At 35.8% G+C, this 144,179-nt stretch overlaps 1 protein-coding gene and 1 non-coding gene across 2 annotated transcripts; both read right to left on the reverse strand.

The window, feature by feature from the left end:
- Positions 1-22,851: 22,851 nt before the first annotated feature.
- On the reverse strand, positions 22,852-107,115 carry LOC124233561 (fibrous sheath-interacting protein 2-like). The gene is made up of 23 exons (XM_046650705.1): positions 107,017-107,115; positions 106,590-106,715; positions 103,931-104,092; positions 96,904-96,993; positions 95,699-95,838; positions 94,437-94,578; positions 93,855-93,965; positions 88,713-88,833; positions 86,131-86,220; positions 78,278-78,390; positions 77,403-77,445; positions 75,849-75,955; positions 73,729-73,792; positions 71,334-71,391; positions 67,817-67,853; positions 56,575-65,524; positions 45,208-54,722; positions 42,074-42,574; positions 40,243-40,343; positions 32,790-32,836; positions 29,623-29,666; positions 26,076-26,145; positions 22,852-22,988 (listed from the first exon to the last, which is right to left on the reverse strand). The coding sequence occupies exons 1-23, from the start codon at positions 107,113-107,115 to the stop codon at positions 22,852-22,854; spliced, it is 20,868 nt and encodes a 6,955-aa protein (XP_046506661.1).
- Positions 107,116-143,337: 36,222 nt separating this feature from the next.
- LOC124233568 (U6 spliceosomal RNA) lies at positions 143,338-143,444 on the reverse strand. The gene has a single exon (XR_006887095.1). It is a non-coding gene; the product is annotated as a U6 spliceosomal RNA (small nuclear RNA).
- Between the last annotated feature and the right edge of the window lie 735 nt (positions 143,445-144,179).

A 144,179-nucleotide genomic window follows, 5' to 3' on the forward strand; every position in this document is an offset into this window, starting at 1 on the left:
AATGTGTCTTGCTGTGGGCCTCTTTGGTTTATCTTATTTGGAGCTCTCTGTGCTTCCTGTATTTGGATGTCTGTTTCCTTCCTTAGGTTAGGAAAGTTTTCAGCTATTATTTCTTCAAACAGATTCCCTGCCCCTTTGTCTCTCTCTTCTTCTGGGACACCTATAATACAAATGTTGGTGTGCTTGATATTGTCCCAGAGTTCCTTTAGACTGTTCTCATTCTTTTTAACTTTTTTCTTTTATCTGTTCAGCTTACGTGATTTCCTCTAGTCTTTTGTCCAGCTCGCTGACCCATTCTTCTGTATCATCTACTCTGCTATTGAGTTCCTCTAGTGAATTTTTCATTTCTAGGATTATATTCTTCATTTCAGATTGGTTCTTTTTTATATTTTCCATTTCTTTGTTGACATTCTCACTGTGTTCATCTAGTCTTTTCCCAATGTCAGTGAGTGTCCTTATGAGTTTTTGTTTGAACTCTTTGTCAGGTAGATTGTTTATTTCTCTTTCATTTAGTTCTTTTTCCGAGTTTTTGTCCTGTTTACTTTCTTGGAATGTATTTCTTTGCCTCCACATCATGCCCTTTCTCTGTGCTTATATCTGTGTATTAGGTGAGTCAGCTATGTCTCCTGTTCTTGGAGAAGAGGCCTTTTATAAGAGACACCTTTTGAGGCCTAGCAGTTTGCTTTTCACCTGTAGCCAGTCCAAATGTTACAGGAGTGACCCCCGTATGGGCTACTTCTATCCTTCTGCTTCTGCAGGGTTGCTTTTACTACAGTTATTCAGGATGTCTAGGCTTTCTCTCCTTGGTTGGCTGTTTGTAAATCAGGTTTGGGGAGCCCCAGTACCATTGGCTACTAGATCTAATAGCACACTCCTGTTGCAGATTTCCTGTTAAATGAGTAGGCACCCAGTGTATCTGGTTGCTAGGCTTAAGGGCTTACAGCTGCTGTAGGCCTCAGGCCTGCAAGCCTCTTGTTAGCTATCTTAGTATTGCAGTTGAGTGGGGCTGGCACCAGGAATGGGAGCACCCAATTGTTTCGAGCTTTGGAAGGTGGAGCCAATCCTCTTTGTGGCTGTTTGTGAAGCACAGGTCTTCTGCTACTGATAAGCCTCACTCCCCACAGGTCCACACACGCCATCAACAAAGTCCTGGCCTATGCACACTTCCTGACCCCCTGGAACATACCCAGTTGTGTCATTGCCAAGGCCCCCACCTCTCCACCAATGCCCCCCACATTTCACCTCATCCTCACACAGGTCCTAGCCCACAGAGGCAGACACACTCACCTGCCTGTTGAGGATCCAGGCACCTAGTCTGTGCAGGCTGAAAAGTTGCCCAAGGGCTTGCTCTTGTGTGATGCCAGTTTCTAGGGCAGGCTGCCTGCCATGGCTGAAATGCATTAAATCTGCACTCTAGTGGGTGTGGCAGACCCCTGGGCTAATCAGCTAGGGGAAGAACTCCAATGACGTCTGCCAGTGTCTGTATCAGCACACCTGTAGTAGGTCACAACAATGGCCGCCGCAATGTTTCAGTCTCTAGAGAGGTCTCACCTTTCACTGAGATGCACCCAGAGCCTACCAGGTGAGTTTCTTTTCACCAAAGGACTGTGCACCTTACTTTCTGGTGATTTTAGGTTTCCCTCTAAGAGGGGTGAATTTGTATATGGGGCCTTTAAGAGCTGGCTTTATTCCACTTGTGTTGATAACTCTTCTGGGAATATTCCCTGTTGTATTTAGTAGCCAGTTAAGCCACAGAGTATGACACTTGTCTCAGTTGTGCTGAGTCTGAAGGACAGTTATTCTGTGGAATTTCCCCTTTTCACAGTCTAGAAAACAGACAGATTGCAAATGATTAGATACGTACCATTAAGCTATTATTTACCTTTCTGAAATTAGTGATCTCATCTCAAGTGGGACTATAGTTCCTCTCATATCTATCTTACGTAGCTATTAAATGTATTAATATATATATCAATATAATGTAAACTGTAAGGTGATATACATATATAAGCTATAAATATTTCAATCAAATGAGAACATAATACTAGTTCTTAGTTGTTGATATGTGTAATTCAAGACACATACCTGGGTCCAGGAACAGATGATGCCATGATCTCAAATATCCAGATATTAGTGTGAGAATATGATTACAGGTTGAGACTTGATACATAGCTGTTGGGTAGTTGTGTGTTTTCTCCAGTGAACAATGACAGAAAACTCAGTTTAACCATAGATACTTATAGATTTAGTGGTTGCGGGAAAATACAATTAGTTCTGAAGACACTTGGGAAAATTTTAATGTTGTTACAGTAGTCTTACTTGTGGTAGTTTATAACCAGGGGAAGTGTGTGTGTGTGTATGTATGTGTGCATGTGTGTGTGTGCACGAGCAAAATGATGAATTAGCTGAGAGCTTCACATTGGAACATGCTCTATCTATTTTCACAACCTCTAGCTGTTCTAAAAACATAGCAACCTCTAGAGATGTAATATAATTTTTTTGGCATCAAACTTATGGATTTAGTACATTTCTTCCTATTTATCATTAAATAGCACTCTTGACTCTTTGCCTACAATGGGAAGTGGGAGTTAATTGCTTTGTGGTAGCAACAATGGATTGCATTCTGTCACTTAACTGATATCAGTGACCTGAGTGAAATGAGATAGTTCCTTGGTAGTGATTTCAAAAGGGAAGCTCTTAAATGCTTTCCCCAGGAATGTTAGTATACCCTTGTCAGTATCATATAGCTGATATAGTGGCAACCTAATTTCCCAGTGAGTGTTCACTGTAGCCATACCAGCTGCTAGGCTCTGCCACTAGCTACAGCTTTGATATTAAATAGAGATAGTCATTTCTGTAAAGAAGTAAATTGCTTTATTTATTACTGATGTTGCTCGTCTCATTTATTGAAACACTTTGTCACAGCTGGAGAATGCAGCTGCTTTCTTCTTATATTACAATAAAAAATAAATCATAAGAAAATACATTAGAGAATAAAATAGTTTATTCAGTGTTTAAAATAGGCTGTCAGCAAGTTAGAAATATATAATTTCCAGAAAATGAATATATAATTTAAACCAAAGCATATTGGTAATGATCAATGATTCTAATTGTGTTGTAGTAGTATTTTGAAACTTTTATTTCTTAGTTAAACAAAATACCCATGTTTCAAACTTTTAAAGAAAATTGAAGCTTATGAATTTGGAGTCCTTTGTGTAATCATCTACAAAAGATGATCAGATGTAAATTTTTTATAAATATATTTAAGTATATCAGAGCCTGGCACATATTAGCAATGGGAAACTTGAAAACACAAAATATAATTGTTCCTGAATGATATGATGAACCAGTTTAGAACATCAAAAAATGATTTCTCTAAACCACATTTCTCAAGTCAAGAAAAAACTAAACTCATACATCCTTAGTTGTTTTCTAAGGTCAGGTATATTTAGACTTAGAGGCTCAAGCTCAGAGGGGATTTCTGTGCACAACAGAGAGTGTATATAAAATCCTCTTGATCATGAACTGAGCTGATAAAACCCTAGTATATAAAACACTTGAACTGAAAAAATCCTAGTGTATAAAATATTTTAATATACCAGCTGACTAGAACCTGGTAGAAAGTTTCCAACCCAAATGACCTAATAGTTTGCCAATTAAATAATTAAAAAATAAAACAATAACCTCCCTTTCCATCCATGGCAGAGTAATGGACTGGATTTACCCTCTCTCCTTATGCAAAAAGAAAATCTAAAAGCAGATGAAAATATATGAAATAATTATTGTCAGACACTGGACAAAATGTAGTGTAAGTGTGTGATCCTTTGAGAAAAGAAAAACAAACAAGGAGAGTCCTGTGAATTTTCCCAAATTAGTACCTGGAAACAGGTTTCTCACTGCAGTGCACGAAGGGTCTCTGGGTGTGGGGTAGGGATGGGTGAGACCTTCATGTTCTCCTCATCTCTTTACAGAGTGCGGGACATCTGCACAAGACTCGGTAGTGGAGTGAATATTTCTGGCCTGTGAAGGAACATTAAGCCATTGTTCTACACTTGATCTTAGGCAGAAGGTCGAGAAGCGATAAAGCCATTGTTCTAAGTTATGAGGTTGAGGATATTGAATCTGAGTGAAAACTATCCATGATTTATACAAATCTTAATTCATTAATTTTAGAATATATTGAAGGAATGATGAATTCAACTGAAGTCCATCAGCAAGCTGTATAGCAAAGTAACTGTTATTTAGAATACATAGTAGTAAACCTGGCTTTGAATTTTATAATCTGTGACCTTGGATAATTCTATTAACTTTTCCAGATCTCAGTTTTCTCATCTGTAAAATGAAGTTGCTAAACAAGGTCAGTAATTAATAATAATTGAAAGTAACAACAGTTATTGAGCATCATCTAAATGTCTCAATAATTCTTCACAATATCTCTATGAAAGAAGAATTCTTAGCATTCCTTTTTACAGTGAGAATAAGTAACCTGTCGAAGGTGAAATTGCTAGTAAATGACAGAGAATATGCACCCAGGGATGTTTGTTTCCCAACTCTGTTATTATTCACCATATTATAATGCTTAGATATGGGTTAACCACAAACGATGTGTTTGGATATGTACTTCATAATAGAAGAAATACACAGTAGTAGATGATTAATGTAAAAAAAAGTAAGATCAATGTAATTATTCTAAATATTTACAAAACCAAACTCTAAACACAGAAAGACTCACTCTGATCTCTTGGGCCAAGATATTTTGACAGTCCAATAAACTTTATTTATGATGGTCTTAAATTGCTCATTAAGAATAAGTTCTGTTTTTAGTGTAATTTATTTGGGCAACTGGATTATAAATTGTTTGAACTTGTATATTGAAAATTAATCGTTTTATTTTTTCTATTTAAAATTGTAGCGCAATGCACATCCTTGCACAAAAATTCTTTTATATATTTGTTTTATTGAATTCTTGAGTTATAATTCATGTAAAATTATCCACTGAAAGTATAAAATTCTATGAAGTCTGAGTGATAAAATACCTGTGATATCATTACCACAGTTAAGATGAAGACCACATCCATTATGCCAAAAAGGATTCCTTATGCATCTTTGCAGCCCATCCCTTCATCTGCCTTTGGCTGCAATCACTGATCTGCCCCTTGTCACTACAGATGTTTCCATTTTCTGGAGTTTTATACAAGTGGAATCATGTAGTATGCACTTTGTGTCTATTTCATTTCACACAGGAAAATAACTTTTAGATTCATCCATGTAGTTGCATGTATCAGCAATAGTTTATTTTCTTTTTATTGTAGAGTTGTATCCCATTGTATAGGTATGCCATCATTTTTAGTCCACTTACTTGCTGAGCCTCTTATGTATGTATCGCCATCCATGAACTTTTTTGATAAAGTGTCTGTTAAAATATTTTCCTTATTTCTGAAGAAATCTTTTCTTACGTTAGATGGCAAAGAATTTCTCTAATATTTTCTTCCAGTAATTTTATAGTTTTAGTTTTTACATTTTGATCTATGATCCATTTAGAGTAAATTTTTGTATATTATGTGAGGTAAGAGTTTATGTTCATTCTCTTTTTTTGCTGTATGGATACCCATAGAGAGTAAATTAAAGTATAAATTTTGTAATATCAATTCATCTTTTTTTTCTCTATTGCCCCAACCTGTCTGCTGGCTTCATCCAATATCTAACTACTGTTGAAACATGGTAGTGGCAAGCATAGCTCCAAATAAAGAAGTTACCATTTTTTCATGTTCTTTTCTATCCTTAACCCCTGAGTAATAATACAGTAGTTGGTCCCCAAATACAAGAAAATATACTCCATCACTCATTTGGCCTTGTGTTTGGATCCCTTTTCTTTCGTCTTTGTCCTATGTGTTTACAAAACTATGTGGTGAGTGGTAGAAGGTGGTTCTTTCTCACTCACAGTCCTTTTCATCTCTCGTAAAGTTAGACAGTCAATGAGGTTTCCCAGAATTACTTCAATCAATGTCACAATGATATTTTAGAAAGGATAATTGCTAGTTGGCTATTATTCAGCTTATTGGTTCTATTCATTTAAGGTTATCTTAGGAGGTTATGACCATTGTTTAGTTTCAGCGTATGTTAAGTTTTCGGTAAGTAAATTTTTCTTTGGCTATTTTGTCAAGTTTCAGCAAGTAAGGGTGTAGGGGAAGTGGTTGGCATTTGGTCACATGCTGCCATTTTTTCCAGATTTGGGGTATTCTCTCATTGATAAAATTATTCAGAAAAAATTTTCAAATCTTCCTTAACATCTTTTCCTGGTGTTAAATATTTAGTATTATAAAAAATCTTTGTAAATATTACTTGTAAAAGGTTCCACTTCCACTGTATTTTTGACATATAGATGTTTTTCTATATATTTCACTGTTGTTTTTTCTAGTTGCAGTTATATGGGATAATATTGTAATTTATATGTATCAGTTTTTTGGCTTGATAAGATGACTTGAAATTTTAACAGTTATTATACTAAGATTAAGGAAAGGATTCACAATATGTCTGTAGTAATGTCTCCTGAATGAATTAATAAATTTTTAGAAAGTCATCAGATAAAGAAACAATCATTGAATAACAGGTCTTATTCTCCAATCATATGGTGCTTACCTCATATAATACTTGTTGACTAAATTGAACGTGAGTATATTGCTTACACATCACACATTTGATTACGGGGTTTTGGGAATGTGTGGCCTTTGCTTATTTATGAAGAATTCTTTAAAAAATGGTTTTGAAACATGATCTTCACCTGTAAAATGGTTGAAATGAGGATAATAAATTGACAATGTCCTTTGTCCTAATGTAAAAATTTCATTTTGTTTAAATAATAATCTTACTTTCAGTGAAATGCAATGAAACTTTAATATGTTTTGTGTAAACGAACTAAGCATATTAATTATTGTGCTATAATAAACATCAGAACAATGCACTTACTACCTAATATTTTTTACCAATAATTAAACATGGACTCCTAGGTTATTCAAAAACATAGCATAGCAGCATAACATTTAGCAATTCATAAATATGTTTGAAATGTGACTACTTTGAGGAATCATATCTAGACTACTCAATGGATATTTGAGTAGAATTAAAAATTATTTTGTTTTCTCTTCCTGTTTATTTTACCAGAAAAAAATAAATTGAATAAATCCTGACTGTAAATCTGCAAATACATAAAGAATCCTGATGATTTTTTCCAGATCATATGATTGTATAATCTGCTATAGTGAGGGGTTATGCAACTGAGAAACTAAGTATTTTTGTGGAATCCAGAAAATTACAATGAAATTCATGTTTCAAAATTTTCCTATCTGAATGTATTTGATGTAGTGAGAGAAAGGTGGCTTGTCAGTATGCATTTTTATATAATTCTTTTTCTTACGTTGCTAAATTTACCATTATTTCAAGTATCTCCATGGTTAAAAGTGCTTGAAAATCTGTGACGTTGAAATATTAAGAAGTGATTCTTTTAATATTAAAGGTTGATATTAAAATAAATGATAAATAATGAATATTTGCATTCCATTAGATATTTACATTTTATAAAAGAAAAAAAATGAATGCTACTCAGAGCTAACACAATTGTCCAATTTCCCAAATCACCTGCCAGACTTCTTATATGCTTGCATATCTATCAATGTTTCTTTATATGCCTTTATCTCTGACTTCCAGATTCTTTTCCATGATGTTGGTATAATTCAGTTCTTTTTATTATTATTTCCATTAGTTGTACAGTCATCTTTTTTATTACAAAAAACTTTATATTTTCACTTTCTATAAATTTATTTATGTAATTCCCACAAAACTGAAAGTTTTGGAATTTAAAAATTATGTGATTTGGTACATTTAGATATGTTTTTCATTTATCTTTCTTTCATGCTTTGTTTACATTTGTCATGCCACTTATTACCAGTATCGGGATTATCAGTTAATATGTATTCCTTGCATATTATATTGAACCAAAGGCTGTAAGCTGTTTTACTTATTCTTCTATTCTCCACTGTATGCAATGCTTGAGACACAGTAGAAGCTCAGTAAAGATTTGATTTCATCCCCTTTGTGGTATTCAAGAGCATCAGAATATAAATCTAAAATCCCGTGTGCAATTTAATTTAACTTTCAAGATCAGCAGCATAGCACTTGTAGTTAGCATCTACTGAGGTGAAAAGTCATTACTACACTCTTGTCTCTCTTACCTCAGATCTTTCTGGTGCAAATGGCAATATTCTCTTTGGAAGCCACTGTGCCCACTGGGAGCAATTCATCTCACTAACATAGTATCTTCACATCTTTTTCAGGGTAGAAAGAGCAACTTCACTCTTCCAAGAACCAAATTTAACTGACATGAGCACTTTATTTATTATTTTTTTTTTACCCCCAGAACTCCTAGCACAGCTCCAAATTTAATATTTTACCTCACATGGAAGTATCACAAGACATTCCTGCCATAGGGCCCTCCATTGCCTTTGAAACAAAACTGTATGGCTGTTAACTCTGCTTTTGGTCTAAAGCAAACTGGGTATCTTAAATGAACCTCATTTCTCTTTCAATATGATTTCCTGGATTGTTTTAATTCTCCAGAGAAGAAATTAGGAATGAGAAGTTGGTTGGGAATGTATGTTAATTATTTCATTTGAGCACTCTTAAATTTACTGTGTGTCAGGTTGTCCTAAGTACTTTACACATTGCAAGTAATTAAATTCTCATAACTATTTTATCTCCCCCAAATCAACTCTCTGCTATAACTTTCTTGAAATTTCAGTAAGAATTTTTCAATATTTTTCTTAGAAATTCAAAATGTGGTGATTTTATTCTATCAATGTAAAGCCTATAGTTATCATATGTCCCATCATAAAATAATCTCCCTCACAAAAATATATTTCCCTCTGCTTTTCAATTTTTGAAAGCTTAAATTAAATAGCATTCTTAAATTAACTAGCATTCTTATAAGTGCTATAGCATAGAAATGTTTAATTGAAAGCACAATTTTTCCTTGTTATATTGGAAATTTTATAATTTAGTATTATTTTTGAAAACTTCATATAATCTAATTAATTTATAATATGGCAATATTTGCACTAGGTTTTTTGCCAGTAAATTCTCTGACATTAAAATGATTAAAAATGATCCAAGAAGTTTGGGAAGATTAATGGTTTTGATCTCTAATTTCTTTTATAGTTAATAATTACTTTGAACATCAGTAGTCTAAATGTACCAACTAAGAGAAATTATCAGACTGGGTCAAAAAAAAAAAAGAAGTCTTGGGCCATCCTGGTAGTGTAGTGGTTAAGTTTGTGTACTCCACTTGGGTGGCTCAGGGTTCACAGGTTCAGATCCTGGGCAGAGACTTACACACTGCTTGTTAAGCCGCACTGTGGTGGTGTCCCACATACAAAATAGAGGAAGATTGGCACAGATGTTAGCTCAGGGCCAATCTTCCTCACAGACACACAAAAAATACTCAATTATATGTTGTCTACAAGAAACTCCATTTAGTATAAAGACCCATATAGATTAAAGGTAAATAGATAAAGAAAAATATACCATGCTAAGACTAGTGAAAAGAACACAGGAGAAGCTATATTAATTTTAGACAGAACAGACTGAATTCAAAGCAAGGAAAGATATCAGAGATAAAGAAGGGCATCACATAATGATAAAGGGGTCAATTCTTCAAGAAGGTATAACAATCCTTAACATGTATGCACCTAATAACAGACTGACAATCTATATGAGGCAAAAACTAATAAAATTGCAAGGAGAGATAGGTAAATCCACTATCATACTTGGAGATTATAAACGGGCAGATTTAGCAGGCAGAAAATCAATAAGGACTTTCAACTGGATACAATGGAAATCTGTAGACTACTTCATCTAACAACAGCAAAATACATATCCTTTTCAAACATACACGAAATATTCACCAAGATAGACCACATTCTGGGCCATGAAATACACCTTAAAAAATTTAAAAGAATGGAAATCATATAATGTCTGCTCTCAGACCATAATGGAATTAAACGAGAAATAACAGAAAGATAACTAGAAAATTCCTCTTTATTGAGTCAGTTTTATCCTATTTTAATTCTTTAAGCATATGTATAATAGTTGAAGTCTTTGTCTACTAAATACAACATCTAGACCCTCTTAAAGTCCATTTATATTGCCTGCTTTTATTCTAGAGTATGGGTCACAGTTTCTCGATTCTTTGCATGTTTTCTAACTTTAATGCTTGTGCATTTTAGGTAATATATGTAGCAAATATTCTGCTTTATTTAAATTTGTTTTTGTAATTTTCTTGGATTAAACTGCCAAATCTATCACCTCAAAGAATGTATCTGGTTGTGTCTCTCCTCATATTTTATATTCTAATTATTTATTTTTTAGCCTTGGATCTTAGAGGTCACCCCAAGGGCTGCAAAGCTAAGTGTCAGCCAACGATTGGGGAAGAGGATATGCTCATACACCTGGAGTCCTTAAGGCTTTAAACCTCAGTCGACTTATCTGCATGTATATTGGAATGCTTTCAAAATAAGTCAGTCTGCCTCGGCTTTCACTTCTCAGGTAGCTAAGGTATATCAGGTATCAGAGATCTCAGGATCTCTCAAGCATCCCCTATGCATGTACCTAGTTTTTTGAGTCCATCAGGAATGTGTAGATGGCTTATTTCACTCTAATATATAGCTCTCCAATATCCAGGACCTCTAGCAACAGCACTTGTACACAACCATGACTATAAACTTGTCCTAGCAGAGTTGCAGGTTTTCCCCTTTCTTTCCTACTGAGTTCACTACTGTTAATGGAAAAATCATGCAAGTTTTTACCTTCAGCCCCAAATCAGCTGTGCCCTTTCTGGAAGCAAGGCTTCTGGTTATGGTGGTGAGCCATGACCTGGGAAAATTGTCCTAGCTGACCAAGATGAGGAGAGAGAAGGAAGGGAGCAGCCCCATGGAACAACAGACTCTCTTACCTCTCTTATTCATCTCAGGTTCTTACCTGAAATTCTGGTAGGTTATTATGAATAATTCCTCCATAATTTCTTGTTTGCCCTTGGTCTATTTTCAGATTCCTGATACGGTTTGTTTTTATAATTTTGTTTAGTTTTATACTTGTTATTGAGGAAGAGGATTCATTAAACTCCTTAAAGCCATTGCCAAAAGTCCCAGCCACAACCTTTGCAAATTTACTCAGAAATACTCAGGCACTCAGAGAAAACATGAATCTCTTTGTCTTTGTCTGTGTTCTAATAGTTCTTCCTTTGGAACTTCCTGGGATCTCTCACTCTGCTTACAGAGAAATAAACTTAATCGACAACATCTGAGATTATTCTTGTTTAAATAGTCTCTTTTGGTTATGTGTTCAGTCTATTTAAACAACCTATCAGAGTCTTTTGGGTTTCATTTGAGTAAATAGTGTCAGTTGGGTTTCCTCCACAATTATCGCTCTTAGATTGGTCTGGTCCTTAGAATGGTGACCACTGATGTGTTTCTGGTAACCTGCAGTCATTTCAAGTACTCGATTGACACCCACCAATGAATCCATCATCCCAAATTTTGTTTTTGATCGCAAAGCTTAAAGCTATCTTCCAATCATAATAATGTTCATCTGTATAATTGTGTGTGGATGTATTTGAATAGGCACATTTTTATAAAAATCCATAGCATTGCTAATTTATTTATGTTTAAGAAATATAGAGAGAAATTTTATAATCATTATGCTTTTCTTTATGCTTGTTTGAAATACTTTAGTGTTTGATTTTTTAAAATTTAAAAGTCTAATTTATTAGATTTAAAAGAGTTTTATAAGTGGTAGGAAGCATTTGTTGTCTAGATTGAGATGTAGATATTTTGGATGCTTGAGAAAAATAGACTAATTTTTTCAAATAGCTTGAAATACCTTAAGAATTTTACATAATGAAATTTATAAGCTGTGGTAAATGTTTAAGGTAATTCTACATTGTCAAAATGGTAAACTAATTGAGCATTAAACAAAGAACATAAGTAAAAGTGTTTTTAATTTTAACACAAACTGCTGTATTTACAAGTGAATATTGTAAGTGACAGACTGTAGATTGTGTTTACAAGTTTAAGGAGACTTAGATTTATAAACTGAATAAATTGATCACTAAAACCTAGAATGTAAGCTATGAATCAGGGAACTTTGGGGCCTGTAGTGCAGGCACTGTACTATTGTTGACTCAGTGCATATCTCCCAACTAAAGAATCTAACACATTAGCAAACATTTGATCCATCGCATGGCTGCACAGCAAAGGAGATCTCAAGAAAAAGAGGTAGAGATCAGGGAAACAGGAATGGGGAAGCAGTTGGAAAAGGGAGGTCTAGGAACTGACCACAGGAAGGAGTCAGGGAATAGAGGAATGGTCAAGCAGTCAGCAAAGACTGAGGGCTGAGCACTGATTTCCTCAAAGTTTTATCAAGGGCCCCATCTTGCCATATGCATAACTTACATCTCAGATTTATATTTTTAATTGACTTAATTGAATGTAACGAGCAAATAAAATCAGATACTCTTGGGTGTATGATGGTGAACCCGCAATTCTATGTATGAAGTAATGTGTTGGTTTAGTAATTGGTTTCCTTTCTTCTTTAGGAAAAAATGCAAGTCAGGTAGTAGATAAAGTAGAGTTTGATATAAATTAAGAAAAAAATACCATGAAATTTCCTTAAATTTCTATATGCCAGCATTTCTGACCGTGCAGCAAGGAGAAACTGTACATTGCATTTGGTCATGAAATCTATGCTTTCCAAAAAATAGAGTATGACATAAAACTATTCACTTGGTAAGCTCCTGAATTGAAACTTGTGCATAAAATTAGCAAAATTAGGACAGCAGGCTGTAGGACAGGGTAAAAGAGGAAAGAATTTGGGTATATAATGAGATTGTGAAAATGTATGGCAGCTGAGATAATGAAAGTAAAATAAGAAAAAGCAAGGGAAATTTAGTGTTTAAAGTTTAATTAATGTTGTTAAATTAAGAACAGTACTACTGTGGAACACTAAATTTGAGAATTTAAGACTATAGTAGAGTTTAGTTTATCCATTATTGTATCTACTGGCTCTTTTGCATCCTTACAGTGTCATGATAATGAATATCTATAATAAAGAACTGCAGAAACTGTAAAAGTTTGCATTTCTTCTGAATGGTCAATGAGGATTACAATTTCAGCTAGTCAGTTTTATTGTACTCCCATTCCCAGAGTTCAGTTTGAAGAAGAGTGGAACTGAAGAACCTGTCTTGCCGCCCGCTCATTTCTTCCTTTCATTGCCTTTTTCTCTTACCTCTAAGAACTTTACATTGTTTTCTAGGTTTATCCAATGAGGTAGGTCGTTCTTTTTGTTTTCTGCATCTGTTGTGCCTAAGTAACTCTTTCTACTGACTGATGCTCTTCTCAATTCAGTTAAATACAACATAACCAGATCTAGTTAAATATAGCATCTTCAGTTTCCCCAGAAGTCGAGGGTTTAAAACTTTCTAAAATTGTGGTTGAACATATAACATTTGTCATTTTAAACATTTTTAAGTGTAAAATTCGATGGCATTATATTGTGTTGAGCAACCATCACCACTAATTTCCAAAAATCTTTCATTACTCCTAACAGAACTGCAACAATTAAGCAGTAACTCCCCATTCCTACCTCCAACCTCTCCTCCTGGGAACCTCTAATCTACTTTCTTTCTCTATGAATTTTCATATTATACATAATATGTAATTTAAATGGAACCAAAGTTTGTCCTTTGTGTCGGGGTTATTTCACTTATTAAACAAATATTTTCAAGGTTCATTCATGTTGTAGCATGTTTCAGGGCTTCATTCCTTTTGATTGCTGAATAATATTCCATCATATGTATATATCACATTTTTTTGTGTCCTTTAATCTGTTGATAGATAACTTGAGTTTCTACCTTTTGGCGAATAATGCTGCCATGAATGTTAGTGTATAAGTATATGATTGAATTCCTGTTTTCAATTCTTTTTGGTATATACCTAGGAGTGGAGTTGCTGGGTCATATATTAAATTCATGTTTAGCTTTTTGAGGAACCAACAAACTGTTTTCCACAGGAGCTGCAAGCCCCACCAGCAATGTATAATGGTTCTAATTTCTTGACATCCTAGCCAACATGTCATTTTTCTTTTTAAAAAAAATAATCTAGTATGTATGAAATGGTAACTCATTGTGGTTTTCATTTGAATTTCCTAATGAGTAGTGATGTTGAGTATCTTTACATAATCTTATTGACCATTTTTATATCTTGTTTAGAGAAATGTCTGTTCAAGTCCTTTACCCATACTTTAATTGTTCTTTGTTTTAAGTATGAGTTTTATATGAGTTCTTTGTGTATTCTGCATGTTAAATCTTTATCAGATATATAATTTGAAAATATTTTCATCTATTCTGTAGGTTGCCTTTTCACTTACTTGATCATGTCCTTTGATGCATAAAGGTGTTTAATTTTTATGAAGCCCAATTTTATTTCTCATGCTTTTGGTGTCATGTCTAATAATTCATTGTTGAAATCTAAGGACATGAAGACCCTTTTCCGTTTATTTAATTGTTTTAAAATTTCTTTCAACAATGTTATGTACTTTTCATTGTATAAGTCTTTACCCATCTTGCTTAAATTTATTCTTATCATTTTATTATTTTAGATGTCATTGTAAAGGAAATTACTTTCTTAATTTCTTTTTTGGATTATTTATTTCAAGTGTATAGGAATACAACTGACTTTTTGAGTTCATCTTCTATCCTGTGATCTTGCTGAATTCATTTATTACTTCTAGTAGCCTTCTTGTGAATTTGCATATATAGAGGATCTCTATTCTCTCCTGCAAATAGAGAGAGTTTTACTTCTTTTCTCCAGTTTGGTTGCCTTTATTTCTTTTCATTGTCTAGTTGCCCTGGCTAGAATTTCTATCACAATGTTGAATAGCAGTAATGAAACAAGGCATAAAAAACTTCCCAACAAAGAAAAGTCTAGACCCTGGTGTCTTTACTAGTGAATTCTACCAAACATTTAAATGAGAATTAACACTAATATTTCTCAAACTCTTCCAAAAATGGAAGAGCAGGGAACATTTCCTAACTCATTCTATGAGTCCATCATTACCCTGACACTAAAGCCATGTAAAGATATCACAAAAAAGAAAATTAGACACCAATATCCTTTATGAAAATAGATTTAAAATTCTCAAGAAAATTCTAGCACACTGAATTTAACAGCATATTGAAAGGATTATACACCATGAGTCAGTGGGATTTATCCAAGCAATGCAAGGGAAGTTCAACATAAAAAAAACAATGAATGTAATACACCATGTTACAGGTTGAATTGCATCCTTTCCAAATTTATATGTTGATGTTTTAATTCTTATACCTCATAAGGGCAACTTATTTGGAAATAAGTTCATTGAAGATGTAATTATTTGTTAAGAGTAGAGTGAGCCCCTAATTCACTATGACTCATATTCTTCTGAAAGAAATGTCATGTAAAAAAACACGCACAGGGAAAGCACAATGTGAAGATTGGAGTTATGCTGCTCCAAGCCAAGGAAATCCCAGAAGGTAGGAGAGAGGCTTAAAACACATCCTTTCTAGTGCCTTCAGAGGGAGCATGGCCCTGCCAACACTGATCTGAGAATTCTAGTCTCCAGAACTGTGGCATATTTCTGTTGTTTAAGCCACTCAGTTTGTGGTACTTTGTTATAGCAGCTCCAATACAGAACACACTAAAAGAATAATGATTCTTAATTGACAGAGAAAGGGCATTTGGCAAGATCAACCAGTCTTTCATTATAAAAACACTCAGAATACTAGGCATAGAAGAGAACTTCCTCACCATGATAAAGTGGATTTATGAAAAACTCACAGCTAACATCATACTCCGTGGTGAGAAACTGAAACTTTTCCTAATTTTTTGTCAATCTAGCTAAAGGTTTGTAAATTTTGTACATCTTTTCAAAAACACAACTTACAGCTTCATATTCTATCATTTTTCTAGTCTCATGTTTTTTCACTCTAATCGTTATTATTTCAGTGTGTCTACTAGCTTTGGGTTTAGTTTGCTCCTTTTTCTAGTTCCTCAAGGTGTAAAGTTAAGGTTATTGGTTTGAAATCTTCATTCTTTTTTAATGTAGGTATTTACAGCTATAAATTTCCCTCTGAACAGTGCCTTTGCTGCATTTTATAAGTTTTGTTATGTTGTGTCAAGTATTTTCTAATTCATCTTGAGATTTCTTCTTTGACCCATTGGTTGTTTAAAAGTGTTGTTTAATTTCCAAGTGTTTGTGAATTTTCCAGTTTTCCTTATTGATATCTAGCATCACTCCACTGTGGTCAGAAAAGATATTTTGTATGATTCAGATTTTAAAAATTTATTGTGATTTGTTTTGTGGCCTAACATATGAAGAACATTCTGTGTGTACTTGTGTATTTTGCTGTTGTTGGGTAGAGTGTTCTGTATGCCAGGTCTAATCAATTTATCATTTTGTTCAAGTGTTCTATTTATTGGTCTTCTGTACAGAAGTTCTATTCATTATCAGAAGTGGTGTATTGAATACTCCAACTTATTTAAGAACTATTTCTTCTTTGAATTCTGTCAATGTTTGCTTCATATATTTTGGGGGCTCTGTTGTTTGGTGCATATGTGTTTATACTTGTTTTATTTTCTTAATGAATTAACTGTTTTACTAATATATAATGTCATTCTTTGTCTCTTCTAACAGTTTTTGACCTAAAGTCTATATTGTCTGATAATTATATAGCCACCCTAGGTCTTTTTTGGTTACTATTTGCATTGAATATTTTTTTCCATCCTTTCAACTTGTTTCTTTGGATCTAAAATGAGTGTCTCATAGGCAGCATATAGTTGGATCATGTTTATTTTTGTTTTTTCATTCTGAAAACCTCTGCCTTTTGATTGGAGAGTTTAATTCATTTACATTTAAAATAATTACTGATAGGGAAGGATTTTCAATGTATTTGTTTTCTGTATGTTTTACAGCTTTTTTTTTTTTTTTGGTCTGTCATTTTTCCATCACTGACTTCTTTTGTTTTTAGTTGATTTTTTGTGGTGAACCATTTGATTCCCTTTTCATTTTCTTTTGTGTGTATTTTTTAGATGTCTTATATGTGGATACCATGGAGATTACATTTAAAATTCTAAATTTATAACATATAATTTGACTTGATAGCAACTTAACTTTAATGGAATGGAAAATCCCTGTTTCTATACAGCTTTATCTCCCCTTCCTCACTGCATGTTGTCAAAAAATTACTTTTTTATACATTGTGGCCAATGCTATACATTTATAATTATTTTTATGCATTTGTCTTTTAAATCCTGTAGGAAAAGATGACGTTACAAATCAAAAATATTATATTGTTTTTTATATTTGCCTATGTATTTACCTTTACCAGAGAAGTTCATTTCTTCATACAGCTTTGAGTTACTATCTAGTGTCCTTTCATTTCAACCTGAAGGACTCTCTTTATAAATTCTTGTAGGGCAGGTTAGTGGTAACAAGCTCCCTTTGCTTTTATTTGAGAATATCTTAATTTTTCCCTCTTTTTTAAAGGACAGTTTTGTTGGATATAGAATTCTTAGTTGAGAATTGTTTTCTTTCAGCACTTCAAATATGCCATCCCACTGTCATCTGCCCCCAGTTATTTCTGATGAGAAATTACCTGTTAATCATATTGAGGATCCTTGTGCATGAATGTGAGGTGTTACTTCTCTCATTGCTTTCATGATTCTTTGTCTTTGGCTTTTGACAGTTTGATAATAATGTGTCTTGGTGTGAGGCTCTGAGTTTATCCTAGTCCCCCCCCCCAACCCTCAGACTAAATAATTTCAATTGTACTATCTTCAAGTTCACTGATTATTTCTTCTCCCTGCTTAAATCTGCTCTTGAACCCCTCTAGTGAATTTTTCCTTTCTGTCGTGCTTTTCAGCTCCAGAATTTGTGTGGCTCCCTTTTTGTTAAGTGTATTCTTTATTATTATTATTATTGTAAAATGTAACAGAAAATTTACCATTTTAACAATTTTAAGTTTATAACTCAGTGGCATTAAGTACATTTACAATGTTGTGCAATCATCACCTCTATTCATTCATTCTATTCTATTCATTTCCAGAATTTGTTCATCATCATCTCAGAAACTGCACCCATTAAACAATAATTTGCCAAACCACACTCTCTCCAGTTCTGTTAACATGTATTCTACTTTGTTTATGAATTTGCCTATTCTATTCACCTCAAATAAGAGAAATAATACATTTGCCATTTTGTGACTGTTTATTCACTTAGCTTAATGTTTTCAAGTTTCATCCATGTTGTAGCATGTATCAGAATTTTATTCCTTTTTAAGGCTGAATAATATTTTGTTGTAGATATATACTACATCTTGCTTATCCATTCATCTATTGATAGACATTTGGGTTGTTTCCACCTTTGGCTATTGTGGATAGAGCTGCTATGAACACTGGTGTACAAATTCTGTTTGAGTCTTTGCTTTCAATTCTTTTAAGTATATACCTAGAAGTACAATTAATAGATCATGTGGTAATTCTTTTTGAGAAACTGTAAACATTTTCATAGTGGCTGTTTTGTTTCTTTTCAATTTCTACTTCTTTATTAACATACTCATTTAGTTCATACATTGCTCTCCTGATTTCCTTTAGTCTTTGTCTCTGTTTTCCTTTAGCATTTTGAGCATATTTAATACAATTATTCTATAATCTTTGTATAATTAGTCCAAAATCTGGATTTCTTCAGTGATGGTTTTGTAATATTTGTTTTGTTCCTCTAAAGAGGCCATCCTTTCCTGTTTCTTTGTATTCCTTGTGTTTTTTGTTTTTATTGTTGAAAACTGGACATTTGATTTATTATAATGTGGTAACTCTGCTAATAAGATCACTCCTTCTTTTCCAGGATTTGTTGATTTTTTTGATTATGGAAGGCTATATTGTTATTTATATTGTTTAGTGTCTTTCCCAAACTTTGTTTTCAAAGCCTATATTCCTTGTCTTGTGTGGTCTCACTGAAGTCTTTGTTCCTTGTGTTAAACTAGAGTTTTGACAGAGAGTCCTTTAAATACCAGGAGATAAACACACACACACACACACACACACACACTCTAAATAAAAAATCCAAAACAAACATGCAAACAAGGAAATGAAATAATAGATCCCCTAGTCTGCGAGGATGGGGTCTGGGCTGGGGCACTGCTTAATCACTAAGTTAGGCTTGCACTGAGCCTAAGGATCAGGCTGAGGTGAAGGCTTAGGGCCTTTCAGTTCTTTTCTGAGCACAGGTTTTGCTCTAGGCATGTGTGTGGCTTTCTAAATTCCCTCACGTGGTGCTTTTAAATGTCCTAGTTTCTTAATGAATCTCCCTAACTTTTGCTCCAGGGCCTTTGGCATCTGTTTTATGTTTCCATCACATTCTTTTCCCAGGCATCAGTGAGTTGTTAGTTTGACTTTCAATTCTTTTGAGCAATGCTCACTGCTTTTCTGGTCCGAGTTCCCAGTTAGGTAAAACAGAGAGTAAAACAGAGACAAGGGCCTTCATCACTCACTCATGCAGCTCCTAGACAGTTTGGAATGGACAGATACACACAATAATTTTCCAGTAAGGTCTGCTCTTCTCTCTCCAAAACCAGAGATCAGGGACATACACTAGGAATGCAAGTTTCTTTCTTCAGGACTGCTACTGTGCTGGGGAGGGGGTGGGACAAGGGCAAGTAACGAGATCACAAATCTTTGCTACCATGTTGAAGTTACGTTTTTCTTGATTCAGTGTTCAATTAGCTGCTCTAAACCTTTAACTGTTTTTCAGAGCTCTGACAAAGTTGGTTTTGACAGTTTTTGCTTGTTTGTCAGGGTTTCTGAAGGGGGATGAGAACTTGGAGCTGCTTACTCCATTTGCTGCAGTGAAGACTAATGTTGAGTTTTCTACAAATATGACTACCAAGTGTTCTGAACTTATGTCTGGATCCATTTTGATTGGCTATTCCCAGGGTGAGAAACAATTTTTACTAGAAATTCAGCTTTAAATTAAATCTTGATTTAACTTATCTTTTTCTAACTCATTTTTTTTTAGCAGAATGCTCATGTTCTGTCTCAGCAATATATTCAATAACCAAATCACTAAAGAGATGAACATTTGAACCCTTTTGTTGATAGGGCCGTTGAGTTGATTCTGACTCCTAGTGACCCTGTGTACGGCAAAGTGGGACCCTACTCAGTCTTTTTGCTCCGTCCCCTAACCTTTTGGTGCTATATCAGACAATGCTCCACTGCTATTCATAGGGTTTACGTGGCCAATTTTTTTTGAAGTCGGTGGCCAGGTCCTTCTTCCTATTTGAACCTTATATACTAATTTTTTGTAATAAAATTTGAAATTTCACCTGTAAAATTAATTGTTTTTAGAAATATGTGCCCTTTATATCATACTCAACTAATTTATGGATTCAAAATTTTCATAGTACAGGGGTCAGCAAACTACCACCCATGGGATAAATCTGGCTTCCCATCTATTTTTGACCAGCCTGCAAACAAAGAAAGGTTTTATAACTTTCTAATCACTGGAAAAAGTAAAAATAATATTTTGTGATGTGAAAGTTAAATAAAATTAAAATTTAACTATTCATAAATAAATTTTTATTGAGTCACGGCCACATTTATTTGTTGATATTTTGTCTCTGGCTGCTTTTGTGCTACAAAGGCACAATGGAGTAGTTTTGACAGAGATCATATGCCCTGCAAAACTATGATGTTTACTATCTAGCCCTTCACATATAAAGTTTGCCAACCTCTGACTAGTACCACATAAAGAGAATCAACAACCTGAGAAATCATTCCAATGCCTTATAGATTTAAAAGGCATTCTTCAGGAGCAACAGCTCAAAGATTGTTACTTCTAGAAATTTCAACTACTACAGATTTTATCACGTAATATGCATTTTTTTCAGTAAAAATCTGATACTTTTAGCATTTTTTTCACTAGATTAGCCAAATATGGACAAAGTTTCATTTAACACATGATGTCTAACACAGAACCTTTTCTGAATTAAAGTTTTTCCTAGAACTTAAATTTATCAATAATTTTAAACAGTTTTCCCACAATTTTGAGATCTTCAAGAACTAATTCTGAACTTGATGCTTCTTCTTGTACTTGAGTTGCAAAAAATTGGAAATCTCCTTTCCCACTATAAAACCTCACATAAGAGAGTATATTACTCTTATATATTGTCTTTAACTACATAAGTATGTGAACGAGAATGCCTTCAAAATCAGAGTGCATTTCAGCCACTAGAAATTTGCTTATTTCTTTAACAACTTTTGAAAACATGGATAAAAGATTTGATAAAAAATTTTACAGTAAAATATTCTGTCATTTTAAAAGGCAGTTTAAAAGCATGTGATATCTAAGGCTGGGGAACATCAGTGGTTTGGATGACATCTGAAGAATGCTTTCAACGTTGCTGTCAACTTACGCACGTTGGTAGAATTTGTTCTCTTGAAAATAGTTTTCAACTGTATTGCCAGTCATTTTTCTCCAACTATCATTTTTGAAAAGGTTACATGATTATGTATGATCTTTGTGATCAAATAATTTATGAGATTACTATAAATAGACTAAATTACTAATAAAATAACTTCAATATCATTGGAATGTAAAAATTCTATATAATCACATCTTTTTCTCTGGAGCACCCTGTCATAACCTGACTAACTTCAGTAAAGGAAATCCAATATTGTAAAACAAAATTTTCTCAGATGTTTCTGCTTTAGCCCTGGCTACTGTCAAGAAAACTTTAGATAAAAGAGAAAATATCACAATCTCTTAAATTTGAATCAGCATCAGGGCAGATAATGCTGATGATTGACATTCTTGGTGTTTGGTCCACCTTTTGGATCTTTTAAAGAAGATTTTCAGATTCCAGAGTCAAACATACTGAAGCTGGACCCATATCACAAACAGCAATTTAACTGATTTTGAAAAATTTATCATTGTACTAGCTATACATCTTGTTAAATTTTCCTCGTTACTTTTTATGTCCTTACAAGTATGGTCTTTATCTATGTTCATGTAAAAATATTTATATAAAGGACTTAATAACTTTACTGACCAATGATTTATTTATTGGTAGTATTTTATCCACAACATACCTTATCTGAAAAGGAAAGTTTTTAGTTACACTGGTCATTTTATGCACATATAATATTTTATCCACAGTAACTATTTACTTCCAGAAGATGCTTATCCATACTTGGATCTTTTTGCTTGGGAGATTTTTTATAAACAGATGAAACTATATCTGCAGGTGGAGAAAACTTAATTCTTATGTCTGGTGTAAATGTTTTTAGTTGAAAATCTGAATACACCTTTAACAGTGAACAAATCAGTTTCATAGCTGTGTCATGAAATTCAGCTTGAATTTCATCTCAATTTGCTATCTATGTTGGTGATAATATCCTCTAAAATGCTAACAGCAAAAATTCAAGTTCATTTTCTGATGGGTCCTGGGGGCTGAGTGGTCTGCCAGGTATACTTTTTGTCTCTTTCTCCTCATGGCACGCAGGCAATCCTAGCACTCAGCATCTTCTCATGCTAGAATGCTTATCAAAAGCATTTATAAGACCCTTCTTTCACCCAGGTTCCTATTATACTTTCTTTTGCTCTTAATTTTTTGCTCAGTATTATATGAATGATAATATAGGACACTATGTTATGCTTCAAAAGCCATTTTATTTCCTAAGGGAAGTAAGCACAGTTATATCAGGTATGGAAGCTTCAGTGCTCGTCCTGGTGAGGTGGTGAGGAAGATTTGGAAGTACTGGTGCCAGTTCTAGAAAACACCTTTGACAGAGCTGAAGATACCTTCTCTAGCATTTTAGATCCTGGTTTGGAAATAGTGGGCTTGGGAGTATCTGTGGACAAAGCAAAAATGTAATATGGATATTTATTAGACATTTTAATTGAGGCAATTATGCTGCAGCACCAATGATTTAGACTTCACAAATTGACATTTATAAAATACTTCATGGGATTTAAAGAACATTCACAAAGATTCTTTTATTTTATCCTTCCAACACTCGTGTGAAGGAAAAAGGAAGAGTGGTATCTTCATTTCTGGACACTGAATCTTGGCGAGGTCAAATACCTCGTCTAAGGTCACATGGGTAGAAAGTGGCTGGGTATAGAGTCCAGGTTTTCTGACTTTCATGGCATCATTATACTGACAGCGCTCTGATGTTTCTCTACTTACGTGTGCCAGAATGCCTTTCCTTTTCTAGCAGAAAACTCTGAAAAAGCCTGATGAGCTAAACTCACATGGGAAAGTAACTTTCAACTCTATATCATGAAGGTGTCTATTTCAGAGGGCTCAAGTGAATGCAGAAGCGCACTAAAACTGCTGTAATTTTTCACCTACATGGGGTAAGTTTTCAGTTGACTAACTTCAAGTATTTTCTTTTTTATGAGATAAGACTGTACAGACAAGAGTTTCCTTTTGGATTCATTTTTCTAGACCACTTATTCAGCACATGGGCTCTTAGAGAATATCATATTTTAATTTAACAAAATGATTATTTTACATGTAAGGACAGAAGTGAGAATTTATGTACTTTTCTGAAACTTTATGATAGGATGTGATAGGACATGAAAATACACATGACAGTAAAAGCCCATATTTTCTTAATTCCATCACACACCAAAGTTCATGACTATACCTTTTGTAGTTACTTAGATTTTTCTGTTCAAGCAAGATAATATTCTATGGTTAACGCTAAGAAACAAAGTATGCTTAGGTATTTTACTGTGCAATTATTTTGTTTTGTGTTGTTTTGGTTTTTGTGTGTGTGTTTTTTGCTGAGGAAGATTGGCCCTGAGCTAGCATCTGGTGCCAGTCTTCCTCTTCTTTGCTTGAGGAAGACTGTGCCTGAGCTAACATCTGTGCCAATCTTCCTCTATTTTGTATGTGGGATGCTGCCACAGCATGGCTTGATGAGTGGTGTGTAGGTCTGCACCTGGGATCCAAACCTGTGGACCCCAAGCTGCTGAAGCTGAGTGTGCGAACTTAACCACTATGCCACAGGGCCAGCCATTGTGTAATTATTTTTTAAATGACCTAAGAATTAAAATGGAAAAAGCCAAAATCTGCAGCAGATGAGACAAAAGGATGGAATAAAGAGAAAGATGTACATTCTGAAGAGTAAGATAAAAATTTTACTAACATGATTGAAGCATTGTTGCAAGACTTCTGAAATTCTCAGTGGAGAGACAAAAAAGCTTTTCTGTTCTTGAAACTTGTTGGTCCTATTAAAAATACAGATTCCTGGGCACCATTACTCAGAGATGCTAACTTAGTCAGTCTGGAGAGGGTTCAGGAATTTGTGTCGTTAAAAAGCATCCTGTGGGGGCCAGCCCTGTGGCCAAGTAGTTAAGTTCAGCACACTCCACTTCGCTGGCCCAGCTTCGTGGGTTCAGATCCCAGTCGTGGACCTACTCCACTCATCAGGCATGCTGTGGCAGCAACCCACATAGAAAATAGAGGAAGACTGGCACAGATGTTAGCTCAGGGCTAATCTTCCTCAGGGGAAAAAAGAAAAAGGATAGCATCCCGGGTAGTTCTAATGCAAAGCAGTTCCTGGTAACACATTGAGAAAACCGTCCCAAATCTGCATTCACTATTAGATTCCTGCATCTCCTTCATGACTGATGGGTGCCTGGTGTCCTAGGTTAATGGCACAAATGAAGCTCATCCCCAGAGAGAATAGTGAGCTCTTGCCTTTATCAGTTATAGCTCTTTTCAAGGCAAACCTAAAGGCTATCTTTGGTCATTTACCCAATGTGGACTTCATTCTGGGATGCAATGGCAACTATATGGAACCATAGTGTGGAGGGAAGAAAGAATGTGGGATCAATGTCAGAAGACCTGTTTTCAAACCCTAAAAGATCTCCATTTGTTAACTGTGTAACCTCAGGCAGTTATTTACCTCCATTCTGTCTTTTGTAAATTGGGGCTTTAAGATTTGCAGGAGAATAGTATAATGTAGGGGATGTGAACAAGTTTTGTTTTGTCCACAAAGTGTTTCACAAAAGCTCTGAATTATTGGATAAAATTTAAAAGTCAGGATTTTTTACATAAAACTTCCATTTCCAGCTTCTTTTGAAAATGGAAAGACCTGAATTGGAAGACGTGGCAACAATCCAGCATGACAATGATTGGCCCTGAGTAGCAGCTTGCTCCTTTAGATGGGACATGCCATCTCCAGTGAGCCACAGACCCGTTCAACCTACTGCTCTTGTTTATATATCTACTTGTTTCCTGTGAACATTTCAGTGTGTGAACTACTGTCACATTGAATGAGCTTAGACTTTAAAGTCAGGCAGATCTGTGTCTGAATGCAGCTTTGCAGCTTACTAGCTGTGGGGTGACCTTCAGTAACCTACTCTCACTTTCCTTCTCAATGACTCTCACTTTCCTCTTTTCTTTTTTTTTTTTTTGAGCTAACATCCGCCACCAATTCTCCTCTTTTTGTTGAGGAAAATAGGCCCTGAGCTAACATCTGTGCCCAACTTCCTCTATTTTATATGTGGTATGCCTGCCACAGCATGGCTTGATAAGCACTGCATAGGTCCAAGCCCGGGATCTGAACAGGAGAACCCTGGGCCACTGAAGCAGAGTGTGTGAACATACCCACTATGCCACCGCCTGGCCCATCTCACTTGCCTCTTTAATGAGGATAGCTGGCACCTAATAAATATTAGTTCCACTACCTAGTACCCCTTTGGTTTGAGGTTAACATAAGAGAACTGCATAATAAACTGCAATTGCTATATATATATATAAATAGTAAGAATATTGTTTCAATCTCATAATGATAATAGGTGTAAAAACTGCAAGGGAGTAGCCACTCATTCCAGGAGGGTAAATGGTCAAAAATTCTAAATTCAAAATGATGTAATTGAGAGATTTATTATACTAGTTGTTAAAAGGATAGTATATTTTGTACCTGAAATGACTTCTTTTGAGGGATGCCCACTGCCAGGAATATGCTTGTTTCCTTCAAAGATGGTGATAAACTGCCAAGACAAAGCAAAGTACTTCACTTAGACTTTTGTTGTACACTACATATTATGGATACCTAGAAATCCTCAGGAGATGTAGTACAACCATTGTAGTATCTTCCAATAAATAATATCTGTGCTCTGCAGTCTCCAAGAATTATTCTGAGGCTCAGGCTCATAATTTTTGCCAATTTTAACACCAAGGATTGATCCTTGTCATAGATATGGGCCTAGACTATCATTAAATTATGATCAAAGGTTCAGGCATCTTAAGTCACAGAAAATATGAGCTCTGTCTGCCCCCTCCCTCCTTTGGCTGAATTGGAATATGTAGTAAGTTATATAAATTATTTTCTGATACAAGATATAATGACAAGGAGAGAAGGAAAATGGACTTTCACAACACAATTCCAATTTCCATTTATGGAAATCTTAGTCATTTTGGGTTCTGGAGCAATAAGCTGTGTGGTCCTGGTAGGGCAGGGAACATGGCTCAAAGACTGGCTTTGCTCTGTAGGCCTTTATTACCTCTTTGAATGCAGAGGCAGCAATTTTCCCAGAAAGGCAAAAAACTGTCTGAGACAGGTAGCTGGGATTTACTGTAACTGTGCTATAATGCTAGCAATTAAAAAAGGAAGTGAAAATCAATGAAATAAATCCTAAATACATACAACATAAAATCTGTTGTGTATAGATTACGTAGACGCCACCAGATATCATTATAAGGGTTTTACCATAGTTCCTCCTAGAGGACTTGAGGTATCTTATGAATTAAGATGTTTCAAACAGGACATCTGAGGAATAAAATGGAGCAGAGACTATCTAAAGCAACTGATTCTCACCACTGGCTGCACAATAGAGTATCTGTGGATTTTTTTAAAAATATGAATCCCTGGGTCCCAAACCGGTTGAACTGAAATCCCTGAGGTTGGGGCAGATATTGATTTTTTGTTTTTTAAGAATGCCCATATGACTCTAATGAATGAAAATTAGAGTTGAAAATCTCTAATCTAAAAGAAAGCAGGTGCTACTATGTGCCAGAGGAGTAAATATACTTAAGTTCTGCTGAGAACATCTATCTTTCCATTAGATTCAAGAGTATTTGCCATTACTTCATGGAAAATAGTTATAATCATTGCTTTAAAGTTTTTGCCTGAAAATTTCAAAATCTTGGCTATGTTGGAGTTGGCATCTCATGTCCTTTCCCTTAAAAGTTGCAGACATTGTATTAGTTCTTTGTGTGTTGAGTAATTTTGGATTGTATTTTGGGCATTTAAAACAATTTATGAGATTCTAAGAATTGTTAAAATCCCTTGGAGAAGGCTGCTTTTTTGTTTGTTTAAGTAGATAATTAACCCACTTAGGTTCAGACCATACATCCTATCCTGCCTTCTATGACTGGAGTTCCAGTGTAAATTCAGTTTCAAAATCTTGGCAGTATTTTTTGGTATCCCTGTGTGTGTGCACCAGTATTAAGGCTATAGTTCAAATTCTTAAAGCCTTTTGTCTATAAACTTCAGGTCAGTTCCATGCATGCACAACTCAGGAAAGACTACAGATTTGTAGGGGGTCCTTTTATGAGGTCCCTACTCTCTGTGATTTCTTTCAGTGTCTCTGACTCTCAGCAGCCCCCCTTTCTGCTTCTATGGCTAGAATGCTGTGGCTCTAACCTCACTGTGTGTGCTGTCTCACATATCCCGTGACTACATCCACACCAAGGGTAAAGTGCCAAGAGAAAGCAGAGAAAAAAGTAGCAGGTTTCCCCCTAAGATTCTTCAGGTTACCGGACACCTTTTCCTAATTCCTCTCATCAGAGAGAAGGATTTTTAGGAGTCTCAGCAGTCTCTGCTACTATTGCCATGCAGCTTTATGGCTGAAAATTGCCTCGAGGTAAGACCAAGAGAGGGGAAAAAGTGGGAAAAAAGTGGCTTCTCCACTTTCCATTCCACAGAAACCTCTTTCTAATTCTGGTAAGACAGCAATGGTTTCTCTCGGAGCTCTATGCTGTCCATTCCCTTTATGTACAGTCAGTTGCTTAATGACATGGATGTGTTCTGAGAAATGCATCCTTAGGTGATTTTGTCATTGTGCGAACATCATGGAGTGTACATATATAAACCTAGATGGTATAGCCTACTTCACACTTAGGCTATATGGTGCTAATCCTAGGGGGCCTTTGTCATATCTTCAGTCCATTCCTGACTGAGATGTCGTTATGCAGCACGTGACTGTAATTCCAGGATTTGAACTGCCCTGAAGCTAAGCTAGAAGACATGGGAGGAAAAACCTCAGGAAACTCATATTGTATTGGTTGCATTCATATTGTATTATTGGATTCCTCCCCTCAAACTCCTATTATTTGTTTTTCAGAATCCTGGGTGGTTGTCCAGAGTTTATAGTTTTAATCAGTGAGTGATAACAGAGTGGAATGTGCTTATTCCACCTTACTTGAGACTGGACTGGATAACAAGTTTAACCACAGTTTCACCATGCAAAAAGCATCAAGTGAGGGAAAAGACGAAGAGCCAGAAGGGTCCAGATTAGCCAGGAATTCAGTATGGCACAAGGAATGGCTTGTCAACAGGTCCTCAGACTAAAGATTCAGTGTCTCCCCTTTATTGCCATATGATTTTACTTGGAAAGTATGGCCTAAATAAAGCCTCAGGTTGTCAAATATATGTTTATATTCATAAATGAGGATTAGTTTGCATGAGGAACTAACCCAGCATGTTTGGAGGTGTGGCAAAAGTTTCTTAAGTATGAGTTTTAAAATTTGGTTCTGAAAATTACTCTGACAATGAGAAGTGAATAAATGATGGATTGTGTGTGCATGGAATTGAGAAGACTCGCTTAAAGATGGGATTAAATTGAGACAAGAAACGAAGTGAAAAAACAGAGAAGGGAATCTGTAGCTTCAGTCCTCATTGTAAACTTTCTAATAAGGATTAGGGAAGAGGAAATTTCCTAAGTTTACACTGGAGAGGAGGTGGGCCTTTTGGAAAGCTGCCTTTGACCAGTTATTATTTCTCATGCAGAGAAATAGATGGAATCAGCAGTCACTTTCCTGCAAGCCACTCTCCTCCATTTTTGAAGCTTCTATTCCCTTCCTGCCTCCACCAAGCTCCTCACTTGGGTCCACCTGCCCTGGGCAGAGACAAGTGACTCACTCTGTCTAGGGTTTTCTCCAGAGACTGCAGCAATAGGTTTAAGGAATGGAATTGTATTTAGGTGCTAGGGAGGAACAATGGCTCATTTGTACACTAAGCAAGGAATGATAGCTCTAAGGAGAGAATTTTGATTAAGGGATTTCTCAGGTACCACGGACAGATCTCAACAAGGGGGCGAGATCTGATCATGAAGGATTTGTGAATAGGGAAAGCTTCCTGTTGTCCCTCAAATCATACCACCCAGTCCCTGATCTGACCTTGAAAACTGGTCTAGATTCACCTGCACCCAAGGCATACCAATTAGAGGCCACTGAAAAATACTTACCTTAACACTGCTTGAATTCTCTGGCTTTTGTTCCTGAGAACTTTCTGTTGTGGGTGGGAGGAAGGAAAAATAGTATTTTTTCTGAGGCATGAATAGTGTTGACACAAACCTGATCTTACTATTTTTTACTAAAATTCATAGAATTTAGAAGAAATTATTAATTCTAATTATATATGTATAGATATATACACATAGACAGTGTGTAGACAATGGGAACAAAACTGAAGTGAGACCCCTAGAATTCTGGGGCATGTCTTAGCCCTTCATTTAGGAGAGGCAGACTCTGGAACTTAGTAGCTAAACATCTATGCACAATCATTCAACATCTACGGGCCTATTTGTTCATCTATAAAATGAGGGGTCACCCTATAGATGATTCCTAAAGGCCTTTCCAGCTCCAACACTCTTTGATTTTATATAGCTAATTAAAAGCACATAATTGGAACAAAGAGGAAGGTGCTGGTCTTATGAAATACTTTGGTGGGAATTAGGAGAATTTTGAGGCAATACGAGGAGGAAATCTGGGGAGTTGCTATAGAGCTACAAGTTGCCTAAGTTCCAGGGGAGGTCAATATTTATTCCCAGTAAAAGAAAATCAGCCCAAGGAGGTAGAAATGATACTGTGGAAGAAGTTTCACAAAAAACCACCACTAGGGAGGCAGCTAACCTGCTAAGGAGTCAGAAAACCCGAGTTTGAGTCTTAGCTTCAATACTAAGAGCTGTGTAAACACTGGCAAGTTGAGTCTAACTTCTGTGACTCTCAGTTTCCCAGTATGTAGAATGTGATGAGATTATCCTCTGCCTGTCTCACAAGAGGACACAATGAGTTATCATATGGAGAAACTCTGCATTTCATAGACAGGTAATCATCAAGAGCCAACACAAGTGGTTACTTTCTGAATTATCCTTAGGCCAATGTAGGTTCTGGGGGGAAAAAAAACTACTAGTAAAATATCACTTAATGCAAATATGAGAGAAACTGATTATTTGAATTATCTGACAAAATTGATAAGATTTCATTGTTGGTTGATAATCTTTCTAAGATGTCTGACTCTATATTGCACATAATTGAAGGTACTTTTGCTTTCAAATGACTGACATCATTTGGATTTGCTCTGAGGGTTATCATTCCAACCATCATTTCAAAGTTTCTAGGTTAAATGGCTATCAACCTTCCAGGATATACTGGAAATTTGTTTTGATGAAGAGTCACAGAAAACTTCCTTATAGTTGAGGATGTCAGATATTCAGATTTAAGATATTTGAGACTTTATTGTATATTCCATATGAAACTAAGTGTATGTCCAGCTCTGATCTCTCCATTGAACTCCAGACTTAAATATCCTATTGCTTTATGACACCTCAACTTGAATGTCTAATGGTACCTCAATCTCAACACAACCAATAAACCATAACATAACCATAAAACAGAATTCCTGTGTTCTTCCCTACCCCCTGCTTAGTTACTCCCATAGTCTCTCCTATTTTACTAAATTTCTCCTCCTACTATATGCCTGTTTTAGGTTCTTGGGAATACAGCTGTGATCTTCATGGAACTTACATTCTAGAGGGAGATAGTGAAAAAGCAATTAATTAAAATACACAGTCTGTTAGATAGTAATAAGTGCCGGGGAGAAAAATAAGCAAAGAAGTGGAATAGGTGGTGCCATGGTGAGAATGAAGTTACAATTTCAAAGTGTGGTCAAAGAAGACCTCACAGAGAAGGTGACATTTGAGCAAAGATCTGAAGGTGAGGAATGAGCAATGCAGATATAGGGGGAAGAGCACCACACAAGGATCAGCAAGTGCAAAGGCCCTGAATACCTGGAATGTTTAAGGAACATCAAGGAGGTCAGTGAGGCTGGAGCAGAGTGAGCCAGAAAAAGAATAGAAGAGGAGGTTAGAGAGGTAATAGGGCACCAGGGAGATGTCCAGGTGATGTTGGGTTTTGCAAGCTATTGCGATTTCTTTGGCTTTTGTCCCAGATGAGAAGGAAGAACTTATCAATATCTGGAATTATCTTGTTTATGTCCTTACTCTTTGATGCTCCACCCCAAGAAACATTAAATTTTATGAGATCAAGGACTTTGTTAGCCTTGTTCACCCATGGGATCTTAGAACACAAAGGAGATGCTCAGTAAATCTTTAATGAATGAATAAATAAATGATTGGATAGCTGCAATATTACCGAAGAATACAAGGATTAAGCATGATCATCACAACAAAGTTGGAAAAAGGGAAGCACTGAATTCAGGGTCAAAAGACTTTGGATCCAGACAAGGGTTTGCCCCTGACTCCAAGTAACCTCAGGCAAGTCGCTTCCTCACCCTGAGCTTGAATTTCCTCATGTAAACAATGAGGGAGGTGGTATTAAGCGGCTTCTTTCTGACTCTAACAGACCATGATTCCATATAAGTGATTATTGTGATACCTTCTGGTTGTGATATATTCATAAAATTCTGGCATACTTACTGATATTTGAATCATCTTAATGGAAATGATTTCCACTTGAGAGTTGAGAGAATGTGTTTCTTGAGTTACTCCTTGAGTGGGTTCTATGTTTGAAATAGCCGGGGTAAACCTGTGGTTTGAGTTTCAAGGCTACTTTACAGTAAAAACGACACTGCCTCTATCATTGTTAGAACACATTGGTCCTCTGAGGTTTCAACAAATAGAGAACCAAAATGTCTTCCAAATGTTCTAAGGAGTCAGTGCTAATAGAGATAAGAAAAAAAGAAAGGTGCAGATTTTAATGTGAGCAAAAAAAAATTAGCTCTAAAAGTTTTTTTGGGTACATTTTGTTAGGGCTAAGCATAAAGGAAGGATAACCTCTCAAATAAATTGTCAAATGCTACTATCATGGGTTCTTGCTCAGATAGAAACTATCATACACCCTAATTTTGTGGTTATTTCTCATAGGAACATGGTAAATATAAATTCATAATATCATACCATATTCTTGACCAAAATCATTAATAAAATCTTAGTAGTAATTCAGACAAGGCAAACTCGTTGTCTCATTTTCCAAAAGTAGGTAAGCTCACAGGAAACAAAAAAACAGTATCAACCTCAGGTTTGATAAGTAAAAAATTCATCATGATAAACAGTAAACAAAGTCTCCTTTAGAATACTTTCTAATTTAAATTAAGAAAAATAATAAATCTAACCTTCTAATATTTTAGCACTTGTATCTGGGGTACAAGCTTCAGTTTCACTAAAACAAAAGAAAAAGAACATTTCACTTCTGTGTATTTAATGAATGAAGAAATTACTGGTTAAGCAAAAGAACAATCTGTCAATCATTCTTCATATGGAAGTAACCCTGGAATAGTATATTACCGAGTTTCCAAATCAAATGAAAGTGATTTCTAAACTGGGTTTTTTCTACTTTTAAAATTCGGGTTAGATATACATAACAGAAAGTTTACCATATTAGCCATTTTTTAGTGTATAGTTCTATGCTTGAGTACACTCACAATGTTGTGCAATCATCACCACCATCCATCTCCAGAAGTTTTTTATCTTCCCCAAGTGAAACTCTGTACCCCTTAAATATTAACACCCCATTTCTGTCTCTCTCTATCCCCTGGAGCTACTATTCTACTTTCTGTCTCTATAATTTGACTAATATAAGTGGAAATCATGTACTATTTGCCCTTTTGTGACTGACTTATTTCACTTAGCATAATATCTTCAAGGTTCATAAATGTTGTAGCACGTGTCAGATTTTCCTTCCTAAGGCTGAATAGTATTCCAATGAGTGCATATAGCACATTTTGTTTACCCATTTATCCATCAGTGGACTCTTAGACTGCTTCCACCATTTGGTTATTGAACATTTGGCATGAACATGAGTGTATAAATATCTGTTCACATCCCTGTGTTCAATTCTTCTGGGTATGTAACCCAGAAGAAGAATTGCTGGATCATATGGTAAGTCTACGTTTAACTTTTTGAGAAACTGTCATACTATTTTCCCTAACAATTGCACCATTTTAAATTCTCAACAGCAATGTACAAGGGTTCCAATTTCTTCACATTCTTGTTGACATTTGTTATTTTCTGATTTTTTTTTTTATAATAGCTGTCATAAGAGGTCTGAAATGGCATCTCGTGGTTTTGATTTGTATTTCCCTAATGACTAGTGATGTTGAGCATCTTTTCACGTGCTTATTTCCCATTTGTATATCTTCTTTGGAGGAATGTCTATTCAATCCTTTGCTCAATTTTTAATCAGGTTGTTTGGTTTTTGTTATTGTTGAATCACAGGAGTTCCTTGTCTATTCTGGATAGTAATCCCTTATCAGATATATGATTTGCAAATATTTTCTCCTAGTCTATGGGTTAACTTTTCACTCTGTCCTTTGAAGCACAGAAGTTTTTAATTTTGGTGAAGTCCAATTTATCTAATTTTCCTTTTGTTGCTTATGCTTTCAGTGTCATATCCAAGAAATTACTGCTAGGTCCAATGTCATGAGGCTTTCCCCCTATGTTTTCTCATAAGAGTTCTACAGTTTTATTTATGTCTTTGATCTATTTTGAGTAAATTTTTACATATGGTATAAGGTAAGGGTCTAACTTCAGTGTTTTTGTGCATGGTTATCTAGTTTTCCCAACAACATTTGTTGAAAAGACTGTTCTTTCTCCATCAAATGGCCTTGGCATGCTTATCAAAAATCACTTGACCATCTATGAAGGATTTGTTTCTGGGCTTTCTATTCTATTCCATTGGTCTGCATGTCTGTCTTTATGTCAGTACTATACTCTTTTGGTTACTATAGCTTTGTAGTAAGTTTGAAATGAGGAAGTCCAACTTTGTTATTGCTTTTCAAGATGATTGTGGCTTTTAGGAGTCCTTTGAGATACCATCTAAATTTTAGAATGAATTTTTTTTCTATTTCTGAAAAAATGTTTTCCTTATTTTTATAGGTTTGCATTTAATCTGTAGAATACTTTGGGTAGTATTGACATTTTGACAATAAGTCTTCCAATCCATGAACACGGGATGTCTTTTCATTAATTTGTGTCTTCTTTAATTTCCTTCAGGAATGTCTTGTAGTTTTCAATGTACAAGTCTATTGCCTCCTGGTTAAGTTTATTCCTAAGTATTTTATTCTGTTGGATACTAGTGCAAATCAAAGTTTTTTTCTTACTTTCCTTTTGGATTGTTCATTGTTAGTGTATAGAAATGCAACTGATTTCTCCATGTTGATTTTGTATCCAGCAACTTCAATGAATTCATTTATTAATCCTAAAAGTTTTCTTTTTTTATGTGGAATCTTTAGGGTTTTCTACCTATACGATAATGCCATCTGTTAACAGAGATCCTTTTACCTTTTTTCTTCCAATTTAGATGGCTTTCATTTCTTGCCTAATTGCTCTGGCTAGGACTTTTGGAACTATGTTGAATAGAAGTGATGAGAGTGGGCACTATTGTCTTGTTCCTCATCTTAGAGGAAAATCCTTCAGGCTTTTACCCTGAGGAGGATGTTAGTTGTAAGTTTTCTATTTATGGTTTTATTATTTTGAGGTAATTTCCTTCTATTCCTAGTTTAAGTGTTACTATCATGAAAAGGTATTGGGTTTTGTCAAATGGTTTTTTTGCATCAATTTAGATGAGAATGTGTGTGTGTGTGATTTTTTTTTCCTTTATTCTGTTAATGTGTTGTATTACATGGGCTTATTTTCATATGTTGTACTTCCCTTGTATTCCTGGGATAAATCCCACTTAGTCTTTTTAATGTGCTGTTGAATTCTGTCTGCTAGTATTTTGTTGAAAATTTTTGCATGAATATTCATCAGGGATATTAGTCTGTAGTTTTCTTTCCTTATAGTGTCTTTGTCTAGCTTTGTTATCAAAGTAATACTGCCCTCATGAGTTTGGAGATATTCCCTCCTCTTCAATTTTTGAAAGAGTTTAATGAGAATTGGTATTCGACTTTAATTTTTTGCTGGAATTCACCAGTGAAACCATGTGATCCTTAGCTTTTCTTTGTTAGGAGGTTTTTGAATACTGGTTCAATCTCCTTCCTAGTAATATGTCTGTTCAGAATTTTTATTCCTTCACGATTCATTCTTGGTGGTTATTGTGTTTATTTATTTCAGCTAGGATATCCAATTGTTGGCATATAAATGTTCACAGTACTCTCTTAGAATACCTTTTATTTCTGCAAAATCAGTTGCAATGTCCCTTCCTTCACTTGTGATTTTAATTATTTGAGTCTTTTCTCTTTTTTCCTTAGGCAATCTAGCTAAAAATTTGTCAATTTCGTTGATCTTTTTGAAGAACCAACTCTTGGTTTCACTGATTTTCTCTATTATCTTCTGTTCTCCATTTTGTTTATTTCTGCTATAATCTTTATCTCCTTCTTTCTGTTAGTTTTGAGTTTCCTTTTTTCCTTTTTCTAGTTCTTTAAGCTGTAAAGTTAGGTTTTTGTTATAAAATATTTTTAAATGAAGAATTTACAGCTATAAATTTCCCTATTAGCACTACTTTTGCTGCATCCCATAAGTTTTAGTGTATTTTGTTTTCATTTTCATTTGTCTCAAATATTTTCTAATTTCCCCTGCGAATTCTTCTTTGACCCACTGGTTGCTTAAGAATGTGTTGTTAATGTCCACATATTTGTGAATTTTCCAGTTTTTCTTCTGCTATTGAATTTTAATTTCATTTCATTGTGATTAAAATATATTAAGACTTACATGTGATCTATATATGGTCTATCCTGGAGAATGTTCCATGTGCACTTGAGAAAAATATGTTTTCTGCTGTTATTGGTTGGAGTGTTCTGTATACGTCTGTTAGGTACAAGTGGTCTATACTCTTGTTTAAGTCCTCCAGATATTCTGTCTCGTTGTTTTATCCACTATTGAAAGTAATCTATTGAAGTCCCCTACTATTATTGTAGAGCTGTCTATTTCTCTCTTCAATTTTGTCAATGTTTGCTTCATGTATTTTGGTGCATATATGTTTATAATTGTCATATCTTGGGAAATTGACCCTTTTCTCATTATATAATGTTCTTTGTCTCTTGTAACAGTTTTTCACTAATCTATTTTGTTTGATATTAGTATAACTACCCCTGCTTTCTTTTGGTTTCTATTTGCATGGGATATCTTTTCCCATCCGTCCACTTTCAACCTGTGTGTGTCCTTATATCTAAAGTGAGTCTCTTATACACAATATATAGTTAGATCCTGTTTTTTAAATCCATTCTGTCAATCTCTGTCTTTTAATTGGAATTTCTAATCTATTTACATTTAAAGTAATTACTGATAGGGAAGCAATTACTTCTGCCATTTTGTTGTTTTATGTGTGTTCTATAGCTTTTTTAATCCCTCATCTCCTCCACTACAGCCTTCCTTTGTAACAGTTGATGTTTTGCAGAGACACATTTTGATTCTCTTTTCATTTCCTTATATGTGTATTCATTCTATAGATATTTTCTTTGTTGTTACCACAGGGATCACATAGAACATCCTAAAGTCAAGACATTCTCTTAAACTTATAACTTCAACTGCATGCAAATCTTTATAGATCAACCCTCATCCCCTCTATGTTATCAATGTCCCAAATTACATAGTTACATATTCTGTACCCATCAGCATAGGTTTGTAATTACTTTTTTATGCATTTGTCTTTTAAATACTGTAGAAAGTAAAAAGTAGAGCTATGAACCAAAATTATAATACTGGTTTTTATATTTGTTCATGTATTTAACTTTACTAGAGAACTTTATAATTTCATATGGCTTTGAGTTACTGTTTTGTATCCTTTGGTTTCAACTTAATGGACTTCTTTTAGCATTTCTTGTAGGCTATGTCTAGTGGTAATAAATTTCCTCAGCCTTTTATTGTTTTTTGTCTTAGAATGTCCTGATTTCTCTCTCATTATTGTAAGGTATTTTTGCTGGTTATAGAGTTCTCACTTAACAGTTTTCTTTCTTTTAACCCTTTAAATATATCATGCACTGCCTTCCAGCCTGTGAGATTTCTTTTGAAAATTTCTCTTATAGTTTTATGGAGATCTCTTGTACATGACAAGTTACCTCTCTCTTGCTGCTTTCAAGACTCTCCTTTTGTCTTTGTCTTTTGACAGTTTGATTATAATATATCTCGGTGTGGTCTCTGTGCATCTACACTACTTGGAATTCATTAAGCTTATTATATTTATATATTCATGCTTTTTTTTTTTCAAATTTGGGGAGGTTTTAGCCATTATTTCCTCTAATAATCTCTCTGCCTCTTTCTCTCTCTTCTGGAACTCCTATGATGCATATATTGGTTCACTTGGTATCTCATAAGTCCCTCAGGCTCTGTTCACTTCATTTTCAGTCATTTTTCTTTACTCCTCAAACTCAATAATTTCAAATGACTTCTGTTCAAGTTCCTTAATACTTTCTTCTGTCTTATTGAGTCTGCTTGTGAACCCATCTTGTGAATTTTTCAGTTCAGTTATTATATTTTCCAGCTCCTTTATATCTCTTTGTTTTTATTCTCACTTTGCTCATATACTTTTCCCCTGATTTCCTTTAGTTTTTTCTCTGTGTCTTCTGATAGCTTTTTAACAAACTTAAGACTCTTTTTAAAGTCTTTGCCATGTATGTCCAATTGGTATACTTCTTTGTGGACACATTCTAAAGATTTTCTTTCTTTAAGTGGGCTCTATTTCCATGTTTCTTTGTATGCATTGTGATCTTATGTTGAAATTTAGACATCTGAAGAAACAGCTACCTCTCCCAGTTTTTGGAGATTGGTGTGGAAGCCATTCATTAATTAGTGGGACTTTGGGCCTTGGGAACAGTCTGAGGTAGAGCCTTGCGTTCTTAAGTCTTTTCTGGGCATACATCCTTCTGGGTCTATGTGTGTGTGTTTTTTCCTTTCTTCAATTTTCCTGATCTGCTTTTAAATGTTTTATTTCCCAAGAATTTCATCATGCTTCTTCTCAGGGCCTTAGATGTTCTATTGTATTCCTCTGCCTATAATCTCTTGCCCTCATGTATTTGTGCATCTGTAGTGCCCTGTGATTTTCATGTACTGTGGCACCCATCAACTGCTTTCTGTGGCTTAGATCCAATCTATGCCACCATTTCCAATCTGAGCTCCTATTCAGGTGAGACAGAAAACATTCCCTCAGGCATCACACAGATAGGTGAGAACAATGCAAACAAGTCCCATCCCAAAAGAGGGAACCAGGAATTGGGCCATTGCTTCCCAGCTGTGCCACATCATGTTGCAGAGAGAGTTTGGCAAGGGCAAGTAAAAATCTGGAATTTCCTACCATCTTGAATGTGGCTTTTCCTTGATTGGGCATTTACTTGGTTGCTGCAGATATTTGACTGGTTTGCAGAGCTCCTATAAAGTTGTTCTATCAGTCTGTAGCTCTTTACTTTTGGTTTCCCTGGGGAAACAAGGCATGCTAATTTCACGGTCTGCCATCTTGCTCTAGATTGGCTTTTATTTGGTATTATTTGTACTCTTTGTCTTCATCATTGATAAAAACAAGAGAGAGGTGCCTGTATTACTAATTAAGTATGTTAAAATAACCATTATGCAGGAAAAAATGGCAATAATGGGCCAGGAAGGGATGTCCCAAAATAGTGTCAGTGTCATTGTCAAAAAGAAACAATTTCATTTTGCTGTGTGGGAAAAAAATGTCACCAAGTAGATTTTTCTCCTTACACCCATTACTTCTCCCACAATAGAAAATACTACCTCTGTGAAGTTCTGAATATTTCTATAAACTTAAGAATAATTTTAGACAAGTTTTAACTATTCGAGATATAGCTATTAATTAATTTCAAGTGTACCGTCTACTTTGTTCTCTTTTTTCTCTATAAATGCCACACAGTCAAGACTTTGCTTCTACAGTCATCCAAACTTGGATTATCATTTCCTCCTGTAGATGCTATTCATCCTTACAGATCCACATAAAACTCCACTGCTTTCTAGAATTCATCTCTGAATGCTCCAACTTATAGTTTCCTTCTTTCTTAGGATTCTTACTTTTATTTTTTAATTTATTTTATTGTGGTAACATTGGTTTATAAAATTATATAAATTTCAGGTGTACATCCTTATATTTTAATTTCTGTGTAGATTACATCATATTCACCACCCAAAGGCTAATTATAATCCATCACTACTCACACGCCTAATCAGCCTTTTCACCTTCCTCCTACCCCCGTTCCCCTATGCTAGCCACCAACCTTTGGATTCTTGTTACAGGCAGTTATACACACTGGAACATTTAGCTATCTAGAATTGAGCAGGAATGCTTTGCGCTGATAGGGCAGATACTATTGTGACCTAGTACGTATCTCCCAGGTCAAAAAAGAAAAAAAACAACCAGAAACAAAACACACTGGCAAATTCTTGATCCAAGACACTGCTATACTAGAAAGGATGTAGAGGCCAGGTAACTAGAAATGGTGGATCAGGTAGAAAGGGGAGACCTACGTGTCCACAGTGGGGAGCTAAAGGAGGAAAGAATAAGAAGGAGTGAGGGAAGGCCTATGGCTGAATACTTGCTCAATCATAGTTTTACCAGGGACCCATTCTTCCCATTAGCATTACTTTCATCTCAGATTTCTATTTTCATATTGCTTTAATTTTATGTACCCGGCATATGAAATGAAATCTTCTTGGTTGTATGAAGATGAACTCATAATTCTGTGTATGAGGTAGTGTGTTGGTTCAGTAATAAGAGTCTTTTCTTCTTTCTGGAAAAGTGCAAACCACGTATTACATAAAGTAGAGTTTGATATGTACTTTCTCACATTATTGGCATATTATGCAGTCTAATTTACATTATACTGAGAAAAAGTTTTAGAGATTACTTAAAAGATGAATGAACCCTGGGGTTGGCCTCGTGGTGCAGTGGTTAATTTTGTACACTCTGCTTCAGTGGCCTGAGGTTTGCAGGTTCAGATCCCAGGTGCAGACCTACACACCACTCATCAAGCCATGCTGTGACACTATCCCACATAGAAAATAAAGATTAGCACAGATGTTAGCTCAGGGCCAATCTTCTTCAACAAAAAAAAAACTAAATAAAGATGGATAAACCCTATAATTCTAATTAAAATGTCTCTTTCCTATATAATTCTTTGGAAATGGCTCAGTGAACGTGACTTATAATATTGGAGTTTGGATAAATTTTAAAGATAAACCTCACACAACGTTTGAAGAATACAGTTTTCCATTCCTGTACTTTACAAATATTTTTAATCATATCTTACAGAGTTCAAAAAGAAAAAGAGCAGAGATACAACTCTGGTCAAATCAGAAGCTTATCAGGTCAATCATCTTAACCTGTACTCCGATCTATTTGTTGGGAAGTCAAGTGTGATTTCATGGCCATACCTTTTATGAGAATACCTTTATTGCGACGTCTGTTAGAATCCCTCCAAAAAACACAGGCTACTATTATTGTTCATATAATCCATTTTGACTGTTGCTAATGTTATACTATAACATTTCTTTATCTATGAAGCCAGCATTTCTGACTATGAGGCTCAAGAAAACTATTCTGCAGAGTGTATCTGGTCATGAAATCACGTATAGCTTCCCAACAAATAAATGAGAGTATGTGTTAAGATGATTTACCAATTAAACTTCTGAATTGAAGAGAGTTGTATCTCTGTTCTTTTTCTCTGGTTCATCTCAGCTTTTATGTTAACCTGGGAATCATGTCAAATAGATAATAAATAGAATTGTCTCACTAGGAAATCTTAAATCATATGTATTTTCCAAAAACATGTTTTGGCACATATTTTTGGACTGGGCCAATCCAAAGGGTCACTGAAGTCCAGATCATCATTTGAGGGATATGGTACATAGGGAAAAGAACTGTACCCCATGATGACAGTGGAGTTTATGGGCTGATTGCAAGAATGATATTCAAAATATCTCGATTATTAACTTTGGGCAAGTTGACAAGCAACTTTTAAGAAAAAAGTTGGCTATGTAACTTGCCCAAAAGACACAGAGCTATTAAGTGAGAGTCAGGATTCAAATCTGAATTTGTATGGATCTCTTTTTACTTCCTCCTACCTTGGCCCACATTCCAGTCCTGTCATACTTGCATAAAGCTTCTCTACACAAAACGTTCAGTGGAAATTTAGCCAGAATACAAAGGGCTAGAATCTATTAAATAATGGATTTAAATAATTAGCTTGCATTTCTCTGAAATGGTTTCCACTGTCTGTTCTCTTGGGCTTCTAATTAATCTAGGTCTCTTTCCATTATCTGCTTTTCCTCAACTGAATTTCATGGCTTCATTTGTTAATTACTTCTCTCTCTACTGTAAATATTACCAGGCTTAGGATGAGACTGGAACCATTTTAGTATTCTTTTCTGCCTAATTAAGGCACATTCTTGGACAGAATTTCTGAAGATCTCTACTCTTTCCATAGATATCTGGTCATGGGCAGTTGTGCTTCTCACTCACCTTAGGCTGTGCTTTTTTCTCCCAAGAGGAGGATGTTTGAGTCGTGGTTGTTGAGTTAGTGGCCATGTCAAGCTCAGCAACAGCTCTTTTAACTTGTCTCTCCTTAGGTTCTATTATATGATTTGAGGTTGCTTCAATACTTTCAATATTTGCACTGGATGTGAGTTGACAACATTTGCTTAGTGACAAAAATTTTTTCAGGCTGTATGTGCTTTGTGTTGTCTTGGGAGAACCAACCATGCCTTCTGCTGGCTTCATGGCTTCTTTCACTTGATCTTCAAATTGTTCTCCTACGTGTTCTTCTTGTGCTATCTCTCGTAAAACAACTTCATCCTCATCAGACATTGGTTCCTCCTCTCTGCCACTTTCTGAATCTTCTTGATCAATATCATGAGCTACTAACCGAATGATAAGATCTTTTTTGCTCTGAACATCTTTTAAAAGCTCCACCTTGGTGATATCTGGCTTTCTTATATTCTGAAATGAATTTCTGCAGACAGCCTAGAATTGAAAGTACAACGAATATTAAGAACAAGTGCCTCGATCATTTCTCCTGTGGTTCTATCGTAATATACATATTTTAATATAATTTATAGTTTCAATTTAAGTAGTATTATCTTTAAATGAGACTTGTATATTAATGATATTTTAAAAAGAAGAAACAAATGAAAATTATAAGAAATATTTGTTGGTGTCTATCATTTCTTTGACATTCAGAGATCACGTTGAGCTACTGTATCTTACTACAAAGTAGCAGAGGAAGGCCTAACATAGGTTCTTTTTCCTTTTGCTTAAAGTTTATATTTTGTTGCATCATAAGTTACTTTTTGTTGTTTTCTTTTACTTTGAAAGTTTTGTGGCAGAAGTAGATATGATCATCTATTTTTTCTAAAATTCTAGATAGAGAATGATAGATAAACCTAAATGCACATATTTTCAACAAAAAAGCAAGGTATTATCTGCTCTTGACTTGCAAAAAGATGAATAACAAAAACTGTGAAAGTCTTTGACTCTAATTCCTCTCCTTCCATTCCTGATTCTTTGGACCCATTTTCCAAAAGAATATTCAAAACATAAATCTTCATTTTTTATCTCATCTCTCTAGTCAAATCTTACTTTCCATTTTCAATGTCTAAAGACAGATCAAAGAAAAGACAATTATAATTAAATAACAAAATTCCCCCAATTCTGTAGCCTTTAATGATGCCACAAAACCTCCAAATTGATTTAATAATCACACACCTCAACATCCCTTTCGTTTTTCAGATAATAGAACCCTAAAAGAATATCTTCTTAAAAAAAAAAATACAGAGTCAGCCTCCTTAAGAAATTAAAATACAATCTATTTTGATTTTCTGTGTTAGTGGAGGGAACCAGTGCTTTAGAAAATCCAAGATCAATCTATATGGCTTTGGAATTTGTTACTATATATGATTTTAATATATATATGCCTAGTGTGCTGGGAACTTATGGTACTTCAAAACAGAAACTAAAGCTCTGGGGTGGAGCCAACACCTGTCGAGGTTCTCTGATCTAATCTAGTGTTTTGTTTCTTCTCTTGTCCCTGAACTGGAGATAGATAGTATTGGTACAAATCAAATGTCTTAATAGAGTTCTTGCTGTCTGCTGCTTTATTTACTTGTTTTCTATTTTTAGGATGGCTTTTCTTTCCTTTAAGAAAACAAGAGTAATTGTTCTGGTTGAAATAGTCTCTTGCTGCTTTCTGTAGTCTATAAATGGCTTAAGTAAAGAGAACTTGTAACTAAGAGTAAGATTTGTGACAGACAATTCTACAGATAATTAAAAATTGACGTTGAGTAGTGTTATTCCACAGTCTGTTCACACATAGTCTACTCCCAAGGGATTACTTATATATAGAAGGCAGCTCTGCTTACCACTGTACCACTAAGACACACGAGATTACTTATGTATAAATGAAGACTATTCAGTAATATGCTAATGCAATGATGAGAACTCATATGGAAGAGAGAATTTCATAGCTGGAAAAGACTGTCATCTGGCCCCAAAAATTTAGGGCAAAACAGATTAGTGTCTCAGCCTATGATAATCTCAGTATTTGGGTGTGAAAACATACGGCACTAATTAACATATTTACCAGCCCTGAGACTTAGTTCAGTGGGTTGCAGGACAGTGTTGGAAAAAATTCATTTCAAGTTTATGCTCCAGAGAGAATGGTTCTATGAAACTTTGCTCATTTTCCAGGCCACAGATTATATCCCTAAGCACACTAAATCCTCTTATGAGTGAACCCTATCAGTACAAGGGGCTTTGGTAAAAATCAAAATGTGGTCAGTCAGTATAACTCTATTGGCCAGACAATCCCTTTGTCCTCAGTGGTCTAGTTTCCTTTTAACATGGACATCATCTTGGCATTTTAATGGCCCAATTAGTTTAATACATTTGGGGCTCAAGTATGGGGCTGCCGGTCAGACCTAGGTCTCTAGCAAGAGAAAATGGGTTCATAAAAATGGCAGCATTAGGGCAGCTGGGTCTAGAACAAGGATAGAAGAGGAACGAAAGTTGGCCCTTCTTTAGAGTGTAGAAGAAATTGAGGAAGGCTAACATAACTAAAGTGAAATAATACGTATCATCTAAGAATTTGTAGTCTGTTTGTTCATGAATGTTTCTAAAAGTAAAAAGTACCAATGCCATAGAGCCTTAAGTTTGAGAAATTACAACTATTTTAGATAGTTTTTGAAACTGCATATATCCTGATAGTCTATTAACTGGTCCTTTTAAACACCTTAGATATCCACAATGAAGAACTACAGGAACTATATGAGATTATGTATCTTCTGAATCTTGAAGATGATAATTTCAGTCAGCCTGATTTTACTGTGAAGTCTATGTCCCTCTATTCCCACTCTATTAAAAAAAATGCCAGTTTAAATTGATTGTCTTAGGAAAACTAGCCTGAGACCGTTGGAGTGAGCCAGAGAGCGGATATGGTGAGTCCCAGTAAATCATATGACTATATGGATGAACCACTTCAACAATTCTCCTATTGGGCTGGACAATAACAGCAAAAATATGCATTCCCATGTACACATTTGAGAAGGGAATCACAGAACAACCGTTTATCACTATTTTTTTTCTATCGTTTTTGCACTTACCTCTAAGGGTTTTACAGCCAGTCGTCCAGTCCTATCCAATGAGATACGTCTTTCTCTCTTCAACTTTCCTACATCAGATGTGTCTGAGGAGTAACCTCTCCCACTTATTGATACTCTTCTCAGTTCTTCTATGTTATGTCCAGTTTGTCTTAAACACTCCATCTTAAGTTTCTCAAGAGGTTGAGTTTTTACAGAAATTACTGCTAAGTGTTCTGAGATAATGTGTGGATCTATTTTGATTGGTTTATTCCCAACATGTGGAACTATTTTAATTGGAAATTCCTCTCCAAATGAATCTTGAGCTAAGTCTTCTTCCTCTAAGTCAGGGATCATTTTACCAGCATGCTCTTGTGCCTTTTGAACAATTCTATTAATGTCCAGATCTCCAAAGAGATTTGGATTTGAATTCTTTGAGCTAACTGTATCTAATGGAAAATTTGAAACTCCATTAATAATCAAATTAGCCACTTTTTTAGGGAAAACTCTGTTTGTATCTTTTATATCATCATAAAGTTCGTTATGAGTTCCAAACTGTTGCAGTACTTCACTATAAACAGAATCAATAATTTGAGAAACAACTTCTACACTTTCTGGATTTAAAAAGTGTTCCTTAGGATCAGCAGCAACAAGACTGATATTACTTTTGGAAATTTCAGCTGTCACAGACTTTGTCAGTTGAGATGCAATTTTATTTAAGTCAGGCTTTAAGTTTTTTGCATCTTTGCTTGAGGCACTTGGCAACCTTACTATTTTAGCCAAGAACAAGGCCAACGCTTCCTCCAAAAACATGGCATCTAACATAGCACCGTTTTTGCACGGAAACTTTTCCTGGTACTTAAATCCATCAACAATTTTGACCGCTTTTTCCAAAATTTTGACAGCTTCAAGGACTAATTCTGAACTTGATACTTCTTCCTCTACTTGACGTTGAAATTCAGAATTGGAAATTTCCTTCACCATTAAAAAACCTATTATATCAGAGAGGATATTGCTCTTACCCAACAAATCTTTAAATATAGAAGTATAGGAGCCAGAGTGCTTTAAAACACTGGTATAAACAGAATTAACTACTTTTTCAATAGTTTCATTCTCAGCTAAAGGTACAGTAGGCAACTCCTTGGCTGGTGGTACAAGTTTAATCTTACTTTTGGAGATAAATTCTTGAATTGAATTTAATATTTTTGAGGTTATTTTTTGCATTTCTGTTTCAAGAGATTTGTTTCTTTCCTTATCCACTTTTGGAAACATAAATAAAAGCTTTGATAAAAAGTTGACAGCAATTTCTTCTATTATGTTATAAGGCAGTATATGAGTATGTGATGGTTGAGGCTGGGGAGCATCAGCAGTTTTGATAACATCTTTAAGAATATTTTCAACAACACTGTCAACTTCTGCACACTGATAGGGAGTTAGGTCTCCAGAAAAATAGTTCTGCAACTGATTACCAGCTACTTCTCGTAGAACTAAGTCAACTATGGTTTCTGAAAGGATTCTGCATCCACTGGCTACACAATTTTGTATAATCTCTTGTGATCCAAACTGTGACAAGAGATTATTATACATAGACTCAACCACTAATTGAATAATTTCATCATCATTGGGATGTAAGGTTTCCACATACCGTATAATCATATCTTCATCTTTGGAGATCTCTGTTGTAACTGTACTTAATAACTTCATTTGAAGGAAATCCAGTTCTGTGAACAACTTGCCCTCAGATGTTTCTGCTTTGGTGTTTGATACTGTTGAGAAAATTTTAGATAAAAGAGCAGCAATCACATTCCCTAAAAATTCATGAGGCAGCATGATGGTGTATGGTGATGATGTTTGACAGTCTTTGCTGGCTGTTTGAGCCACATTTTGGACCTTTTTAACAACATCCTTAGATTCCAGAGGAAAACAAGCTGAAGCTGGAACATTATCAGAAGATATCAAATTAAGTTGATGTTGAAAAATTTCATTTATCACAGTGTTAGTTAGTCTTCTTGCTAAACTTTCCCCATTACTCTTTATATTCTTACAAATGGCGTCTTGAGATCTATATTCCTTCAAAATATTGCATATAGAGGAGTGAACAACTTTGTTGACTAGTGTTTTATCAGTTGCTGGTATTTTATCTGGAAAAGGTATCTTATCTGAAGAGGAATTTTTAGTCATTTTATATATATGTGGCATTTTATCTGCCGTTATTTTCTGAATGCTAGATGATGCTTCTTCTCTAGTTGATTCTTTATGGCTGGGAGATACTTTAGGAACTGATGACACTTTATCTACAGGTGAAGAAAACTTATTTTCCTTATCTGGCCTGAATACCTTAATTTGAGCATTTGAAAACTCCTTTAATAGTGAATTGAGAAGTTTCATAGCTGTGTCATAGAGTTCAGCTTGATTTTCACCATTGCTTACTTTCTGACATTTATCACATGTTTGTGTTTCTGGTGAGGAAGAAAAGATCAATTTGTTAACTATTTCAGTGATAACATCTTCTAAAAATTTAGCAGGAAAAATTCCAGGTTTACTTTTTGGTAGGTGCTGAAGACTGGCTGTTTTACTAGGTTCATTTTTAATCTCAGCTTTCCTTTTCTCTTTGTCTCTCTCTTTCTCTTTATTTTCACCCCCGTCTCTCTCTTTCTCTCTCTCTCTCTTTCTTTCTTTATCTTTCTCTCTCTTCGTCTCTTTCTCTCTGGCAGGGAGATTTTTGTTAATTGAAAGGGATGAATCCTTTGCTGAAATAGACTGTACAAAATCTTCGCCAACCTCTTGAATTACATCCAATGCTGTTTCACTTGGGGGGCTCTGGAGTTTTGAATAATCTGCTGATTCTTGAGAATAATCTCTTTCTAATATATCATCATAAATATTTTCAATGACATTTTGAACACTTTCATAATCTGAGTATTGTGCCTCATTTATATCTACTTGAACTGGAGAGTCTTTTCCCCCCTCATTGTTTGGCCTTTGGTCAACTGTTCTCAAAGTTTTCTCTGTTGAGCTCCCTGTATTTCTCACTTTGGATGTCAAGGAAGATAGCTGAAAGGACTTGTCTTCTTTTTTGAATGAATTTTCTGATTTGTCAATCTTCATTTCATCGTCTATCTCAAAATATGGTACAAGTATTTCCTTCTCACATTCTCTATCATCAGTAGCTACTGGAAATTGTGTATGTACCTCATTACCTTGCCCCTCCTTATCTTTTGAAGCTGATATGCTTTTATTCTCAATTTCCTTATTTTTAAGTGTTATCCTCAAATCTGGCTCCTGAGTATCTTTACTTTTCACACTAGTAGTTGGAGAAGTAACTTTTGATACAGTCTCATTATGTTTTTGAATTGAAATTCCCATTTTATTTTTATTCTCTTTTTTTTTATTTACCACACCTGCAGGTGACCCTGACAACAAGTTAAACATGTTGTTTGCCATAAATTTAGTTAGAGAGGTAACTATTGGATCTTGGATGTCACCTTTCCTCATTGATGCTTCCTCAGTTTTGAAACTCTTCTTTCTACTCATTGCACCTCTGTCTATTTCCAAAGTGTCCAACACATTTTTCTGGTCTGAGGTTGAAGAAGTGTATTTATATGATTTTTCTGGTAAAGTAAGTTGGTTCCCTTTTAAGCATCTGTTTATCTGTGTAGAGATTTTCTGTGGTAGGTGTTGAACCCTTTGGGTGATGTTATCTGGGTTTAGAAATGAAAAGAAGGTGGAAGACCAGTCTCCTGAAAAAAGTGGTTGAATCTTGAAAGCAGAGATTGCCTTCTGGGCTAAAGCAGCAATCATTTCTATAACAATGTTACTCTTATCATCTTTCTGAATATCATTAGACTCGTAATTTCCTATGAACTGATCATACACAAAATTGGATATTTTATCAACTGTATCTTTACCAACTGGTGGAAAACAGAACACTTCTTCAGCATTTGGTAGAACTTTAATTTCACTTTTTCTAAATTCTCCTATCAGAGAGTTTGCAAATTTTATAGCCAAGCTGACAACCTCTGGCTCTGGCATTTCTTTTTTCTTAGAATCTTCAGTAATACTTGGAAAAGAATAAAATTTGTGAACAAGGTCAACGATTACATCTTCTAAAAATGTAGCTGAATATAGAGAAGGCTGTGCCTTTTCTTTACCAGCTTTAGTAAGTACAGAGACATGGTTATAATCAGATAAGTAACTGGAAGATGATTCTTCACCATGTAAAAATGGCTGCAGATGATGATCCATGATTTCCTTCATAATGAAACCAGCTATTTTACTGAGGAATGAGCCTCCTCTTTTGTCTGCATCTTTCTGTACTTCAGCTTGAAATTCAGATTTTTTCAAAATATTATTACATATAGAGTCAACCAAATTCTCAATCATTTCTAACTGCACACTTTCTGCATTCTCCTCTGACCTGGCAAGACGGATCTCATGTTCAGAAATTTCTTTGATAATTTCATCAGTCAGTTTTGAAGCTTCATCCGCAAACTCATAATCTGGTAAAACCTCTTCCTTTTCTAGTTCACTTTCAGTGTCAGTTGAAGGGAACATATGCACTAGAAGCTTGGAAATCATATCTTCTAAAAGAGAACGAGGCAGCACAGTAACACATGATGGCAAGGAGTAGGTATCCCTCATGATGACACTGAGCACATTTCTGATGATATTATCAGCTTGAAGGGAAGAACAAGAAGAAGATACCAATTCTCCTGAAACCAACAACTGCACCTGATAATCATAAATTTCTTCCAATAGCAAATGATATATTTTCCTTCCAAAACAAATACTGTCACTTTGTATAGCCCTATATACTTGAATCAGAGATTTATATTCATCTAATATTTTTTCATAAATTAGGTTGACTGTTTTTTGAACCATTTCTTTATATCCTTCTGAAAAACACATATCATCATCAGAGTTATCTGCAACTAAAATCTCTGATGTGTTGAACTCCAGAACAATTGACTTTACTAATGTTGTAACAATGCCAGTAATTGTGGCTTTTACTGTATCTGGGTTTTCAGCAGCCAAGACATTATGTGAGAATGCATAAAGGAGTTTACATAAAAGCTCAGAAATTACTTCCTCGAAAAAGACAGCTGAGTTCACAATGAAAGACAACTCTCTTTGTTTAGAATCTATTGCTTTTTGTTTACAAGTTTGATCAACTGCAGCTGAAAGGAGAGTTTTATCTTCAGATAAAAATGACTGAAGATGATGGTTAAATATTTCTTTTATTATACAACTTGCTACTTTTGAAACAGGTATGTTACTTATACCTTTTTTATTTTTTGTAAGAGACTGGTATACATTTGAATGTGAAAGATCAGCATAAATGGAATCAACCATAGACTGGATATCTTTTTCTGAAATCTTGCTTTGTTTTTCATTCCCGTGTTTAATAATACATATTGCATGTTTTGAAATTATTGACATGATTTCATTTATCAGTTTTAAGACAGTCTTACTTAGGTCTGATTGACAAGTATCTGGGTGTTCTGCACTGGAGGCCAATGGACTTATCTGAGATATAAGCTGGGTGATGATTTTTTCTAAATGAGTATGTGATAGCATAGTAGTATATATTGTTGAAGCTTGTCTTTGGAACCTTGATTTAGTAATGTCACACTGAACTCTCTTTATCAAAACATTAGTACTGAGTTTGGAGTGTGACTTAAAAGGAAGCTTTCCTATAAGATTTGGATGAATTTGGAAATCAAAAGTTTCGGCCAGGACGATTTTAGTTATCTTTGCAGCCAGTGTCTTAGTGTCACTTAGAAAATCTTTATCAGGCATTATTTCCATATCATATTCTTGCAAAACTTTGCTGTACACCATGTCAATAATGTTTTTGACTATATCTGTCTCCACTGGAGGCAAACAGAATTGTTCCTCAGCATTCTCTAGAATGCTAACTTGGGCTTTTGAAAATTCCTCTGCTATCAAAGTTATGAGTTTTTCAGCTTTATCAAACAGTTCATCTTCTGAATCTCTTGCTGATTTCATTTGTACAATGCCTAACACCCTGTGGAATATTTTGCTTAAGACCCCAGAGACCACATCTTCCAAAAACGTTGAGGAATAAACAGTGGCAGAAAACCACTGCCTTCTCTCATCATCAAAATATGTGTATGACGAAGAAGGTAATGACTTCCCATCCACAAACGGCTGAAGATGTTGTTGACAGATATGTTTAATGATAAAACCTGCTATTCTATCAATAAGAACATCATCACTGCTTGTGATATTTTGCTCAACTGATTCTTGAGACTCAGAGTTTTGTGAAATATTTTTGAACACTGAATCAACGAGATGCTGGACATCATCTTCTGAATAAACAAACTTGGTTTCTTCTTCATCTTTTGAAAATCGAATTTCATGTTGGGAAATTTTCATCCTAATATCACTGATTATCTTTGAAGCAATTTCATTGAAATTCACTCTTGATCTGTCTTTTGGAGTTTCTTTGTTTGGAACAATGCTAGATGCAGAAGGAAAGATCCTAGATAATAGTACTCTGATCATATCTTCTAAAAATGTGTATGGTAGCAAGGTGTTGTATGGAGATAAACTCTGACTTGGCTTGGTAGATTTACTGATATTACTAAGAACATCCTGAAAAATATTCTCAGCTGTTGAAAGAGAATAGGAAGATGACAAATCCCCAGAAAATAATGGATGAAGAAGGTAATCTGTAATAGCTGCTACAATTAAATTGGTAATATTTTCCACAAAAATATCACTGTCTTCAAGTTCTTTATCAACTTCAGGGTCCAGCCCATGCTGTTTTAAAACGTTTCCATAAACTGAGGTGACGAGTTCATCCACAATATCTGTATCTACAGAGGAGTGAGACTGTTCTTTGTCATCATACAGAATATGAATTTTAGCTTTGTCAAAATGGTTATTTATTGAGTTTACTATTTTTTGGGTCATTTTTTCTAGTTCAATTTCAGTGTTATGCTTTGGACTGAAAATCTTTGATAAAAGTCTGACAACAATTTCCCCTACAAATGTGTGAGGGTAAATACCTAAGAGTGATGGTGTCTGGGGTCTGTGTGACTCTACGACTTCACTGAGAACCTGTTTAACCATATTCGATACTGCATCCGATGGAGTGTTTGGATGAGGTAAACCTTCTCCACACAAAAATGGTTGAAGATGATTTTCAATAATCGCTTGAATAATAAAACTGGCTATTCGGTCAACCATGATTGGACTTCGGCTGATTATGCTTTTCTGTATTGAAACAAGACAGTCAGACATTTGTACAAGATTGCTGTAAACAGAATCCACCATCTTCTGGAGGTTTTTTCCTGTGCAAAGATATTGACTATCATATATAGTGAACCAAATTTTATGTTTTGAAATGGCTGATATAACCTTATTTATTATACAGGTAGACATTTCATTAAAATCTGAACTCCTGAAATATGTGTTTCCCAAAGAAGAAGCCTTACTGGGTAGAGGAATGAGTTGACATAAAAGTCTTCTGATTATATCTTCTAAAAATGAGTGTGATAACATAGTGCTATAGCCTGTTGAAGATCTGTGTTGAGAAGTAAATTGTCTCAGGTTATTTTGAAGTTTCTGCAGTATAATTTCAGCTTTGAGAGGGTAATATGAATTAGGCATGTGCTTTCCCCTGAAGCAAGATGGGAGTTGGTAGTCTAAAATCTCTAACAATATGCCATTAGTTATTTGTTCTGCTATTGAGGTATTGTCATGTGTCAGATTATTACCACAGGTCACTTGCAATTTATATTGCTGTAAAACATCACAATAAACTGAACCAACAATCCTACTAACAGTTTCTTTATGGATTGGTGGAAAACACTGCCTTTCTTCAGCATTCCGTAAAACAGTGACTTGTGCATTATTAAACTCATTCACTACATTGTTGACAAATAATGTATTCATCTCATTGAGCCGGGCCTCAGTGATGTTTTCATTTTTGCCCCAGAGTGAAAGAGAGAGATTAAAAAACAGTTCTGAGATTATTTCCTCCAAAAATGTGGCTGAATAAATACCTGTATTCATATCTCCTGGATATAGCTTATTACAGATGCCTATTGTATCCATATCCTTTGTTCCCTGTCTTTTAAGAAGAGATGGCACAGAAGAGGAATTCACTGAACATTTCTTGCCAAATGGTGCTCGTATTTTGGAGCTAATTACACTGGGATTATTCAGGGATCCTGTCAAACCATTACCATTATAACTCATGAACCTTAAAGAGCCTTTACCTTGTCCCAATTCTGTTAATTCTGGCCCTTTTGCTTTTATGAAACTAGACTGTATTTCTCTTGTTTTATACATTAAATGCTTGTTTGCAAAAGGTGGACTTTGGGGGACTTGTATACCGTGACATAGTTTGTCCATCAATGATTTAACTAAGCTATGGGAAATAACAGTAAGCATAGAGTCCGATGACAACAAATCTTGATCCATTTCTGCCAGGTTTTTTGAAAGGTCTGACATATAATCACCTTGAAATTGTTCACAGTCCATTGCTCCCTTACAATAATCAAATTCTCCACTTTCTACACTTTGAAGTATTTTAAAAAGTTGACATTCTTCTGCTGATGTCCCATCAGAAAGAGGTAAATTATCAGCAAAGACACTGTTTGTGCATTTTTCCAAAAGTGTTCTGATAAGTTTTTCACACACAACATTGAGAAGAAAAAATGATTTTGGGGTGATCTCTAAGTTATTTCCAAGTATTCTACTACTTGGCTGATCACTTGATTTTTTATCAGAATCCATAACCTCACCTGGGTGTTCATCTGGTAAAAATAAATCTAAAACAATATTAAAAACTTTATTGACTACTTCCTTGGATTCACGAGTTTTTAGGCTACCAACCAGACTGTCTAACTTATATGCCAGATAATTTAATTTATTTCTTTGAATGAGACGATCAATTTGGTGAGTAGAGGATTCCCAGTCTCTGGAGGCTTTCTGTCTTTCCACTGTATTCGTTTTGTTGCAAATGGGCACATCACTGCTTCTAAGCATGGAAAGTGATTTATTTCTTCCAGTGTTTTCAAGGTGATGACTTATTCCTATTTCTTTGGATAGTACATGAATCACTCCTATTAAGAGATCCTGAAAGAGATCATCAAAGTCAGCTGTAGCTACTCCTGGGCAGTAAATATACTTTGTTTTTAAAGGAAACATTTGCTGTGCAATGTCAGACTCTATAATGTTACTATTAAAAAGGATTTCAATAATGCTTTCAGAAATATTTAAAGCAAGTTCTCCAACAGAAATTGACCTGTTCTCAAACACTTGAGAATCAATTGAAATAATCTTGTTAAATGCTGCATTTTGGCTTTCACATGCTTTCTCTTTTTCTCTACCATCTCTGGTGCTATCAGAAATGCTAAAAATTAAATGGCAAATGACAGACTCAGTGAGACATTCACAAAATTGATAAAGTGATGAATCCTTGTATATGCTTCTTAGAGGCTGTTTTGAGTCACATTTTTTTCTTGGCAAAGTAGAAATAACAGATACCTTCTCCTCACTGGAAACTTAAAAAAGAAAACATTACTATTGTTAGCATACATTAAGGGAAATATGAAAAATTAATTATATCGGTAATTATTTACATATGAATTTCACCTTTGGACCACCTCACTAAAGAAAAAGAAAAACTTAGCTAAGAGAGAAATTGGGTTTTCTTCAGATATTTATTTTCTACCTTGTGGAATCTTAATTTTAGCCATAAAGTTGAGAAAATAACGCTGAATAATTCAAATCTCTAAGTCAAGTGCTGGTATCTGTCTCACTTAGATGGTTAGGGGCTCTAAAAAGCTGGAAATTCTGGGGCGGAAAATGATTTCCAAGTTTATTCTTATATGATAACATGTCTGCAGTATTCTCAAGACCTCATATAATTATTAAAAATCTATTTTTGGTCAAAACATTTAATGTTGTGCTATGCATTACTTTTAGGAGGCTAAGGAGTTGTGTTGCAATGACAGCTTGACTGAAATAGAAGTGTGCAACTCCAGAAAGGTTAGGGATGGATTGCAATGTCAGTAGTACTTCAACCCCTACGTTACAGTTTGCCATAAGGATGGAGGGCCAGACCAGCTAGGCATAGGACTGTACTCTTTCTTCATTCAATAGAGTATTTATTGCAAATCATATGCCTACTAGGGATGGCCAATTCTCAGAGTGGCAGCCAGAGCAACACACTCTTTTTTCTCAGAACTTGATCATCTATTATACTTCTGCCTGCGGAATTGGGCAAGACTCTGTGGAGATGGGAGGCTTTATGCTAAGCTTTGACTCCTAGAGTGGATTTGGCCATGTTGAGATGAAGGGAGGGAGGAAAGAGTATTCCAAGTGGAAGAAGGGAGTGTGAGTGAAATCCCTGGAAGGCCCTGGACACGTCTGAGAATAGAGAATAGATTTGATAAAACAAAAAAAACAAAAAAACAAGCCAAATACCAATAGGACAGAATCATGGATCTTCTCTTGTTTGTTTTGTTTCTCTTTATGAATTCTCTAAGTTCAATTAAGAAATGCTTGGAGAAAGTCTATTTATGAGCTTTCAATTGCAGGCACACCTTGAAAGAATACCAATTTTAAGGAAGGGAAATGACTTCCTAGCACAGATGGGTAGGACAGGTAGTATGTATTCTCCTATTTGAATGATGGGCAAGTGATGTATCTGAACTGATAACGTAGCAACTACTTATTGGTAACTGGAATTACTGATCCAGTTCAGTGCTATTATAGTATTATTAGATTGAATTTTAGGATATTGCCAATAATCAAGAGGTTTGGACATACAAAAATGGCTATTACATATGGTTCAACCTAACATACACAGATAAACATTCTTAGAAAGGGAGTAAAACTATCTTTGTAAAGATATGTTTACAGTATTATACCAAAAAGGAATTTAAGAACACTGGAATGCAAACAAAACAAGATGTTTAATACCACTGTTCTTATAAACTGTGACTAATAATGACACAGACATCAACTGTACACCCTGAAAAGATGGATCACTAAGGTTCAGTCAATAACTGTACATTTGGTATGATTATAAAGAAATCACGTGTAAGATCTTTAAAAACTCTTTGGACCTCATACCTCATGCTCAGCCAAAATCCCTTGCTTTAAAGTAGTCCTATTTTCTCCCATCTGCAGATAATGAAAACTGAACAGTAGACCCTTTCAGATTCAAACGGTGTGAATGTATAACTTTTGTTTTAGTATCCTGATTCATTAAGTAATTAACTATCCCACCTCCAAGGCTATTTTTAGAAAAATAGTAACTGCAACTTCTGGGACAAGAGATCTTTTAAATATACCTGACTTCTTTTTCTAAATTATGTCAAGTTCTAAAAGAGGTTATCTCTTGCTTACCTCTAGTTTCTAAATTCTTGAAATATGTGATCACAGATGTGGTAACATGTCTTGCTACCAAATGAATTTCATTTGGACCCAGTTCATGATCAGCAAAAGCAATGACTTCAACTTCCTTCAGGGTCCTTATCTCTGGGCACATCTTATTTTCCCATCTTTCCAATAAAGAGAAATCTTCCCTGCTGGCTTCAGGTTTTTTGTTTTCTTCTTCAGGTATAGAGCTGATTCTTTTATCCCACATTCTAAGCAAAGTTTTCTCCTCATTCTTTTGTCCTCCAGAAATTACAGACAAAGGGTTTTTCTTTGACATGAAAAACGGTTTCATGGTTTCCCTGCTTTCATTATTGTGTGGTTGACTTGGAAAGCCATAGCTTGACAGCACAGTATTGACGATGCTTTCTGCAGCTAAACATATTCTGAGTGGAGAAACAGTTGTCTGAATTTGGTTTGGCGGAACAACTGGTTTTAGGGTGTCATAATGAAACACTCTTGGATTTTCACCTTTTCCCAGTTCTATGAATGACATGACTTGCTTTAATGCTGCCTCTGTGGATTCATTCGCTTTCTTAAACAGTTTTTGTAAGACACTGCCTTCAGGGAGAGAGCTATTTCCTTTCATGGTTTGATCAAAATGGCCAAAGTTAGACTCCTTTCTGCTGAAGTCTTGTACTTTGTTGCTAGAGCATGATGACGTATTTTCTGAATCAGGCTTTTCCATTGGCTCTGAACTTTTAACTGTATCTTCTACACAGGCTCTGGCATATGAGGGTACATTTGATGAAGCCCTATACTTTTTTTTCATATCTTCTGAATAAAACACCAAACTGGGTACACTGATTTGTGGAGGATTATTCCCCAAACTAGCTTCCTTTAACTTTGATGTGGGCATTTTCATACCAGTTGCTAATTCAACGTGATTAACAATGTAGGTATTTTCCACTCCTTGGAACAAACTTTTCTTTGGAAGGTTTTTGATCAGAGACTCATTGAAATGAGTACACTGGTCCATCAGTGTGCCAATGATCTCACTTGCTACAATGTTCTCTTTCAATATGCCAATTGGACATGGTTCCACTTGGCTTATTTCTTTGTCTAGCTTGTTCTTAATTATACCAAGCATGTCACTGATGATACTAACAGCATATGTAAGTAATTCTGAATGGAATGAATGAACCTGTAGAAGGGTATTCTGTACATTTTCCTTGGAAATAGTACTTGACTTGGATTCATCAGAAAACTTGTTCAGTGGTTGTAATTTTGGCAACATTTGTTTACTTAATTGTCTCTGTTGGACAGAAAAAAGGTTTTCTATAGGTGTTTTCACTATTTCAGAAAACTCATATTTAGAGATATGTTTAAACTGCAAGTCTACAAATGACTCTAACATGTTTAAAACTCTTTCAACAATTTTTTGAACAACTTGGTTGCTAGAGCCCAAAGAAATTTGGTCTTTTTTCTTCATACTATAGATTGGCACACTGCCATGGATGTCCTCGGTTGGGAAATCATATTTATTTTTAGTAGTAATGTGTTCCTTCCTACTTGCTAGAGTTTCTTGACTGTCTGGGGTGGGTATCTGGGACAAAAAGCACAGCTGCAATTTTTCAAATAGCATTTCAACAATTTCCCTTCCAAACATATTAATTTGTGCTTTGGTGTCTTCAGCTCTAGCAGAAGCCCCTTTAAAATGATTATGGAGCCTGCTTTCACAATCCTCAAGATATGCCAAATTTAAAAGTGAAAGAGAATATTCTAATTCCTTTGCTTTTATTGAAATTTCAGTCAAAACATTTTCAGCTATGTTCAATAGCTTACATTTTTCATTTTCCATGTCACTTGATTCTGCCTGCCATTTGTCAAACATTTTCTTAAAAATACCTTCTTTAGGAAAAATCTGTTCTAGCTGTGAAGAAACATTTTCCAAGTAAAAACATGCTTGTGGTTTGGCAATCGACCCTTCACCTATATTTCCCTGTGAAAGCTTGAGATCATCCAGATGTGAACATTTGATCGGATAAACCATATTGTGGTTATTTGTAGCATATAATTCTTGTAAAACTCTATTAACTATTTTATTTGCTGCCATGATTTGATCAGATGGTAGAGCTGTAACATTTACCATTGCTCTAGTTTGCTTCACCGTTTCAAATTCTTTCACAACTGTTTCCAGGATATTACTTATTATATCCTTGGCATATATTTTTAGTTCTGAAGTGGGCAATTTCATTTCTAGTAGGTTTTTGGCATCTCCTTTTGATAGGATGTGTGACAGCCCAGTGGCAGACTTGGATCGACTGTCTTTTGGAGTCTTCTCGCCAGGACCTAACTTGGTCTTGCTTTTGGCCTTAGCACCACTAGGTCCTAGTTGCAGTTTTGTTCTAAATTTAGGCAAAGGAGTAACTTTTGATCTTGCTTTTAAACTTGTTTTAAAACCTGGCTGAGGGCCACCCTTAGGGCTCACTTTAGAACTGTGTGGACTTAGAGGTTGTAACTCATCAGAACAACTTTCAGGGGATAAAGTCTCTTCTAGATGAAGTGAGGCAAAATCTGTGATCTTACTGAGAACGATTTGGACTAAATCCTTTCCCACTTGCAATGGTGAATATTGCAAAAAAGTGTTGTCCAGTAGAGAGACATTTTGACTGCCTGCATAAGAATAAACCTGTGGTATTATATATCTAGTGGGATTACTTCCTTTTCCTGCTTGTTTAGCTTCTCTGACACATGATGGTTTCTTGGGTAAGGTATCACTGTTGTCAGATGCTTCTACTTTTTTATTACTTTCATATAATGATGTCACAACTACAGAGTACATTTTATCCAAAACACTTTCAACTATATCATTTGCTGTACTGTTAATATGTGATTGCGTCATATTTGATGTTTTACTTTTAGAATTAGCTATAAAGTGAGGGATTTCATTAAAAGAAGGCAAACGGCCTATGATTTCCATTATTCTTTGATACACTTCATTTAAAACTTGTTCCACTGCACTGACTAATGCAGTTTTTCCTTTTTGTTTTGATTTTCCATTTCTCATAAATATTTCTTCCAAAACAATTCTCTGGCTTTCCTTTTCTAATGCCATTTGGTTTTGTTCTAATGGGTACTTTGGAAACAGAGAGAGTTTGGTGTTTTTTTCTTGCTCTCTTTGTCCCAGCAATATTTCATTTGACACATTTAGTTGTGAAAATAAGTTAGGATTGTCTTTTGAGTAAAAACTAATTTCCTTGACAGATCTTTTGTTGTGTAAAATCTTTAAGATACTGTTGACAATTTCACTCACAGTGATGTTTTCTTGGAATGAAATATTGTTTGGATATGGATAAGTCTTTTGGATTTCTAGGTCTAAGTCATTTTTAATAAGCTTCAAAATGGCTCTGGCGATGATGTCAGCATATTCCTTAAGACTAGCTTGTGATAGATGAATTGTGGATCCAAGTTTTTCTCTGTAACTGGCAAAAGTGGAATCTGCAAGCTCTTGGCTGAGAATAGTTTCAGTTGATATTTTCAGGACATCCACATTTGATTCCACTTGGCTTGACTCATGAAAGATGCTGTCATCTTGTTTACAATTTTCCAGTTCCGAGCTAACAAATGACTTTTCTTTAGGCTGGAAAACAAGAGTAATTAATGAATCTATTCTTTCTGTGGCAAAAGATTCTAACCGATTGAAAATAGTTTCAGTAATGAAGTTAGCATTTTCCTCACATGTGTCAGGAGCAAATTTCTTGGTGTCTTGTCTCTCTACTACAGTTATCTGACTATCGTCAGCACAGACTAATTTCAGATTTCTTGAAGATGGGAAACACCCTGTTTTTCCTTCACTTTTTGACCCTGTAAGAGGAGGCTGTTGACAGTCTGCTTTTGGAAACATATCGCAAAATGTGAGGGGCAATCTTGCAGCAGTAGAATTCTTTGGATTTATGCCAAGCATGATGGCAGAACTGAGATTATGAAGAACAATATCCACTATATCATTGGATATCAAAATGACATCTGACTTAGGAACTGAAAGTTTTGGAATAATCTTATTTGCACCCTCAATGAACATTTCAGAATTTGCTTGGAAATGTTTACCAGTTAGGCTACCTTTCAGAGCGTGTGTGGCAAGTGAGAGATTATTCTGATACAACGTTTTTTCATAAATATCACATAAGATACCTTCAATAGTATCTTGCATTTTAAACTGAAGTACTTTTCGATATTCGGTCTTATTAAACAGCTTTTCAATAATACCTTCTTGCTGATCTGAATCAACTTCTTTGTGAGAATTGTTTTTGTCATATTTGCCTTTAGATGATACAATATCTAACACTGTGTTCACAATCTGACTTGCAATACTTTCAGAAACCACAATGTTATGAGTTACAAAAGGACTTTCCCTTTCTTTATCCAACTCATGTTTGATTCCTTGTAAAATTTTTCTGGCAACTTCTGTTGCATATATATTTAATTTATTCAAAGGGAGTTGACACAATGAGTTGGTCTTTTCCGAAGTAATATGATCCATTGAGCAACATAAAAATTGATCATCAGAATATGAATCTTTGGCTGATAATGCTTTGCTTAATGCACTCTCATCCTGCTGAATAGATAAAGCCACTGGAACTGTGAAGTTGATTTGGGGACAAAAGAGAGATTTTACTTTGGAAGTAGCGAAAGTTTCTAAATTTGTTAAGATTGCCTGCACAATATCTTCAACTACATTTACTTTGGCCTGTTTGTCAACATTGAATGTGGACTGAAGAGTACATGGTTTCTTGTCCAGCACAGTAACAGAGGGCCTTCCTCCATAGGTGTGTTCATGAAAAGAAATATTTGCTGAAAAAGTGACGGTTTTATACCTATTTTTACTTGCATTTCTCTCTGTCATAGCAGCTGAATAAAGTTTATGAAATACAGTTCTAACAACATCATCTGCCACTATGGTTACATCTGCTTCAGATACCAAAGGACCCATCATTTTATCTATAAATTGAACAGATGTTTGAGCAATTGGCTCATCAACATTGTGAGAGATGCCACTTAAATGAGAGTGGGAGAGAGAAAGCACATTTAATTGATTGACCAAAGCATTTTGAAAAATTTCATTCAAAATATTTCTTATAATAGGAACGATTGGAGATTTCTGTGTTTCTTTGAGTTTCACTTCAATTTTGTTTAAGGTTCTTTCTAGAAACCATTGTTTCAGAGAATCTGATTTAGCTTCTCTTAGCGATGTTCTCTCTCCAATGAATTCTCTCTCTGTATGTGCAGCATCTTCTAGAAATGAATCTGATTCAGCTCCTCCAGGGAGAAGATTTCCATACGTTGGCCTGTATCGATAAGTTTCAACGTCTCTCTCTTCAGATTCAGTTTCATTAAACATATCTGAGGATACTGCATCTAAAATTAAATTGACTATATTCTTAAGCATTTGTTTCTCAGGTGATGGGGTTTTTACACTCGTCCTCAAATCTAATGAGTTCATATTTAATTCTGTTTGAATAGCTTTCAAAATAGTACTTGATACCTTCTTTGCATTCATGTATAAAGCAGATTTCAATAGTTCTTCGTGTGTGTCTGTGAAAACACTGAGACTTTCACATTCCAAATCCATCGTATTGCTTTTTTTATTTCCATCATTAATAGAACCCAGAGTTTCTAAATTTCCATTGGCAAACCCTTCCAGTTTAGCAAAAACCATATTAAGAATATCTGCAGCCACAGCCTTCAGTTTATTTGGATGTGTTTCTTTTAAGCTTCCTGTTTTGGAAGACACAGGAGCAACAGTTTTTGCCTTGCTTTTAGTCACCTCTTTATTACCCCCCTGAATCATCCTGGAAACTATGCTGGAGATGATGTCAGTGCATTTGGTCATTTCCTCAATAATTGAAGCAAATGATAGGCTGTCAATATCAAGAGACTCTGAGACAGCTTTAAATCCAGAACTTGCAAAACTGGTATCCATGTCAACATCACATAATTTTGCGAGTATATATTCCAAAATTGTTTTGGAAGTGAGCTGAATATTAGACTGCAATTCAGTAGCCGTTTGCTGATTCTCATTCATCTTCTCTCTGTTGAGCTTACTGCAAGATGGCTGACAGTGAGGATGGGCTCCTATGAGCTTGCATAACATTTCAGACACTGTTTCCCCAATACTATCTAATACTTGCAATCTGGCATTCTCTTTGAGATCTTTTTCATTAAAGACACTGTGGAGAGCACACGGAGTAGCTAAATATTTGGCAAAAGATTTTTTATCCTGCCTACTTGGCAAAATGTTTTGTTTACCAACATTGTCAGTTCCATATGAAATTGTGGACCTTGACTTATCAGAAGAGAGTGAAATATTGCTTTGATCTGAATATTCACTTGATAAAATTTCACAAATACAAGTTAGTAATGGAGACGCCATAATGTCATCATTGAGATTTGGGACAAAAGAGTCTGAGTTATCAGTGTCAGCAAAAACTCCTTTACCTTTAAGGGATTTGGTATGGTCTATTTCCCCAAGATTGAGGTTTTTCTTATTGAGTTCCAGTTCATTCTGAATAGCATGCAAAACAATGTTTACCACTTTAGTTGTGTAAGTGCTAAGTTGAGATTGTAATGAAGATTGCTCTGCAGGTGAAGGTTTGAAGCACATTGGCAATTTTGAACAAATGAGTAACTTCAGCCTTTCAAAAATTGTGTTAATGATCTTATCAGTAATGTCATCTATAGGTTGAGGTTCGCTTTCTTCAGATTTTAACAGGGAAGGCTTTTGAGGATCTACATTGACTGAAGATAAGCATTTCATTTTATTTTCACTGTCAAACCATAGTTTTAATGGCTTTTTATTTGGTGCTTCTTTGACCATGTGGGGAGTGTCAGAACTATCTAGAGAAGTTTGATGAACTGATGGTGAAACGGAACTTCTGGTGATTTGGGGAATGCAGCTTGATGCCTTATGAAGTATATTTAACACAGCATCTGTTATTTCTTGAGCCACTGTAGTAATTTCTGACACAGAGAACATCTGGTCCATCCATTCTTGATGTGACAGTCCTTGAGGTTTTTCTGAAACAAGAACTGAAGCTTCCTTGCCAGTTTTACTGTCTAAGTGACCAGGGGGAACAGAAGATATGTCCTTGAGCATTTCTGTTAAAATACTTTTAACTACATTTTCTGAAGCCTTTTGTATTTGATGCTTTTGATCTTGGCTGAAAATCAAAATGTCTCTATTCAAACAGGGTTTTTCCTTTAAAATTTCTTTATTAGTAAAAGATAGTAGCTTAGTCTCTAATCCCCCATGACAAAATGCAACTTTGCTTCTTCCAGAAGCAGGCTTTGTAGGTGGTCTGCTATTTCTTTTGTATTCAAAACAAGTGTTTCCTTTTGTAAACCAATGCTCAGGAACCTGCTCTTGTGATTTTGCTTTTTCCTCTTTGAAAGATGAATCAAGTACATTTTCCACAATTTTGTCTATTTCTTCACTATCATCTTCAGAATAAAGGACCATGCCAGGAACATTGACAGGTGGAAATGGTCTTCCCGACCTAGGACCATTAGATAATCTAGTACCAGTGAGTCTGTACTTTTCTTCAATGTCAGAAGGATTTCTCAGTCTAGAGTGTTTACATTTTTGAACATCAGCTTTTACTGGCTTCTGATGTAGCTGAGTGAAGATTTCATCGAGTAGCTGAAGGAGTACTACTGTTTCTTCAGATGCAATAAGTCTCTCATTTTTAAGTTCACTTTGTACATATCCTAGTATAGTGCTGATCGCTTCCTCTATTTGGCCAACCAAAGAAGACTTGGAAAAAATATTTGATATTAAATTTTGTATTTCTTCCTTAACAATTAAATTAGCTGTATCAGGTTCAGAACTACACTTCTTTTTGTCGGCTTTTGGATCTATCATATGTTGCTGATGGGAAAGTTTAGTTGCATCTTCAAGATGGGGAAGTTCACTTTGCTTACAAGAAGCAAGAGTCACCAGCTTCTCCAAAATGCCATACACCATATCCTCTGCAATATCACACATGGGATCCAAAGGCAGTGAAGTCTCTAAAGGTTTTCCATTTGATGGAGTGAGATCTTTTCCAGTGGATGTTAAGTTTGGTTTGATGTCGACTGACAAATCCTCTTGCGAAAACATCTCAACACATTTTTTCTCAACAGCAGACTGTAGCTTCTCAAGCATATTTTCCACAATCTCTGAAGCTACTGAACAGATATCAACATTGGAGAGCAAGTCTCCTTTTTCAGGCTGACTTTGGTCAACAAAAACTTCAGCAGTAACAGAAGAAATAGAGGGAATGGCTTGTGTTAAATCAGACATTATTTCTTGAAAAATGCTTTCTAAAATCAATTCAGTTTCCCCTTTTAAGTGACACTTAAAGTTAACAAAAACATTCTTTAAATTCTTCACTTCATTCATCGCTTTTGCTTTTTGACTAGATAACAGTGGACTCTCTAAGCCAACTGTTTCAGTGGTAGCATCCTTAGATTTTTTTGTGCCTGTTTCAAATGATGCTAAAAGGTGACTGTCAGATTTACAGCTTCTGAGCTTAGGGTATCCATATGTCAAGCTGGTTTTATTATATTTGAGTTTAGATGTTATACTCTGTTCTTCCATGTGATATGTTTTTCCCACAACTGTTCTTTCCACATGGGCAGGGGGTGGTTTCAAAGGTGTCGTTGGTCGTCTTACTGATATGTCAACTGCAAATGCACAGGGCTCTCCCTGAAATGTTTTAGTTGTTGCAGATGTGTAGCTTCCATATGTAAGCTCTTCACTGCATGTGCTACAGAAACTCGAACTATCTGAAGAAAGGACAGAGTCATCAGACACTGGGTGTGCATTATTTCGCAACCTTTCTTCATACTTTGTTATGGCTGGGTATAATATACTAGTCACTGTAGCCACAACCCAAGTCATTATATTCTGAATTATGCTATTCAGTTCTTCAGAAGTTACCTGGAAAAGAGGCAAGCAGGAATGAAAAGAAAATCATGTAACAGCTTACTCTATACTGGGACAGAGGGTAACATTAAATTTTTTATATTAAACAGTACATAGCTGTATATCATCTTGGTTATAAAGAGAACATAGTAAAGAATCTATTTAGAATTTCAGATTAATGTCGTTTGTTTATTCTTTACTACAGTAAACTATTTTTTTATGTTTCCATTTCATTCACATTCCCTGAGAAGCTTTTTTTTTGACCCTCCAACATTTATTACTGGGATAAATGACTTTTGGGTAAAAAAAGGAAAAAAAAAATCACCAAATTGCTGTCTAAGCACATAACATGCAAGTATGCTGTCAGGAAGAAACATAGTGTATATGACCCTATGTTTTATTTTAAATATGCCACACTATTTCTAAGAAAGTATTTCTCAAAACAGAAGCAGTCAAAACATTTGGGTGCCTTCAGGGGCATCTGTCTAGCTAAGACATGAGGATGGAAAATAAGCCACCTCTCCTCCTCATTTCTTGCTGCAGGGGTGAGCCTGCTATCTGTATATATGGAAATGACTATAGCTCATTGTTAAGAATTATTGGATAGGCAACAAAAAAAGTTAATGCTTTACGAAGACTGAATGGCTCTGTATCCAAAGAAAGGGTATCAGTGCAAATTGTCTTAGATAGGAAGGCTGAGAAAAGATGGTGCTGTGAAGGAACAAATTAGTTCAGATAGAAAATAAGGGACAAACTTGAACTGGGCGTCAAAGAGTCAGGAGGGCTGAGCAAGGGTAGGAAAGTTGAGGAATTCCTCATTGTGAGCTGGAAATAAAAACCTAGGGACCAGATTTGGGTGACCATTTCCTTAGTGGTCAATGGTGCTGTCGTAGATTAAATTGGACCAAGAGTAGAAAACAGAGTGCATCTATAGAATTCTATACATCTCTACTTACTTACTGAAAATATATTTGGAGCTTGCAAAGATCTTTTTGCCTATAATAAACTAGTAGTCTGTTTTTAAGCTGTTATTACTCAAGACATAAAGGCTATAAACACAAGCGACTGACAGCAAAGCCTGAAAGGCTAGATATAGGCACCAGGGTAAACAACAGGATTCCTGTAATGGGGCTGTTTGCACCCACAATATTGCTTTAAGTTAGATGAAATTATTCATGCTTCAGGCCAACATTCAAAGAAAAGTTAACACCTATGTTGTATTCTGTGAATGGAATATTCTCTCCTGACTCATTTGAGAGTATTTGGGGGCACCCCGGGGAAAGCCATTTTATTCTGCTCTAATCCCCAATCTCCTAATATATTTTTTCACTTATCATACAGACAATGGCTAGTAGTTTGAAAAACATTTTTTGGATGACAGTGTATGTGGTATAATAGTTGCCTTATTAATCACATCTTTAATCAAATATTTTATGAATAAAACCACAATTTTAACAGGGAAAGTAATTGTTCTAATCTACTACAACACATATAAACTAAGACATTCAATATACATTATTTTCTTATTACCAGAGATAATAAAGAACAGACCTACATTATTACTCAGGCGAGGTATGAGAACGAATTTCCAACCTTGATGTATGAGAGCTATTCCTAAAGTTTTCTATGTAGTGAATGTGGTAAATAGAATCTAGTTTTTAGTTGCTTTCCCTTATAATATTAAACAGAAATACTCCCTTGAATCAAAGCTTTTGTATTTGCTACATGGTCTATGAATTGAGCAGGAATACATGTGAAAAAGTATGTCAGAATATATGTTGTTCTGCACCCCTTTCCCTTTCCTGACTGGCCTGACTAGATTCAGAGTTGGCCCTTATAAATATACCCTCTTGTCTGTCTGTTCTAATTCCCAGCTTGTACCTTTTTATATAACTTCTTAGGTGTCCAGGTCCCTTCCCACAAAAATGGCTAGAGACAGACCCAAGCATCTCACTCCACTGGCCAAGTCTGCAAAGCCATGTTGCTTAATGGTTTCCCATGGCAGAATGGGTTTGTGGTATTTGATGCTGTTCTTATGGTTGCTAGTTCCCTTAATGCCTCCCCCTGTTCTATCCCCATGAGACCCCTTCCTAAAGGGTCAACACTATCTTTTGATGAGAACTTTAGACCAATGAAAAAACTAAGAAGTAACTGAAAGTACATTTTAAAGAAGAAAGAAAGGACGAACAGGGAGACTGACATATCAATAGATGATTACTCATTATTTGATTCAGATTATTTTCTGTTATGACACATCAGAAAGTACCAGTAATATGCTGCTTTATCAATGGATTTTATGATACATACTTTTTCTTGCAAGCAATTTTGTAGGAGGTCCTGTTGTCTGTAAAGTCAAGAGAGGTTGATCATTTAGTTATGACTTAGGGTCAAGAATTTATGTAACTTTTTCCAAAACTTCTAATCATTGAATCAGCTTCTTCTCTTTCTATCTGAGAGTTTTTCTACAGAACTCAAAAGGAAGAATAAACTTTTTTTCTCCAGTCCCCACCCCGCCCCGCCCCCCCGCAATTTCTCCTCCTTCTTCAACATTGGCCCATATGCTTTATTACTCAGAGGAGTAGAATTGTAGCTGCAGCATGAAAAATATATCTATCTGAAAATTCTACTTCTGACCTACCTTAGCCATGCCTGCTTTGTGGTTCTCTGTGGAAGGACACAGAATTGGAGGGAGAGTGTGGGCTAGTCCTTTCTGTCTACTAAAAGGCACCATGAGGTGACAAGACATCTGAGCAGAGTTGTCTGATAATCCTTTACTTACCCAAATCCCATAGTCCCACCCACACTCTCATCACTGAGTAGGACAGGAATATGTGGACGATTATTCAATAACTGGGTTAAAATCATAGGTTTCTTGCCATATTCAATACCAATTTAGATGTAGTCCGTTTCTATGTATGACGATATTATTCTGTCATGTGTTCTAATGAGAATTTTTTATCATCACACATTACTTAAATCAAAAATAGAATGCTCTGAATTGTAACAAATTAAAGGACAACTCAATAATAAAAATTATAGAATAAGAAAACAAAACAAAATAAGATCTAAGACTGTAGATCTGATTTATTTTCATATATTTCAGCTATATGTTTATTTTCATATATTTCAACATGGGCCCTTTGTTTAACTTCTTACTTTCTTGAAAGAAAATTGACCGTCCTTTTTCTTTTTTTCTGGTCCTGTTCTTTACATTATAAAATTTAATTTTTCTCGAAGTCTAAAATTCAAATATGACAAACAGCAAGACTGAGAATTATATCCTAAATCTTGGCAGAAAAAGAAAACTTCACTGGTTTCAGCTCAGAAATTGGGCTTGGTAGCAACAGTCCATACTTAGACTAGTACCCTTTTGCAATATGGAGCCTGGAGCATGAAAGCTGATAGCAGTGACATCTTCTCTATCTTTTGGCCTCATTTATTTTTTGAGAATCTGGTTTCTTAGGTTAACCTAAGTATAGTTTTTTTCTTTTAGATATTCTGCAAACTAACTGCCCCAGATTCATTTTTCTATTCTCTTCACACTATGCTGTAGGTGCCAAATGGAATTGAAGGAGTCCGAGGTATTAATTGATGCCTGTCCCCACAGGCTTTCTGCTCCAAAGGCATGTATGTAGATTCAAACAAAGAGCAAAGACCTAGGATTAAATTAACCAAATAACAGAGACAGCTTCAATGAAGACCACTAAAAAACAACAGTATAACCAGATAAAGGGTGACATCAGTGAAAATGACATTCCACAGAGTGTTTATTCAAAAGAAAAGGCTGATCTAGGTAAGAACAGTGAACTTTGTGATGTTTTAACCACCCCTATTTCCATTCCCTTTCCCCAGCTCCATGATATCCTTGACAACACCTCACAATCATAAGGGCAGTTTTGTTCATTGTGGTATCTAACATTGAGCATTATGCTTTGAAGGTTGATAAACAAATTCCCATTTACAGTCTTCCAGATCTGGGCCTACTCTCTAATCCAAAATGAAGTCTTTGTGTAGGCCACTAATGGACTTCTGGAACTGGTTCCTAATCTCTTGCCTTCAGTTTTCCTCCTATGTTCCTGTCACAGTTATACATTATGTATTGTTAATTTGATCATAAATTCCCCCCTCCAAACTATCAGAGAGTCACTGAATAAATAAACTACAAATTTCTGACCACAGTTTGCAGGGCAGCAGACTTGCCTTCTCCATTCTGTCACTCCTTACATATTCCATCCCAATAATACAGATTTATCATCTAAGTGCAATGCTTAATTATTGCAGCTCTGTTTGCCCCCACTGCTATTATATTTGCTTTGTCTTCATTCTCTCAGTCATGAATTTCCATGTGTATTTTATAAACCTTTCTGTAAATGTTTTGTATTAACATTAGAAAAAACAGAACTAAGCAAAAGAGGAGAGGGACGAGAGATGAGCTGGATGATAGAACAGATGTGATGATTCTACAGTAAAGTTATGAAATCCGGAGTTAAATCAGAACAAGAATGCAACCTGTGTGTGATGGGCAGAGTCAGATCAGAAACTACTGTTAGCTGTATTTTGTTTGTACTCTGACTTGATGTTAGGCTGGGTGGGTACAGCTAAAAGTCTTTTATTCCTGTCAATTTGGATGGGAGTGGTGAAGAAGCTGCAGGTCATGCACAGAGTTATTCATCTTAGCTGAGATAAGATTTTTAATGAAAGGGTATCCAAAGTACTCGCTATAAAAGATTCAAGTGACTTTGTAGTTCTGTAATTTAGGTGGGGGAAATGAAGAGGAATGAATTAAGACTTTATTATGCGCCTCTTCTAACCTTTTTTATGAAGAGGCGGGATTTATATTTTTAATAAATAAAAATATATTTATTCAATAAATAAAATAAAAATGGTCATTTTGTACACGATTGTCATTCTTCCACCTGGTTCTATTGTTTTAACTTGGACTAGTCAGTTTCCTTCCTTCTGTATCTACTATAGTGCTGTGTATCCTGTGAACTCTCAGTAAGTCAGTCAAACTGACATCCATCAGTCCTCAAGTCAAGATCCTTCCTCCAACGAAGCTTGGTCTGAATATGTCAACACCACTTGCTACCATACATGACTTAACATTACCCAACCATTTCCATAGGAATTTGGGGATTGTAATGTGTATCCTGGCCCTTATTTGGCTTATTGAGTTTTTTAAAAGATGATGGTGTTGGGTCTAAAATAATAATCTGTCTCCTCTAAAGTTGAGAAAACCATACATAAACACTAACAGAAGAGGTGGCCACCAAGGTTTGAGGAATGAAAATCCCTGAGGCCCCCAAAATTTCTTCTTCAAAGACTTGTAATTTCCATCATTAGAGATTATTATTGGATTATACTGCAAACACCCTTTAGGAGAGGAACAACTGATTACATTATTAATACTTACAGTAAATTAACTTACCATCCTTAGGAAGCCAACAATCTCAGAAGGCCTAAGCAATGGTGAATATTTCAAAGGGGAGAAAGGTGAAGGGACAAGTCCAGATCCTAGAAAGCTACCTGAAGAGGAGAGGTCACGGTAGGATATACGTGAAAGTGTCATGAAGACGGAATATAGGGGAAGAGTAGAATCACAGGTGGGGATAAGGAAATGGGGAAGGAAGAGGAAGGACATTCACTTTGTCTTCCTTACAGTTTAAGCTTAGCGCTGAGAGTTTGCAAAAGACAGAAGTTTCAGTGAATCTAAGTAGAACTACAAGAATGGAGGATTCCATGTAATCATTTGCTTTTGAATAGCACTCATATAATTATTAAAATATTAATTTATAATTACACATTAATCTTCTTAGATACTTACGTATTTGAGAAAACATGAGAAGTGAAAATATTCTGGCCTCTGACACGAGACTGAGGTCCTATTTATCAGAAAATGAAAATTATAATTAGTTTGTATCCTTCCCCAGCAACTTGTAAAATGGTAATTAATATCCTCTAGTAGGTCTTTATTCTCTGTTGTCATTGTCTTGTTTAAAAAAGCCTCCAGAGACGCCACAACAAAGTCCAAATTCCTTACCAAGGCATAAAATATACCATATGATCTGATGTTCTTACCTACCTCTCTAGTGTCTTCTCTGGCTAGTCTTCCATATGTATTCTATGGTCCAGAGACCATACAATTTCCTAAGTGTATCATGTTTTCCATGCCTCTGGGCCCTTGTTTTTGCCATTTCCTTTGCCGGGAGCACTCTATGCCTTCTTTTAACTTCTCATCTTTTAGGTCTCATTCCACGTGTGTTAACTCCTCTAGAAAGCCTTCCTTAAAACTTGCCTAGGTAAATAAATATCCTTCTCTAGTGCTTCTAAAGCATTCTACACATTTCTATTATAAAATTCATTATGCTATATTGTAATTAAATGTTTAGTCTTCTGTCTCCTTGACTATGATATAAATTTACCACTATATCCTCAGCACTTAATTAATGTATAGGAAATATTAAATAACATTTATTTTTGAATACATTATTTAATTAAGCTGTTTCCTCAATACTTATTCATTGATTTGTCTGCCGTTAATCTCTTCCCACTCAAATATCGTCTAGCTTGCTTTGTGTGTAATCTAGCAAGATTCCATTACTGGATTTTAGTCAACACTTTGGATACAGATGACGCAGGAACATATATGCAGAACATCTCTACAGGCATACTGGATTGGTGTATATGAATTATGCAAATACGTAAATGAATAAAAATTTTAGACAAAACGAATGCCCTGGTTACAGAAAGTAGTATTAGTAATTAGAGCCAGTTCAAAATGAAGTTCAAATGGCAACTCCTGTTTCTCCCAAAAAATGAGTAACGAATAGGTACCAATGATGTGTATAGAAACTCCTACTTAAATTCTATGAAACTGAAGTAGTCTGGGTTAGAGTATATGTTCTTATTCATTCTGCTATACTGCCTTTGAAAGATCTGATCTGTATAGATAGGACATATGATAACTTTATGCCAATAAATTTGAAAATTTAGATGAACAGATAAATTTAGCATTATTGAAATTGAGCAATGCATGAAGTAAGTGAGAATTTCAACAAAGAAAGAGAAAATACTAAAAAGTACTAAACAGAAATCATAGAGCTGAAGAATTAGTTGTATTTCATTAGAGCATCAATAAATAAAAAATGAAATTTTAAAAGATATTCTTTAAAGTATAATAAAAAATCATATTCCTAGGAATAAATCTATTGAAAAATATTCAAGATACACAACACTATAAATATTGTTGAGAGAAATTAAAGGAAATTTAAATATCATGTCCTTGGATTGGAAGACATAATACTTTAAAGATGTCAATTCTCCTGAAATTGATCTCTAGATTAATGGCATTCCAATCCCAGTAAGAATTTATTTATTTTTTGCTTGAGGATCATTCACCCAGAGCTAACATCTGTGCCAGTCTTCCTCTATTTTGTATGTGAATTGCTGCCACAGCATGGCTGCCAAAAAATGGTACAGATCCACGCCCAGGAACTGAACCCAAGCCTCCAAAGTGGAGCATGCTGAACTCAACCATTAATCCATGGAGCTGGACCCCCAGTAAGGATTTTTTGGCATTCAACAAGCTCATTTTAAAATTTATATGGAAAGCCAAGACACTCTACTTGCTCTACTGGATATTAAGATTTATTAAAAGACTTTTGTAATTAAGACAGTGTAGTACTGGCTTAATAATAAGATGATGAGGAAGTGCACAAACATACACAAATGGATATACAAACTAAACCATAATATCAGATTTCAAGAAAATAATAGTACTTGGGGAGGAGAGAGAAAATATTGATTGGGAGTGGGTATAATGAGGGCTTCTGTAAGATTTCCAATGTTAGATTTCTTGATCTATGTAGTGGTTTCAGGGGTGTTTTCCTTTGTGATAATTCATTTAGCTGTATGTTATTTTGTGGTTTTTTTCTGACTGTATGTTTTACTTGCATTTTAAACATATACAAAAGTATACTATGACAAGCATGGTTTATTTCTGAAATGGAAAGATAATACATGATGGAATCTATTGATATAATCCTTATAAATTAAAGGAGAAAAAATCATATGATTATATCAATAGGTGCTGGAAAAGGCTTTACATAAAATTCATAATTTCATTACATAAAATTAAATTCATAATTTCAATAAATGTTAGTTGAAAGTATGAATTAACAGATTGCATGATTTACTCAGTAGCTCTTGCTGATATCTACCTGATTCACAGAGGTAGCTTGGTCTCCTGTTTGGTCTTTCATTCCAATCAGCATTAATCTCCTTCTATATAATTAAAACAACAAAACAAACACTCTGAAGGGACTTTTTTCCCCCAGCAGTTGAACATCAACTATTATTTATATACTCAAAATACAGAAATTTAAGATTTTGAGAACTTCTCTTATATGTCAATTTGTAAGAAAGGCACATATTTTGTGATGTTTATATTACATCTATTATTCACAGAATTCAAAAATTCATATTGTATCATAGGAGTTACACAAGATCACCCACACATTTGGTGATTTGCTAAGACTCACAGGACTCAGAATATAACTGTACTCACATTTAAGATTTACCACAGTAAAAGGATATATACACTATAGGATAAGTAAGGGGAAAAGATACAGGCTGAATCTGGAAAAATCCATGCACAGTCTTCCTTATGCTCTCTCTGTCCTGTAAGAAGACACACTGGTGCATGCTCTTTTTCCCAACAACAAAAAAATGCATTAACATGTGTGCCAGGTTTCTGCCTAGGGAAATCCATTAGAAACTCAGCACTCAAGATTTTCACTGAAGGCTGGTCATGAAGACACACTCTCTCGGTGCATACTAAAATTCCAGCCTCTCGAAAGGAAATCAGATGTTTAGCAAAAATCATATTGTTTGCAAAGTCCAGGTAGAGTGTACCACCCATTCAGTTAGGGAAATGTCCATATGAGTTAGGGAATGTTAGAAAAGGCAACTTCTCAAACACTAGCAAAATGCCAACCTGTCAAGCAGGCTCTTCTAAAGGCAGCAGTCTTGAGCCTGTTATATTAACTCTCTTCTGTACAATAATATTCACTAGTATCCTAAAATTAAGTATCTGTGGAGTGCACTAATTAGTAAGGACGTTAATCAACTCAATGGGACAGAAGAATAGGTGTGTTTTTTAACAAAACTAACAGTAGGAGAAAAGTTTAAGTAGAGCAGGAATGCAGAGAACAGGTTCTCTGAATACACAGGGATGTGGCTCTCTAGACTTGTCCAAGAACTCAACCTGCTCAGGGAGGTAAATCCAGTGCAACAAACTTCTTTTTTCCCCAGGTCAGGGAGCTGAATACAGGCCACCAGGAATACATTTTCTGACAATGGTAGGCTGTGTACAACATGTTGGAAACAGGATGGAATACTTATCATAATAAAATGCTCATGCTATTTCTTATAATAGATCAGATACTTGTGGACATTTGATACTCATTTGAGATCTATATGGATGGCAAATTTAATAATACATACATTACCCAAAAAAGGTCAATAATAAAATTTAGACACTGTTTTTAAAGGAGTTTTTTGTTTTGTTTTTTAGTAAAATACAAAAGTCTTTGAAATCTGCTGGGCAATATGAGGACCTTAAATGTCAAAGTTGTTAAATTTCTTTTTCTGACTCTTAGCATACTTAATATGGATATTGACAAAGTAGAACACTGAACTGTAAAATGTTTACTTATAATAAAACAACTACAGAGAAGCATATTATGGTAAACATTAATTTTAGGAGTTATGCATAATGTAGTCTATCAATTATTATGCATTAGAGAACATGGAAAATGATGCCACTTCCACTCTAATCAAGTAGAATTCATTTGGAAAGAATTCAGTAAATTCCCAGTTTATTTAAATCTCTTTTAAACCATGTCAACTGTTTATTACAGTTGAACCAGTTAACACTGTGCTACTAATGGAATGAAAGATGTGCTTTTGACTCCTATGATAACAAGTTGGCAACCCACAGAGAAAAAAATCTATGTTACATCCAGAAGCCATACCCTGAATCTTTGCTAGTAACTTTCCAATGGCTGCCTCTGAACAATTCATCAGTACTAGTCAAAGCCCAATCAAAGAAGCACAATTTGATACTCCCTCTGAAGGGGGCAGACGTACTATGAACTATCATGTTGTAGCCTATATTTAGGAAAACTGTCCTAGGCTTATTAAAATTTTATTATGGTATGATTAATTTCAGGGGATAAAGCTATTCAGTATGGTCACTTTATGAATGAAATTTTTTTACACAGATTATGATCATAAGATTCATTCTGTATGCATTAGGGACAAAAGAAATAGTATATACCTCATCTTTTGGAGGATCCAAATAAGATTGGGAAGGTCTGTGAAAATTTCTTGTGGGCGAAGTTTGAGCTGAAATAATTGAATCTCGAGCTGAGATGTACATAGCTCCTAGAGAAAGAAAGATACTTTTAAATGTGAGAAGATAATATTGCTGGAACAAGGGTGAATGTTAACGAATAGATTGATCCAATGTTCCTCTGCTGAGTTGCCACAATCACTGGGTTACCACGATCAAGGATTTAAAGGAAGCATCTCCAAGAATAACCTGACCTTTTCTGATGTTCACTGCCTACAAATTTCCAGTGGTTCACCATTGCCCTTAGGGACAAGTCTGTGACCCTTAATCTCTGATCCTAACTTATTTAATATTATGCCAGATTAATCCCTGTAACTAACCACAGACCACTGCCAGAATTAACTGTGTGCATTTCATTCACTCCACAACAAAAAACCCTCATGACTTGAACAGGGGAATAACCAAAGCTATTGTTTTAGGAAGACTGCTTTCACACAAAATGTATCATGGACTGAAAAGAGGAAAAAGAAGGGGCTGGCCCAGTGATATGGTGGTTACGTTCACATGCTCTGCTTTGGGAGCCCAGAGTTCGCAGGTTTGGATCCCAGCCGCAGACCTAGCAGAGCTTGTCAAACCACGCAGTGGTGGCATCCCAAATGAAATAGAGGAAGATTGGCGCAGATGTTAGCTCAATGACAATCTTCCTCAAGCCAAGAAAAAAAAAAACAAGGAAGCTTGGCAACAGATGTTAGCTCAGGGCCAATCTTAAAAAAGAGGAAAAAAGAGATTGGAGGAACGTTACTAAAATAGTCAAGGATGGAGGAAACAAGGGCAGGAGCTGTGAGAATGGAAAAGAAGAGAGGGCAAGATAAATTAAGGAGGTAGATTAGAAAGAAAGTGGCAACTTTGGGATGCAAAATAGGAGAAAGAAGAAGAGTCAAAGATAACTCAGGTTTTATACCTGGGTAAAAACAGAAGGATCGGGAAGATGATGAATTTGATTTTGTATTGAATTTAAGGTGGTCACTGGCCACTGGATGGGGGTGTCTAGTATTTTTTGTGTGCATATGTAGGATGTGCATGGAAGTATTTTTATTGACCTCCAGAAATCTAACAAGGCACAGAAAACCTTAGCTAATGTATATTCCACTCAAGGTTAAGATGGGAAATATTGTTTGTGGGAAATTGATGGCAGTGGAGTATGGGGACCTTCCTGGGGACAGTTCTCTGTACTGTAACATACTGAACCACAGTATGTAAGTAACTTGCTCTACCTATGACTATAAACAGCCACAGCAGGGAAACTAACTTTTCTACACTTTGCAGATTTCAAAAGCCATACTCGTCAATCAACCACTCAACTATAGGGGCTAATTATAATATCTATGTTCACAAACAATTTTATACCATGCTTTATTTTCCAAACTAACCATGTTTTCTACAATCAGGTAAAACAAATAACTTGAAAAACTATATTATTATAACAATTATGTACTTAACAAATAACAGAACAATTAAGATTATTTTTCATTTTCTTACCTCTATCATCAAGACTTGACTTTTTAGTTACCACTCCATCTTTCTATACGGTACAACGTTAAAGAGAAAAACAGTCATTAGTAACTGTACCTCTGAAAGAGATTTTGCCTTCTATCAATCAACCAAATTAATGCAGACTTTTTTTCCCCTTTATACCCTCTCTCTCACATGAAAATTGTCTCAGGGACAATACATATTACCAACCTCCTAAGATACCTTCCACAGAGGTCTCAAATTTAACTAGTTCAAAACTGAGTTCAATATGTGGCAATGTACAAAGTCGTTCCTCTTCTAGTATTCCATATTTCGCATAAAGGCATTGTAATCAATTCAACGATTAGTTTTAAAAAGTTTAAAGTCATTCAATTTGTTTCAGGTAAATATAACCCAACCCATTCTCATCCAATCTAATGCTTGAGGAACACATTGCTTAGACTCAAAATAAAATTTTTCATCCCAAGCTCTCATTTTATTGTAATAGCATTTTTCTGTGTCTGTCCCACTAGACAATGATTCCTCAAGAGGAGTGATTATGTCTTATTCATCTTTGTATCCTGTGTGACCCAGCTTCCTCATTTTCCCTTCCTTCTGGCTTAGCACAGGGCTTGGCCACCAGTAGATGCTCAATAGATACTAGCTATTAGTATCATTATAATTGCTAAATGTTTGTTTGGATTAGTTTCCACTAAATTACATAGTAAATTTAGCACAAAGGTAACTCAACACTTTCAGAGAAAGGAATCAGGTCTCCTGAATAGACCCTAACGTCCCTAACCAATCAGTACCATTCTAGTGGAGGAGATAAGTCACAGAAGTGAAAGTTATCCAGATAAATTAATAATCACCAAACAAAAGTTTGAGACATACTTTCATACCTTTTGTTCAGTACCATTATCTTGTACATATGGCTGACAAACATTTGAAGCTGAAATTTTGACCACATTCTTTGAATTACTTAGGGATCCATAAATGGCATTTGCTGCAGGTTCTAAAAGTAAATGAAAGAGCAACACTATAGTTATTTTGTTTTTCACAACTTATTGAACTATAATTGAAGTACAATAAACTACTTATTTAAATTGAATGGTTTTATCAATTTAAAAATATATCTACATCTGTGAAACCATCACTGTAATCAAAATATGATTTGCAATACCCCTAAGTTTTCTCATCTACCTTTGTAATCTATCCATTTCTCTCCTCCCAACCCCTGTCAACACTGCTCTGCATCTCTCACAAAAGATTAGTTTGAATTTCCCAGAATTTTATGTAAATGGAATAACTGCATATGTACTCTTTTTTTGCCTGGCTTCTTTCATTCAATATAGTGTTGTGACATATTTTAATAATTTGTTCCTTTTTATTTCTGAGAAGTATTCCACTGCATGGATATGTCACAATTTTTTTATCCACTCACCTGTTGAGTTGTTTCGTTTTGGCCTCTTACAAAGAAACATTTATAAACTTTCATGCAAAAGTCTTTGTGTGGACATATTTCTTACTTTCCGTTGGGTTAAGTTCCTAGTAGTGGAATGACAAGGTCATATGGTAGGTATATGTTTAAGTTTTGAGAGATGCAAACTGTTTTCCAAAGTGGTTGTACCATTTTACATACCATTCAGCACTACACCAGAGTTTCAGTTCTTCCACATCCTTGTCAACACTTAGTAAGCAGAAGAAAGTAAACAGTAAAGATCAAGTGAAAATCAAGTGGATAGAAAAACAAGAGAGGAAATAATGAAACTAATACGCGACTCTTGGAGAAGTTCAATAGAAGTGATAAGACAGTCTGATCAGGAAAAAGAGAAGACACAAATTTCTAGCATCAGGAAAATTAGAGATAACAGCACAACAGAGTCTACACATAATACTAAAAATAATAATAAAGGAATATTATAAAATGTGTGGCAATAAATTTAAAATCTAATACACAAGGGACAAATTCCTTGAAAAATGCAAGCCAACAAATCTCCTTCATAAATAAACAGATAACATGAAGAAACTGATATCTATTAAGAAAACTGAATATGTAGTTGAAAACATTTCCACAAGGAAAACTGCAGTCTCAAATGACTTCACTTCTGAATTACACTAAATATCTAAGCAAGAAATTACACTAATTCTACACAAACTCTTCCAGAAAATTGAAGAGGAGTGAACTCCTCTCCCAACTCATCCTGATCCCAGGGTCACTCTGATACCAAAATCATTACAAAACGTTACAAGAAAAGAAAACCTCAGTCAATATCCCCCATGGAAAAAGATGCATAAATTATAAATAAAATAAATCGAATCTAACAATATATAATAAAGATAATGCATAGTAATCAGGTGAGGTTTATCCCAAGAATGCAGAGTTGGTTTAACAATCAAAATAAGTCAAAATAATTCATTAAATTAAGAAAAAACAGGAGAAAATTTAGATGATTATCTCAAAGATGCAGGAGGGAATGTGCTAAAATTCAACATCCATCCATGATAAAACCTCTTAGTAAACTAGGAATATGACAGTATGTCCTTCCTCTGATAAAAGCTGCCTTCAAGTTCTAAAGCTAATATTCTAACTTATATTAATCACTTTCCCTTAAGTTTTGGAACAAGCTTAGGATGTACACAATCACCATTTTGTTCAACACTGTCTGGGAGGTCCTAGCCAGCAAGAAAAAGAAATGAAAAGTGAAGCCAAATAAAATCTCAGCAGACTATGTTGTAGAAATTGGAAAGCTAATTCTAAAATTTCTATGGAAATGCAAAGGCCCTAGAATAATCAAGTCAACCCAGAAAAACAACAAATGTTGAAGAATTAAAACTTCCAAATTTCAAGACATTATAAAGCTACAGTAATTAAGAGAATACTGTATTCAGATAGGGACAGACACATAGATCAAAAAACAAGAGAATGTCCAGAAATAGGTCCATCTATATATGATAACTTTATCTTTTCAAAGATGCCAATGAAACTCAATGGTGTTGAAGCAATTGAAATGTGTACAAGATAGGCTTAGATAATCTTGTCTTCCAAAATAGCAAGGAAACTATCAATAACTGCTAGGGTTACATCACAAAGAACTCATGAGTTATCATGAAGGGGTTACCACTGGCCAGAACTGTCACAATTTCAGCATTAATAAACACAATAACAGCAATGTATTGAAACACATCAAATTTATTGAAGTCCGTGAATCCATAATGACACAAAACAAAAGTAATTGCTCACTGTTGGAGGATGCTATTGAAACAATTTATGACTTCGAAAATTGATAAATGATGGTAAAATGTTGAGCATGAGTCTGCTTTTCCTAAGTATCCTGTACCACAACGTAACCAAGTGCAGTTGAGGGGAAGTTTCTTTTTATAGAAGTATTCTACCTAATCTATGAAGAAGGAATGATAGAATTAAAATATTCCAGTTTGGCAACCCCAATTAATTTATGGATCTAGGCCTTGAACATAAATGACTGCTAACATCACAAAGAGAAAGACAACAAGATATTATATACCTCCTGATGGAAAGACACATCACCACCTAGGAATCAGTCTTGCTAAAGAAATTGAAACTAAAAGTGTTTAGATCTAACTAATACTTTACAGGAAATGCAGAAAAAAATGACATACATAATTACACTATATAGATGCAATCAGCAAAAGCCCAGTCTGTTAGGAACTCTACAGGACAAGCAACTGTTTCTCCAACAAATAAACTATAATTCAAAAAATCAGGAGAGGAGGCAGAGGGATACATGGAAGAAGAACCTATAGATTAAAAGAGACTTAAAGATATAAACTGTTGCAATGTATGTCAATGTAGATTCAAACTAACATGAAAATATTTTTGTGACATTTTTGAGATTATTGGAAAGTTGAATAGTGATTAAATATTTGACTACATTAAGGAATTATTAATTTGTGCAATGTGATAATGGTATTGTGGTTATGCATTAAAAATAATCCTTTTAATACATATTGATAGATGAAATCATATTATGTGTGGGATGTGCTTTAAAACAATATGGCAGCAGGGAGAGGTTGAGGGTATAGACAAAACAAAATTGGCCATGAGATATTGTTGAAGTTGAAGGATAGGCACAAAGGATTCTGCAGGTTTTTTTTTATGTTTGAGAAAACCTATAAAACTCATTAACAAAGCTGTGGAAATATTTTCCACAAATAAGACAAAAGATTAATGTCTTTGCCACATCGAAGAGAACTCATATGAATGGACCTCAAATAAAAAGTAACAAAACGTATAAACCATGAAGAAAAAAATGTAAAATTGTATTACCTTGAATTAAGAACTTCTGTACATCAAAAGATAAAAAGAGAGAATAGAAACAAATCACAAATTGGAAGAAGATATTTGCTATGCCATATATGTGTATATAATAGATGAGTGTCTAGTATGACTAAAAAATCTTTCAAATCCATAGGAAAAAAGAAAAACAACCCTACTAGGAAAACGTACAAAAGATTTGAAAAGATAATTTCTCAGAAGAGGAAACATTACCCAGAAATCCCAAATCTAGCCCCATAATCCCTAGATAATATCCTGTCCATGATGGCCAGGAGATATATATATATATATATACACAAAATGTTCAGTGCAATAGTGTTGAAATAAATACAGCAGAAAAACTGATGTATAAATTGTGATATATTCGCACATTGGGATAGGATCAGTAATGAAATGAAGTAAAATGCCAGGTAACAGATAGATGAAAGTTTTGAAACATAATGCTGACTGTAAAAAGCAAAGCACATAAGACTAGATACAGTATCATATCAATTACATTAAAATAACTTAATAATGGTATATATATATGTATATGTCTATATGTGGTTTAAAGATACACATTCATGTAGTAAATATGTTTTAAAAATAATTGTTATGATAATCAACGGATTTGGGTACTAGTTCCCTTTGTGAGGGAAGGAGGTCTGCTTAAGGGAAATTTGGCAAAAGATATAAACTTAAAAGTTTAAAGAAACTCAGTGAACACTAAAGGGAGAGAAAAATGACAAAAACAAATCCACACCAAGACATATCATAATCAAATTTCTAAAACATATCCCCCTCCCAAAATCTTAACAACCAGAGGAAAATGTCACATTACTTACAGAGGGTCAACAATTTGAATATTTCAGATATCTCATCAGAACCATGGAGAACACAATGAAGTGGAACAACAGTTTTAAAGTTCTGGGAAAAAAAACTGTCAACTTACAAGTCTCTATCAAGTGAAAATGGTATCATTCAGGAACAAAGGTAAAATAAAGGCATCCTTAGATAAAGGAAACTATAATAACTCAGTACCAGAAAATCTGTTCTAAAAGAGATACTAAGGGAGGTTCCTTAGACTGAAGAAAAATGATACCAGAAGGAAACCTGGGACAGCAGGAACTAAAGGGTAACCAAAATGGTAACTATATGAGTAAATATAATAGACTATGCTTCCCCTATTACGTTACTTAAAATAAAACTCATTACATTGCCTGAGTGGATGTTTGACGCATGTAGATGTAATACACAAGACAACTACAACAAAGGGGAGGGGAATAAGGAGACACATATAGTGGCAAAGTTTCCACATCCACTTAAAGAGGTAAAACATTTATTCATAGTTGATTGTGAAACAATCACTAAGTAAAAAGAAAACAGCCATGGACAATTGGAAACCAAATTTCCAAAAAAATGAAGTTCTTATGTATGAATATAACACAACATATACAAGATCTCTATGCTGAAAACTACAAAACACTTATGAAAGAAAGCAAGCCCCATCTAACCTAATAGAGAAGATGTCATATTTATGGATTGGAAGACCCTGTGCATGGTAAAGATTTCTTTTTTCCTTAAGTTAATCTATAGATTGATTTAATGTACTTCATTCAAAAATCCCAGCATATTTTTGTAGACAAGCTAATTATAAAATTTATATGGAAGAGGCAAATGAATTAAGGTAGCCATAAAAATTCTGAAGAAAAATAAAGTTGGTAGAATCATACTACCTGATTTTAAGACAATAAAAAGCTACAATAATCAAGACAGTGCAGTATTGGCAAAGGGATAAACACATAGATAAATCAATGGAACAGAAAATGAAAAGGCAAGTCACAGACCAAGATAAAAGATTTGCAAATCACATCTCTGAAAAAGACTACTATTCAGAATATATAGACAAGTCCATGAAACTCAACAGTAAGAAAACTACCCAATTAAAAATTGAGCAAAAGTCTAGGGGTCAGCCCCAGTGGCCTAGCAGTTCAGTTTGGCATGCTCTGCTTCCACAGCCCCGGTTTGGTTCCTGGGCGTGGACCTACACCACTCATCTGTCAGTGGCCATGCTGTGGCAACAGCTCACATACGAAAAGAGGAAGATTGGCAACAGATGTTAACTCAGAGCAAATCTGCCTTAGCAAACAAAACAAAAAAAGAGCAAAAGTCTTCAACAGATACTCCACTAAGCAGGATTTAAAAAAGGCAAACAGCATATGAAAAGATCTTCATCATCATTAGCCATCAGGGAAATTCAAATGAAAACCATGGTGAGATACCACTACATCTATCAGAATGACTAAAACAAAAATTACTGATAATACCAATGGTTGCAAGGATGTATAGCAAATGGATCCCTCATGCATTACAGATAGGAATGCAAAATGTTACAGCCACTCTGGGAAACACTTGGGCATTTTTTAATAAACTTAAACATACACTTAACCATATGACCCAACAATCCCTTGTTCACATAAAAAGCTGAATGTGAATACATCTAATCTTTCTATTCATAATCACCAGAACCTGGAAACAACCCAAATTTGCTTCAACTGGTGAATGCATAAACAAACTCTGGTGCATACATACAATGGGATACTACTCAGCAATGAAAAAGAGTAAATTACTGCTACATGCAATAACTTGAATGAATTTTTAAGGCATTATGCTGGATTATCAAAAGGTCAAACACCATATAATTCCATTTATAAGACATTCTCCAAAGGAAAAAGAACTATAGTGATGGAGAACACATTAGTGGTTACCTGCTGTTATTAGTGGTTACCTGCTGTTATTAGTGGGAGGGAGGAAGTTGTGACTACAAAAGGAAATTTCTGGAATCTTGGAACTGTTCTTATGCGATTGTGGTAGAGGTCATACAAATCTATACATGCGTTAAAATTCATGCAATTGTAAAAAAAATCCATTTTGCTTTAGGGTAATTTAAAAACCAAAATAAATGCCTCAGGATCTTTTTTTGAGAATGAATAATAGAAACACAAGATCAGAAGCTGGACAATAGGGAATTCAGAGCTCTGAACTCTGCTTAGAGAGTTGCCCACTACAAAATGTGAGGCAAACTGCCCATAAGAGTGTAAAGGCTGTGACACTGTACAAAGCTCATACTCAGGGTTCAATGATGAAATGGAAACTAAGAAGGTTTAATTACGGTGAATGGGAAAGACGGGCAGTTCTAATAATACATAGCAACTTGTCACTACTGTATATTCCTAAAATTGACAAAAAAGAATGACTCACATGCCACTCTCTTAGAGTAGAGAGTAGATATAGACAGATCCCACCCCCAGATATGTTATCAATATAGTTTCATCTTTTGATGGAATATGTCTCCCACCTATGCTTAATTAAATTTATAGGTTTGATCCCTGGACAATTGTCACAGATAGACTGGTAGCCTGGTGAGGCTGAAAACAATATTTTTTGTCCACCATCCTTTCCTCCAACACCACTGAGATTTTTTGACAACAGTAAGACCAGTTTGGGCTGCATTAAACACTAGTTTTAGAAAATCACTCTGCATGAGATAACTACTTTAGAGACTGAGAATTTAGTTTTTATTGTCTACATTTAATAGATGTGGGGCTGGTGTTGTCATAATTGTGTGTATTGTAATAACTCTTTGGTGTGTTATAAAAAATCTTTGGACTTTAAAAATGGGACCCATAAAGCTTAGAGTTGAATTAACTCAACCTGAGTGGTCCTGAGAGTGGACGACAGCCTCGGTTAAGGCAACTCTGTCTCTCCCCAGGGTTCTGGGTCTTGATGAAACTAATCAAATTACATACTCAGGGAGGAAAGATTTTGGACTTTTTTCCTTTGGATTTTAATTGATAGGACAAAGGGTTTCACTTTCACACTTTAATTTTTCCCTGGAAATTTAATAGTGGGAAGAAATTTATATTGTTTGGTTTTGAATAGTCTTATACTATTGATAGTGTATTATTTGGAGGAGTCTTTTGCTGTCATTTGAGTTCTTGGTCTACGCTAGTGAGCTCCAACAGATAACAGGTTAAGTAACATAGTGTGAGATACACAATAAAGAAACTGATATTTCAATAGGGTTCACAGTAGCTCTGGCGTTAATGTACTTAATTGCTGACTCACTTTAGAGTTTTCTAAAGTCATTTTGAACCTTATAAAAATTATTTTGGAATTTGTTAGGTTTCATGTAATGTTCTTCTAACAGCAATAGACCCTTCATTTAATTTTTCTAAAATGATGATATACTGCTAAGTTCAAAACACTAAATCAGTAACTAGAGATCAAATTCTGAAAGCAATAGAGGTTGTATCATTGTTGTACATGTATCACTCTAAATCAGTCATCTGATAACAGAGAACAGGGGATTTATCTGCATTTAAGCAAAAAAAGCCTTCCAAACTCAGTCTTTCCCCAAATTACTATTTAGTATTTCTTATGACAATATTCAATTACCGTATCCTCCTTTATTTGCTTTCTGATCACTAACAGAGTAAACTAACTTTACATCTTCAGAAAACTTCTTTTTCTTCTTTGGAGAAGAAGCTAAAAGAAATATAAGAAAACATTTTTTTTAAGGTATCCTTTTTTTGTGAGGAAGATTGGCCCTGAGCTAAGATTTCTTGCCAATCTTCCTTTTTTTTCCTTTCCCCAGATCCCCAGTACATAGCTGTATATGCCAGTCGTAGGTCTTTCTAGTTCCTCGATGTGGGATGCCACCACAGCATGGCTTGATGAGCCGCAGTGTATAGGTCTGCACCCAGGATCTGAACTGGCGAACCCCAGGCCACTGAAGCCAAGTGTGCGAACTTAGCCACTATGCCACTGGGTTGGCCCCAGAAAACATTTATTTTTAATAATGGTGATGAAAGAATTACTCAGGATAGTCTCCCACTGGAGCAGATTCACCTAATATTCCCTTCATCTCTCATGCTCTCTCTCCCTCTGGACGCTGTCTACTTGGTGGAAGATGACAACATTACTATAGAGGTATAATTCAATTTCAATTATGAAATAGATATTCTTCTGTCATTTTGATAATATAAATTAAATTCACTTATATCTTACTTCTTCAAAAGAGGGGATCGGAGGAAAAACATGTTTAAAATGTCTACTTGGGGGCTGGCCCCATTGCCGAGTGGTTAAAGTTCTGGGTGCTCTGCTTTGGCGGCCCGGGTTTTGTGGGTTTGAATCCCAGGCATGGACCTACTCCACTCAACAGTTACGCAGTGGAGGCATACAAAAAATAGAGTAAGACTGGCACAGATGTTAGCTCAGGGCTAGTCTTCCTCACCAAAAAAAAATAATAATAAATAAAATAAAATGTCTACTTGAAATTCATTTCTTATTCAATGAGAAGGTTAACAGTTGGAAATATAGGGATGCATGTAGTTACTAAAGTGATTTCTTTTCTGAAGCATGAGATTGCTCTCATTATCTTAATGAATTGAATAGATCGAATTAGTCCATTCAGCAAACATATATTTAGTGTATGTGTGCCTGTGTGTGTGTACCCACACGCATATGTACAGTACTAGATGCTCTGTGGGACACAAAGGTGAGAGTTACAACATTATGGGTGAGTAAGACAGTGTGAAGTACGTAATAAGTGTATTAAGAATGATACAAGCACTACAGGGACTCAAAGGAGAGGGATCTTCAAATCAGAGTTATTAAAAAAGACATTACAGAGTGTCATTTACAGTGGAGCTTAAAGAATTGTAGGATTTGGATAGAGGGACAGTGAGCACGTCATCCAGGCTGAGGAAATTGGATAAAGAGGCAAAGAAGAACAAAAGGTAATTTGTGTTTTAGGAAGGGTCAGTAGTCTCATTTGATCGGACGATGAAATAAATTGCTTACTATGAGCTAGAACTTTTGGGCTCTTTATGGGAATTACTTAGGAGTATTCTCTTTGTTTTCATATGATGGAAGTGTGGCTCAAAGAGGTTAAGTGCTTTGTCCGAGCTAAGTGCATGCCGAGACAAGGGTAAAGCAGGATGTGGACTGCAGCAGTTTTGCCCCAGAGCCTATGCCCGTCACCCCTAGACCACAGCTTCTTTCTTCCAGGAGGTAGTGTGAAATAAAGTTAAAAAGTCAGGTTTGGGTTGGACTCTAGGTGGTGATGAATAGTTGCCTAAGAAGTCTGAGCTTCAGTTAAGAGGTACTGGGGATCTTTAAGTTTTGGGGCCAGGAGAAGAAACCAGGAGAACAGAGTTTTAAATGTAATTACATAGCAGTGTAAAAAATGGATTTTGAGGTAGGTAAAAATAAGAGCCTATGGAGACTAGTTAGCAATCTGCCAGAGTGACACAGGGAGGTTCTCACCTAGAAATGGGCTTGATGGGATGGAGATGGGACTAACGGGATGCTACGATGATAACTGCGTGGAAAAGGATCATGCTCTTTCCTGATACTACAGTACCACAACTAATTAAAACAAGTCTCCTTTTTTGCATTCTGCCATGAAATTTTAACTAATGTCATTCATTAATTTAATAAATTCTACTATAGTCTTATGTTATAAATAAAAGGAAGCTGGTAGAGATTGAGCATAGCAAAGTCATGACTTGAAGTTCCTCCTTTATACTTTCTTCATTTCCTTCTTTTGCTCCTTCCTTTCTTCCTTTTTTTCCTTCCTCCCTTCCTTCATCCCTTTATTTTTTCCTGGTACTGTCTATTCTTTCTGGCTGGCAACATAGTAGAACATCAAGTTGATCTGTAATAACAATTATCTTACACACAAGTTTTTAAAGTTTCAGTACCAAAAAATACATCACTTTAAGTATAGGGAAGTTGGTTAGAACTGCAGTATAAGTAAGCTTGTCTACCGAACCACTTGGTAAGATAAGTTTGTCTTAATTTTTACATATACGTCTACTTTTCAACTTGAATTTTAATAGGGAAATGCTTAGAACCGTGCCCGGTATAAAGCAGATAGCAAGTGTAAACAGAGTTTTACAAAAAGATTTTTGCATAAATACATCGATAAGTACTTTCTACATAGCTACATCATCTTTGAATGTTCTCACGTTCACAATATGTTCCATCTTGTCCTCTGTAATCAAATGTATTTTTTCTCCTCTCATCTCTTTTAAAGCCATTTTCTTGCATTTTCTGTAAGTGATAAGCCATTTTTTTCTCTAGAAGGGCTTGTTTCTAGAATTAAAGAAAATATATTGGTTAATACCAACTTGCTATTAGAAATGCAAAACAGATATTTAAAATGTGACAGCATAGAGTCATGTGCTGCATGATGACATTTCAGTCAACAACAGACCGTATATACAGTGGTGGTCCCTAAGATTAGTGCCATATAGCCTAGGTGTGTAGTAGGCTATACCATCTAGGTTTGTGTAGGTACACTCTATGATATTCGCACAACAACAAAATCGCCAACAATACGTTTCTCAGAATGTATCCCTCTTGTTAAACGACGCATGACTATATTGAAAATGAATAGTCATTCCTGTTTTGTGACTTGCAGGGTTATGCTGAGTACAAATTTGGGAGGGTAGTAAGGGGTAAATTTCCATCTGTGATAAAACATGAAGAATATATTTAACACAGATGAAATTTACCTCACTGCACACCTTCAGGGAACTAGTCTAGTTTCAGATCAGATAGGGTCTTTTAATCCATAGCTATCTTGGTAAGTACAGGCAATTTCTAAATCATCTTCAGTTGGAGGATTCCTGAATGATTTAACCAAAAGTCATTCAGGCCTACCATAAGGAAACATAAGGCAGTACCTGAAATGAGACATCCCTTTTTGAATCTCTGGGCTAATATTTCCCTGGATGTGCAGTGGAGACAACTGCACAGAAAAAGAACCACAGACATCCTCAGAGGGCTCCTTAGAGTATTCACCAAGAGAATGGATCAGTACATGTGTGTGAGGAAACTACCCAAGCACACAGAAAGGACCATTCTGAAGGAATAGCAAGAACAGTGCTTGGCACCTACCCATCACGCTTATTCTCACCAGCCACTCTGGAAAAATTTCCTAAATCACACGGCATTGGGTAGAGTACAAAAATAAGTCTTGCCTCAGTAGTGGAGAATAACTACTCCCAGATTAAGCATGGCTCTGGCCCTGTCTAATAAATCTTGAAAAGCAAGACATAACAATTGAACTATTTCCAAATAAATTATGTATATCTAAGAAAAAAAGCCAGAGAATCTTTATAAGAATACGAAAATATCCAGCATCCAAAAAGTAAAATTCACATTATCTGGCATCCAATCAAAGGATACCAAGCATATAAAGAAGCAGGGAAATATGACCCATAAAATGAGTAAATTAAGAAAATTGATCGTTAAGTGACACAAATGTTAAAATTCCAGATATGAACATTAAAACAGATAACATAACTGCATTCCATATATTTACACAGTAAAGAAGAGACATAGAAGATATAAAAAGGACCAAAATCAGTTTTTTTTTAATGTGTGAGATGAGCAATACAATGGATGCATTAATAGCATAGTAGACACTGCAGAAGAAGAGATTAATGAATCTCTATTCAGGAACAGAAACCATTTAAAAAGGAAAAACTTAGAGAAAAAAACTGCAAAATGAAAAGAGTATCAGAGAGATGTGTGACAACATCAAACAGCCTAATATGTCTGTAGTGAGGAGAGAGGGTATAAAAGAAATATTTGATAATAACGTATTCCATCACTGCTTCTGTTCTACATTATACTGAAGGTTCCAGTCAATGAAATCAGACAAGTAAAAAAGGAAAAAGAAATAAAAAGGCATCCACATTTGAAGGAAAGAAATAAAACTACCCTTATTCAGACTACTTTTATACAGACAACATGATCACTTATGTAGAGTATCAATTGGCATCTAGAAAAGCAATACTAGAACTAATAAGCGATTTTAACAATGCAAGGTACAAGATGAATATAAAAAACTGCTTTTCTATATACTAACATCATATTTCTATATACTAACATCAGAGCCTGAATACCCAAAGCAATTTTTTTGTTTTGTTTTGTTTTTTTATGACAGCCAAAGCAATCTTGAGAAAGAAGAACAAAGCTGGAGGTGTAACACTCCCTGATTTCAAATGATACTACAAAGCTACATTAATCAAAACAGTATAGTATTGCCATAAAAACAGACACGTGGGGGCCAACACTGGTGGCCTAGCAGTTAACTTCAGTATGCTCTGCTTTAGTGGCCTGGGTTTGGTTCCCAGGTGAGGACCTACACTGCTCTGTTAGCAGCCATGCTGTGCTGGCAGCCCCATACTAAAAAACGGAAGACGATTGGTACGGCTATCAGCTCAGGGCAAATACTCCTCAGCAAAAAGCAAAAACAAAAACAAAACCAGACACACAGATCAATGGAAGAGAATTGAGAGCCCAGAACTGAACTTACACGTATACGGACAATTAATTTATGACAAAGAAGCCAAGAACATACAATAGAGAAAGGAAAGTCTCTTCAATAAACGGTGTCAGGAAGACTGGACAGCTACAAGCAAAAGAATGAAACTGGACCGTTATCTTACACCATACACAAAAATTAACTCAAAATGGATTAAAGACCAGAAACCATAAAATTCCTAGAAAAAAACAGAGATGGTAAGCTCCTTAATATCAGCGTTAGTGATGACTTTGTGGATCTGACTCCCAAGGCAAGGGAAACAAAAGCAAAAATAAACAAATGGGATTACATCAACTAAGAAGCTTATGCACAGCAAAGGAAACCATCAACAAAAGGAAGAGGCAACCTACTGAATGGGAAAAGATATTTGCAGATCATACATATGACAAGGAGTTAATATCCAAAATATATAAAGAACTTACACAATTCAACACCAAATAAACACACAACCCAATTAAAAAATGGGAATTGGATTTAAATGGACATTTTTCCAAACAAGACCTACAGATGGCCAACAGGCATATGAAAAGATGTTTAAGATCACTAATTATGAGGGAAATGCAAATCAAAACCACGAGATATCACCTCATAACTGTTAGAACAGCTATTATCAAAAGGACAAGAAATAACAAATATTAGTGAGGATGTAGAGAAAAGGGAACCCTCATACACTGTTTGTTGGACTGTAAAATGGAACAGCCACTATAGAAAACAGTATGGAGATGCCTCAAAAAATTAAGAATAGAACTACCATATCATCCAGCTATTCTACTTCTGGGTATATATTTGAACACAAAACACTAATTCAAAAAGATATATTCACCCCTATGTTCGTTGTAGCATTATTTACAATAGCCAAGACATGGAAACAACCTAAGTGCCCACTGATGGATGAATGGATAAGGATTTTGGTATACATATTCAATGAAATACTACTCAGTTGTAAAAACAGAATGAAATCTCGCCATCTGTGACAAGATGCATGAGAATATTATTCTAAGGGTAATATTCTAAGTGAAATAAGTCAGATGGAGAAAGACAAATATCAAATGTTTTCACTCATATGTGGAATCTAAAAAACCAAAACAATGAACAAACAAAACAAAAACAAACTCAGAAACAGAGAACAGATTGGTAGTTCCCAGAGGGGAAGAACTTGGTTGAGGGGAGCGGAAAATGGGTGAAGAAGGTCAATTGCATGGTGCAATGGTGTATGATGGATGCTAGCTAGACTTTTGGTGGTGATCACTTTGTAGTGTATATGGATTTTAAATAATAATATTGTACACTTGAAACTTTTATGATGTTATATACAAATTTTGCCTCAATAAAAAAATAAAGAATTATTAAAAGTACAATAATCAAGACATTACAATAGACAAATAGGTCAAAGAGCAGAAAAGAGTCCAAAAATAGACTGATACAATTGACTTTTAACAAAGATGCAAAGGCAAAATCTTTTAAAGATTTTTATGACTCTAATTTAAGCACATAATTTGAAGTAAAAATATATATAATGTCAAATCTGAAGGGAAAGATAAAAATATTAAGAAACACACACAAATGAATTAAAAACCTCTCGTACTAAAACATGATTCAAAAAAGACAATTTAGAAAAACTCCATTGGAAATATCAATAATCCAAACATCTCTGCCATTAACATGGCTCAAGCAGCCTGCAGTGCCTATTGTCAGTGCTCGTGTCTAATGGGCACTCCCAGTGCCAGAATTTGACCCACTGCACCTGTTGCCATTAAGATTGGCCAGGGCTCATTGAATAATAATTGATATCAGGCAAAAAGTAAGAGGAAAATTGGGGCATCATGTTGCTCTCCAAAAACAAAGATACTTTCAGAGATGTCTGAAAGACAAAAAGGCCAACTTGTAGACAACTCCCACTGAAAAAAGTGAAAATTAAATATTAGAAAACAATAATTACAGTAAATTGGACTGAGCTTGCCATATGAACAGTGAATCCCTATTGATACTAAAAGGTACATGTAAACAAAAGTAGAATAAAATATTATCATACATATTTCAATTTCCAATATTTAAAAAATTGCTAGATGGCAGTATATATCAATTTAACCAAATTATGTAACTCTTACACTTACATCTAAGTTTGTCAACAATACACTACCTGATTTGATTATTTAGAATTTTAGACCAACATTTATTGACATGGAAGTTGTCAATGCTATTTTATTACATGAAAAAGCAATCTACAAAATAGCCTGTAAGGTACAAAAACATGAATTTATTTCTTTATTGGAATAATAAATATTTATAGAAATACTATGCAAATGTGTGTATGTAGTTGTGTGTACCAATAAGTTAATAGGGTGATGCTGAGATTACTAATTATTTCTCTCTCTTTATACTGATTTATACTCTAAATCATAAAATATATATTATTAAAAATTAAAAACAATTAGTCTAAAAAATTAACTGGTGGGGAAAAACAGAACTTTTTCCAAGAAATCTGATTCTAAGAAAAATTTAATGAGTTATGTCATTTTTGTATAGGAATTACAAGTAGTTTACAGTGTGAGATAAAGTCAAAAGTAGTTATATCAAATAGGACAGCACTTTTTATATTATAGTCAGGATATAATATGGCCAAAATAGAGTAAAAATTTTCCTAACTTTCAGTTTTATGTAATGCATACCATTTGGGGTAACTAGTCTGTCATCACCTCACAAAGTGTACTTTCAAAAATCAAAATTAGCAAAAGCTTCATCTCCACCAGCCCCAGTTAGAGGGTAAAGCTCACCCCACCTTCCTGTCGCTCTCTTCTCTGCTTCTACGCCGTTGCTCCTCTATCCTAGCTTCTCTTCTGACATCTTCTCCAATCTTGGTCAGAAGTAACATCTCTTTGGTCTTCCATTCCTAAAGAGCACAATGTTAATGTACTCAGTATGGCTTCACAATAAACCTTTGTAGTTTATCCACCACCAACAAACAAATTAGAACAAGTCAAGGGCCTAAAGAAATCAGGTCAAGCTAAGGAAAGTCATAGGTTGGCTTTAGAATGGGCTTTCTTACCGCACTCCTATTAGGAACGCAGACATGATTATTTTTTACTAAAGCTAAATTTAACAGGTTTTCCTCCCCAAACTGAGGACATGTCTAGTAACTTTCACAATCATCTCTGTAAGAGCAGATATTGGCTCATACACATAGTGGGTGGTATCAGTCTCATTATTTTATGTAACAACTTTTGTATTGTAGCTGTGAAGAGAGATTAGTATGGGTAAATTATCTGACCTGCAATGACGTCAAGAAGCATGATGGACTGCTAAAATTATTTACAAATGAAGCAACTCTACGCGATTTTTCTCTCTGTTTGTTCTCTCTCACCTCTTCAATTTTTCGACGCAGAATCAGTTTTCTCCTTGTCTGTTCCCGCTGTCGTCTTTCTTCTCTGTCCATGCGGACGAGGTGCTGCTCTTCTGCTGCGTGCTCAAGTTGTTCTAATTCCTTACTTATCATATCCAAATACCTAAGGAAAAGTGCAAATATAAGTGAAGCCGATTTGGGTGTTTCCCTTATGATGGCATCATCTGCTTTGACATTCCCAAACCACCTCCTTGTTTGCTTTTTATTTCTTGAACTACAAGAATTTTACAGTTTTTCTATCAGCTTTGTTCATGGACCTTTAAACAACCCTGACCCACCAACTCACTACATTTTCTTCATTATACAGGACTCCCTACTTTATAAGCACCTGTTTTTATGGCCAAGACAATTGTAAAACATAGAGCAGACTGATTTAAAACATTTTGCACAGGAAGTATTCATAACTCGGTAGGTTTAGGAATATGAAATTGCAAAGAAGCCTAAAATAACTGAAAGATTGACTTCAAAACTGGAAAAAAACAGAGTTGAATCTCTTATGAAAATATGTGTACTGAGTCCCTTGTAACTTACAAGGCCATGAACAAATCTTCCATCTATAGTCTGGGTCTCTAGTGCATCATATGCGTTATGGAACTACCATGAAATGAAACCATGGGATATAAAACTCAGGTGATGCAGCCCAGGCCCTCACCTTAATGAAGGGGGAGAAAAAGAACTATAATATCCCTCCACTTCCTAAGAAATGGGCTTGACCATGGAATGGTAATGATTGAATCTGAGTAGATAATATCTGAAGGGCTTATAGAATTTTTTTAGAAACAATGCATATTTATATTGGCATTAGATAAAGTTATATCAAACCTCCTTTTTTGACTTTGCACTAACTTCCTCAAACTGAATGCTGTCAGCCATTAAAGATGAATTATAAAAAGCTGTTGTTACAGGCATGTGGTAAGATAATTTCCCTCTATCCTCTACTATAGGAAGGATGCTGGATCTGGTTTGTCCTTCAGTTATCAGTTTGGATCACTTCTTGGACTCCCAGCAACCCTGTTTGCTACCTGTTCTGGTAGAAATTCCTCTTCACAGTCTAGGCACCCAAGTTCCTAATGCCTGTATCTCCTGTTCTCCCTTCCTCTCCATACTGAGGGCAATATTGGAGTTAAATAGTGTCTAGTACTTTTAAAAAATACTTTCTGGTATTTTCCATCTTACTTGAGTCTACAACATATACATAAAATATGCATTAACTTCAATCTCACCTGTGCCTTATTAGTCGTTCCTGGTCCTTAATAGGTTGGGTGCCATCTTGTAACAACCAATTTTGGAACTGTGCAACATCAGAACGTCGAGGTATTTGATTATTTTCCTGTAGTTTATTTACTTGCTTCGCAAGCACTTTCTATTAAAAAAAAATTCGCATTTATCATACATATGTATATGTGTGTGTATATATATATATAATATTTTTTTAAATTTCCTAGAAATAAAACTGTCCTTTGACATACCTGTTTATGTTTAGTGTTTAGTAAAATTCCTATACTTTTTAAATAGATAATTCTGTTTAACTGCATTTACATCTGTTTTGAATCAATCACAGACATGGACACTGGAACCAAAGTAAAGATTTTTCTCTGAAAATAAATATTGATCTTATTTTTCTATCCATTCTGAAGAAATTAAATGAAAATATGGAAGAAGTAAAGGAAAAACTCTAGGCACAAAGGGAGAAACAGAGGAAAATACAGAACACAAGTATGGGGAAGTCATTCTCATTTCTATACAACTCTCTTAACATTAGAACATAACTTTGTAAAAGTACACATACACACACCTTTCTCATTTTTATCCAATTCTCTTGACCTTAAAACTTGAATTCATTCACACACGTATGCATACGCACACATACACACACACACACTCTCACACAACCTTTCAATCAAAAACTGAAAGGAAGTCACTGTCTGTACCCACTCATTCTACATCAAATCATTCCACTTCCCCTTTTAAAACAACACTTCTCACTGGATGAACACAGCTGCATGTGTGTAGGTACAAACACTCAGTGAAATGTTCTTTGAGTTACCTCTAGGACACTATAACTATTCATCTTGTTCCTCTCCCATTACTCAAGCTGTTTAGGGTTGCAGCTTAAGAATCTTGCTGCCACAATAGACTCTTCCTGTTGGCCCCAGCTGAGGTAGAAGGGACACACTTGAGTAGCAATTTAATTACTAAATTAGATCAGCTACCACTGGCATATTAATAGATGACCTGGTCCCTTTCCCTTTCTTGGCCATTATAGCAACCACAAAATATTATTTACTCCTGCTCTAATTTTCATTTGGAAAAATTATTTAGCTTGTCAAAATTAAAGGTAAAAATATTATAAGAGAATACTTTGCATACAAACAAAGCTTTCTTCCAAACCCTGTGTAAAGAAACCAAATTTAAATATGTAACTTACTTGTTCTCTTATATAGTTTCTTTCAAAGTCTAATTTTAAACTGGTAAGATATTGCCTGTACTTATTCAATTCCCTCAAGGTACATACAATCTAAAAAACAAAGCAAAACAAAACAACAATAACAAAAAATATATATAAATACAAATATTTAAAAATCATAGCAATCACTTTTCAGAGGAAAAATAGTAATAACATACCATCTGATAACATTTTGTATCAAGAGTAAGACATGGCTAACACTTTTATAAGTAGTATCTCTTTATAACTGTTAATTAATCAACAGGAAATTTCTATCCAAATAACATTACTTTATTAATATGACTTATGCCAGGATAAGGAATTTAGTACACACAATTGGAGTTATTAAAACAAAATACCAATGTAATAATAATCTTCAACCCCAGTAAGAACATAGTTTATCAGAATTCTATCAAGCTGCTTTTGCTAGGTAAAAGAAGAAGTAGTCTCATTTAGAAATAACTGTTGTCTGATTTCCCTTGACCCAAATACTGAGAAATTTATGGAATTTCCAATTAAGTATCTCTCATGATCAAATTAAAGGTGGTACAGGTCCCCCAGTGAGGTTACAGAAGCAAGCTCATATCGAGTCTTGGAGTTTTCAATGATTAAAAAAAGTAATCTAGGTGATATCAGCATCACGGCAGAGTGAGCTCTTCCCTTAGTCTCTCCTCCATAAGAAACAATGAAAAGGACATTCATAAATGAACAGAACACATTCATACAACACAATAGACATCTGAGAGATCCACATAGCCATAAGTCTGAAGGTGGGGATGCTGGACCCCCCCAGGAGGCAGTGGAAGGAGGTAAGGGGATTCCCTCTCCCTCCTGGAAGGCAGCGATCCAGAGCCTGGGACCTTGCATGGTGGCCAGCATGCAACACTGAGAGGAGAAGGGGGAAAAGGCAGGCCTCCATGGGAATGCTTGGGCTCTAGGGTTGCCTCCCAGCTGTGGGAATGCTCAACACCAAGGTGTCTATGCAATAGCTGAGCAGCCCAGGTAGGTGGGCAGACAGTGAGTGCAAAGCAGAGGTGTGTGGGATCATGCACGTGAAAGAATGCACCCACTGCCCCTCCTGCCTCACACACCAGCTCAGCTGGTCAGCCAGAGCAGGGGATCCCTACCAGAGTGCCTGAGCATATGTGGGTAAAGCGGCTGCAGCCAACAGACAAACACAGATAGGCTCTATCAGCACAGCTTCCAAAGGACAGGCACACATCTGCCAGGGTCGAAGAGGTCTTAGAAAACACAGCTCCAGCCCCTCCCTGTGATGGGAGGTGGAATCTGTGACCAGATACTACCACTAGGCGATGGAAAAAGTCCAACCCATCAAACAGCATGAAGAGGTATATTAACACTCCAGACCAGAAGGAAAATGATAAGTACCCAGAAATCAATCCTGAAGTCACAGAAATTTACAATCTAAATGACAGAGAATTCAAAACAGTTATTTAAAGAAACTTAATGAATTACAAGAAAACAGACAGTTTAATTATCTCAGGAATAAAATTAATGAAAAGAGGGAATTCTTCACAAAAGAGATTGAAACTATTAAAAAAAAAACAATTAGAAATGTTGCATATGAAAAACACAATGAATGAGATAAAGAAAAACCTGGACTCCCTGAATAACAGAGCTGTTATTATGGAGGACAGAAACAGTTACTTAGAGGACAGAAATATAGAAATGCAGAGGAGGAAGAAAAAGAACTAAGACTAAAAAGAAATGAAGAAATTCTCTGACAAATATTCAACTCAATTAGGAAATGCAACATAAGGATTATAGGTAATCCAGAGAGAGAAGGGAGGGAAAAAGGAGCAGAGAGCTTGTTCAAAGAAATAACAGCTGAGAACTTCCCAAACCTGGGGAAGGAGCTAGAATTACACGTAAATGAAGCTAATAGAACTCCTAATTACATCGATGTAAAAAGACCTTCTCCAAGGCATATACTAGTACAACTGGCAAAAATCAATGACAAAGAAAAAATATTAAAGGCAGCAAGGCAGAAGAAAATAGCCTACAAAGGAATGTCTATCAGGCTTTCAGCAGATTTCTCAGCAGAAACCTTACAGGCTAGGAGAGAATGGAATAATACATTCAAAATTCTGAAAGACAACATCTTTCAGCCAAGAATATCCAATGAAACTATCCTTCAGATATGACAGAGAAATAAAAACTTTCCCAGATAAACAAAAGCTGAGGGAGTTCATTGCTACAAGACACCCCCCAGCCCCCCAACAAGAAATGCTCAAGAAGGGCCTCATACCTGAAAACAAAAAAAAAAGAAAGGGGTTACAAAGCCTTGAGCAAGGAGATAAAAACACAGACAAAATCAGAAAATTGCAGCTCTCTCTCAGAACAGGTTAGCAAACAATTACAACATTGAAGATAGATACGTAGGGGCTGGCCCAGTGGTGTAGTGGTTAAGTTTGTGTGCTCCGCTTTGGTGGCCCAGGGTTCCCCAGATCGGATCCTGGGTGCGGATCTATATACCACTCATCAAGCCATGCTGTGCCGGGATCCCACACAGAAGAACTAGAAGTACTTACAACTAGGATATACAACTATGTACTGGGGCATTGGAGAGGGGAAAAAAAGGAAGATTGGCAACAGATGTTAGCTTAGGGCAAATTAAAAAAAAAGATAAAGGGAAGGAAAGCATCAAAAATAACCATAATCACTTCAGTTTAATCACAATCTCATAACACAAAATGGAATAAGTGGTGACAGTAACACAGGGAAGAGGAAAGGGATGCAATCTGCTTAAACTAAGGAAATAATAGGCCATCAGAAAATGGACTATCTCATCAATAAGATCTTTTATACAAACCTCAAGGTAACCACTAAACAAAAAATCAGAACAGAGACACAAATCATAAATAAAAAGAAAATTGAGAAAATTATTATAGACAAACACCAAACTGAACTGGCAGTCAGAAATACAAGGGAAGAGAAACAAAGGAAATACAGAAAAACTAGAAAACAAGAGACAAAATGGCAGTATTAAGTCCTCATATATCAATAATTACTCTAAAAGTAAATGGATTGCATTCTCCAATAAAAAGACACAGAGTGTCTGGATGGATTAAAAAACAAGACCCAATGATATGCTGCCTCCAGGAAACACATCTCAGCTCTAAAGACAAACAAGGCCCAGAGTGAAGGGTTGGAAGATGACACTCCAACCTAACGGCAAACAAAAGAAAGCAGATGTTACCATACCTATATCAGACAAAGTAGACTTGAAGATAAAAAAGGCAATGAGACACAAAAAGGGGAAGTTTAAATAATAAAAGGGACACTCCACTAAGAGGACATAACACTTATAAATACATATGGACCTAACACAGGAGCACCAAAGTACCTAAAGTAACTATTAACAGACCTAAAAGGAGAAATTATCAACACAGTAATAGTAGGGGTCCTGAACACAACACTTACTTTAATGGATAGGTCATCCAGACAGAAGGTCAACAAGGAAACAGTGGAATTAAAAGAAACAGACCAGATGGATTTAATATATGTATATATTAAACACTCCATCCAAAAACAGCAGAATACACATTTTTCTCAAGTACACACGGAACCTTCTCAAAGATAGACCATATGTTGGGAAAAAAGGCAAGCTTCAATAAATGTAAGAAGATTGAAATCATATCAGGTATCATTTCCAACCATAATGCTATGAAACTAGAAATCAACTACAAGAAAAAAGCTGGGAAAGTGAGAAATGTATGGAGATTAAACAACATGCTACTGAACAACCAATGGATCATTGAAGAAATTAAAAGAGAAATCAAAAAATATATGGAGACAAATGAAAATGAAAACACATTATACCAACTCACATGGGATGTAACAAAAGTGATCCCAAGAGGGAAATTCATAGCAATACAGGTCAACCTTTAAAAACAAGAGAAATCTCAAATACATAATCTTAATCTATACCTAACAGAACTAGTAAAAGAAGAACAAAGCCCAAATTCGGCAGAAGGAGGGGAATAATAAAAATTAGAACAGAAATAAATGAAATTGAAACCATAAAACAGTAGCAAGCATCAATGAAACAAAGAGCTGGTTCTTTGAGAAGATAAACAAAATTGACAAACCCTTACCCAGACACAGTAAGAAAAAAAAGAGAGAAGTTTCAAATAATAAAATTAGAAATGAAAGAGGAGAACTCACAATGGATACCACAGAAATACAAAGCATTATAAGAGAACACCATGAAAAACTATATGCCAACAAATTCGACAATCTAGAAGAAATGGATAAATTCTTAGACTCATACAACCTCACAAAACTAAAACAAGATGAAATAAAGAGTCTGAAGAGACCAATCACAAGTAAAGAGATTGAAACAGTAATCAAAAATCTCCCACAAACAAAAGTCCAGGATGAGAGGGCTTCTCTGGAGAATTCTACCAAACATTCAAAGAAGATTTCATATCTATCATTCTCAAACTATTTCAAAGAATCAAAGAAGATGGAACGCTTCCTAACTCATTTTATGAGGCCAACATCACCCTGATCCCAAAACCAGACAAGGATGAGACAAAGATGGAATATTACAGGCCAATATCGCTGATGAGCATACATGCAAAAATCCTCAACAAAATATTGGTAAAGTGAACACAGCAATAGATTAAAAGGATTATACACCATGATCAAGTGGGATTTATACCAGGGACACAGGGATGGTTTAACATTGGCAAATCAATCAGTGATACACAAGATCAACAAAATGAGGAATAAAAATGACATGATCATCTCAATAGATGCAGTGAAAGCATCTGACAAGATCCAAAATCCATTTATGATAAAAACCCTCAAAAAAATGGGTATAGAAGGAAAGTACATCACATAATAAAGGCCATTGTGACAAACCCACAGCCAACATCATACTCAATGGGAAAAACTGAAAGCCATCCTTATAAGAACAGGAACAAGACAAGTGTGCCCACTCTCACCGCTCTTGTTCAACATACTACTAGAGGTTTTGGCCAGAGCAATTAGGCAAGAAAAAGAAATACAAGGTATCCAAATTTGCAAGGAAGAAGTGAAACTCCTGCTGTTTGCAGACAACATGATCTTATATATAGAAAACTCTAAAGAATCCATCAGAAAGCTATTAGAAATAATCAACAACTACAGCAAACTTGCAGGGTACAAAATCAACTTACAAAAGTCAGTTGCATTTCTATACTCTAATAATGAACTAACAGAGAATTCAAGAATACAATCCCATTTACAGTCACTACAAAAAGAATAAAAAATCTAGGAATAAATTTAACCAAGGAGATGAAAGATTTATACAATTAAAACTATAAGATAGTATTGAAAGAAATTGAAGATGACATAAAGAAATAAATAATATTCCATGCACATGAATTAGAAGAATAAACAAAGTTAAAATGTCCATAGTACCTAAAGCAATCTACAGATGCAATCAATCCCAATCAGAATCCCAATGACATTCTTCATAGAAATACTACAAAGAATCCTAAAATTCATACGGGGCAACAAAAGACCATGAATTGTTAAGCATTCCTGAGAAAAAAGGGAAAAGCTGGACATATTACAATCCTTGACTTCAAAATATACTACAAAGCTACAGTAATCAAAATAGTGTGGTACTGCTACAAAAACAGAAACACAGATCAATGGAACAGAATTGAAAGCCCAGAAATAAACCCACACATCTTTGGACAGCTAATCTTCAACAAATGAGCCAAGAACATATAAGGGAGAAAAGAAAGTCTCTTCAGTAAGTGGTGTTGGGAAAATTCGACGGCCATATGCAAAAGAATGAAAATAGACCATTATCTTTCACCACGCACAAAAATTAACTCAAAATGGATTAAAGACTTGAGGGCAAGACATGAAACCATAAAATTCATAGAAGAAAATATAGGCAATACACCCTTTGACATCGATCTTAGACGCATCTTTTCAAATACCATGTCTACTCAGGCAAGGGAAATAAACAAAAAAAATAAACAAATGGGACTTCATCACTTAAGAGCTTCTGCAAGGCAAAGGAAACCAGGAACAAAATGAAAATACAACCCACCAACTGGGAGAAATGTTTGAAAATCATATATCTGACAAGGGGTTAATCTCCAAAATATATAAAGAATTCACACATCTCAAAAACAAAACAAAAAAAACTCAATCAAAAAATGGGCAGAGGATATGAACATTTTCCAAAGAAGATATACAGATGGCCAATAGGCACATGAAAACATGTTCAGCATCACTAATCATCAGGGAAATGCAAATCAAAACTATAATGAGATATCACCTTACAGCTGTTAGAAGGGCTATACTTACCAAGACAAAAAATAACAAATGTTGGAGAAGATATGGAGAAAAGGGAACCCTCATACATTGCTGGTGGGAATTCAAACTCGTGCAGCCACTATGGAAAACAGTATGGAGACTTCTCAAAAAATTAAAAACAGAAATACCATACAATCCAGCAATCCAACTACAGGGTATTTATCCAAAGAACTTGAAATCCACAATTCAAAGAGACTCATGAACTGGTATATTCATTGAAGCATTATTCACAATAGCCAAGATGTAGGAGCAACCCAAGTGGCCATCGACTGATGAACGGACAGAGAAGATGTGGTGTGTATATATATATATACACATACACACACATACACAATGAAATACTACTCAGCCATAACAAAAGACAAGATAGTCCCATTTGCAACAACATGGATGGACCTTGAGGGCATTATGTTAAGCGAAATAAGACAAAGACAAACATTGCATGATTTCACTCATATGTGGAAGATAAACAAATACATGGACAAAGAGAACAGATTAGTGGTTGCCAGAGGTGAAGGGGGCTGGAGGTTGGGCATGAGGGTAAAGGGGTACATTTATATGGTGACTGACAAATAATAATGTACAACTGAAATCTCATAATGTTATAAACTATTATGACCTCAATAAAATACTTTTTTAAAAAAAGAAGTAATCTTTAACCCACTTTATTATTGCTGGTGATGTAGCCACCTTTCTTTAACCTCCTCAGGATATCTTTGCGCTTATAGTATGCTCTCAAATGTGGATCGTGGAGACTTTTATACTGGTTTTCCAAAAGTCGACAGTAAGGGTCAGTCAGATTAAAACCATAAGAAGGTCGAAAAAGCTGCGAAAACAGATTTAGAAACATTATAAATGTAAAATTAATGAATTACACTTTTAAATATCATTCAATTGAAATGACTAGACTGTTCACTGAAAATAAAACATGTAAGAAGAATGTGAAGTGGGGAAAAACCAGCAACAGAAAGATTTGTATTGGGCAATGTTAATAGCCTATCCTAACCTCTTTTCCCTACTGACTTGAATTATTCTAAAAACCCATCCTCACTCAATTAATTCCGCTCCTGATCAGCATCAGTCTTTGGCCCTGAGCCACAGAAGAAAGGAGGAAAGGAAAAGAAAGGGAATAGGGTAAAAGTTGTTTTGATATATGAAACTGATGCTAAGATTCTCTCTTTTCTTCTTCCCTCTTCCAGATCAACCCACTGCATTCAAAGGATATAGGGATAATACTAATTATGATTATTACATTTAAATAATCTGAAAATGAAAATCTTCATGAAGATGTATAGAAAAAACTTTAACAAAAAATAGTAAAAGTAAAACTCAGATGTTAAAGATAATGGATTAAAGACTTATTGTATCTTGGGTTCTTACCTAATAAAAGAAACCCAACAATCTCTGAGTGGTACAGTCAAGAAAACAATTCAAGGTCTATAAAGTTGAACATATTGGAGAACCAATTATAAAGGATATTGATAGGGATTGAGGTTTCTCCATATGTGTAAACACCAAATACAACCTATTCCATAGCAACTAACATATAAAAGGAGGCAAATATCAGCTAATAGTCATGTTTCTACATCTATTACTTTAGAGGAAACACCTGCGTTATTTAATCTCATTTGTAAGTTAAAACATTACCAAAGTGAGTTTTGGTGTGAGTTCTTAGTCCACTTTTCAATAGCAGGATAGTGATAACAGGTTATGAGAGAACCTCTGAAGGGGAAAACGTGGAGGATGGAAGTAGGTGTGGAAGTTGTCCTAATGTTGCTTTTGCTTTTTTTGTTTTTTGCTTTCTTCTAAGTTTTCTTGGCCAGAACAAGATAACTTTAGTCTAAAGTAACGTCAAAGCAGGAAGTGGCTCAAGTGAAAGGCAACTGGAATGTTGCCAGAGGTAGCAAATCTGAGAGCACCTGCTCTGTTTGCAGAGCAAATGGTATTACAGCAAATAGTACATTTGAGGAAGCAGACAAAAGAGAGGGCTAAGTTTATACGCTAAAAACGAGGGATACAGACTGCCAGCAAGCTTTAGGAAAGTTAGTTTGTATGGATGTGATTCAGTCAAATTATGTGAGTTTGGCATATTTTTAGTTAGCTTGCTGTATTCTAGTAGAACAGATTTGTTTTTAAAAAGGGAAATTATATGTTTTCTAGAAACAAAAGTCACTTTAAGAAATCATATTTATTAGGTAAGTATCAAATACCAAGGAGCCCTACTCATTTCTGATGACATCATAGACAGTAGAAGGGTAAGGGGGTCACTCAGAATTCATACTTGTAGAATTTTTTGCAATATCGATCAAAGCAACCACTCCAAAAGAATGTACTGAACCTCCTTCAGCATTAGTTACTGAGTGAAGGGCTGGGGAGGTTTGAAGATGGGAGTAGCATTGAGGACTAAAAACATGAAAGAGTTTGAGGGAAGTACACACTATAACCCAGTATAACTTAAATTATGAAGTTAATGTTGAGTAAAATTATATAAACCAAGGGCAATGCAAATTCTAAGGAAATATAAGTTAATTTGGAGGATTCAGAAAGAATCCTGAAAGGTGAATCAAATTCATAGGTTGAGGGGAAGGGGAAAGGGCATTCCAGGTTTGGGAGGCAAGGTGAACAAAGGCACAGAAATATTAACACGGTATGTGTGGGCAGGTATGAAAGACCCCAGCTGGAAGGAGCTGAGGCTCTGGATGGGAGAAAAGACTAGATGGGGAGGCCACGGCAAAACACGGAGTCTGCTCACGCAAGCAGAGCCTTCTTCCATTAAAGTGAGGTTAAAGTACTAAACACGGTAACTCAATTCAGCTCCACTTGTTTCTCACTTAGTGTGTGAACCAGAATTCAGCTCCAAACAAAATCATAGAGAAGTGTTCTGTAACGAAAATTTTGTCCAAATTATTATTGGTTAAAATCCTAACATATAATTAAATGCCAGCCAGCACCGATAACCTTTCACCTTTCAACCAAACATGTTTCTAATAAAATCTCACTAAATGGGTATATATGAAGTGTTATTATAAAGAAAAGTTAATATGGATCCATAAATTATAAATTAAGACGGAACTAAGAATCTAAACTTTCTAGCCCCTGATTCTGTCCAAACCATACTGGATGAGGTTGCTGGGTAGGCATCCTAGACAATACCTCAGGTTAGATGTGGGTTTGATTATTTTTTCCTGTGAATGTTGGTGCAAATTCCCTTAATGGACTTTATATGATGTAGCTCCTGAATTGAACGGCAAGGAGCAGAAAATGGCAAGGAAAACCAACGTAAAACAGTAATTTTTAAAAGGTAAAGTAATTTTTAACTTTACCTTTTCACTTAACTTTGTAGTATAGTACAGAGTGTTGCTTCCTGGGATCATAGGCAGCTTGACCCCGAGAGGCAGATCCAGGAGTTGAGCCGCTCCGACACCCGGAAAGTGGGTTTTGTGCACACCCTGTCGGATTGGAGCGCAGAGGCGTGTCTCTCCCTGGGTACCACTCCTTCAGTTTAGGTGCTACTCCTCCCCAGCCACAGCAACCGGAGCCCGCAGCCCGGCTCCAAGGGGCCTGCCCTGCCACGCAGCCCTGAAGCCCCGCCTGCAAGGTCCCCTGCTCCCCTCCGACCCCGCAGCCCGAGCGCCTCCCCACCCCTGCCCCGGCACCGCCCCAGCGCCCCCGCGAGGCCCGGAGCCGACGGTTAGGCAGCCCATCTCCCCGCCCCGCCCCGCAGGCCGGACCGGGCCCACCGCCACTCACGTCTCCGCACTGCTGGCTGTCTGCGGCCAGGCCGCTGGTGGCCGACTTGCTGGCGGCGACGTTGGCCGCCTTGGAGCAGGCGCTGAGGTAGAGCTCCATAGCCGGCCCGGGCCGCCCAGCCCGCTCGCCTTCCCTCGCACCCCTTCCGCGGCGTCGTCCCCCGGCCCCACCGGCCCCGGAATGGCCAGTACCCCGCGTCCTCGAGGCCGCCTCGCGCGCGGCGTTCCGGCTCCGAACGTGGGGCCCCGCGCGCAGAGTCGGGGAGGTGCGTGCGGGGCCTGGTTTAACGGGGTGCACCTTCCAAAGAGCCTTCTTCTTGAAGCCAGCAGCCCTCATCAAACCAATCCCAAATGAAAACCTCTAAGGCTTTGGGGCGGTAACTGGCCAGTGTCTCCTGGCTTCCAAGGAGCTGTGGTTCTGTGCAAAAAAGAAAGCCAGGAGTGATATTACAGCCCATTGTATGGCCACAGAAGCCTGGCTTTCTACATGGCCCCTCTTAGAGACACTGTGACCACACCCCAGCCCCAGGCTCCCACACCGTGTTCCCGCTCCAAGTCCCACGCAATGTATATTGGCTTCCTCATGCGCTCATTTGCATTCCTCCTGTCCTCCTCCCCCCTCTAGTCTTGCACTTTTCTCTAGCTCTCTTCATCTCTCCCTCCCACTCCCTCTTCTCTGCTGCCTTTGCCTTGTTATATCCCTCTTTCTCCTCCCCTCAACCGTCCAGCCAAAATTTATAAAGTGCCTGACCCGTTTGGGCCAGTCCTTGAGCTGGGCACTGGGGAGACAGCAGGGAGTAAGATGTGGCCCTTCCTTCACGAAGCTGACTAGACTGGGAGTACTTTAAGAGCAGAGACTGCTTCTGAATTGTCAGGAGTTTGGACTTAGCCTCTTAGATTCCTTGGCCCACTGTTGTTTTCTGTGATTTCTGGGCCAATTAGTAATAATACCTACTATTTATTGAGAATTTGCTAACTCCAGATATTGTGCTAAACGCTCACTGCATTTAATCTTTATAACAGCTGTGTCAATAAGTACCCCTTTTCTTCCCAAAGATTAAAGAAGAATGATAATTACTATTAAATAGTGGGCCCAGAGGCAGTTGCTTAATGATGTATTCTGCTTTTACATCTTCTTTGTTTTAATGCCAGTCCTATGCTTCAGACTCCTGAATTTGAAATCTAGCCTTGGGATATAGTCCAGGGCCAGCTCTCCACGTGGATGTCTCTCTCCACATGGATGTCTCACGATCATCTCAAACTCAGCAAACTCACATCTCAACCCACCACCTTCACCCAAAGGGACAAAACAAAGGTCATATTCTTCCTGCATTTCCCATCTGGGTGACAATACCAGTATTTACCCAAGCCAGAAACTGAGAAATGCTCCTAAGTACTTCCCTTGTTGCCCACGTTCAGTTGATCTCTTAGTCCTACTGATTTTATCGCTGACATTAACTGGTCCTTGCCTATCTATCTCTACACTACTCTCCCAAGTAAGTCACTCATCATTTTTTATTTTTTGTCTGTGATTGCCACAGCCTTATAACGTCTCTCTGCCACCATTCATCCTAACAATCTTTTAGCAAGTTGATCTCTGATGCCATTTCTCTCCCCTGCATTCAATCCCTAATTGCTCTCAGGAAGACAACACCAAGCATGTAACAGCCTCTGTGACTTGTTCCCTGTTTCCTATTGCTGCTGTAAAAAATTACCACAAGTTTAGTGGCTTAAGACAACACAAAGGTATTACAATAATTGAGATCAGCATCAGCAGTCTGAAGTGAATCTCACTGTGCTGAGTGAGTGCTGGTGTTGGCAAGGCTGCGTTCTTCTGGAGGCTGTAGGGCACAGTCTATGTCCTTGCTCTTTATAGCTTCTAGAAACTTCCCTTTCCTCTCTTTTCAAATCTAGCACATGGCATCTTCATATCTCTCTCTGACTCACACATCTTCCTCTCGCTTCTATAATTAAAAATCTTTTGATTACCTTAGGCCCATCTAGATGACGCAGGATAATTTCTTTTTTAAGGTCAGCTGATTAGCAACCTTAATTCCATCAGCAATCTTCCTCTCCCATTGCCCTGAAACGTAACATATTCATAGGTCTTGGAAATTAAGATGTAGCCACCTTTGGGGCATATCATATTGCCTACCACTGCCCTTTTCTCCCTTTCTAAGGAACAAGTCCCCTATACTACCTCTCAGAATTGAACCCCAAAGGATGTAGAACTGTTCGCAGTTAGTTCCCTGCACCAAGCCTGCTGATCCAAGACTCTCTGTCTTTGCTGTGCTCTTCCTTCTGCCTGGCAGCTCTTTGTACTTCATTGCTTGGCTAATTTCAATCAACCTCTAAGACTACTTAAGTATCATCCCCTCTAGGAAGCCTTTCTGACATTCTAAGCTTTTGCCAAATTCTCTTCCTCTGTGCTTGCCTCCATCTTGGCACTTTTCACATTACATCAAAAATCTCTCTTTACTTATCAGTCTCCCTTTAATAGGACGGAAACTGCTTGAAAGCAGGTATGGGCTTATTCAGCTTTATATGCACAATATTTAGCATAGAGCCTAGCAAGCATTTAGTGAGCCCTAAGTATATTTTTGTTGTCTTGACCTATGCAGATCTGAGAGAGCCCAGTGAAGTGTTTTAAGCAGATTGTCATTTTAGAAGATCATCCTGGTGACGTTATGGAGGGTGGCTCTGTAGGGGTGAGACTGAAGGCCTGGGAGACTTCATGATATGTCATCTCATAGGCATGAAACAGTCAGGTCCTGAGATGACAAGTCAAAGGCAATAGGAATGAAGGGGAGAGAATGGATTTGAGAGACATTTGAAACAACAATGTCATAACTTTGGGTTCTCCCTCATCTCACCTACTTTAAAGACAAGAGTTGGAGGGCATGCTTGCTGTTGTGAAGCTGACAAGGGTAGATGACAAGCTGGGATTCTGGAGGAAACAGTTAAGTTAGAAAAGTAAATGAATTCCTTAAAAGAAACACATCAAACAGATGAGTTCTTTTTACAAGGAAAACAGTTGAAAAGTGAGAACAGAGAGGCAGGAAGTCTATAATATTTATGTATAAGGAAGGATTTGTTGCATTCTTGGAGATGTTAGAGGAGTATGTTTCTGAAGTTATATGAACTTTGGGGTCTTTTCAGAGACTATATTTATTGGCCTTTGCTTCATAACAAACAGTTTACAAAATTTAACAGCTTTAAACAATGATTTATTATTTCTCACAACTCTCTGGGTTAGCTGGCACTTCTTTTGGTCTGGGCTAGCTCAGCTTGGGCTGGATTATCTAGGATAGCTTCACTTACATGTCCAGTGTGTCAGCTGGGATGGCTGGAATAATTGGGATTGGTGGACCACTCTCTATAGATGTTCATTTTATCTTCTGGGTAATTAGATCATGCTTTTTTACATGGAGGTCTCAGGGTTCCCAGCATCAAGAGAGGATAAACAATGTGCTTGTGTGCTTTTCAAATCTTTGCTAGCATCACGTTTTCTATTATCCCATTGGCCAAAGCAAGTTGCATGGCCAAGCTCAGAGTCAGCATGGGCAGGACCTACCCAAGGGTTTAGATACAGTAAGACTTGCATGCTTGGGGACGTTTCTACAAAAATCGTCACAGTTCATTCTCTGACCCCTGTGATTTATTACCCCTCCTAAGGCTACCAAAAGTCTCATTCAATGATGTTGTTAAGCTTAAAGTTCAGTATCTGGCGATGTACAGTCATGTCTAAGGCCTCCTTGGATACTACCTTTATTAATTGAGAGATCCATGAACTAAAAACCAAGTTGTATTAGTTATCTATAACTAAGTAACACATATCCCCAAAACTGTTAGGCTTCAAACAACAATAATCAGTTATTATCTCTCGTGGTTTCTGTTGTTTAGGGATTCAGATGAGGCGTAGAGGAAACAGCTTGTCTGCTCTGTGACCTTTGGAACTTCAGCTGGAAGACTGAAGGCAGGGAGCTGGAATCAGCTCCTTCTAAAGTTATTAGGAAACTGTTCCTTTTGGATCTTACCTTTAAGATTTGTCAGAAAGGACAAGAATAGTCTCAGTCTAGGCCTAATTATTATTAATCCTGAGGTGAGACCCTTCTGTGTACTCTGTGGAATGCCTCATCGATCAAAAGATTTTCTAGTCTGGCTGGTAGGAAAAGGCACTATTATTTCCAGCTCTGTTGTCAGTGCCCAGCACTATTTCAAATCCTTTTGAGAGGTTCTTTCCCTGGCACCTGCCAGTTCTGTCATACATGCCTGCTGACCAATGGGCAAAGAATACACAAAGATGACCCTCTGCGCATCTTGGGAATTCTTGTCTTATGCAGCTCTCGTCTCCCTAGTTCTCTGTCCCACACACTCTACCATGTTGGTCTCCCTAGGTGTGGGAGACACCGTGGTATGGAAACTCTCTCAAGTCGGTAAGCAGGGGCAATAGTATGCTTCACTTTTTGGTTTCTCCAAACAGACAATGTCTCTCTGAGGTGATTGTCCTGCATTGCCTAATGTCCAGTGGCTTGAAAACTGTTGCTTCATACATTTTGTATGTTTTTTAGCTATATCACGTGGGTTTCAGGAGGGTAAATCTTGTCCCTCTGGCTGTCTCTTTACAGGAAGTAGAACTCAATTTGAGTTTGATAATCAAACTTTAATTCTGTGGGTAACAATCACCCTTCTAATTTGAGGAAACTTCTGCGTATCTGAATCTTGGTAGGCATTCAACTCCACTTTTAACTGAAACCACAGATGAGGCACAAATTTCTATCCTACATGCCCTGGCTGCAAGGTCACAGGCATGTGACTTTGTATCCTGAAAAGGAATTAACACAAATATTCTTGGACAGTAAAGGACCGCAAAGACTGGGCAGTGGCTAATTTCCAGTCACATTACCAGTGGTAACATTTTAATCCAGCGGCATCTGTGACCTGATATTGTATTTCCTCTCCTAGTTTACTTAGAATTCTGTGGCTCCTGTCCTATTTTCTTCAACTTGGATACCAAACCTTTTTATATATTGTCTATTTGCAGCTCAGATCCCTAGCTCATGTAATTGTTGCTGTACTCCCAATTCCTCTTCATTTTTATTTATTGTTTCTCAATGTAACTATGAGTAGAAGATCCAAATGCTTGGGGTTTACTACCTCCTCATGTCTGGTTAAGAAATGAAACCTAAGATATTTATGATCCTGTATTAGAATTCTCCAAAGAAGCCAATAAACAGGATGTATGTGTGTGTTTTTGTGTGCGGAAAGAGAGGGAGAGACAGAGACAGAGAGATTGATTGACTTAAGGAGCTAGTTCATGGAATTGTAGAGGCTTGACAAGTCTGTAATGTCATGGAATAGGCCAAGAGGCTGAAGACTCAGGGAAGAGTGGTGTTTCAATACAGTGAGATCTGCTGGGAGAATTCCTTTTTGCTCAGCGAAGGTCAGTTTTGTTCTATTAAGGCCTTCAACCGATTGGGTGAGGCCCACACACATTATGGGGAGCAATCAGCTTTACTCAAAGTCCATTGATTTAAATGTTAACTTCATTCAATATAGACTCTCACAGAAACTTTCAGAATAATGTTTAACTAAATATCTGGGCACTGTGGTCACCCAAGTAGACACATAAAATTAACCATCACAGATCTTCATTCTTTGTTTACTTTAAATTAATTTAATGAATTAAATTCTGAACCTGGAAAATAGAAGTTGATCATTTGAGTTTGGGAAAAACATTCTGATTTCAGTTACTCTCTTTAAACACTGTATTCAATTAATGTAATCTTATATGGATTCAATCTAGCTATAAATTTTCCTGATTGTATTTATCTTTAACTTTTATTCAATTATATTTACCTCCTTAATTTCTTGAATGCTTAAGGGTTCATTCAATTATTTGTGCTTCACCTAGTCTTTGACATATATTCTATAACAATAGGGGATATTAATAGGGATAACTCTTTATAATACCCTCTTTTATTAATATGTGGTAGACCAACATTCTTCCAATAGCCTTATTTTTCTTCCTAAGCAAGATTTCTTATTAGAAATAAAAGGAAAACTTTTATTAAAAATTAATTTTCTTTGCTTTCTTAAATTTATGTTGTCCAAATTTGATAACTGAACCTTAAAATTTATAATCATTGATATTAATAAAGTCATCAGAAAATATTCTCAATATTATATTGCAGTAATAGTAATTCATGTAACAGTTATAAGAGCAGTCCTCACATAGAGTATGCCTAAACTTACTACAACGGGGGCCAATTAGATTATAATTTAATAGAAATACAGTCATATGTTGCTAAACAACAAGGATACATTCTGAGAAATGTGTCCTTAGGCAATTTTGTCATTGTGCAAATGTCATAGAGTGTACTTACACAAATCTAGATGGAATGGGCTACTGCACACCTAGGCTGTAAGGTACTAATCTTACAAGACCACCATCCTATATGTAGGCCATCATTGACAGAAGCGTCCTTATGTGGTGCATGACTGACCGTACTGAAAATAGAATAGACTGAAACTAAGAAACCTGGAAATGGCATAACCATTTTAAAACGGCAAAAAGTTTGAAAGGTTTTAATATTTCTTTCCAGAAATGTATAGTAATGATTGCAATGTGCAATCTAAACAAATGCCTGAGAAATAAAACAGGAAATGAAATAGAGATATTCAAATATATAGTATTTAAGGTGAAATGCTCACCCAGTTGCAGTTATAGGCTATAAAATAGGTATAGGTAGATAGAATAAAGGGCAGAGTAATGTAAATCCCTTCAGAGACTTCTAACATAGGACTATAAGAGTGTATTAGTTTCTTGGGGCTATCATAACAAAGAACCACAAGGTAGTTCTGATTAAACTGATTAAAACAACTGATATTTAGTCTCTCACAGTGCTGCAGGCTAGAAGTCCAAAATCAAGTATTGGGAAGGCTGTGCTCTCTCCAAAGACTCTATGAGAGGATCCTTCCCTACTACTTCCAAGCTTGTGGTGATTGTTGGCATCCTTGACATTCCTTTTTCTTGTAGATACATCACTCCAGTCTTTGCCTCCACCTTCAGATGGCTGTCTTCCCTCTGTGTGTGTCTCTGTATCCAGATTTCCCTCTTTTTATAGGAACACCAATCATTGGATGACAGCCCACTAGTTAATCCAGTCTGACCTCATCTTAACCAGATTACGTCTGTAAATTCTCTATTTCTAAATAATTTCACAGGCTGCGGTTCTAAGTAGACATAAATTTTGGAGGGACACCCTTCAACCAAGTGCAAAATGTTACAGAACATCCTGCTGATGGGGTAAGATTGATATATTGATGTGTCAAAAAGGCTTTGTTAGGATATTGATTAGACAGAGGGTTCAAAATAAGAATCTGTCTAGTAATAACAAAAATATAGACGTCAGAATCATCCTGATGTATGTGGTTTCTAAACAATCAATCCCAGAACCTACAGAGATAGGATTAAATTATGTAACCTGCCATAATTGATTCAGTAAGAGTAGGCAAAAAGCATAAATGATTATCACTCACCCGTAGTCCCTGAAGTAGTCTATTTCTGCCAGGCAAAAGCTTACCTTCTGTTTAGTTACTACCTCTGATTAAGCACTGCTCCTTGTGTTGCTGACAAATCTGACTGAAATTTTAAAGTAAACGATCCTCTGATGATATGTAGTTTATCAAATGTAAAGTAATTATTTTTCCATATTTCTGTAAAATAACTTGTTTGCTGATGTTTTAGATTTTTTTCTAATAATTATCATCTTTACAAAAGAGAAATGAAAATTTATATTAAAAATCTAGTAAGAGAAATTTTATCCTTAGTACTGTCCTGCCTCTATTGCAGAACAAATTAGCACCTGATTTTTTATTGCCTGGCCCTTATCTCTCTCATTACTTGATGGCTCTCTGTGGGTCTTATGTCCCCAGTAAGATTCTGGGTGCCTCTGATGGGAGTTATGTTGCTTGAATCTCTTGGTTCAGTGGTGCCCAGAGCTGTGCTAGGCATTCAGGCTGCTCAGTATTTCTTGATTACCCTTTAGACACTGCTAATAGCATACACATACACACACACACACACTCACAATCTAGTAAGGACCACACAGGATCTTTTCATAATGTACGGTATATCTCTTTGACAATATCCCACCCATTTAAAAACTTTGCATTCTGCTTGCATTGTTTTTAAAACATATATTTATATTAATGATGATGAAAAGCTGATACTTAATTCAGATTCCTGATTTGTTAAGTGGTTCAGACCATGCAGAAAGAAAGTGACCAAATTAAATATTGATTGGGAACTTTATTCATGTATATTCAATATATATTTTAGGTTATGGCACAAACAAATCATAGTGAAATATTATGTAAACAGTAATGTTCAAACATATTTCTGGTTTAAGCTTTCAAAGGAGGGTAGCATAAAATTTAAGGTAACCAGTCATACAACACATCACAGGTGGGAAAAATTCCCTGGTAGCAAGAGGCATTAGGAATAAATGGCGCAATATTAATACTGCGGAGTTAGGGTTTAAATCCTATTTATTTCAACTCTTGGCTTTAGTTTCCTCATCTCTAAAATTAGCATAATGATAATCCTTATCTCATAGGATTGTTACATGAGTTAAATTGATAAAAACAGCAAAATGCACTGCCCGTAGAGATGCCCAATCGATGATAGTTTTATTATTAGCATTACTTTGATTGAGTGACATTAATAGAGACAATTAATTTAAATGATAGGCAGTCTTCCCCAGGTCAGTGTAGTACCGACTGCTGTACCATTGAGACAGGAACCAGTCTAATGAGATAGGGCCATCTGCAAGGCCCCTGACCTAACAAGATTGGCCCTAACCCATCTGCAAGCTAGGAGAATCAGATGGAGGTTACCAAGGTCCACATTCTGCAGCCTCTGGACTTTCCATTGTTTACGCATGCGCCCTAGCACGCAGGAGTCCACTGAAGGTGACCCTAGTCTCATTAGCATATTAAAAATCACACCCAGGGGTGGAGAGCTAGCATGCTAATAATACTTGAGTCACATGTAATAGCATGCTACATGACAGCGCAGGCGCAAGTAAAACCCCACCTCTAAGTGCCATGACAAGGCACTCCTCCCCAACTTCTGCCTAATAAAAGCCCCACAGTCCTGCTCCATAACGAGCGGGTTGCCTGCCCTTTACTTTCCGCACCAGCTCCCTTGTGCCTTTCCTGTGCACAAGCTAAAAAACTTTTACTTTTCTACTCCTATTTGTTGTCTTTCTTGATGTCTATCCTGGAGTACAATAAGAACCCAGTGTTCCAGTAGCACCATGTCTTCTAGCTTAAAATCATTGAGACATTGAGGAAATGGCCTTTCTGGTTATTATAGAATTATTTCTTGTCATTTTAATTGTTGGACTACATTGCCCCCATAACCCCAATCACTGTTATTAATGGGAGTATGCTGTATACATTTGGTGTGTTTGGGGAAAAAATGTTTGAAAAATAGTTGGAAAATATTATCCAGCAAAATGAGTATTTTTGCTCTACTAATCAAGGAACTGTGGTTGGGCCAACAGCTTAATTGCAGCCTTGTGAGAAACCTTGAGCCAGATGCATAGGCTAAGCTGGGCCCAGTTCCTGAGGCTCAGGATCTGTGAGATACTAAACATTTGTTGTTTTAAGCTGCTAAATTTTGGAACAATTTGTTACATAGCAATAGGTAACTAATGCTTATTCTGTACCGTTCACTGTGGTAGGCAGCCAGCAAGGTATGTATCATGAAATCCTTTCATTAACATTGAGAGACAGTTATTACAGTCTCCATTTACAAAGAGGAAATTTGGGTTTGGAGAAATTAATTTGCCCACCATCATAAAGCTTTGAAATTTGCTGAGATCTAAGAGATTCTTAACCAGGAAACAATTATCCTTTCTTTCCATCATTTTTAAAATAAAATTATTTCTTATGTCTTAAATTTTTTTGCAGTGACATTGAGATAATTGACATACATGACTGTGAAAGTTTAAGGTATACAGCATAATGGTTTGATTTACACTTATTTTGAAAAGATTACCACAGTAAGTTTAGTTAGCATCCATCATCTCCTATAGATACTAGAAAAAAGAAAAGCAAAGCAAGAAAAGAAATTCCTTGGGATGAGAACTGTTAGAATTTACTCTGTTACCAACTTTCCTGTGTATCAGACAGCAGTGTTAGCTATAGTCATCGTGTTGTACATTACATGCCTAGTACTTATTTATCTTATAATGGGAAGTTTGTCCCTTTTGACCACCTTCCTTCACTTCCCCTCCTCTTAGATCTTGAAAAACTATCTACATATGTGCTTCTCTTGTTGGACTTCACTAGTATAAAACTAGGGAGAATAATAGAAAACCAACAGTAAAACTACTACATGGGTGTATCTTTGTCATCTGTACTATGCACCATTATGACTATGACAGAGCCTGAAAGAGGCATGAGGGGCGGGTTATAAAAGGATTGATATACTGAGTTCTCTCCTTGATTCTATCTCAGATGTTAAAGATAGAATCTCTAAACTACTTTACATACTTCAATAATTTGTCATGATCCCATTCATCTATTTATCAATTTTAGTAATTTTCTGTGCTTAATACAGAAGAAGGTAAATTCACCACATCATGAATTAAATACTAATTTCTTTCTTGGTTCTTAAGAGGTAACTTCCTCTCTCATTCTAAGGTAAATATATTTGATCAACATGTCCATAGCAGCTTATCCTTGTCATCTGGAAAGGAAAAAGTGAAGTTGCAGGTCTGTAATACAATCTTTCCATTTACTAGGTCCAGGGAAAGAAAGAGGCAAGTGGCCTGAACTCATCCACTTATAAACATGCCAAGGACAAACTTACCAGCACAACAACAACAAAGATTTTTGCTAGCAAGAGTCTTTCTATGGAATGCTTTAGCAAGATGTACCTAATTGTCTAGAACTGCATATGGTAAACAAACTTGAATATATAGACTTCTACATAATGGCTAGTTGAAAAATGTTATGTAGTCTATGTAACCCTCTCCATATAAAATATAAATGTCTCCTAACCTAACTGGTCCTTCTATTGAAACCTGCAAACGGTTAGCTATTGATGATTAAGTAGCTAGGGATTAATTTTTTTTTCCCTTTTGCAATTGCTGATTATAGCTTTTAGCTGTTTACCCACCCATTGTTAACCGTGCTGTTTGGGCAATATGCTATCTGACTCCCACTAGGTTCCTGTAGAGAACATCTGCCTGGCACCTGGGTCACCATGGTAATAGGTGTTTGAGCTGTTTTCCAGGAATTAGAACCCCTTGTCCACATCAGGCTGGTTGAGACCACCAACTCATCAACTGGGGCCATGCAGATGTCCGATAAGTGACCTTTTCACATCAAGAGCCTAAAAACTCCACCCTCCGATTATGCTAACACCACCATTTTGTGAACATGCATGCTATGAAGAGCCATGAAGTCTGACTACGCTTGCTCAGATCATCAATTACCTCACCTCTCCTCACCTCCAATCACTTACCTCCACATTTCAGACCACCTTATTCCCCTACCCCATAAATAGCCCTGAGTCCCCATTTTCGAGGAAGCAGATCTGAGACTCATTCTCTCACTTCCTCACTTGTCTGCCTTGTGATTAGACCCTCTTTGTGCTGCAATCTCATCCTCTCCTTGTTTGGCTTTCCAGGCAGCAGGCAAAAAAGAACCTGCTTCAGTAACTCTATAAAAGTGAGCTAACTTCAAACCTCATAGAAACCTCATCTTTTCACTTGGGCCCAAGTGCATCTGATATGGATGACAGGGCTTGAGGAACTGCCTTAGAGGGCCTGGGCCTCTCTGTTTTATCTGTGCCTCATGAGTACATGTACCTTGAAATTATTAGGAAAGCTTGATGCTGGGTAAGATCACTGAGTTCTGTGAGTCTGCGTTATCAGTCTGACCGCTTGTATTATCTTAAATTCCAAGATATATTGATTTCTATGATAGCCCTTCTGAAATGTCATCCTTCTATTAATTGATTTAATCATTTCGGTGTCCCTTAGAAGCACAGGAGGCAGAATTTTATATTGGTAAAGTAATAACATGTGTAGGTAAAAATCTAAACAATAAAAACTAAAATAGTTCACCTTTATTCCTAGATACTAAGACTCTTAACCCTGAAGCAAGCAACAGTAGGCTGTGTATCATTATACACATGCAGACATATCTTATGAAGCGTTTAGTGTTCAGAGTTTCACATGTTACATTTTTCACTGAGCAATATATCTTCAAGATCATTCCATATGAGCACACTGTGATTTAATTTGGTTTTAATTACATCTATATGGTATTTAATATAATTATCGTAATTTATTTAACTAATCTTCTATTTACGAATTTTTAGATTTTTTTCTGCTACAAAAGTTTTATAATAAGCATCCTTTTATGTAGATTTCTGGATTAAAGGGTACGTTGATTTCTTTTTTTTCTTATAGATATTGTCATGTTTCCTTCAAAGGAGTTACACTAGTTTATCCTCCCCCAAACGGAGATTTGATAAGGTACATGCCCGCTGTTTGTGTCTTCTTTCTATCCTGGATAGATCTCTCTTACAGGTTGTGGTTTCAAATAATGGCTAAAAATAGTTTTTCTAATTTTTTTATTTGTTTCAGAGACAATAGAGATTCTTTTCCCCCAATTTTTATGCTCTGTATTTTTAATTTTGTATTTTGAAACTGTTCAGCAAATTTAAGCAAAATCATTGGATAATTTTCTGTTATTTTTAAGCAACTTTAAGCAAAACCACTGGATAATTTTATATTATTTTTAAAATTATATAAGTTTAGGGGATGAGTAAAAAGAAAGTAGTGGCCACGTTGCTTATTATGGACTAACTTGCAAAATATTATAATTTTTATATCCTTTAAAAATCAAAGCAAAATTTAGTAATCATAATAAACATATGTATGTCTTAGGCCTAAAATGCATCACTAATTAAAAATAATCTTGAACTTGTCAGGTGATTGTGTCCAAAAGAGTTACTACAGTAGGCCAGAGATGGCTCTCTTTTAGAGAAGCCTATTCACATGGTTCTCTCTTGACTAGTATATGGGAATTCAGCAGTTGACCCATTTATGAACTGATAACACTGGCTCACCGTGCCTAGACTGTTTGTAAAATCAATGTAGTTTGTGCTGGACACATGCTTTCTATCTAGGAGTCTGGAATTTTGATACGTGCCAGGCAGCAGGTGCTTACACTATCAGCCACCAGAAAAACCTTGGGCTCTGTCAAGGGCTGAATTGTGTCCATCTGGAATTCATATGGTGAAATCCTAACCCTCAGTACCTCAGAATGTGACCGTATTTGGAGAGAGAGTCTTTAAAGAGGTAATTAGGACAGGCCTTAATCTAATATGACTGGTGTCCTCACGAGAAGAGGAGATGAGGACACAGGTGCAGAGGGAAGACCACGGGAAGACATGGGTCTGTCTCATCACAATAAAGTGAAAATTCTTTAGGGAAGATTTTTGTTTGTCTTGTTCAGCACACTCTACAATAGCTAGATCAGTGCCCAGTTATGATTATTAAGTAGAAAAGACTCAATAAGAGGTATTCAATAAATACCACATTAGTAAATGAGTGAATCAATTATCTCTTTTTTCTTGGTCACTGCTTAAATGGACATTGCCAATGTTTACTTCAGCATATCTCTGGTTTTAGAGGGTTTTTTTTGTATTTTTTCGGCATTCCTCTCTGAACAGTGATTCTTCTAATACACTAAGACACTTCTAATACTTCTAAGACACTGTCTTCTTTTAGGTAGCACCCTGTGTTTTTAACCCCTAAATTATTGTTTTCCCACACGATGTTAAGAACATGAGCTATGGAATAATAAGAAACTGTTATAACTTGTCATTCCTCTCTCTTATTCATTTATTTGTTTAATGAATGGGTACATCATTATATAAGTAGTGGTACCTTTGTTGCATACGTTCTTTGACTGCATCAGAATAATTTAATTGTGACTGTTCAGCCTTCATTCACTCATGCTTATAAAACCTATCAGTATCTGCAGATTAAACAAAGCACAGGGCTTATTGATCTGCATAAAAATGTAGTTATTTTGTTAAGAGGATGATCAAAAATTGTTAGTAACTTGTGAAATTACCTCAGCAGATCAAGGCAATATATACATATATATTTTTGAGGAAGATTGGCCCTCAGCTAACATCTGTGCCCATCTTCCTCTACTTTATGTGTGGGATGCTTGCCACAGCATGCGTAGGTGCATGCCCAGGATCCGAACCAGCAAACCCTGGACGGTCAAAGCGAAGTGTGTGAACTTAACCACTATACCACCTGGCTGGCCCCTCAAGGTGATAATTTTAAACATTAAACAAAAGAGAAAAGAATAGAAAATAGGGTCTTTCAGATTTAGCAAGAGTATTACTTTATGCAAATTTTTTAAAATTATACATGTATAGTTTAGATATTTTGCTTATGTAAATATATAAGATATATAATATGTGCGTTGTGAATGTAAGGAAGGAAAATTTGAAAGTGACCCAAAATTATGGATTATGAGCATTTATATTTCAATAGAAGACTCTAAAATGTGAAAACCCTTCAAAATGTTAGAACAGGAAATGTTATTGGACATCATTTAAATGAATAGTTTTATTTTGCAAATAAGGAGCGATCAGCAAAATTAAATCTTTCAAAATTACAAATTAGAATAGTGGGAGATTTAATGTTGTAACTCAAGTCTTCCATCAATTTTCCATCAAATCGTAGAGCTTAAGAGAATATAATGCTTTCATGCATGTAACTTGAATCTGTTCTACTCATTAGACTGAAACTGACACCGAGTTAAAATTTTTTTCATAAACACATTTGTTACGGTAAGTGCAATCACCATAGAAATGTGGTTGTTCTTTTCAATTTTTTTAAACAATAAGCATTTATTTAAATAAAGTGCCTCTAATTCTTGTTATATCATTTCTTTACTTTTTTTATCCTTCTAGTATTTAATTAAGAGAAATTTGGTTATGTTAACATGGAATAATTGTCACCTTTCCATGTAGTTGGCATTATAACTATTCTAGTGTAAAATGTTCAGAATAAGCAACAATTAGACATATTAACATCCTTATCATCTTCTGCCAGCTGGTCTTTTGTATTAGCATTGCAGGGGATCACGGGGTTATTTCAGGAAGGAGCTTATCAGTTATGGGGCTTTTCTTTGTTTGTTTGCTTGCTTGCTTAATTTTTTTACCTAACTAGTGAACAGTTTCAGAAAAGTTTTATCTTTAGTATGGTTTCAAAAGTAATGAAAGTGGTAATAAAAAGACCTCAGTAAACATTCTGCAGAAAAAAACCCTCTCGGGGCTGGCCCCGTGGCCAAGTGGTTAGGTTCGCGCACTCTGCTACAGGTGGCCCAGTGTTTCGTTGGTTGGAATCCTGGCCGCTGACATGGCACTGCTCATCAAACCACGCTGAGGCGGCGTCCCACATGCCACAACTAGAAGGACCCACAACAAAGAATATACAACTATGTACCGGGGGTCTTTGGGGAGAAAAAGGAAAAAAAATAAAATCTTTAAAAAAAAAAAATTAAGAAAAAAACCCTCTCAATTCTTCTCTCCCTTATTTGAGGCTTTTGTCAGAATTCTATGTTGTCTGATATTAGGAGCTCACTCATGTTGTACTAGTGGTTGCATGTGTTTGTCATACCATTGCCTGTCTCTTTATTTTAAATCCTTCTAAATCACTTTTAGATATATTGTCTACATACAGAAAACAGTTGGGTTTTGTTTTGTGGAACAATTTGAAACAATTTGAACAACTTGAACAATTCTTTTTAACAGTTTAATAAATTAACCCATTTTCACTTATTCACACAAATGATATGTACTTTCTACTCAGTCAAATTATTTAATGCTATATTTACTAAGATTCTTTAGGTGACTTTCCCCCTCTCTCCTGTTTAACTTTGTTAAAGATCTTAACTGACTTGTAAGTATTGCTTCTAAATTTGTTTGATATCTATACAAAAAGTAATAATAAAATTATTTTCAGTTATGGACTCAGAAGGATGTGCTGTTAATATTTTCATTTTGACCTAGGGAGCGCATATGGAAAAGAGAGTAATTTGGGCCAAGTTTAAGAGGCCATCAGAGCCATTGTTTCTTTCTGAGATCTTGAAGATACAATGTTTTCTTTAAGTTATAAATAAGAAAATTCAGAGAAAGTTTGTCATTTAGCATTTAATATTCCGTGTGCCCTCATTTACATAGGTGCTTCATTTTAAATTTGATCTTATTAGCCTCTGATGGGTCTGAATATTGGAAATACATGTGTTAGATTTGTTCTCATTTTAAATTATTGTGTTTGCCTTGGGTAACCTGGTAATCATTGAAACCATTATTCTTCTAGGTATTTAATTATGTAAAAACAATTATGTCTTGAAAAACAATCCTTACAATGGAAGATTTTAGGGTGTTGGAGAATAGCTTATTAAACTTATTTTCCCAGGTTTTTTCCTTTTCTTGTTTAGTAGTAGGAAAATATAGTAATTGGTTTGCCTAAATTAGCTTTTAGTATTTAGATGCTTGCACCATGTTTTATCAAAAGTGTGCAATTTAAAAATTTTCTCTAAATGTAATTTCCTCTCACAAGCAGTTTAGTTTTATAATAAAGTGTTTTTGCTTTGCTATAAGAGTATAGACTTGTAAATACATCTTTATATGATGATTATTGGTATTACAAAAATAGTAATAATTATTTTTATAATTTCTCTAAATTGGTAATATTAAAAAATGTAATTGAAATGTGAAGGAAACATGCCTTGCTTGTTTCCTCTGCTTTCTGAAAGTAGAACATTCCTATGAAAGCTTTCCTAAGCCAAAACAGCCTAAAGTGAAGATGCAATTGCCATTAATTTGTAAGGGAAAAATTTTTGAGTGTTTCCAAACCCCTAAAATAACCCACCAAATCATACCAAATAACACATAAAACCTAAAATAACACTAACATATAGTAAAAGCAGGAATGATATGATAAATGCACTGTCTTTATAAAGTAGAAACAATGTCTGTATAGCGTAGTTTCACTTAGAATCGGGGAGACAGCGAGCACACTGGAAGGCTGAGAGGTGATGGTGGTTATGATGGTATGTTAGGTTGAGTTGTGGGAGGTGGGGGTGCTGGGAGGTACAGAGACTGGGTTGTAGGAGAGAAAGGAAGAGGGTCATCTATGAACATCTTATCATCATCTGAATCCATCAGGGCAGGCACGTCACTAATATCTACACCTTCTGTATCTGCCTGCCTGGATGTAGAGGGTCAAGGTTCCTCGTCTGCTGTGGCTGATGTGGAAGGCTTGAAATAACCACAGTATTTTGTGGGAAATACAAGGCATCCAAATCAGAAAGGAAGAAATAATATTGTCTCTCTTTGCAGATGCATGATATTATATATAGAAAACCCTAAAAATTCCACCAAAACACTGTTAGAACTAGTAAACAAATTCAGTAATGTTGCAGGATAATTCCCCTTATGGTGGTTCCTTTATCAGACCACTTCTTCAGGGTAAGTCAACTAGGTAAGGGTTAAAACACTTCTTATCTCTACTCTTTCCTCCTCTCACATATAAATCTCTGAAGCCATTAAATTTTGGCCTGAAAACTTCTGGGTACTATATTGTAGAGGCTAAGTGAATCATACAGTTATTTACCATTCCTGACAAAACCCAGGGTTAGACCTTGAGGTCTACAGTTGCAGTACCACTTTTCCTTATAAGCCAGACTCCTGGTCTAATAGTTTATTCTTTTAATTCCTGCTAAGAGGCAAAAAGCTTATCTGGCATGTTTGCTAAAACATATTGAAGCTAACAAGTAGTTATAAATGTGGCCATGTTCAGTTGTGATTTTGTTAAACTAGTGTGTACTAATCAGGACTCAAACAGAGAAAGAGAACCAATAGGAAAATGAATATATGTATAGATGTTTGTTTGTTTTTTATGAGGAATTGGCTGATACACTTGTGGGGGCTGGCTAAGCAAGCCCCAAAGTCCTCAGGGCCCGCAGTCAGGAGGGGTGGATTATGAGTGGTATGAAATGCCATGAGCATGAGCTACAGCTCATTGTGCACAGACAGGCAACCAGGAAGGAAGATCCATGCAGAAGGCAGAGCAATTGCAGATCCAGCTACGGCTTGGAGTCTGGTCAGGGCAGTGCTGAGCCCTCTTTTATTTTAAAGTGCTTCCTACAGATTAAGTTAGGTCTGTGCAGGGTGATCTCTTCTGATTAACTTAAAATCAACTGATTAGGGACTTTAATAATATTTATAAAAATCCCTTTGCAGTGGCACACTATGTTGAACCACTAGGAGAAGGTGTGGACACGGTATAAAATGACTGTAGTTATCCTTCTTTTCTCCAACTCTCACAAGAAAATATCCTCTGTGGCCCACTCTAACCGGAAGTACTCTAGGAAGAGAATTCTGGGGGATATGGTTCAGCCAAGCTGACACATCATAAAGCCATCACACAGTGAACCAAATCTCCTTAAACAGGGGAGAGAGGACACATTTCACTGAAACATTTTCTTTTGCACTACTCACATCAAAGTTTGTTTTAATGATAGTGCTGCTGTCATCTTGACATTCTGGAATCAATTTTCTCTTCATGTGAATTTGGGCCTAGGGTCTTTGTGTCTGTCTTATTTGGACACAAAGCTATGTGAGTTTTCAGTAACATAGTGGTGAGACTGTCATTAAATGTGGTACAGAAAAAATAGAAGGATACAATGTTTATTAGTAAAGAATATGGAATGTAGTAAAAAAAATTCCAACATTGATAGGAATGTTGAAGTATGAACATTCATAGCGTGCTGCCAGAATACATATGTATTCCTGGGTCACATGAAAATAATGAGGATTCTGCCAGTCACAAGAATATCCCTTTGCCTTTCCTATGATGTTTGTATATTCTCTTGGTTTACTGTCCTGCCTGGGTGTTCTAGAGACCCTAGAAAAAAGGGACTAGGAATTTGCCTAATAAGCTTTTTGAGATCTGTATTTCTAATATTGCATTAAGATTCAAAATTTTGGCATAAATGATGGGAAAGTAAGTTTAGCATATACTGTAAAACTCAAGTGTTAGAACATTGTTCAATTAATAATTCTTTTTTTTTGATCATGCTTTTTTTGTAAATCGAGGCAACATTGGTTTATAACATTATATAAATTTCAGGTGTACATCATTATATTTTGATTTCTGTGTAGACTACATCATATTCAACACCCACAGATTAATTACCATCCATCACCATAGACATGTGCCCAGTCATCCCTTTTGCTCTCCTCCCTCCCTGCTTCCTCTCTGATAAGCACCAATCTAATCTCTGAATCTGTGTGTTTATTTGTTGTTGTTGCTGTTGTTTTTGTGTTCTATTTATGAGTGAGATCATACTGTATTTGACTTTCTCTGTCTGACTTATTTCACTTAGCATAACACTCTCAAGCTCCATCCTTGTCACAAAAGGCAAGATTTCATCTTTTTTTATAGCTGAGCAGTATTCCATTTCGTATATATATCACATCTTCATCCATTCTTCCCTTGATGGGCACTTAGGATATTTCCAAGTCTTGACTATTGTGAATAATGCCACAATGAACATAGGGGTGTACACATCTTTACACATTTGTGTTTTAGAGTTCTTTGGATAAATACTCAGAAGTGGAATAGCTGGATCATATGGTAGTTCTATTCTTAATTTTTGAGAAGTCTATGTACTGTTTTCCATAATTGCTACACCAGTTTGCAATCCCACCAGCAGTGTACGAGAGTTCCCTTCTCTCCACATCCTCTCCAACACTTGTTTCCTGTCTTGTTAATTATAGCCATTCTGACAGGCATGAGGTAGTATCTCATAGTTTTAATTTGTGTTTCCCTAATAATTAGTGATGTTAAACATCTTTTCATGTGCCTATTGGCCATCTATGTGTATTCTTTGGGAAAAGGCCGGTTCAGATATTTTGTCCCTTTTTTTAGGTGGGTTGTTTGTTTTGTGTTGTTGAGATGTATGAGTTCTTTATGTATTTTGGATATTACCCCCTTATCAGATATATGGTTTGAAAATATCTTCTCCCAATTTTTAGGTTATTTTTTCATTTTTTTGATGGTTTCCTTTGCTGTGAATAAGCTTTTTAGTTTGATATAGTCCCATTTTTTTTTTCTTTTGTTTCTTTGGCCTGGTCAGACATAGTATTTGAAAATATGCTGCTAAGACCAACATCAAAGAGCCTACTGCTTGTGTTTTCTTCTAGAAATTTTATGGTTACAGGTCTTACATTCAAATCTTTATCCATTTTGAGTTAATTTTTGAGTATGGTGTAAGATAATGGTCTATTTTTGTTCTGTTGCGTGTGGCTGGCCAGTTTTCCCAAAACCATTTATTGAAGAGACTTTCTTTTCTCCCTTGCATGTTCTTGGCTACCTTGTCAAAAATTAGCTGTTCATAGATGTATGGGTACAGTTCTGGGCTCTTGATTCTGTTCCATTGATCTGTGTGTCTGTTCCTGTGCCACTACCATGATGTTTTGATTACTATAGCTTTGTGGTATATTTTGAAATCAGAGTGTGTGATACCTCCAGCTTTGTTCTTTTTTTCTCAGGATTGCTTTGGCTATTCAGTCTTTTGTCCAAAATAAATTTTCGGATTCCTTGTTCTATTTTTGTGAAGAATGTCATTGGGATTCTGACTGGGATTGCATTGAATCTATAGATTGTTTTGGGCAGGATGGACATTTTAACTATATTAATTCTTCCTATCCAAGAGAATCCAACGGAATATCTTTCCATTTCTTTGTCCCTTCTTTCAGTGTACAGGCCTTTCATTTCTTTGGTTAAATTAATCCTAGGCATTTTATTCTTTTTGTTTCAATTGTAAATGGGATTTTAGTTTTCTGCTTCTTTGTTGTTAGTGTATAGAAACACAACTGATTTTTTAATGTTGATTTTGTATCCTGAAACTTTACTGTATTTATTTATTATTTCTGAAAGTTTTTTTGGTGGAATATTTGGGGTTTTCTATATATAAAACCATGTCATTTGCAAATAATGACTGTTTCATTCCTTCCTTTCTACTTTCGATCCCTTTTATTTATTTTCTTGCCTGATTGCTCTGGCTAAGACTTCCAATACTATGTTAAATAAGAGTGGTGAACGTGGGCAACCTTGTCTGGTTCCTGTTCTTAAAAGGATGGCTATCAGCTTTTCTCTGTTGAGTATGATATTGGCTGTGAGTTTGTCATATATGGCCTTTATTATGTTGAAATACTTTCCTTCTATACCCATTTCGTTCAGAGTTTTTATCATAAGTGGATGCTGTATCTTGTCAAATGCTTTATATGAATCTATTGAAATGATCATGTGATTTTTATTTACCATTTTGTTAATGTGATATATCATGTTGATTGAATTGCAGATGCCAAACTATCCCTGCATCCCTGGAATAAATCCCACTTGATCATAGTGTATGATCTTTTTAATATATTGTCATATCTGGTTTGCTAGTGTTTTGTTGAGGATGTACGCATTAATTTTCATCAGTGATATTGGCTTGTAATTTTCTTTTTTTATGTTGTCCTTGTCTGATTTTGGTAACAGGGTAATTTTGGCGTCATAGTATGAGTTAGGAAGCTTCCCCTCCTCTCCAGTTTGTTGGAAGAGTTTGAGAAGGATAGGTTTAAGTCTTCTTTGAATGTTTCGTAGAATTCAGCAGGCAAGCCATCTGGTCCTGGAGTTTTATTTTTTGGGAGGCGTTTGATTACTGTTTGATCTCCTTACTGGTGTTTGGTCTACTCAAATTCTCTTTCTTTTTGATTCAGTTTTGGAAGGATGTATGATCCTAAGAATTTATCCATTTCTTCTAGGTTATCCAATTTGTTGGTGTATTGCTTTTTGTGATCTTCTCTTATATCTTTTGTATTTATGAGATGTCCATTGTAATTTCTCCTCTTTCATTTCTGATTTTATTTATTTGAGCCTTCTCTCTTTTTTTTCTTGGAAAGTCTAGCTAAAGGTTTGTCAATTTTGTTTATATTTTCCAAATAACTAGCTCTTAGTTTCATTGATTTTTTTCTATTTCTTTTGTCTGTTTTTTGTTTATTTCTGCTCTGATTTTTAATATTTCCTTCCAACTACTGATTTGGGGCTTTGTTTGTTCTTTTTTTTCTTGTTCCTCTAGTTGCACTATTAGATTGTTTATCAGAGATTTTTCTTGCTTTTGAGGTAGGCATGTTTTGCTATAAACTTCCATCTTAGAACCACTTTGGCTGTGTCTCATAAATTTTGGCTTGTCGTATTTTCATTTTCATTTGTCTCCAGGTATTTTTTTATTTCTTCATTGACCCAATCATTGTTCAGTAGCATTTCGTTTAGTCTTCACATATTTGTGGCTTTTCCAGTTTTCTTCCCGTAGTTGATTTCTAGTTTCATACCATTGTGCTCAGAAAAGATGCTTGGTATTATTTCAATCTTGTTAAATTTACTAAAACTTGTTTTGTGGTCTAATATGTGATCTATCCTGTGTTCCATGTGCATTCAAAAAGAATGTGTATTCTGTAGTTTTAGGATGGAATCTTCTGTATATAGCTGCTAAGTCCAGCTGGTCTAATGTGTTCTGTAAGGCTAGTGTTTCCTTATTGATCTTCTGTTTGGATGATCTATCAACTGGTGTAAGTGGAGTGTTAAAGTCCCCTACTGTTATTGTGTTACTGTATATTTCTTCTTCTATGTCTGTTAATAATTGCTTTATATATTAGGTGTTCCTATATTAGGTGCATAGATATTTACAAGAATTATATCCTCTTGTTAGATTGTTCCCTTTATCATTATGTAATGCCCTTCTTTGTCTCCTGTCCCAGTTTTTGTTTTAAAGTCTATTTTGTCTGATATAAGTATTGCTACCACAACTTTCCTTTTATTACCATTTGCATGGAGTATCTTTTTCGATCCCTTCACTTTCAGTTCATGAGTGTCTTTAGGTCTGAAGTGTGTGTCTTGTATGCAGCATGTATACATGTCTTGTTTTCTTATCCAATCAGCCATCCTATGTTGGAGCACTTAGTCCATTGACATTTAAAGTAGCTGTTGATAAGTATGTGCTTATTGCCACTCTGTTGCTTTTTTTCTGTGTTTTAGTCATTCTTCTTTGTGGAGGTAGATTAACTGTTTAATTTAGCTCTTTTTCTGAGGATTTGTCCTGTTCCTTTTTTTGGAACATATTGTTTTGTCTCCTCATTTTGCCTATTTCTCTGTACTTATATTTATGTATTAGGTGGATCAACAATGTCTCCCAATCTTGGAGAAGTGGCCTTATGTAAGAGATGCCTTATCAATCCCAGATGCCTTATGCTTCCCTATTGTCACAAGTTCTAAATGTTCCAGGGGTGTCCCCTGTGTGGGTTACATGTGTCCTTCTCTTGTGGCAGGGTTGCCCTTGCTGCACTTTCCCAGGGAGGCTAGGGTGTCCCCCTGGCTGGCTGGTTGTAAGGCTCTGCTGCATGAAGCTGCTATGGTTCCTTTAGTCAATTTATTGGGTGAAGGTGTGGGGGCCAAGCACAGTTGGCTGCAAGGTCTAATAGCACATTCCTGCTGCAGTTTCTCTGTTGAATGTGTAGGCCCCCAGTGTCGCCTGTTGCTGGGCTCAGAGGTTCACAATTGCTATAGGCCTCTGGCCTGCAATGCTGATGTCAGCTCTCTTAGTATTGCAGCTGGTGGGGCCAGCCCCAGGTGTGGCAGCAGGCAATTGTTTCAGGTGTTGGAAGGTGGCTGTCTGAGAAGCACAGGTCTGCTGCAGCTGACCAGCCCCACCACTTGCAGTCCCACACACCCCATCAATGCAGTCTTGCCTTATGTGTGCATGCCCCACCCTGCTGCAGAGGTCCCACACACCCTGCCTAAAGGGGCCCACAATGTGTTCAAGGGCTTCCTGGTGGGTGGGGCCAGTCCCTATGGTGGGCTGTCTGAACTGGATTAGCCTGGCTGAGCTGGATTAAATTGGTACTCTAATAGGTAGGGCAAAACCCTCTACTAACAAGCCAGGGAAGAGCTCCAATGGTGTCTGCTGGTGTCTGTGTTAGTGTGCCTGTTCTAGATCACAATACTGGCTGCCACCAATGTCTTAGTCCCTGGGGAGGTGGACCCAGCCACCTTTTCCCTCCCTGAGATGCACCCAGAGCCTATAAAGTGAGTCTCTTTTCATCAAAGGGCTGTGCACCTTTCTTTCTGGTGATTTTGTGTTGCTTTCTGAAACAGGTAAATTTGTTCATGGGCCCTTTAAGAGCAGGCTTTTGTTTCTCTTATGTTCAATAGCTTTTCTGGGAGTATTCCCCATTTTATTTAATATCCAGTGAAGCCAGATATTATGACACCTTTCTCAGTTGTGCTGAGTTTGGAAGCTGCTTATTGTGGTAGAGCTCTCATACTCAGATCCCCCAACCATGCAGGAAAAGCTTTGTACCTTAAGATTGCTCCCAGATGTGAAATGCCGTGACTAGAATGTGGCTTTTTCCTCTCCAGAGAGCTTTTTCTGCCTCTTCCACCTCAGTCAGCACTGCCCCTTTCTGTGGGGCTTATTTTTATCCAGTTTCTGCTTCTGTCTTGGGGTAATTGTTCCAAGGGTAGTTGTAAATTTGTTGTGTCCGTGGGAGAAGGTGAGTTCAGAGTCCTCCTATGCTGCCATCTCCCCAGCAATCTCAGTAATTTTCTTTTTTTTTTTTTTTTTTTTTTTTTTTAAAGATTTTATTTTTTCCTTTTTCTCCCCAAAGCCCCCCGGTACATAGTTGTGTATTCTTCGTTGTGGGTTCCTCTAGTTGTGGCATGTGGGACGCTGCCTCAGCGTGGTCTGACGAGCAGTGCCATGTCCGCGCCCAGGATTCGAACCGACGAAACACTTGGCCGCCTGCAGCGGAGCACGCGAACTTAACCACTCGGCCACGGGGCCAGCCCCCATCAGTAATTTTCTATTGAGATTTATTGTCCCTAGACCTTTGCTAAATACTTATATAGTGAATTCTAACACACATTCTCTATTTTCAAGATGCTTATTTTCAAGAGCTGAGACATTTTAGTTAGACACTTATTATACCATATGATGAATGTACTTCATAAATATATTATGAGAGCATATATAAGAACCTTTACAAAGCATTGCAGAAAAGGGAGATTTTAGCCAGAGAAGGACCAGTATTGAGAGAAAACAATGAATTTTATAGAAAAAGCTGAGCTTATTGGAGAGTTTTAAGGAAGATAATTCATTTATTTTGATTTTTAAAAAGATAGATATTCTGAGAAGCCCAACCATGAGATTTCTAAATTTCCTTTTCAGTGTTAAATTTATATAGGAACTAAATAGCATAAGAAATAATCAAAGTCACTTAAAAAAACAAGACTTGGTTTTCACATGTTTTGAGTATGGAACCTTTAAATAGCAAAATGTTTTAACAATTTATCATGCTATTATTTGAATTTTCATACCCAGTTGATTGAAGGAACTATTTGAATAATAGGTATATAGATTCAGTAGTTCTTTAAACATTTGTTGTTATGTGTGGTTAACTCTGACCTGGCAACTCTGTGAATGAGTGAAGTCCACAATGTCCTGTCCTCAACGGGCTCATGACTATGGCTTCCTTATGAAGTCAGTCCATCTTGTATTTGGTCTTTCTCTTTTCCTGCTACCTTCTGCTTTTCCAAGCATTATTGTCTTTTCCAAAGAATCTTGCCTTCTCATGATGTGCCAAACATAGGACAGCCTCAGTTTTATAATTTTTGCCTCCAGAGATAGATCAGCCTTAATTTGCTCTAGGACCCACTTGTTTATCTTTCTGGCATTCAGGGTATCCGTAGAGCTCTCCTGTAACACCATATTTCAAATGAATCAATTTATTTTTCCTGTCAGTCTTCTTTACTGAGTCACTTTTGTATCCATACATAGCAATTGGCAATGCGAGAGTTTGGATAATCTTGGCCTTATACTATGTATTTTATTAACCAAAATATTCACTTATATTTCAAGAATAGTAATACATGTTTTATAATCTATATAAATTCTTATTCCTCTTGCTGTGAATTACCATTAATCCATCTGGTAAACACTGAAGTAGGAAATAAAATTAACTCTATAAGATATTCAAAGATTTTTTTTTTATGTTTTTCCTTTTTCCCTAAAGCCCCCTGGTACATAGTTGTATATTCTTAGTTGTGGGTTTATAAGATATTCAAAAGACAAAAACCTTAAAAGGACACTAGACTCTATCCCGCTAACTTCTCTTCCAGGGAAATATCTAATGGGCCTTGAGCTTTCTGCAATATTATGGAATGGGACCAGCAACTATCCCTGGATCTAAGATATGATTCTTGCCTTCCTTGAGTCTTTTCTCTAGAAATGACATATTGTCTCTGTGCCTTATGACATGCCTCATCTTACCTTGATGTACTTTTATACTAAAACGTTGCTTCAGCTTACTATCAATTCAACTTTTAGCTTACTACCAATTCAACATTAACAAAACGTATTGCTAAGTGAGATAAGTCAGACAGAGAAAGACAAATACTGTATGATATCACTTATATGTGAAATCTAAAAAAGCCAAACTCATAGAAACAGAGGTAGAATTGTGGTTTACTGGGGGCTGGAAAGGGTGGGGGAATCAGGGAGGTTGTTGTTAAAGGATACAGACTTGCAACTAGAAGATAAAAAGTTCTGGAGAACTAATGCATAGCATAGTGATTGTAGTCAATAATACTGCATTATATACTTCAAAGTTGCTAAGAGACTGATCTTAAATGTTCTCATCACAAAAAAAAAGATAGTTATATGACATAATAGAAGCATTAGCTAACACTTTGGTGGTAATCATTTTGCAATATAGAAATGTATCAAACAACACATTGTACACCTTAAACTTCCACAATGTTTTATGTAAATCATATCTCAGAAAACAAAACATCTTTTCTCTTTCACTTTGCTTAACTTACCTAAGCATTTTAAAACTGTTATTAGAATACATATTTCATGTTTTCAGAGATATATTTCATATTTTGCACGTAGCCAACCAGTTATGCGTGCATGTCTTTTGTGTGTCTCTGTAGAGGAATAGCTTGAAGTGCAATGCAATCTCCCTGAGATTAAGTTCATTTAGGAAAACAGAACATATTTATGTGAAAAGTAGAAATAATGCTACAAATACAAGTGACATTACAAGATAACACATGATGAATTCCAAGTGAATGATATTCTATGATATCATCAGGAGTAAGAATATGGAAAAGGCTTTATGAAAGTAACTGAACCTTGAAGTATGATCCAATTTCATTAAACAGAAAGACTTTTATCCAGCATTAAGTTTAGTGTGATTTTCTTTCTTTCTTTTTTTAAAGATTGGCACCTGGGCTAACAATTGTTACCAATCTTCTTTTTTTTCTATTTTTTTCTTCTTTTTCTCCCCAAATTCCCCCATTACATAGTTGTATATTTGAGTTGTGGGTCCTTCTAGTTGTGCCATGCGGGATGCTGCCTCAGCATGGCCTGATGAGTAGTGCCATGTCCACGCCCAGGATCCAAACTGGCGAAACCCTGGGCCACCGAATCGGAGTGTGCAAACTTAACCACTCGGCCATGAGGCCGGCCCCTAGTGTGATTGTCAATGTATTAAAATACAAATAGAGCAACTCAAAAGAATAATTATATCTTTTAATTCAACATACTGGAAAATATAAAAACAAAACTGATTTACCTGTAAAATAATCACAGGGAGTCTAAGATTCATTATTAAGTTAATGTACATTATTTCTAAAATCTGGAGTAGATGTGTCATTATTAATTTATTAGATATAAACTCCATTTGATATGAAAATGGAAAGAGAGAAAAATTGATTTTTGAAATTGATTTTCATTGGCAGGTTAGACAAAGGTTCATAAGATATTAACCTGCATAAAAATTTAAGACATATTTATTCTTGGTTTCATATTACATACAAATGAAGAAAATCATCTCTCTCTAAATCTTTTTTTGCATTTGGAAATTATTTTACATATTGTATTTATTTTATGTACCCATTTTGTCTCCCATTCTGTGTCCAGAACTGTATCTTAAAGTTCCCACTTGCTTTCATTAAAGAATACTAAACTATTATGAAAACTTTTAAATTTGACAACTATGTAGTAAATTAATTTTTTTGCTTATACCTCTTAAATCGTATTTGAGCATTCAAAATATGATGTTTTGTTAATGGAGCCATATGGAGAGATTCAGTAGCCAGGATAGGCTTAGGTGGGACCAGATATTTAGGGTTCATTTCTTTAACAAAATACTTAGCGTGTTGTGGACACACAACAATATTCATTTTTTTCCAGTTCCTCTACCTGCATCATATATCCTCTTTTAAAATGGCTTACTTGTCTAAACATTATTCGAGTTGTAGAAATGAAAGAGACTGCTGGAATAGTTGGGCTCATAGAATGGCTGTCTATCGCAGATTTTACAGGAGAAATGCCCTAAATTCATTTGATACCGGTTCAGTAATATAGTTTAAATGAAAAATAAAGGCCCACAAAAATACTCTTAGATAGGCTAGTGCCTTTAATAACCAGCTGATCTTTGTGACACTTTATAGGCCAGAATTTTAGTCTGACACACTAAAATCTATACGTAATGCTGCAGAATTTGTAGCTGGGCACAGAGAAATGAGCATCAAACACACTGGTTCTCCCACAAATAAGTTATTAACAACTTTAGGGGAAAACCAAACAAAACACTACCTGAGGGGCTCTGTAGCTTAAAAAGAGTCAATTTCGGGGTGGGGGGGCAAAATTTGGAGTATCACTCAACATAGAGTGATTCTTGCTATGGTTGCAAAACTGGCAGCACGAGGTTCCAAAAGCGTAATAGAAAAATGTGAACTCTTTCAAGCTGGAGGAGCCAAGTGAAGGAGCTCCAGAAAATCAGAGCAGCTGCAAAATGAGGAAGAAGTCACCAGAAAGGACAAAACTGGGAGAAAACTCTTGATTCTTTTATAAACTCAGTCCATGTCACTGAATGATCCCTGAACAAGGCACAGGAAGGTCAAACTGAACACACAACTTGTGACCAAAGACTAAGGAACTGAGTGGAAATCTGAGCTGCCACTCAATACAGGTATGAGAGTCGGCAATTTAAGTCTAACAAGCTAAGACAAAACGTTAGTATTCTTTGGGGCAATATAACGGAATCTGTAATGTACCCAGCATACTATTTACAATGCTCAGGACAAAATCAAATTATTCAACAGTCAGGAAAATGTGATATAATGCCAAAGAATAAACAATCAACAAACTGCAATTGCTAATTAACTCAAGTGCTGCAATTTTCAGACCAAGACATTAAAACAACTACCTGACTATGTTCATTGAAGTGAAGGGGAATATGCTTATAATGAGTGAAAATATAGGAAATATCAGCAGAGGAATAGCAAATATGAAAGAAAATCCAATGAAAATAGTACATCTGAAAATGCAGAGATAAGGAGCTCCAAATTCTATGTATAAATTCTGATAAAATCAATGGCTGACTCTGAAACCGTGTGTACCTGAGGCAGATTCAAAGCAACACAGATCAACATGATGAGTCATTAAGAAAATGCAAATTAAAACCACAATGAGATACTACTACGGCAACTACTGCTTTTGTCCATTTTTTAATTGGGGTATTGAAGTGGGGTTTTTTGTATATTTTGTATATTATTGAATTTTTTGGATACCAATCCTTTATCAGATATGTGTTTTGCAAATATTTTCTCCCAGCCTGTGGCTTGTCTTTTCATTCTCTTAACAGTGTCTTTTACAGTGGGAAAACTGTTTAATTTTATTAAATTTCAACTTATCAATTTTTTTCCCTCATGGATCATGCTTGGTGCTATACCTAAGAAGTCATCACCAAACCCTCTGTTAACTAGATTTTCTCCTAGCCTCTAGGAGTTTTATACTTTTGTATCTTACGTTTTTTGTCTATGATCCGTTTTGAATTAATTTTGTGAAAGGTGTAAGGTTTGCCTTTAGATTTTTCTTTTTGCATGTGGAGGTGCAACTGTTCTAGCTCCATTTGTTGAAGAGGCTATCCTTTCTTATTTAAATTGCTTTTGCTTCTCTGTAAAAAAGCAGTTGATCTCTGGGATTCTCTTTCTTTGTAATTGTCTTCTCTATAGTACTTCATTCTGGGTAAATTTTTGTTGTGGTTGAACTAGATTTTTTGTAGATATTCACTTAATATTAATCTCCAAGAAGTTGGAAAGATGATTCTTGTATATTTTCTTTTATAAATAAGCCAAGTTCTCAAATTTATCTATTCCACTAGGTAAAATTACATGGAGGAAGGGACATTGAACTTACAGGACTAAATTAGTGTTCAGAAAACTGAAAAATATGCTTTTTCCTCATAGATCCTAATTTTATAGGAAAATCTTCAAAATAGATTTTCAAGTTCAGTTTATTAAGACAATATAGGATTAATAGTCTTGATAGAATGTACAAATACAGTTAAAATCGCAAGAGCAATGATAATTTCCAATATTATAATTTTTATGTTATAAAAAAATTGGAAATCAATATAACTCATTAAATAGGAAATGGGTTATATTAGTTCATTTTTTTATTCCTGCAAATTTGAATAATTAAGAAATATATCCTGATGCCAACAGTTCATAAGAATTCATAAGCAATAATCTTCTAAAGCTGAAGAGATATGCATAATTAATAATTTTTATTTTATTCTCACCTCCCGTCTTATCATTATTCTTGATAGTTTAGCTCCTGTAATATTTTCTTATACATTGTGAGCAAGGGTATCATGCATAATTCTCTAGAAAATATATCATATTTATTTTTATTTCTAAATTATCTCTGAATGTAATATCACCATGGAGCTGATTCTGAAATACCCCAGAATTTAATGACAGTTTCAATTTATTGTGATATATTAAAAAATAAATATTCATGAATCTTTTAAGAATGAAATGAATTCTACTTGACAGTTTTGAAAATGTGTTTAGTAAATGCATATATGAACACATTTGCCATATATTAATGTTTGATTCTATTACACAGGATACTTCAACCTTAATAAAAATAATTGCTAGCATAAGTGTACTCATATCTGAACATTACAATTGTGCAGGAGTAAAAAAGACATAATGAAATCCGTGAATACAAACATGATAAACCCACTTGATTAAGTCTGTATGGCTATTCATTTGGGAAAACAGTTTTATTTATAGTTAATATATTTTAGTTATGTCTTAAAATAATTCAGAAAGAAAAAAAAGTCTATAGGTGCAAGGTGAGAAATTATTTATGGAGGAATAATGCAAGAAACCTCTCAGGGATTCGGAAAACGAGAAAAAATGGTGGTATGAACTTAAAATCAATGAACCTGACAGTGGATGGATTTGAATGGTACAGAGGTCTCATTGATTAATTAAATGTTGTGACTTAGGAAATGGAAGGAGTCAAGAATAATTTACATACTCTGGCTTGCACAACTGATTAGGACATAGGATCATGAAAGACAAAAGGAGGAAGAGCACTTTGGACAAAGTTAGGAGTAGATAAGGAAAGGGAAAGAGAAAGAATATATGAATGATGTTGTACTTCGACAATACTTAAGGAAAATGAAAATCTAAATGTCTATGTAATTGTTGACTGTAAATGGCAAGCAAAAGAAGCCATTGTGTTTGATAAAGAAAATGCATAATGTAAACTAAAGTATTTTATTATTATTCATCAGCAATGAGCTTTCCATTGTACATCTCAAACTCTAGGATGCAGTTGGAAATTATCTGTGTGACTGGATAACAGATATTGTCTCATTTATGATATTCATGATCTGCAGAATTTCGTTTCAACTAGGCTTAAATAATAGAAATGTTTTCATTTTTAAGTTTATTAAAGTTTACAAGATAATCTGCATTTTACAAAAATGAAACCCATAAAGACAAAAAACCAAAAGAAACTGAAACCAGAAAGAATGAAGGAAAATCGCAGAAGCGAATCTGAGAATAGCACTTATTATATGTGTAATTGAGTAAAGATCTCTTATATGGGGGTGGGAGAGGGCAGAAGTGGCAAAGAGAAAACAAGGATTGTTAGACAGGCTTGAAAAACCCATGTGTTGAGGGACCGGCCCTGTGCCCTAGTGGTTAAGTTCAGCATGCTCTGCTTCAGCAGCCCGTGTTTGGTTCCTGCGTGTGGACCTACACCACTTGTTGGTGGCTGTGCTGTGGCGGTGACCCACATACAAAATAGAGGAAGACTGGCACAGATGTTAGCTTCAGGTGACTCATCCCCAAGCGAAAATAGGAAGATTGGCAACAATGTTAGTTCAGGGCAAATATTCCGCAGCAATAGCAACAACAACAACAATAAAACTATGTGTGGGGACAGAAGGTATGTGGGAAATCTCTGTACCTTCCCCTCAATTTTGCTGTCAACATTAAACTGCTCTAAAAAATAGTCTTAGTAAAAAAAAAACTAACTATAACATGCAATTTTTAATGTGCCACACATGAACCAAATTAAACTAAACACTTAGGTTCTTTTTCTAATTGATGTCATAATAGTTTATAACATTGTGAGATTTCAGTTGTACATTGTTATTTGTCAGTCACCATATACATGCCCCTTTACCCCTTATGCTGACCCCTCCAACCTCCTTCCCCTCTGGTAACCACTAATCTGTTCTCTTTGTCCATGTATTCGTTTATCTTCCACATGAGTGAAATCATATGGTGTTTGTCTTTCTCTGTCTGGCTTATCTCACTTAACATTATACCCTCAAGTTCCATCCATGTTGTTTCAAATGTGATGATGTTATCTTTTTATGGCTGAGGAGTATTCCATTGTGTGTGTGTGTCTGTATATGTATATATATATATACATACACACATATATACCACATCTTCTTTATCCATTCATCTGTTGATGGGCACTTGGGTGGCTTCCATGTCCTGGCTATTGTGAATAATGCTGCAATGAACATAGGGGTGCATAAGTCTCTTTGAATTGTTGATTTCAAGTTCCTTGGATAATATCCAGCAGTGGAATAGCTGGGTGGTATGGTATTTCTAATTTTTTGAGAAATCTCCATACTGATTTCCATAGTGGCTGTACCAGTTTGCTTTCTTTCATATCCCCTCCAACATTTGTTGTTTTTTGTCTTGGTAATAATAGCCATTCTAACAGATGAAGGTGAAATCTCATTCTAGTTTTGATTTGCATTTCCCTGATGATTAGCGGTGTTGAACATCTTTTCATGTGCCTATTGGCCATCTGTATGTCTTCTTTGGAAAAATGTCTGTTCATATCCTCTGCCCATTTTTTGATCAGTTATTTGGGGTTTTTTTGGTTGAGTTGTATGAGTTCTTTATATATTTTGGGGATTAACCCCTTGTCAGATATTTTTCCCAGTTGGTGGGTTGTTTTTTCATTTCGTTCCTGGTTTCCTTTGCCTTGCAGAAGCTCTTTAGTCTGATGAAGTCCCATTTGTTTATTTTTTATTTTGTTTCTCTTGCCTGAATAGATATGATATTCAAAAAGGTCCTTCTAAGACCAATGTCAAAGAGTGTACTGCCGGTATTTTCTTCCAGGAGTTTTATGGTTTCATGTCTTACCTTCCAGTCTTTAATTGATTTTGACTTAATTTTTGTGTGTGGTGAAAGAAAATGGTCTGCCTGCATTCTTTTACATATGGCTGTCCAGTTTTCCCAACACTGTTTGTTGAAGAGACTTTCCTTTCTCCCTTGTATGTTCTTAGCTCCTTTGTTGAAGATTAGCTGTACATATTTGCGTGGTTTTATTTCTGGGCTTTCAATTCTGTTCCATTGATTTGTGTGTATGTTTTTGTACCAGTACCACACTATTTTGATTACTATAGGTTTGTAGTATATTTTGAAGTTAGGGATTGTGATACCTCCAGCTTTGTTCTGTTTTCTCAGGATTGCTTTATCTGTTTGTGGTCTTTTGTTGCCCCGTATGAATTTTAGGATTCTTTGTTCTATTTCCATGAAGAATGTCATTGGGATTCTAACTGAGATTGCATTGAATCTGTAGATTGCTTTAGGTAGTACAGACATTTTAACTATGTTTATTCTTCCAATCCATGTGCATGGAGTATCTTTCCATTTCTTTATGTCATGTTAAATTTCTTTCAATAATATCTTATAGTTTTCATTGGATAGGACTTGGCCATGGATTGTCAATTTTGCTTATCTCTCAAAGAACCAGCTCTTAGTTTCATTGATCTTTTGTACTTATTTTTTTTTTTGGTTTCAATTCCATTTATTTTTGTTCTCATTTTTATTATTTCCCTCCTTCTGCTGACTTTGGGCCTTCTTCTTCTTATTATAGTTCTGTTAGGTGTAGTTTAAGTATTCGAGATTTTTCTTGTTTCTTGAGGTGGGCCTGTATCGCTATGAATTTCCCTTTTAGGACCACTTTTGCTGCATCGCATATTAGTTGGTATGGTGTATTTTCATTTTCATTTGTCTCCAGATTTTCTTTGATTTCTCCTTTAATCTCTTCAATGATCCATTTGTTGTTCACTAGCATGTTGTTTAGTCTCCACATGTTTTTCACTTTCTCAGCTTTTTTCTTGTAATTGATTTCTGGTTTCATAGCATTATGGTTGGAAATGATGCTTGATATGATTTCAGTCTTCTTAAATTTGTTGAGGCTTGCCTTGTTTCCCAACATATAGTTTATCTTTGAGGATGTTTCATGTACACTTGAGAATAATGTGTATTCTGCTGACTTTTAATGTAGTGTTCTGTATATATCTCTTAAGTCCATCTGGTCCAGTTTTTTTGTTTAGTTCCACTATTTCCTTCTTGACTTTCTGTCTGGTTGATTTATCCATTGATGACAGTGGTGTGTTAAGGTCCCTGATGATTATTGGGTCACTGTTAATGTATCCTTTTAGGTCAATCAATAGTTGCTTTATGTACTTTGGTGCTCCTGTGTTGGGTGCATATATATTTATAAGTGTTATGTCCTCTTGGCAAACTTCCCTTTTTATCATTATCTACTGCCCCTCTTTGTATCTCGTTGTCTTTTTTAACTTTAAGTCTACTTTTTCTAAGTATGGCAACACCTGCTTTCTTTTCTTTGCCATTAGCTTGGAGTATCATCTTCCATCCCTTCACTCTAAGCCTACGTTTGTCTTTAGAGCTGAGATGTGTTTCCTGGAGGCAGCAAATTGTTGGGTCTTGTTGTTTAATCTATCCAGCCACACTGTGTCTTTTGATTGGGTAATTCAATTCATTTACAGTTACAGTGATTATTGATATATGAGGGCTTAATGCTGCCATTTTATCACTTGTTTTCTTGTTGTTCTGTGTTTGCCTTGTTCCCTGTCTCATGTATTTCAGACTGCCAATTCAGCTTGATGGCTCTCTATGATGGTTTTCTCTTTATTTTTCATTTATGTCTCTGTTCTGGTTTTTTGTTTAATAGTTACCGTGAGGTGTTTATAAAAGATCTCTTAAGTGAGACAGACCATTCTCTGATAGCCTCATATTCCCTTAGTCCAATCAGGTTTCGTTCCTTTCCTCTTCTCCTTCTAAGTTGTTGTCACAACTTTTTCCATTATGTGTTGTGAATTGTGGTTAAAATGAAGTGGTTATATTTATTTTTCATGTTTTCCTTCCCTTTATCTTAAATGTTATAATTAACTGTTTGCTAATCTGTTCTAATAGACAGTTGCAATTTTCTGATTTCGTGTGCCTTGCTCAAGGCTTTGTAACCCCTTTCTTCTTTTTTTATGCGGGTATGAGGTCCTTCTTGATCATTTCTTGTAAGGGGTGGGGTTTTTGGCAATGAACAACCTCAGCTTTTGTTTATCTGGGAAAGTTTTTATTTCTCTGTCATATCTGAAGGATATTTTTGCCAGATATAATATTCTTCACTGAAAGATTGTGTTGTTCATAATTTTAAATATATCATTCTGCTCTCTCCTAACCTGTAGGGTTTCTGCTGAGATATCTGCTGATAGCATGATAGGGTTTCCTTTGTAGGTTATTTTCTTCTGCCTTGCTGCCATTAATATTTTTTCTTTGTCATTGACTTTTGCCAGTTTCACTAATATATGCCTTGGGGAAGGTCTTTTTACATTGATGTAATTAGGAGTTCTATTGCCTTCATTTGCTTGTAATTTCCACTCCTTCTCCATGTTCGGGAAGTTCTCAGCTATTGTTTCTTTGAACAAGCTCTCTTCCCCTTTTTCCCTAAAAATAAGGAATGCTTCACAAATTTGTGTGTCATCCTTGCACAGGGGCCATGCTAATCTTCTCTGTATCATTCTAATTTTAGTATAAGTGCTGCTTAAGTGAGCACAACATTTACTTTTATAAAAAAAGTGTCCAAAGGAAAAATTTAAAAGATGTCACAATATTGGACATAGAAAAAGTCATGTCATAAATAGATTGAATTGAACATATTCATTATATTTCCACAGAAAGTTTGAGAGAATTCAAAATTTCACAGTCAGAATGTCACAAAAAAATCCTGTATGGTTGATATAATGACTCTCCTTTAGATTTGTTTGACCTATTTTGGTAAAAGGTAGGAATAGAAAGATAAAAAATACCAGCAAATTAGCAAAAACCTGAGCCAGTTTACAGGTGAAGCTAGGGAATGGGTGCCATCATTTCCTATCTCTGAAGTTTCCTTCTAGGAAGCAATGCCAAGACAGATCTTTCTTAATATTTAGTTTATTTCACTGCTTATAACTCATGCTAGTTGGGAGAAGTATAGGGTTGCGATGTCCCATAAATACTTTAATTGTGTTCTTGTTATAGTACAATCTACTTAAATCCCAGGTCCACATCACTTTGGTCCTACCTTTTGTTCATTACACAATACCCGCTAGGACTCCATCATTTCTCCTTCAAGTGGGGGTTGGTAAATCATACACTCATAATTATTGTTTATATCTTTGCCCATTGTGTTTTTCATCAGCAAATAGGAAGAGAAAAACATTGGTCAAAGCTTGAAATAATTTAAATTAATAGTCAGAAAATACTGTGTATTATTAGAGAGGGCAAAATATTGCTAATAAAAGCTACAGAA

Source organism: Equus quagga, unplaced genomic scaffold (assembly GCF_021613505.1).
Source record: "Equus quagga isolate Etosha38 unplaced genomic scaffold, UCLA_HA_Equagga_1.0 205_RagTag, whole genome shotgun sequence".
NCBI classification, from domain to species: Eukaryota; Metazoa; Chordata; class Mammalia; order Perissodactyla; family Equidae; genus Equus; species Equus quagga.

Excerpts from the sequence above, each read along its gene's own strand:
- LOC124233561 (XM_046650705.1), bottom strand. The coding sequence starts at position 107,115 with ATGGAGCTCTACCTCAGCGCCTGCTCCAAGGCGGCCAACGTCGCCGCC. Across the intron at positions 67,854-71,333 it reads TCTCATGTTTTCTCAAATAC|ACAACAGGACCTCCTACAAA; the intron begins GTAAGTATCTAA and ends TTGACTTTACAG. Across the intron at positions 26,146-29,622 it reads AGAATTCAAGCAGTGTTAAG|TTTATCACCATCTTTGAAGG; the intron begins GTAAGTATTTTT and ends TTGTCTTGGCAG.